Source organism: Oryctolagus cuniculus, chromosome 7 (assembly GCF_051225735.1).
Source record: "Oryctolagus cuniculus isolate XC-2025 breed Fujian yellow rabbit chromosome 7, ASM5122573v1, whole genome shotgun sequence".
NCBI lineage: Eukaryota > Metazoa > Chordata > Mammalia > Lagomorpha > Leporidae > Oryctolagus > Oryctolagus cuniculus.
The window spans coordinates 11,062,193-11,169,510 of record NC_142873.1 but is presented as its reverse complement, the minus strand read 5'-3'; the positions used below and the strand labels follow the sequence as shown (position 1 = coordinate 11,169,510).

The 107,318-nt window shown below is 46.3% G+C and overlaps 1 protein-coding gene and 1 non-coding gene across 6 annotated transcripts; both read right to left on the bottom strand.

Annotated features, from left to right (window-relative positions):
- Positions 1–36,265: 36,265 nt before the first annotated feature.
- On the bottom strand, positions 36,266–105,857 carry NCAPG2 (non-SMC condensin II complex subunit G2). 5 transcript variants are annotated; one of them, XM_051857035.3, is made up of 30 exons: positions 105,665–105,795; positions 105,105–105,250; positions 104,371–104,487; positions 104,005–104,121; positions 101,394–101,582; positions 100,272–100,386; positions 98,375–98,529; positions 92,135–92,269; positions 90,141–90,235; positions 87,875–87,944; positions 84,986–85,072; positions 80,419–80,514; positions 79,234–79,359; positions 77,393–77,572; positions 72,997–73,149; positions 69,729–69,951; positions 69,394–69,497; positions 67,199–67,372; positions 64,734–64,804; positions 63,089–63,242; positions 62,803–62,976; positions 61,931–62,044; positions 61,702–61,842; positions 61,220–61,319; positions 59,027–59,214; positions 55,166–55,306; positions 52,389–52,492; positions 51,496–51,596; positions 49,919–50,018; positions 36,266–36,651 (listed from the first exon to the last, which is right to left on the bottom strand). In XM_051857035.3, exons 4-30 carry the CDS (start codon positions 104,080–104,082, stop codon positions 36,600–36,602), a joined length of 3,420 nt encoding a protein of 1,139 aa, XP_051712995.3. In that variant the 5' UTR covers positions 104,083–104,121; positions 104,371–104,487; positions 105,105–105,250; positions 105,665–105,795; the 3' UTR covers positions 36,266–36,599. The 5 variants fall into 5 exon arrangements, with proteins under 5 accessions (XP_051712995.3, XP_089192985.1, XP_089192984.1 ...); XM_089336859.1 differs by having other exon boundaries at positions 105,628–105,727; XM_089336858.1 differs by lacking the exon at positions 104,371–104,487 and having other exon boundaries at positions 105,716–105,857.
- Positions 82,927–83,058, bottom strand: LOC127493855 (small nucleolar RNA SNORA38). Its single transcript, XR_007924393.3, has one exon. It is a non-coding gene; the product is annotated as a small nucleolar RNA SNORA38 (small nucleolar RNA).
- Positions 105,858–107,318: the final 1,461 nt, after the last annotated feature.

The following is a 107,318-nucleotide window of genomic DNA, read 5'->3' as shown; positions in this document are numbered from 1 at the left end:
CCCTCGCTGCACACCCCACGCGCGCCACCTGCCCCTGCCCATCTCCGAGCCCGCCCACCTCCCCATCCTGTTCCCCGCAGGCCCCCGTGCGACCCGATCCCACCGCCACCCCCACCTACCTGACCCCACCTGGAGCCCCAGGCCTCTCGCGCCCCTCCGCGCAGGACGGAGGTGGGGACGGTGGCCCCCAGCCTCGCTGGTCAGGGACTGAGAGGCCTGCCCGGTGCGCGACCCCTGGAGGGTGGTCAGCCCGCGGAAGTCCCATTCGACACAGGGCTAGGGCACTGGCTCATGTGACTGAGGATCTAAATTCCTACTCGTACCCAGTTTTATTTAACAGGGCCACACGTAGCCATACCTGATCTTACAGGTGTAGACAGAGCTGGAACCTCACCTGGGGCACAAGCCGGATCCTGGAGAGGGGCCTGAACTGGAGCTTACAGGGAAAAAAAAAGTGGGGGGGAGGGGCAAGTGGGGTCCCCAGCCTGGTAAAAAGACGCCATGGGAGCCAGGCCTGGGGGTGCTGGCCCTGCCTTGGATGCCCCTTGTGCGTGGTTTGACCTCCATCAGCAGGATCAGGATTTCACACTGGAGCTGGCACTGGCCAGCAGAGCCTACCCACTTACAAAGACCTGAGGCAGAGGTGTGGCTCCGGGGCATAGCTTTCAGGCATCAGGACTCGGGGAGTGTGTATTGTCACAGCCCTCCCAGGCCATCCCCTCCTGAGCCCCTGTCCCTGTAGGACTGCCTGGGGGCCCCAGCCTGCCTCCTGTGTTGGGCAGAGTGGCCTGAACCCTCCAGAAGCCCTGTGTTCCCTTCTCACTCCTGCCCTGCCTGGCCCTGGTCATCAGCCAGGCTTCTCGCCCACTGCCCATCCCCTTCGTGTCCTAGCCACCATGGACAGCACTGGCTTTGCTCTGGTTGGGGAACCCGCAAACCGTGGTGCACGCACACGGGCTCGCCCGGAATGAGGGTCTGTTGGCGAGAGGGGTCCGGATGGAGGACATCAGGGGCTGGGCAGGGGAGGTGCGGTCAGCGTGGATGGGCAGGTGTACCCCGAGAGGCCAGGTGACGATAGATTCGGTGACAGGAACGACAGGGAAAGGGGAAAAACAAAAAGATCAAGAGGGGGCAGCAGTAGGAAGATGTTCTTCATGGCCAGGGCGGGGTTCAGAAGCACGAGGGTGAGGCTGAAGCTCCTGCCAGCCAACTGCCTTAGCCGGGATCCACACAACCAAACCCCGTGTCTGAATGTGGGTCACTGCGTTTACACTGTGCAAGGACCTGCTCCAGCCGTGACCGAGGTCTGTCTGGGCTCCCAGTGTCTGTCGGTCCACTGGCACCTAACAGTGGAGGTCGGAAGTCCCCGGGGCAGGTGAACACGCCTGCTAGCGCCTACATCCTGGAGCACTGTTGACTTTGGGGCTGTGGTGTCCAGCAGTTCTGATCTTAAGCCCTGTTTACTGTTCAACAGGTTTCGGGCAGGAAGGGATTATTTGTACTTCCATTGTTTGCCTTGCTGCTTGGGAGAAGTTTCCTGAACAAGGTCTTGCTTCACCCAGGGCCCTGAGCTTCCGCGGTCTGGGCTGCATCAAAGCAGAGCTGGAGTGCAAAGGACCCAGAGAGAGGTGAATGTGGACAATCAAAAGCGCAGCGGGGATTGATAGGAGACATCGGGAACAAAAACCCTAAGAGGAGACAGAGGAGGTGTGGTCCACTCCTGGCCTCAGCCACTGCGCATGTGCAGCACTTTTTTTAGTAGTCCAGAGGTCTGTTTTTTTATTTATTTATTAATCACACTGATTACACCATGAATTCAGAGGGAATTGGCTTCCAGCAGCTCAGGCTGACAGAGGGCTACTCTGGGTGTGGCAGCCTGTGCTCCTGTGGAACCCAGGCGTCTGTGTTTGGCTTCCCTCATTTCCTGCTGCCTCCCTCAGCTCTTCTTAGTAAGCTCAGTGTGCACATGAATTCTCTCAGCAAGAATTTGGCCCTCAACGTGCTTGACAACCGTGCCAACGGCATGCTGGGTAACTGTAGACTCCTCCAGTTTTACCTTGGTAACATGTATGGGGCCTTCCTCTTCGAGCAGTCCCCGTGCCCCTGATGTCTACAATACCACCCTTGTATGCATGTGGCCAAAGGGATGACCCTATGTCTTCCAAAAGTCCGGGAGAGCATGGTGCTTCTCTGCTTTGTGTTAGCCATCTTGGCGAATTACCGGAAGATGGCAGTTCCGGCTGAAAGGCTTAGCACGGATTCTGACCACGGCGTTATCAACCGTGGGCCAAGCTAAAACTGTAAGACACTAAAAGCAAAGAAATGCAAGGTGTGAACAGACGGAATAGAAGTGTTGTGCAGGAACAAGGCTGGGTCCCAGAATTTAAGCCGCTGTGATTTCTGATCTGGAAAAGGATGTATGGCCGGATGTCACCCGCGGATCCTCAGTGCTGGGCCCCAGACAAGGAGGGGGCTGTGTGCGTCTGTGGGTGAAAACCTATCTGAAGGGGCCAGCGCTGTGGCACAGTGAGTTAATCCTCCACCTGCGGCGTCTGCATCCCATATAGGTGCCAGTCCTGGCTGCTCCACTTCCAATCCAGCTCTCTGCTATGGCCTGGGAAAGCAGTGGAAGATGGCCCAAGTGCTTGGGCCCCTGCACCCACGTGGGAGACCCAGAAGAAGCTCCTGGATCTTGGCTTCGGACCAGCTCAGCTCTGGCCGTTGTGGTCATCTGGGGAGTGAACCAGCAGACAGAAGACCTCTCTCTCTCTCTCTGTCTCTCCCCCTCTGTCTATAACTCTACTTCTCAAGTAAATAAATATTTTTTAAAAAAATTTGAAAGCTATACACAGGCACATATATGAGATGTCTTCTATTAGTTCATAGAAAATGTGTATTATAAAAAATACCATGCATGGGTTTCAAGATTTTTTTTGCACCAGTGCAGGCATCGTGTCATCGTGGGTAAAGCCACTGCCTATGACACTGGCATCCCATATGGGCACTGGTTCATGTCCCGGTTGCTCCACTTCTGATACAGCTCTGTGCTACTGGCCTAGGAAAAGCAGCAGCAGATGGCCCAAGTGTTTGGGATCCTGCCACCCACGTGGGAAACCAGATGAAGCTCCTGACTTCAACCTGGGCCAACGCTGGCTATTGCAGCCATTTTTGGGAATGAAACAGCAGAGAGAAGACTCTCCCTCTCTCTGTAACTCTTTCAGAATAAATTTTTTTTACAAAAATATTTTTGCATCAAGCAAACTTTTAATTTCATTTCCTATGAGCTTTCGAAGTACCCAAGTTAAATGTGTACCTGTCTACCATGTGTATAACTTTAAAACAAGTTTTTGTTCTGTGCACTTTTTTTTTTAATATTTATTCATTTGAAAAGCAAAGTTACAGAGAGAGAGGTCTTCTATCCTCTGGTTCGCTCTCCAAATGGTGCAACTGCCAAGGTTGGGCCAGGCTGAAGCCAGAAGCTAGGAACTCCACCTAGGACTCCCACATGCGTGCAGGGAGCAAAGTACTTGGGCCAGCTTCCACTGCTTTCCCAGGCATATCAGCAGGAAGATGGATCAGAAGTGGAGTAGCTAGGACTCGAACAGGCACTCGATATGGAATATCATTGTCATAAACAGAGGCTTAAGCTGCTGTACCACAATGCCAGTCCCTCTCTAAACCTTTTATATGGGGAGTGCCTCCTACATATATTTATGCTTTGTGCCTTTTACCTGTAAAATTATTGAACCCCTTATTGGAACACTGGTTAATATTTATGATACATACCCATAGAGTGCCAGGGTCTCCACAGTGCAATCTTGTAGTTTTGATGCAATACAAACCTTTCCCTTACACTTGCAATCACAGATCAAGGAATAATTCCAAGAGTCTCAAGACTGAGGGCCACTCTGCAAACACAGTCCTTGAGCCACACACACCCCTTCAAGGGCCTCCCACTGGCCTGAAGAGACCAGCAGGGGGCTCAGGTGAGCCACAGGGCTCACATGCCCTGGGGTGCACCAGCTCTGTGATCTTAACATTGCTAAATGGTGCCAGAGATGCACGCGGTGGCTGACCTGATGGTTGCATTGTCCATATTAACCGGTGCTCTGGATTAGCCTGGAGTTGCCCAGAATAATGCGACTTTTCATGAGGACCAACAGGTATTTAAAAGGGGCCAACGAGGTCTCTGATTCTCCATTTAAAGAACTAAAAGCCACCCAGCTGCAGAAGATCGCCCGAGTTGGCCCGAGAGCCTTGGCTACAGCAGGACTCGGTCAATGCCATCTGAATCCCGACCAGGAATCCTCAAGGGCTTACAGCTCGGCAGACAGCATCCATTGTTCCTCGCACGTCTGTCTTCTTCAGGTTGAAGGCTGGGGCTTTGATTTTTCCATGTTTAATGTGTTTACTTGGAAACGCTCATAGATTTTCTGCTTGATCAAGATTAGCTTTATAGGCCGGCGCCGCGGCTCAACAGGCTAATCTACTCCGCCTAGCTGCGCCGGCACACCAGGTTCTAGTCCCGGTCGCCCCTCTTCTAGGCCAGCTCTCTGCTGTGGCCCGGGAGTGCAGTGGAGGATGGCCCAAGTGCTTGGGCCCTGCACCCCATGGGAGACCAGGATAAGTACCTGACTCCTGGCTTCGGATTGGCGCAGTGCACCGGCTGTAACACGCTGGCCGTGGCGGCCATTGGAGGGTGAACCAACGGCAAAGGAAGACCTTTCTCTCTGTCTCTCTCTCTCACTGTCCACTCTGCCTGTCAAAAAAAAGATTAGCTTTATAAAGGACAGATTTCAGGTGAGCTTTTCAAGTAAGAGGTAGCTTTCGCATGCTCCATGTTCATAAGCAAAGGTACCTGCATGTGTCCTAACAGACACACTTAAAATTATTCATCTCAGACAAACATTTTTGGTCTTTAATAAATGATACAGGAGTCTGGGTCAACCAGGAAATTTGAATTATTGATTAAAGCAAACTGCCAGATTAACCTTTTTTTTTTTATTTGAAAGTCAGAGTTACAGAGAGAGATCTTCCATCCGCTGGTTCACTCTGCAGATACCCACAATGACCCGGGCTGGGCCAAGCCGAAGCCAGAAACCTGGAGCTTCTTCTGGGTCCCCCGTATGGGTAGCAGTGGCCCAAACACTCGGGCCATTTCCTGCTGCTTTTCCCAGGACATAGCAGGGAGCTGGATCAGAGGTGAAGCAGTCAGGACTTGAATAGGTGCCTACACGGGATGCTGGCGTCACAGCAGCTTTAGCCACTATGCCACAATGCCTGCCCAAGACCGACCATTTTTAATTGGCTATTTTTCACCATTTAAACACAGCCCAGATGTCTGAGTGTCAAAACCAGGCTGGAGTCCTCTGATGGTTCCTCTCCAGTCTGTAGGGAGGATCAGCCCACGGGGAGGAGCCTGCTGGGTTGCCTGACAGGTGTCAGTCAGCCTGCAATGTTTACTGAACAGGTTCCTACCCCTGCCACCCACGAAGCTTCCTGCTGCCCAGCACAGAGGAGCCATCAGGAAATGACCCACCATTCCCTGAGGTCTTATCACGTTGTGGACTTTGCCTCAACTCCCTCCTGCAGGAAACATTTCTGCCACAAGAGAATGACATTTCCACTTGCCAATGTCAGCCTCACACGAGAAAGGACAACCCCTAGTGAGGCTGCTGATTGGTCGACTTAGTTAAGGTGTGGAGGACAGTGGCATTTGACATTTGGGTATTTGCCTATTAAACCAGTGTCAGGGAAAGGAAGGGAGAAGCTAGGGAGACCTGAAGCAAAGGCATCAATCTCTCTTCACCCACTAATTCACACTTTCCTAATAAACTGGCTCACGAGACAGAGATGGAAGATTCATTCTCTCTCTCTCTCTCTCTCTCTCTCTCTCTCTCTGTCTCTGTCTCTCTCTCTCTCCCCCCGACTCTGGCTTTTAAATAAATAAAATAAATCTTTTCCAAAAAACTGGTCCATGAATCTGTGGCTGGAAGACATGAATCTGTTGCTGGAAGACATTCCTAGTCTACAGCGCTTTTCCCAGAATGTTCTAGATGAACAAGTGGTACACACAGATCTTCTGGTTGACTCCAGCAAAGCAACACAAGAACCCAAACCAGAGACTCTGGGGGTGCTCATCTCCTGGTCATGCCTCATCATCCACCTCTCCCCAAGTTATCAGCAAGCATCCTGTCTCCCAGACCCCGCAGGGCGCAGGGAGGCAAGGAGAGAAAAGTCTGGCCCCTACAGAAGAACCAACCTCTCCTTCAGACCTGGAGCGTGTACCACCTGAGCTCATCAGTTCTCTGACCAGCCCGACCACTTGCAGCCTGAAGGGTTCTTGTACCAGTTCCCATCCCCTTGGGCCACGTGCAATCGAGTCCCCACCAGAGGTGCCGTCTGGATTTCAGAACCAAAGTTTACACAAAGCAAACTGTTTCCACTGCGTTCGTTTGCAGTGGGAGAGCCTCGTTTACATGTTGCCCCTCAGTCTCAGGATGATAAAGGACCCAATAGGCCGCAAGTAATTACACTGCAGCCCCTTGTGGAGAGGCAGGAATCTCTCTGATCAAACGGAGCCGAGCAAAGTCTACAGGATGATGGATTAAATCCTAAATCGGGATTCAAGTGGTGAGCATTGGCAGCGTCTCACTAACACAGCTTTGCAGCTGATTTGGACTCTACTGCCTAGCAGGTGATATTTGAGATCCGGATAACTTCGGGAATAGGGTAGAGAGGAAATCTCAAATCCCAATTTGAATGTCATGTATTCTCTGTCCCTACTCCAGAACACTAATATCCCTTCCCTTGCCACCCGGGCTGCCAAACCGTCTCCAAGTGCTCCGTGGGCTCCCACAGGCCAAAGATGGAAGAAGCAGAGCATTAAAAAAACAGTAAAACACGGTAATGGATTGAAACTCTCCGATGCATACCCAAGGTTCTGTGGCCCGTTTACAGGGAGAAGTCCAGAGTGGGCTGCTTAGGGAGGCTGGACACTGCTGGAGGTGCTCAGCGGACATGCGTCCATGTCCACTTCACTGCACGTGCCCCACCACACAGGAGATCAAACCTCTGCTAGTATAGAAGGTGAGGAAATGAACCCTGGAGAAACCACCAGCAGTCCTGGGGACGGTGACACTCATTAGGGTGCACTTATGAATGCCACTATAGGGCCATTTACAGTTACCGATAAACTAAACTCACTGGAAACTAAAGGTGAAAGGGAAATCCAGCGAGGGCCCTGGAGCAAAATAGGCCATCACTGCCGATGAAGAACGGATGCACGTGACTCGAACATGTAAGCGCCTCCCCCGGCTGTCAGTCAGCTGGCAGGACACAAGGTCAACATGTAAGGCACTCTAACTTCTCTGTAACTCCAGCAACAACCCCCAACATGGGGTGACACAAACCCCTCGACTCCCACTCACTGTCTTCTCATACAAACCCTTCTCTGCACGGAAGGATGCTTTTCCTCTCCCATGCCTAAGGCTAATGACTCGTGTTCTTTCTGTTGTCAGACTTCCTACAAGGTTCCTACCTGTTTTATCTATTTTATCACCTTTTTGGTTTTAAGATTTATGTATTTGAAAGACAGAGTGACGGAGAAAGAGAGAGAGAGACAGAGAGTATTTCCCATTTGCTGGTTCACTCCCCATATGCCTGCAACAGCCAGGCTAGGTCAGGCCAAAGCCAGGAGCCAGGAACTCCTCCATGTCTCCCATGTGGGCGGCAGGGGTCCAGGTACCTGTGCCATCATCCACTGCTTTCCCAGGTGCATGAGCAGGAAGCGTCATCAAAACTGCTTGAACCAGACCCAGCAATACGGGAAACAGGCGTCCCCGGAGGCAGCTCAACCCAGTGCACCACAACGCCAGCCTCGTGCACTATTTTTTCTCATTTGCTGTTTTTTTTACTTTGAAATATGTTTTTGAGATCTTCTCATGTCAGGATTTATAGGCTTGCTTCATTTCAAGTAAAGACTACACAATACTCTGGTGTATAGGTGGGCCGTAATTAAATTATGTACTGCTGAAGATTTAGTGTGCTTTGTAACATAAACTCTTCCAATAACTGAAAAAGAGAGTCCACAGGAGACAAATTTAACCATTATGCAGAGAAATAGGACACGTTAGTTGCTAAAATACTAGAATATTTCCGTACCCTTTGATGAACAGCAAGGACCTCAATGTTATATTTTTGTTAATATTTGCTGACAGCATAATTTTTTTTCTACAAGATTTATTTATTTATTTGAAAGGCAGAGTTACAAAGAGGGGAGTGGAGAGAGAGAGAGAGAGAGAGAGAGAGAGAGAGAGAGCGCACACGAGCGAGAAATCTCCCATCTGCTGGCTCACTTCTCAAATGGCTACAACACACAGGGCCGGGCCAGGCCAAAGCCAAGAGCCTGGAACTCCACCCAGGTCTCCCACGTGGGTGCAGGGGCTCAAGCACTTTGGTCATCTTCTGCTGCCTTCTCAAGGTGCCTTAGCTGGGAGCCAGGTAGGAAGTGGAGCAGCCGGGACTTCAACAGGTACTCCTATGGGATGCTGGCTGGCTTAACCTGCTGTACCACAAGGCCTGCCCCAACAGTATGATTTTCAACTTGGAACATCTATCCTGTAAGTGGTAGAATACAAAAGAAACGCATGGGGGTGTGTGTTTGGGCCAGTAGTTAAGACGCTGGTCAAGGCCCCCACAGCCCCCACAGGAGCCTCTGGACTCAGTTTCCAGCTCCAGCTCCCTGACACCAGCTAATGTTGAAGAGTGGTGAGAGCTCAAGTGACTGGCTTCCTGCCTCCTGCATGGGAGCCCTAGAACGAGTTCTTGTCTCTCTCCCTTTCAAATCATTCCCACCCCAAAGAAACCTTTTAATTAAGGAATACAGATTTCATGCAATTCACAAGTACAACTTTAGGAACATAGTGATTCTTCCCACCATACCTGCCCTCCCACCCCAACTCCCACCCCTGCTCCTCCTCCCTCTCCCACTCCCATTCTCCACTAAGATCAATTTTTGATTAACTTTATACACAGAAGACCAACTCTATACTAAGTGAAGTGAATGTTCTCTCCTCCCTTCAGAGAAAAGCACCTCCTTCTTTGATGGCCTCTTCTTTCCACTAGGGTCTCTCCCATGGAGGTCCTTCATGTAGGACATTTTTTGCTACAGTGTCTTGACTTTCCAGCCTGACCAGAATGCCTTAAGGGCTAATTCTGAGGTCAGAGTGCTATCATATTTTTAAAAAACTTTTTAAAAACATTTATTTATTTATTTGGAATTCAGAGTTAGAGGGGCCAGTGCTGTGATGTAGTGAGCTAAGCTCCAGCATCCCATGTGGGCGCTGGTTCATGTTCCGGCTTAGGGAGGACCAAATACCATCACCGGCACATGTGCCTTTAACTTCCTTTCCTTTCCCAAAGGATCTGCTGTCATTTGCCAGAGAACTTGGACCTGGGAAAGGCCAGTGTGAACACTTGTCAGGCCTTGTAGAACAGTGACTGTGGGCTCATTCCAACCTTGGCAAGCCAGATGCCATGATGGTCCATGTATGAGGACCATGTAAAGAAAAGAGGTTTATTCTGGTTCACGGTTGTGGAGTCAACATCTAAATGGGTCACACCATGGAGGGAGCGAGTGTGTCGCTGTGTTGTTTCTTTCCTTCTCCTAAAGCCACCAGGATTCAGAGGCTAGACCCTGATCAGTCTAATCTCTACCTCCCAAAGGCTCCTCCTTCAACCTCCACAGTCAGATTAAAGCTTCTACCCTCTTAGTGTCGTTAAAGAAAAGTTTGAGAACTCAACTGCCTCGTGAATTTGGTGAGACAAATATGTCAGCCAAAGCAGTCACAGTGGCCCAGCCCCATCCCACATAACGTCTCTGGCTTCCAAGCATGTGGTTGGAATACCTACTGTAAACAGGTTGCAGAACCACATACCAGTTCCCCAGCCATGGAGTAAGACTATTGTGGCATAGAAAGCAAGGTAGAGTCCTCCCTATGAAAACAGTCCACCAAAGGCATGACTATGGACAGGCAATCGGTGGTGCACTGGCACAATGGAATACTACTTGGCAATAAAAAGGAATGACCTGTCAGTGCATGCAGTAAATGATCGGTGCCGAGTAAAAGAAGCCAGGCACACGAGGCACTGGGAGCCGAGGGACAAGCACCAGGAGAAGGGGACGCAACCGCCAAGGCAGAGGTGGGAGTGAGGCAGCCACAAGCTAAGGAGAGTGGCTGACCCGGGAGGCTGAGGGCCACAGCAGGGATTCTCACCTGCAGACTCTGAAGGACACCTTGCTCTTGGCCCAGTGGAACTTAGCATGGACTGGGTCAGAAGCTCAAGGTCAAGGCATCCACGGGCCGCGCTGCTGTCCTACTGTGTGACTTCACTCAGAGGAGGTTCAAGAACAGCCAAGAATGCCCTTTCACAACAGAAATCAGAACATGGGTGCCTCTTGTGGGAAGAACAGCAGAAGGGAGCTTTCTGGGGTGACAGAATCGTCCATATCCTAATTAGAGCGTGGGTTATGTGGTTGAATGCATTCTTCAGAACTCATCAAACTGGAGCCAGTGTTGCGGTCTAGTCGGTTAAGCCACATCATCCCACATCTGAGTGCCAGGGAGACACCCAGCTGCTCCGCTTCCAATCCAGCTTCCGGCTGATGTCCCTGAGAAGGCAGTGCAAGATGACCCAAGTGCTTGAGCCCCTGCTACCCACTTGGGAGACCAGGATGGAGATCCTGGCTCCTGGCTTCGGCCTGGCTGTTACAGACTTTTGAGGAGTGAACCAGCAGATGGAAGCTCACTTGCTCACTCTCTCTCTCTCTCTCTCTCCCTCTCCCCCTCTCCCTCTCCCTCTCCAACTCTGCCTTTCAAATAAATAAATACATTTTTTAAAAAACCTCACACACTTGCTTTCAGTGTATTTTGTTATATGTGAATTATTATTCAATTTAAGGACTATCGGTTTCTCTGACGTTTCAGGAATGTGTACACACATTAATGACCTAATGACGTCAGGCAGTGATTCGCCCTGCGTGGCCTGTGGGGGACAGGAGTCCGAGGGAACAGCACGGGCTAACCGAGTGCGATCAGGCCGTGACACCAAGTGCAGCTTCCTCTCCATTCTGGGAGTCAACTGGAGCAAATCAGCACAGCCCCTCGTACTGCGCCGGTTCCTAACAATTTAATGAGTTCTTTTTCTTTCTGTCCTGATTAACAGAAAAGACCAGAAGCCGCTGCCTTCTCCCTGCAGCAGCAGGAGCGCACGGCACAGGTTTGTCCGAAGCGGCAGTAGCTCTGACTCCATGCTACAATTCAGTGGTGAGGACGCCACCATCACTCACGGCACTGGTGACAAGGTGCCAACAGCACTCGTGTGCAACACGCAGTCAATGCCTGGGGAAAGCGTGCACACCAGCAGCTGGGAGAGAAGTGCAAAGCACCAGCACCTACCGTGTCCGGGATGTGCGTAAGGGCATCCCTTCCAAAGTCAGTGAATATGATCATTTCTGATGCTGCAAAACCAGGCCCCACAACCCAGAGGCCGAAAACAACTGTGGCTCACACGTGTGTGGGTCCCCGACAGAGGTGGAGGCCTGGAGCAGCTCAGCCTACGTGCCCCTCATTCCCCTCCCCACAACATAAGAGAGAAGCACACAAGGCCTGCGCTGAACTCAACACATCTGCACTCCATCTTCACATCGCTGGTTTGGGGCACATCACATGGCCGAAGCCAAGAGAACTGGCAAGTGTGAGTCCTCCCAGAGGAGGGGCACTGTGCTACTGCATGGTGAACTGTGTGGACACCTGGAAGGGAGAACTGGGCCCAGCAGTGCAAAAACGAACTGCCCCTCATGCCCTGTTGTGGGTTCACCCCAAAATGCACGTCTGTCCAGACCTGTCACAACGGTGAGCCCCACTGCAACAACATGTCCTAATAGAAAGAAGGGAAGCTATAAACAGACACACACAGGGAACAGGGCCATGTGGTAAGAGGCAGGAGCTGGAGGGAACCATCACAAGCCAAGGAAGGTGGCAGCCACCAGAAACTAGAAGCCGTCAGAGACAGCAGCGCGGCCCGTGGATGCCTTGACCTTGAGCTTCTGACCCAGTCCATGCTAAGTTCCACTGGGCCAAGAGCAAGGTGTCCTTCAGAGTCTGCAGGTGAGAATCCCTGCTGTGGCCCTCAGCCTCCCGGGTCAGCCACTCTCCTTAGCTTGTGGCTGCCTCACTCCCACCTCTGCCTTGGCGGTTGTGTCCCCTTCTCCTGGTGCTTGTCCCTCAGCTCCCAGTGCCTCCCTTTGCAAGGATACTGTGACGGCCTGCAGGGCCCACCCAGATAACTCAGACATCTCCCCAACCCAGAATCCTTAATCACATCTGCAAAGCCTCTTTCCGTAGCAGGCGACATCCGTAGCTTCCAGACACCAGGACAGAACATGTACTGGGACACTCTTCAGCCCACCTCAGGTGCCCTCCATGAGCACTGAGCCACACACCAACCCACCCCGGAAATTTACTTTCATTCTGTAAAACGGTCTGCCCTACAGAGTAGCCATCAGTCCCCCTTTGGCAAAATAGAATATAGAGTTCACTGTGCACAGTGAACTTCCAATCCAGCTCACTGCTATGGCCTGGGAAAGCAGTGGAAGATGGCCTAAGTCCTTGGGGCCCCTGCACCTGCATGAGAGACCTGCAAGACGCTCCTGGCTCCTGGCTTTGGATCGGCATGGCTCCAGCCATTGTGGCCATCTGGGGAGTGAACCAGCAAATGGAAGACCTCTCTCTCTCTCTCTCTCTGCCTCTGCCTCTCTGTAAGTCTGCCTTTTAAATAAATAAATCTTATAAATAAATAAATAAGAGGGGTCCTGAACCTGCAATGCCGCAGGGTGGCCCTCACGTCAGCACACTCCTCCCACCCCATGCGCCTCATTTACTCATCCGCCAGGTAGGCTGGACGATCTGAGATTCCTTCCAGAACCAGCGTCCGGCGGCAGAGCACAGGCAGCAGGAGATGAGGAGGCATCCCCTGGGGTTGACACACCAGCAGGCTGCGGCGCTCTCTGCTATCCTGCAGTGTGTGTATGGCGGTCACCGGCAGGGACAGGACTACAGAGAAGTCAGCTGCGGTCGAACCTGATGTATTGCTGGTGGGAGAGTTTAATTCCACTGTGTGTGTTTGATTTATGCACAGGAAGTGGAAGCCTGGCTTGTGTTTGTCCTGTGTGCACCTTTCTACCATTTTTTCTGGGAGGAGGAGAGCCCGGGTGGCCCCTTCAACCTCACATATTAGTGCCTCTGAACACTCAGCACACCACAGGCTCTCTCCCAGCGGTGCCACTGTCACCCAGGAGCAGCTGCAGGCACCTGCAGGGGCTGAGGGGCGTCGTCACCCAGGCAGGGGGCTCCACGTCGGATGCTGGCACCGGGAGGAGAGAGAAACAAGAGCCAGGGGCTGCAGGACCCTTTCCCTGGCTGGAAGGACCTGAAGAGTGTGACACGTGAGCGGGAGAGTTCAGACCCAGCGGCTGCAACTACCCCCTTCCAGGAATGACCTGGGTTTCCAGAAGGAAGTGAGGATAAGCATTCATTGTGAAAGCGGTCCAGGTTTCCTGTCCATGAGTGAGCAACCTCATGGACTCTAAGGAGCAGCTTTCTGGATACTTCCACAGCACTCAGTGTGGGCCAGGTGAGCCCCGTGAAGACCCAGTCCTGTGGCTCCCTCCCTACTCTGCGGCAGCACAGCACCAACGGCAGGCTCCTCAGCCCAGCCGGGAACCTTCCAGAACACTCCGCGGCCTCTAAAATGGATGTCTACCCAAGGTCCGCGATGAGCGTCCGCCACACCAAGCTGCAGGCAGCTAGTATTCACACTGTTATCCATCATCTCTCACAGAACAGAGACACCACAGCCCACTCCCAGGGGCCTCAGAGAGTCATCTTTATAGTTTATGTTGGGGATTTTACAAACAAGCAACATGGTACAGCCGTTTCTTCCCATCATTTTTTTTTTCATTATTCAATCCTGAGTGTTCCCTAGAGAGCACACTCATGATAGAAACAATATACAGTGTAAACGTATCACGTTAGGACAAATTTAAAGGAAAACCTCCCATTTGTGCACAGATCTGCAGGTGGCTAGTTTGAACCAGGGCACATCTGAAACATATCATGGAACCAACAACATTGTAGGTTTCAGAGGTCCTCAGTAAGAGTCGAGGCTGTTAGCTGAGCAGGGCCCTTGCCATCCCTCGGTTTTGGGACACCAGGAGGCTTATCTGTGGACAGGGCCTCCTGGCTGCCCCTCTGACCTGGCCGTCGCCGTGACCAGTGAAGCTGCCAGCTGCTCCTACAGCTTCAGGGTCCTGCGAGGCCGTCAGAGCACAGCTGGCACAGGCAGCCGCCCGCCCACCTGGTGCTGTTCTGCCCCCTGCTTGTGGCCAGTGTCCTCTGGGCCTCTCTGGGCTTCCAGGAGCTATCTGGCTGAATGGTCGGCCATCTCCTGGGGTCCCGGGCAGCACTCCTGAGTTGGTAAACACGTGGTCTATGCTCCTGTCTCTATTCCTCACACCTGGTTCTGTTGCGGGTGTGTGGTTCAATACTGAATACAAATATTCAGAACACATATAAAGCAAAGAGGAGGCGCAATAACGCCAACACTCAAGTGTCTACTTCCAGTTGCAGAACAGATTTCTGGGGCCAGCACTGTGGCACAGTGAGCGAGCCACGCTGCTGCCTGCCCCGCCGGCACCCACGCCAGAGCGCTGATTCAAGCCCCGGCTGCTGCACTTCTGATCCAGCTCCCTGCTGATGCACCTGGGAAAGAGTGCAAGGTGGCCCAAGTGCTCAGGCCCCTGCGCTCATGAGGGAGACCAAGATGAGTTCAGGTTCCTGGCTTCAGCTTGGACCAACCCTGGCCATTGCAGCCATTTGGGAAGTGAACCAGTGGATGAAAGATTTCTCTTCTCTTCTCTCCCTCTCTGTCTCTCTCTGCCTTTCAAATAATAAATCAATCTTGGGGAAAAAGAAATAGTTTTCTGCCATCACCTTTGAGCTTCATATGCATCCCACCCTTCTACTTCTAAGAAGTATTCAGAATTTTATCTTTGTTTACTGATACCGTGTTACCACATATATGTGCCTAAGCTATACATTGTCCAGTTTCACATCTTGAAACTTCATGTAAAGGAGATCACACTATACCATTCTGTGGTGTGTGTCTTCCTCAACCTCACGCACCAGAAATGCCCCTCCATCCACATTCAGAGCCACACACTCGGTTACACACCAGCCGGCTACACACCCAGAGTGGGTCTCACACACAAAGCCAGTCACACACACCCAGCTGGCTACACACATGCAGCCAGCTACACACACAGATGGTTACACACACAGCCAATTACAGTTACACAGCCAGCTACACACGTAGCGGGTCAAACACAGTCACACACCCGGCCGTCTACACACACAGCCAGTAATACACACACACACAGCCAATTACACAGTTACATAGCTGGCTACACAATGTAGCCAGTCACACACACAGCTGATTACACACAGCGAGTCACAGACACACAGCCAGTTATACACACACTCACACACACAGCCACTTACACAGTTACATAGCTAGCTACACAACGTAGCCATCACACACACAGCTGATTACACACAGCGAGTCACAGACACACACAGCTGGCTCACCCACTTGCCTCCTGCAGGGGACCTGCGTTGGCCGCACAGAGCTGTTTACAAACACTGAAGCACTGAGGAGCCTTGCTAGGTCGGCCTGGGTGTGCTCAGATGACGTCTCTTGGGTATTTGTGTAGGAGGGGATATGAGCTATTTTGGCCCTGTAAAAAGTGAATTGTGTTATGATTTCATCCATCAAAATCAACACAGGAGAGAAAACCTGACTACTCTGAAAACAATCATGAATTTTAAAAACTAACCTCAGACAATTTTATAGTTGAGTGCTACCAAAAAAATCCAAGGAACTATTTCTAATGTTATACAAACTCTTCTAGGAATACAGAAAGATAGGAGCCTTCTCAATTCATTTGATGAGGGCAGACTATTTTTGATACTAAATCAAACAAGGATAATACAAGAAAAAATACAAATCATAATTACCACATAGACACAAGACTTCCAAAATATTTACAGCCATATTCAACAATTTACAGAAAATATTACCCTTCACCAAGTTGTATTTATCTCAGGAATACATGACTGCTTCAATATTAGAAAATCATTGCATTGATAAATTAAAGAAAAACCAGATGATCAGGGCCGGCGCTGTGGTGTGGCAGGTAAAGCCGCCACCTTACAGTGCCAGCATCCCACACAGGCACCAGTTCGAGTCTTGGTTGCTCCACTTCCAATCCAGCTCTCTACTATGGTCTGGGAAAGCAGTAGAAGAAGGCCCAAGGGCCCTTGCACCCACGTGGGAGACCTGCAAGAAGCTCCTGGCTCCTGGCTTCAGATCGGCACAGCTCCACCCATCACCCATTGTGGCCATCTGGGGAGTGAACCAGCAGATGGAAGATCTCTCTCTCTCTCTGTGCCTCTCCTTCTCTCTGTATAACTCTTTCAAATAAATAAATAAATCTTAAACAAAATAAGTAAAACCAACACTGTGTCCAAAGCTGTGATCATCTGCATGACAACCCAGAGAGATCTCTGGACAAATGTTCCAGATGGACATTCCAGTTCTGTGACATTGCGGGGAACCCACACCGACACCAGCCCACAGATGGGAAGCGGTGTCATAGCTGTCCATTTGCACCTAGGTCCTGATGAGGGACCATCACCCCAAAAGTGTGATGGGAACGGACATATGGCATAAGTAGCCAAAACCCCCATGAGTCCTTTGGCCCATGCGGCATGGAGGAAGGCCACGTGGAGGCCTCTGAGGCTGCCCCGCCCCCACTGAGAGAGGGCGGGGCTGGCAGAGCCTCCGACAGCCAAGAGGACACAAGTCAGGTCCTCACCACATCGGGCTCCTGTCTGTCCTGCAAACCCAGGAAAGGACCCAACACAGGAGAGACCAGCGCAGAGTCCCTGGGGAGCCTGCCCAAACAGGTGACACAGCCTCAGGAATACCAGTGTGCATGTGGTCAACACGTTCTTCCTGCCCCACCACAGAAGGGGGTTGAGAACAGCACATGTCCCAGCCTCGCTCATGGCAGTGCCAGCTTCCACGTGGATGCCTGTGAGGACGCAGGCCCCCATCACATGGCCAGCAGTGGCCAGTACGAGGAGCTGGTAAGACACGTGGATCTGGGCGGCACTGCACACCTGACCAAGGTCCAGGGCTCCCGTGTTACTAAGAACTTAGGGAGCAGGGGTCTGGGGAAGACCTGGGCATAGTCTGTCCAACGGCAAAGAATAGTAGCTGCTTTGTGCACCCTCTTCCCCTCCCCTGAGAAAACACAGCCGCCAGCTGGCATTTTTGGTCCTAGAGACAAAGCGTCCCTCCCCTGAGGCCTCTGCTGTGCCCCACATAGGGGTCTACGAAAGACAACCAGTCTGAGCAGGACTGGAGCAGGTAGGCACTCAAAGCTGGGCCAGGCCGTGGGCCCTGCAGACTCCGGAGTCCCAGGAACCGCTGGTGGGACAGCTGCCACCTGCAGCTTGTGGCAGCCTAATGTGAGTGTCACCACGCAGACACCCAGGGCAGGGGTGAGTCCGTGCCATTGCTGCAGCCCCAGATGCCTTTGGAAAATCTCTCCCTGGGGGGCTTCCGGGACCTGGCTCATGCAGGGGCCTCCAGCCTCCTGGGGACCAGCGGAAAAAATGCAGATTCTTGTCCAAGGATATCAAAGGCAGAACTCCTTCCTGCCCGCATTTACACGTTGGAGTGCTAACCTCTGGGACCGGACGTGACCTCAGCTGGAAAACAGGCTCTTTCCAGAGGCAGCTGGGTTAAGGAGAGGACAGCCCGGCAGCCGCCAGCCCAGTATGACTGGGGACACACACAGGCAGAGAGAGAGGGCCGTGGAATGACAGCGGCAAGACCGGACGACGGGTCTGCGAGGCTCCCCCCAGCAAACCTGTGGGTGAGGGTTTTGCTGCCCTTATCACTGGACACCAGGAGACAAAGAAACGCGATGGGGTAGAGTGGGGGATCGGGGGGAGACAGAGATGTGGCATAGAGTCTGAAGGCCAACTGCTCGCATCTAATCCTCGTTCCAGAGTTGAGGCAATAACGACCCAACAATGTCCAGCATTCAGGGGTACAATGCCTGAGATGAAGCCACTAACATCGACGATGAGGTGTCTAATGCAACAGGGGTTTCCAAGAAGGCTTTGGAAGGCTCCAAGTGAGGTGCCGGCCTGTTGTTCCAACTCCCGCCACCCCTTCACGCTCCTGCTCCACCTCCTGTTAGTTGCACCTGCATGCAAACACCCCAGCTGGAGACAGAATGACGCCTCCTCCTGCTGGCACCCCGGCATGCCTGCCCTGCTAGCTCCCTGGCCTCCCTGCACCTGTCAGTCCCCTCTCTCCCTGCACCTGCCCCAAACTCCCTACCTCCATTCTTCTAGACGCACCCACAGAGAAAAGCAGCCAACACCTCCAAACTCAGCTTTCTGCCTCCAACCCTATGGCTGAGGCCTGTATAGGCAGTGATAAAGACACTGACTTGAATAAAGTTGGTAACAAAGTGTGATCTATCAGCACTCTGTCCCCTAACAGAGGTTCCACTGCACAGCACAGGGGGCACCCCTGGCCCAGGAGCTGTGGGCACATTCAGAAGGGGCTGTGTCTCCTCCCTGGGCCCAGAAAGTCCAGACTCCCCTCTCTCCCACCTGTCCCCTCATGTTCCTCAAGACAGAGGCAACCTTCCTGCAGCTCCAAAGCCAGGCTACTGCCTGCCCATCACGCAGCCTCCCCGAGTCTGCCCTCCCCACCCCGCTGCCTCCCCGAGTCTGCCCTCCCCACCCCGCTGCCTCTGCCCACGGACGGTCCCCGACAGCTTCTGGGCCAATCCTGCAGCCCAGCAGACGACGGAGCCTAAAGGACAGTCCCACGGCGGGAATTTGTCTCCCCTTCTGCTCTAGGCCCTTGGAGGCGTGTGGGTTCCTGGGGTGAGCAGCTCAGCCTGGCCATGCCATTCTGGGGGCTCACCCCACCCCCACCCCCAGTCCTGGTCGTGTCCCCTATGCACCAGGCACTAAGACACACCTGTCAGTTTCCCAAGGGCTCCCACGTGCCGTTCTTGCTTCCAGACCGCACTCCCCTGGCCAGGGCAGGGCAAAGCCACTTTCTCCAAGGAGACTTCCTATCTCCCCAGTCAGGATGACGGCTTCATGAGATTCCGTTTGAGACACTCAGCATGAGTCACCAACATGTAACAGCCATATTCTTCAATCAGAGATTCAGGCGTTGGGCCTGGAACCTAAGCCCACACTCCGGAGCCTGCTCGTCTGCCCTTGCGCCAGCAACTCCACAGGTTGCCCCCCAGGCAGCTCCACTCTGCATGCAGCTGGCGCCACACACTAACTTGTTAGCAGAAGTTTCAGTTAGTTATTCAGGGTTTCTGAGAGGAACTGCATACTTTTTAAAGGCAGAGAGAGAAAGGTTTTTCCATCCACTGGTTCACTCTCCTAGTTGGCCCTGATAGTCATGACCGGGCCAGCCAGAAGCCAGGAGCTAGGAATTCCATCTGGGTCTCAAATAGGCACCCAGATGGGCTGCTAGCATCGCAGGTGGCAACTTTACCACTATATCACAATGCCAGCCCCCTTGTCTCCTTGTAAAAATGCAATTACTTGGAACCGGTGCTAGTTCAAGTCCCGGCTGCTCCAATTCTAATCCAGCTCCCTGCTAATGCACCTGGGAAGGCAGCAGACGATGGCCAAGTGCTTTGGCTCCTGCCATCCACATGGGAGATCCAAATGGAGTTCCAGGCTCCTGGCTTCAGCCTGACCAGTCAGTCCTGGTTGTTACAGCCATTTAGGAAGCGAATCAGTGGATGGAAGATTTCTCTCTCTACCTAACACTCCTTTAAATTCTTAGAAAAAAAAAAAAAAAAGGTGGAGGAGGAACCTGAGGAGACAGCAGGCTTAGCAGTGGATTGCTAACAAAGGGATTTCAGGCCTCAGTGACCGGGGAACTTGGAAACATGATGCCTTTGAACATGCTGCCTCTTCCTCCTTTAAGGCAAGAATATGCTACCCGTGCACACCCAGACCATCAGCACAGCAACCCTCAGTAGAGGGCTCCCCTGCCGCAGCCAGGAGTGCCCTGAGCTCTTTCCTGGTTGGACTTTGCACTCAGACATGGACCGGCCGTTCCCTGTGTCGCCGTCACCCAGGCACCTGCTGTCAAAACTCAGCGCTTCCCCTGGCCTTTCCTGCTAAAAACACCACATCTAGCTTCTTAAAAGTCATGGTTGTCAAAACAAAGACCCTCCTGAACCAACAAGAAACCACATATCTGGCCAGACAGAGGTGGGGGGCGGCGAGGGGAGGGCACCCAGGCTGCTCCAGTACATGGAGACAGATGGAAGCATCCAGACAGGACAGACCTTGTGGGCAGCTGTGGGGGTCAGGCTGGCGTGAGGCATGCTGGGCATCGGAAGTAGCACCATGGATGGAGTTCTAATTAGCCCTGAGCCGCTGCTGTGGGCCGAGCCCTCGGGCCAGTGGGGTGGTGAGACACAGGCCAGGTCTCTGCTGCACGACGTCCCTTTCATAGAACAGGACTGACCTCTGAGGCAGCGCATACAGCCAGAGCTCCTGCTCTCCTGTGAATGAGGCTCAGGTCCGGCGGGCACACACTCCATGCTGAAAGTCAATGTCAAGTTCCTAGTCTATGGGGCAAGTCAAGGAGGGGACACTGCAGGAGCACGGGGCAGTGAAAGACCAGTGGGTGTGAGGAGAAAGAGGGGGGAGACAAGGGCACGTGGTCCCCAAGGCGCCAGGTGGAGGAGGGTGGGCTGTGCCGGGGTTGGTTACGGGCACAGGTGGTCTCAGAGCTGATCGGCAGCAATGGATCAGCCCAGGGTGGTGGGAGCAGTGCCAGAGGCTTCACCATGGACCACGCACTGTGGGGCCCTGGCCGCCTACTGCTCCCAAGCGGTGTGGCTGCTCGAGAACCTTCCTCCAGCTTACAGATCAAAATTCGCTGCAAGCCTCCCATCGTTCATGGAGACAGTACTGGCTTACCATGTCATGCAGCTCTGCCCAACGCAGACACCCTCCTCCTCCTCCTCCATCCCAGCACTGCTGGTGGCTTGGACAGAACTGCCACGGGCTTCCAAGTGGCTCAGGGACCCCTGGAGGTACCCACGACACGCGGGTTCATGAGGTTGTCAGGATGTCCGCGACTGTCCTCACACGTCGTCTGCCTCCTTCACTGGCTGACACCTGCACAGATGGTGGAGACACAGCAGTGAGAAACCCCACTGGGGCCTCAGCAGGGAGTCCCAGGTATCGAGCCCCTCACGGTCTCACACTCATGGGCAATAAAAGACCAGTTTCCTTTAAGAAAGTCCTTGAGGAAGGAATAAAACGGTTAATATTTTTTAAAGCTTGACCCTCGAGACTGTCTTTTTGGCCATCTAAAATGGGACAAATGCACAAAGTGCCCCTGCTGCTACTGCAGTCAGGAGTCTCTCCGGGAAAAGCCCTGTGCTTGCGGTGCGGTTCAAGGTGAACCTGTCACTTCTCTTCCTGGAACACTCACCCCGTTTGCAAGGACGGCTGGGAGGCAGTCTGGCTGTTCAGACAGCATTTCAGGCAGACCTCTCCTCTAATCAACAAGTCCTTCAGCTCAGGAGTAACTGACAGTACTTCTTGCTAAGATAAAATTGAACTCTCGAGCAAAAACTGGAACTTTGGAAAGCAAGTATCAAACGGTGTGAGATTGGTGATATTAAATGTAATTTTTAAATGTTGGATAACTAAATGTGCTGCCATTTAGAAGATCTGCATGACTCAAAGAATCAATACTTTCCAATGAACAAGGCATAAGGTTACAAACCACGCATAGCCAAGACGCATCCAGCATGCAAACACACCCGTGGATCGTGGTGTAACAAACACTCCAGTCGTGGGGTTTCACAGTCCACATGGCAAACAACTGTAAGCAACCCCACTGTCAACGTCTAGTGCAGTATCAAAGAGTAACCACAATTATCTAACAGGCATCCATTCTCCAACCATGCATCTGTGTGATGCAGAATTTTCTTTATAAAATTCAACCAAAATGATGCAGCTCTGAACAGAAACAAATGGGAGAATTCAGTTGTCTTAAGAAATTTGTAGGGCTGGCATTATGTTGCAAAGGGTTAAGCAACATTCTGTGATGCCAACATCCCATATTGGCGCCACTTCCGATCCAGCTCCCTGCTAATGCACCTGGGAAAGCAGTGGAAGATGGCCCAAGGGCTTGGACCTCTGCCATCCATGTGGGAGACCCAGATGGAGTTCCTGACTCCTGACTTCAGCCTGACCCAGTCCCGACTATTACAGCCATTTGCGGAGTGAGTCAATACATGGAAGATCTCCTCTGTCTCTCCCTCTCTCTGTAATTCTGCCTTTCAAATAAATAAATCTTTAAAAAATAGGTAAACCACAGAAAAAAATTTCTCAGTATCTTCAATATTTTTTTAAAAAAATGTAATATACAAACTTTAATAAAGGCAATAGGCAAGCCTATTATATTATATATAAGGCAAGCACTTATACTAAGAGAAGAACTGGGGACTGGGGACTGGGGCTGTGGCTTAGCCAGTAAAGCCACCTGCAGTGCAGGCATACCATATGGGCGCTGGTTTGAGACTCAGCTGCTCCACTTCCGTTCTAGCTCTCTGCTGTGGCCTGGGAAAGCAGTGGAAGATGGCTCAAGTCCTTGCGTCCCTGCACCCACGTGGGAGACCCAGAAGAAGCTCCCAGCTCCTGGCCTCAGATTGGCCCAACTCTGGCTGTTGTGGCCATTTGGGGAGTGAACCAGCAAAGGAACACCTCTCGCTTGCTCTCTCTGTGTAACTCTGCCTTTCAAATAAATTAATCTGAAAGAGAGAGAGAGAGAACACTGCCTAGAGGACATTTTATCTTAAACCTCTTAGAGTAACTACGGGCAGCTGCCTTTAACTGAGTTCTGCTGCTGTGAAAAATACAGCTCGTGCAGGTATGGATGCGTGATCTGCATATTTTCCAAGTATTCACTGAAAGCTACTTTACACATTAAATGTGGGCAGATAGACTTCACTTTTGTGGCTCTTTTGGAAGAGGTCATCTGAAGAGAAGACTATGTGGCTCTGGCTCACGACTCAAGTAGTGGATTCACAGCATCCAATCCTCTGAGGGCCTGCCTGGAACCAAGAGGAGGCAGCATGGATTCACCTGCCCGCCCGCTGAGCTGCACCGCTCATTTTCTCCATCTGTGGACTGGAACGACACCACCAGTTCTCTGGCTTCTCAGGCCTTCAGGCTCATCCTGAAACTACACCACACAGGTCAGGGGCCTTCTCAGCCTCCAGGACCACTTCAGCCAGCTCCTCGCCTCTCTCTCTCTCTCTCTCTCACTCACACACACACACACACACAGATGGTCCTTGACTCAAGAATTCAACTTGGAATTTTTCAACTCTACAAAGGGACAAAAGCAGCAGACATTCAGTAGAGGCTGCACTGTGAGTTCTGATCGCTTCCCTGGCTGGCAGTGTGGCGCGATCCTCTCGCAACGCTGAGCAGCCACAGCGGGGAAACTCGGCTCTCACGAGGGTAAACGACAGATACCTTACAGTGGACTGTGGTGCTAAGCTATAGGTTCTGTATGTGTATTAAATGCACTGTGACTTAGCACATTTTCAAGTTACTATTGGTTCATCAGGACATACTCCCCCATGAGGGAACTTAAAAAAGCTCACGGGAAAATGAAATTAAAATATGTTAATTTTGGAGCAAATTTTTTTTTTGAAATCCATGCAGTTTTCTGATGTGTATTTTCTTTTTATTTATTTATTTTTTTTTATTTTATTTTTGACAGGCAGAGTGGACAGTGAGAGAGAGACAGAGAGAAAGGTCTTCCTTTGCCGTTTGTTGGTTCACCCTCCAATGGCTGCCACGGCCGGCGCACCGCGCTGATCCGAAGGCAGGAGCCAGGTACTTATCCTGGTCTCCCATGGGGTGCAGGGCCCAAGCACTTGGACCATCCTCCACTGCACTCCCTGGCCACAGCAGAGAGCTGGCCTGGAAGAGGGGCAACCGGGACAGAATCCGGCGCCCCGACCGGGACTAGAACCCGGGGTGCCAGCGCCACAAGGCGGAGGATTAGCCTAGTGAGCCGCGGCGCCGGCCGTGATGTGTATTTTCTGTGAACTTTGTGAAAACGCCTATTTGAATGCATCTACAAAAACATCCTACTGGCTCTTCTGGGAAATGCTAACAGAGCATGCAGGACCAAAACTTTTGAGAAATTACTGCTTCATGAAAACTAAATTACTGTTTGTCCTAAATATGTATCATTTCTTTTTTTTTCCCCAAAGATCTCAGCCATCATTGCCAGGTTCCTTCCATTTATTTGTTTATTTATTTGAGAGGCAGAGGTACAGATGGAGAGAGGGAGAGAGAGAGAGAGAGAGGTCTTCCACCTGCTGGTTCACTCCTCAAATGGCCACAACAGCCGAAGCTGGGCCAATCTGAAGCCAGGAACCAGGAGTTTCTTCCAGGTCTCCCATGCAGGTGCAGGGGCCCAAGGACTTGGACCATTTTCTACTGCTTTCCCAGGCCATAGCAGAGAGCTGGATCAGAAGAGGAGCAAATGGGACACGAACCGGCACCCATATGGGATGCTGGTGCTGCAGGTGGAGACTTAGCCCACTATGCCATAGCGCCAGCCCCAGTTGGTACCATTTCAATCCATTCGCTTTACCGAATAAGAAACAAGCCTAGAGCAGTTGTGAAGGCAGGCCAAAGTGAGCCCGACAGCTGTAATAGGAAACAAACTCTCCACACAGGCACTGCCCATCTGCCCTGAGCTACTTCCAATGGCTGGCTTTCATAAACGTGGTGAGGTGCCGGGGCCTGCCCACAGGAGAAGGGCTGAGTTGCAGACTTCCCTCTCGTGCACTGTAGCACCAACAAACGGCTCGGCAGTACGTCGGTTCTCTTCAGCCTCAAGTTCAGAGAACAGAAAGGCTGAGGTTACGAGCCCGGGCTTCAACCTGGCGGATGCCAACCTACACCTGCCTTGGGCAGGAAGACGTGGTCCCGAGCACCAGCTCTGCCAGCCACGCCGTTGCATCCCCGGCTTTGCCATCACACAGACACCATTAGAGTGCTTCGTCAGGCTGCAATTTAAAGTAGATCCAAGGAGCTTTTAACAAGCCAAAGGGTCCCTGGTAGACAGGAAGCCGCTATGTGTAAGTCAAAGAGCACCATGTTCTCTCTATAAAAAATGTGCCGTAGTTCCAGGGAAAACCATTCATTCCAGTTCTGGCTCAAAAATTCCTTTTCTCACCACTTTGCATGAACGAGCACACGGGATTTGGTAACAGAATACAGCTTTGCCACCACCGCCTCAGCCACTTCGTGCTGGGAAGTGCCGGCTGACATTCCACACAAACACAGCTGACGTTCCACACAGACACAGCTGGGGGCGGAAGGCAGAGGCAGTCCTGGGTGTTGACGTCATCTCAGACATGTGGGCGGGAGGAGGCGCACACCACTCACTCTCCTACCCTGCCTGAAATGTCAGCTACACAGGAACCCCACATGTGTTTATGAGACGACCCCACGCTTTGCATCACTGTAGCTCAATCCCATTTTACAAGCAGCAGCAAAGCTGAGCTGGTTCTTACCCACGTCGGTGGAGTGGAGAGCCGAATGACGGATGCTGGCTGTCAGCTTGGTTGAGGCTTTCAGGAAACCCAGGCATTAACCAAGTGTCTTCTAGAGCACACAGCAGATATAAGTCACCTAAAATCTAAGAACCTGAGGATATTTCCCTTTGGGGAAAAAAAAAATCCCATGATACAGTTACAGAACGTATTTATTTTGCCTTACCACTTTCAGTTTTACCATCACGCGTGACACTACAGAATTAGCTAAATCCATTCTTCAGGGCTGGATTCTCTACAGAAAAACTCTCTTCCGGGAAGAAGCTTGTGTGGAAGTATATTACGGAATCAAATTAGCGAAGGGTACGTGTGATGCTATCCAACAAGGTAGCAAAGATATCTTTGCCGTGTTGTGGAATCTCGAAAGGATACACGCACGTAATAAAATCTCCAGTTTAAATTGTGCCGTTTTATCTACAATACACACATGTCCAACTGTGAAATCCTCTCACGTTACTCTCATTCCTGACTGAGGGAACACCATCATCGCAGGGACTCTCACACAACAGGCTTCTTGCCAACAGTGGGGCCCCTGACATCCCAAGGTATCCATGCACTGGACAGCGAGAACCTTCTCAGGACGCAGCTAACTGGGCGAAGCCACCCCACCGCATCCTCCAAACTTACTTGTCCCATTCCCAGTTAGAAGAACACAGCTTGGAAAGCGTATACTCAAGTCACAGGGTCTGGGACTGATCTCTGTCAACTGCCATGGAACTGATTCGAGTAAGCTGGTTCAGCCCTCCAAGTAGGGGCAAGAAATGGAGCCGCTGCCTCCCCAGCCCTGCCCCATTCAAACTGGGGTGTTCACACCAGAACTGCTCTTCCCTCTAAGTTCTGAAGTGGGCTGTGGAGTCACTGGACGTGTTCTTCCCTCCTGAATCACGAACATGGATGGAGTTTGTGTTGGCTTTCAGCACAGAAAAAAAGTCCCTTCAGATTCAGATTAAAGATAAATATATAGACACTTCCCTCTATACCTGAATACAGACACTTACCTCTGTTATCCCAAAAGCCCGGTGAGACGGGAACGAAGTAATTTTCTTTAAAGGCATAGGGTACCTGTATTTTAAAAGGTGAGAGTCAGAAAGAAGAGTTTCTGTGTTCATATACCTACAGATAGCCAATTCCTAAGCTGGCAGTGGGGACAGCGATTTGTACCACAAAGACAAGCACCTGATCTCTCGCGCCAAGTCCCCCAAGGACAAGACTTGGCAGCGCCAGCTACTCTGCACATGGCAGTGAAGTTGGGGAGAAAAATCAGTGAGTCTGTTTAAGAAGCGGTTTGACTCGCTCATAATGAAATGCAAATTGAGACAATACTCGGATGCCACGTCTCACCTATTGGACTGGCAGAAATCCAGCATTTCGATGATATATTCTGTTGGCAAAGCTGAGGGGAAACGGGCACTCGAAGATTGCTGATGGGGAGGCAGAATGCTGCAACCTCTCGAGACAGGAATTAGGCAATTAAGCAAAATCACAAACCCATTTACGCCTTCATCACAATCTCTCTTTTAGGAATCTATCCTAATTACATACCAGCAAGAGCATAAAAAGAAATATGCACAGGACTGTTTAGCACAGTACTGCTGTAAAGGCAAAACTGAACACAGCCTTAGCAAGGGGCTGGCAGGGCATATGCACGAGGGAGCCCTAGCCACTGTGGGAGAGGGGGAACGAGGAGCTCCGCTCTGTTTTTAGAAGTGGCTTCTGGAATACATTGAGCTAAAAACAAAAGAAAAAAGGTCAAGGGTGTCTAGTACGTAGCCATTAACCTAAGAAAAGGGAAATTAATGTGACACATCGTTTCCTTCTTTTTCAATAGAATAAGCCTACAGAATTTTCAATAGAATTTTTTAAGTTATTACTTATTTTGGAAATGAGGAATTATGTATTTTTTGAACATATATTTCTTTAAAATTCAATTTTGGCACTATATAAATATAATTCCCGGGCCGGCGCTATGGCGCAGCGGGTTAATGCTCTGGCCTGAAGCACCAGCATGTGCTCCACTTCCAATCCAGCTCCCTGCTATGGCCTGGGAAAGCAGTAGAAGATGGAGAAGATGGCCCAGGTGCTTGGGCCCCTGCACCCACGTGGGAGACCCAGAAGAAGCTCCTGGCTCCTGGCTTTGGATCGGCACAGCTCCGGCCATTGTGGCCATCTGGGGAGTGGATGAAAGACCAATCTCTCTGTCTCTACCTCTCTCTGTGTAACTCTGACTTTCAAATAAATAATTCCAGAAATACAGAGATTTTAAAAACAATGCCTACTCATCAGTGCTAAAATTAAACAAATGTATCTGATTATGTGTCCAATTAGGGGAAACGTATTCATAGAGAGAGAACTTTGTACTCCTCTAATAGAATACAAAAGGTCACAAGAACTACAACAAAATCCTAAGCTGTTTTCAAGGATCACATTGACGGTGGTACTTCTTGAAATGTGGATCTAAGAGCACTGTGACCCTACTGTTGGTTGAAGCAAATGAGTGCCCACAATGGAGTCGCTGAGAACTCAGACTTTTGGCTTGGTTCCAAGGATATACAGACACAAGACCAATGAGCTGAAGCCCAAATCCTGAAGTCCTGCATCTGAATCGGAATGAGCAGTATGAACTCATGCTTGCCCTTTACAAAAATACATCGCTATATAAAACAATGATCAGTGACCAAACTCATCAGCAGTGACACCCCTAGGAGCCAGACTCTGCTCTCCAAACTACCGTTCTTCACTCCAACAAAACCTGAGTCCTTGGGAAAATGGCTGATTGCAGAGGAAGTGCAGGAACCACCTAACACGTCAGCGAGCCAGGGAGTTAGCCGAGCACCGCAGTCAGGCAGCACCCAGGACGCGGCTGGACCCGCCCAGCAGCCAGGCAGTGTGGCACCAGTACGGAGCATCACCACATCAGGCTGAAACACATCACAGGGCACTATTTTCATAAACTCTGATTAGCTGTTTTTAGAAGATGGTCGTTATTTTGAGGACTGGTACACAACAAGGGAAATCTGGTAATTTTTCCCCCTTTCTTATTCAATCTATGTAACAAAATAATAAAATAAAATAATCTAGCTGATAAAAGAGAAAGGAATTTAAGAATTAAAAGCATTACTTGTACAAACCCTTTATGAATGTAGGTAAGTACCATCCATAGCTAATGACATCTCAAAAAGAGAGGCAATCAGACAGCACATGTATCCTGAGGGGAGCAGCCGTGCCCTCTATAAGGAACCTTGTTAAACACAGATAAACCTGAATTGAATCACATCCTAACAGAAACATCCTATGAAAAGAGCCAGCTACAACGACAGGGAAACCAGCAACAGCAGTGCGACAGCTGTGGCGTCAGCACTCCTGCCACTCCACAGGACAGACAGAGCAGTGCACAAAACACTCACAAGATGGCGGGCGACCCATGAGACAGGACACTTAACACAGGCCTCCTGCAGATCCAGCCCGGGCAGGCCAAGGGTAAGGACGTGCTTTATCTATATATCTATCTATCGTTTTATTTTTATATAAATATATATTTTGTATATGTTTTACATATATATATAAAACCTGAGATACACGTTACTGCACCATTTTCATCATAATTCCCTATTAATAAAATTAAACATCTCATCCACAGAACTGTTTTAGGTGCAATGATGATTATCACGTGATATCCGCACCTTGCTTCAAAATAACCCAGGGGATGGGATTGGATATGGAGAAGTTTTTTAAAAAATCTGACATGCAATTAGTGAATACTCACCCACAATAAAAATCCAAAAGGAAGTAAGAAGCAGACAGAGCCTGGGATCCCCATGCACACTCTGGTAGACAACTGTTATGTTCAGGGGTATATGAGCTGGGGCTCCCTGAAAACACAGTAAACAGTGACACTGTTGAGTGCAAAGCTCACATCTTTTTTCTTCAAGTTTCTTAAGAGAAGACAGTAAAACAACACCATCATAAATGAGATGAGAAATTATTTACAAACTAGATTCTATCCCCAAATTAGCAAGCAAGTATGGTAATAGTTTTCCAACACTAAAGATATCCCCAAATCAACTCTGCATGCAACCTTGATATAAAATTTGTGGTGTCCATCATCTATCCAAAAATATATTCAAGGGGCTGGCATTGTAGCATAGCCGCTTAAGCCACTGCCCATGATGCCAGCATTCCATATGGGCACCAGTTCATGTCCCAGCTTCTTTATTTCTGATCCAGCTCCCTGCTAATACGCCTGGGAAAGCAAAAGATGGGTCAAGTGTTTGGGCCCCTGTGCCCACTTGGGAGACCTGGATGATGCTCCTGACTTCAGCCTGGCCCAGCCCTGGCCACTGCAGCCATTTGGGGAGTGAACAAATGGAAGATATCTCTCTCCAACTCTGCCTTTCAAATAAACAATTTTTAAAAATCTAATCAAATTTTTAAAATAATGACGATATTACTAGGACGACAGAAGAAAATATGACCACTAGCCAGCAGAAAACACAAAATAGTAGGGGGGGGAATGGAGAATTGAAGAAGCAACAAGAAAATATCAAGGGGCCGGCACTGTGGTATAGCAAGTAAAGCCACTGCCTATAGCGCTGGCATCCCATATGGGTGCTGGTACAAGTCCTGGCTGCTCCACTTCCGACCCAGCTCTCTGCTGTGACCTGGGAAAGCAGCAGAAGATGGCCCAGGTCCTTGGGCCTCTGCATCCACGTGGGAGACCTGGAGGAAGCCCCAGGTTCCTGGCCTCAGATCAGTGCAGCTCTGGCTGTTGCAGCAATTTGGGGAGTGAACCAGCAGATAGAAGACCTCTCTCTCTCTCTCTCACTCTCTCTCTCTCTCTCTCTGCCCCTCTTCTCTCTGTGTAACTCTGACTTTCAAATACATAAATAAATCTTTAAAAAGAAAAAAAAGAAAATATCAAGCAGGCTAATGTGTACTTGGAGAGAAGTAGGGAACAGGAAATTATTGAAGAAATAATGGCTGAAATTTCTTCAAATCTGAATAAAACCAAAAAGCACCACGTTTAAGAATTCCAGTGAAACTCAAGCAGAACATGAACAAAACCACACCCAAACGCACCCAATGAAATTGCTGAAAACTAATGACAAAGGGGTCGTGAAAGCAGCCAGACATATCAAAACAGGAATGACCAGAGTCAAAATAAACAAACGTAAAATCCTAAAGGAAAAATACCAACCTAGAATTCCACGTCTAGAAAAAAAAAATCATTCAAAAATGAAGGCAAATTATTCTTTCAGATAATAAAAAACTCTGAGAAAATTCCCAAACAGCAGATAAAGAGCTCTTTAGGAAAAAGGAAAATTATGACACAGAAATTTGAACCAAAAAAAAAAAAAAAAAAAAAAAACCTACAAGAAATTGAAAATTTTCCAGGACAGGCATTTGGCATAGTAGTTAAAAGATGCTGTTTGGATACTTGCAACCATACTGGAGTGCCTATCTGTCTACCTGCCTTTCAAATAAATAAAATAAAATTTTAAAAGAGAAAAAAGAGGCCTTGCCTGGGCCTTTTCCCTTAAGACACAATTTCCCCTCATTTTTAAATCCTTCAAAATGTTAACTAACAGTTTAAAACAACAACAAAGAGTACAAGTTAGTGGTGGGGTTAAACATAAGTACAGGTAAAATGTTTACCACAATGGAGGAGAAATGGAGTCATTTCATGAATGGAGCTATTCATAAATGGTTCCGATACTTCTTGAAGGTAGATGATACATTAGTTAATAAATGTATAAAAAACACTTGACAAAATTTAACACCTATTCATCTTTTAGAAAAATAGGTTTACAATGAGACTTCCTCATCCTAAAAGGTATCTACAATCTACAGTTAGAACTACAATCATTGTGAAAACCTGAATGTTTGCTATTTAGATCAGGAGCAAAGCAAGAGTGTCTGTTCTTAGCATTTGCAGTCTGTGTTCTACTGGAAGTCCCAGCCAGCACAACAGAGCGCAACAAGCAACAAAGGCATCCAGATGGGAAACAAAGTAAAAGGGTGCTTATTTCTAGACAATCCAAAGGAAAAAATGCCAGACCAGCTACCACAACTCTCAAATAAGTTCAAAAAGGTAGGATACAAAGTCCAGACAGAGCAAGAAAGTTTCTGTGTTCTAGGAAGAACAGGTAGAAATGAAGCCTTTAAAATTCTACAATCTACAACTGTTTCACAAAATATAACATGTGTAGGCATAAATTTAATAAAACATATGGGAGGCCTATTATGAAAATGACAAAATATCAAGAGAAATTTGTATGAACAAATAGAACATGGTCATGGATCAGAAAACTCAATACTGTTAAGGTATCAAGTTCTCTCCAAATTGATCTGTATATTCAATCCCATCCCAATCAAAACTGAACATTTTTTGTTTCTGTAGAAATTGACAAATTGATTCTATAATGTATATGAAAATGGAAAAGGAGCTAGACTAGCCAAAAGATTTTTAAAAGAACAAAGTCGAGGACCTGCAATTCATGATTTCAAGACAAAACAAACAGCTATAATGAGAAGACATGTGGAGGGGTGAGGGGGACAATGAGTGCTGTGGTACAGCAATTTAAGCTGCTGCTTAAACACCCACACCCCCACATGGAGAGCTGCCTTGATTCCTGGTTCTTCCACCTTTTTCCCCTCCAAAGATGGATGGATAATTAATCTATTTGATGAAAGGAAGAGCAACAGAGAAAGGCAGAGAGAGAGCGAGCAAGCGAGCGAGCGAGCGAGACATCTGCTTGTGCAGGCCAAAGTTAGAAGCCCGGAATTCCATCCTGGTCTCCCACATGAGTGGCAAGTGCCAAACCACTTGGGCCATCATCCACTGTCTTCCCAGGCACATTAGCAGGAAGCTGGATTGGAAGTGGAACGCTCAGAACTCAAAACTACCAGTCCAACATGGGATGCAACAGTTCTAAGCAGTGGCTTAACCTATGGTGTTAACCTATCTGCTACCGTGTCTGAAAAGGCAGCAATGATGGTCCCAGCACCTAGGTTCCTGTTATCCACACAGGAGACCCAGACAGAGTTCCTGGCTCCTGGCTTTGGCCTGCCCAAGCCCAGGGTGTTGTGGACACTTGTGGAGCGCACAAGATGGACAATCTGTTTCTCCCTGTCACCTTGCCTTTCAAATAAATAATCTTTAAAAAGAAGAGTACCCAAAAAAAAAAAAAAAAAAAAAACCAAACAAACACAGCCCGTCTGAATGTACTGGTGGTGGACAAACATCAGTGGCACAGACTCCAGAAACAAGACCACATCTGAAGAACAGCATTCTGACAAAAGTGCAAGATAAACCCAGGACAAAGGGGAGTTTTCACTACATAGTGGGATAATCATGTTGGCGGGAGAGGGGAAAGGATGGACAAAAATAGCGTGAATTCTCATTTCCTATCCCTCCATATCCAAAATTCAGTTGAAATGGGTCATTCACCTGATCACAAGAGCTAAAGCGGCCAAAGCCATGACATTTCTGTAACAGGGCTTCTCACCAGGCCACGGATATTGGGGCTGGAATACTTTGCTGCAGCAGGCTGCTCGACGCATTGTAAAGATGGTACCCAACAACCCAAGTCTTCACAACAATGACAGCTATGACACTGCCAAACTAAGGGGCAGAGCTGTTCCCAGTCGCCTGCTGGTCTACACGAGGGAGCAGAGCCAGGACTGTGTCAGGTAGCTCATTAATAAAACTATAAGCATCTTGGTCTAATGGTACAAGGATTCTTGTAAATATGTAAGACAAAATAAAACATGTACTTACACAGAACAGAACACGAGCATGTTTTTTTTACACGCTTTTTATAGGACACAGAAAGCACAAACTATGAAAGTATAAATCGGGGGTTGGGCATTTGCTTGGGATGCACACATCCCACATTGGAGTGCCTAGCTTCCAAGACTCCGTTCCACTCCTAATTCCAGCCTCCTGCTAGTGCATACCCTGGGAGGCAGCAGATGATGGCTCAAGTTAATTGGGTCCCTGCCACCCACATAGGAGGCCCAGAGTTGAGTTACCGATTCTTAGCTCCTGGCTTTGGCCCTGCCCAGCCCCAACTGTTACAGGCATTTGGGGAGTGAACTAGCAGATGAGAAATCTTTCGAATAAATTAAATAAATAAAATTTAAGTATAAACAGATAACTAGGGCTTCTGCTAAAATCTGCTCTTTGAAAGACCATTCACTAGGCTAATCCTCCGCCTTTGGTGCTGGCACCCAGGGTTCTAGTCCCGGTTGCTCCTCTTCCAGTCCAGCTCTATGCTGTGGCCCAGAAAGGCAGTGGAGGATGGCCCAAGTGCTTGGGCCCTGCACCCGCATGGGAGACCAGGAAGAAGCACCTGGCTCCTGGTTTCAAATCAGTGCAGCGCCAGCCATAGCAGCCATTTGGGTAGTGAACCAACGGAAGGAAGACCTTTCTCTCTGTCTCTCTCACTGTCTAACACTGCCTGTCCAAAAAAAAAAAAAAAAAAAAAGGCCATTTAAAACAAGGCAAGCCACAACCATACTGTAACACCTAAACATAAAAAAAGTACTTGAGTTGAGAACATACAAACCACTTAGAACTCAGTAAGACAAACAGGGCAATAGTACAGTAAAAATCAGAGGAGAGGCCAAAGCTGTTTTTTCACCAATGTAGATATACAAACAGTCAAGTGTCAGGGCAATGCAAACTAAAGCCAATGAGTTACCAAGAGAACATACACTACCTGAAACACTAGAAACAGCTATTTGGGGGAGCATATGAAGGAGTGCAGGGGGATATACAATGGTTTGAGAGCTGGTTAAGTGTGCAGGTGACATATCACCCAGCAGTTCCTCTCCAAGAAACTGACCTGATGAAACATGGCCACACAGACTTGTACAACTTTATTTCTAACAGCCCAACAAGCATCAACAAGTGAACAAGAATCCGACTTGTGCTGAGTGAGTCCGGGGAAGGGGCCCAGCAGCATCAAGTTCTAGCAATCCTCAGGTAATTCTGAAGTCGTCTACTTGAGAACCACTGATCTGGACAAACAGGATAATTTAAATTATCATTATTAAATTTCCTTTGGCTGAGCAGAATCGGAGTATCTTTCTGTTCAGCGGCTCTCTCCACTTTAAGTCTCGGTGAGTGACAAAGGATATCTTTCATTGCAGAAAATCTGCAAAATGTTGGATATTTGCCCTCCCAGCTACACAACCTGGGTTCTGCCAGGCACTCTGAGGAGTTCACAGGCAGCTCGCATCTCTCCCTCAGTACGGGGGGTCAGTGACTCTGGTGTGCGGAGTGGGGATGCTGCAGGCAAGTCTCGGGGACACGTATGCTAGAGTATCAAGTGCCTGCAGGCCACCACAGGCTAGTCATCTGCAGACCAGCTGTGATGTATGGCTTTGAACTCAGTTTCAAGCTCAGTTTGCTAGTTCTCTCGAAGCTACTAGGGTTTTAAACAATATAGGACTATAGCAAGCTCCACCATTCTCACAACATGGCAGCAGAAACACCGTCCATCCCAATCTCATTCCAGGCAGAACGAGGACAAAAGTCACGTTATGAGGAAGTCCTAGGATACTTTCACTGTCACCTTCCGGGAAGGATACCCGGCACACAGCTTCAAGCCTGGCTGGGCTTTGGTGGGCAAGTACCCGCTCACAAAATCAGATATCTCTATGGAAAAGGAGCATGAGTAATGGCAGGCGGGGGACGCAGATCACCAGCAATCTTACCCTCACTCAACTGTCACTCTTAAATTAGCAAAATCCTTTGCAACAAATGATTCTGATTTACCATTACTGATCTAATTATTTTCAGTGTCCATGTCATTCACCAAAATAAAACATGATTCAGTCAGCAATGATACCTATGAAGTTGTATTTCCAAAATTAGGTGGATTAACCCATAGCATGAATCCAACCCTACCTCCCATTTCTCAGATTCCCTGGAAAACCTTACCGTAAATGCTCGTAACTGTGGTGAGTTTTGCACCTTTTCAGATGAATATAGGTACTGAAACACCGGCACTTCTTTGGGCTCCAAACAGAATAAGCTGAAATCTAAGCAGCACTGGTTTCCAATTTGCTACAAGGTGTTCTGCCAGGGCCACGAGGGGACCCTCCAGGGATCAGCACTATGAGCACGGGGCTCTGAGACAACTGGCATCCACGGAGCAGGCAAGGCAAGGCCGGGACAACAGCAGCACCTCTGGTCCCATGCCAGCTCCCAGAAAGAAGAGATGGAATAAAGGCAGTCCACTTCCAGGCTGATTTCTACAGAACGTGGTGTCTCTGTGTTTGCACACACCTGGGGACCTTGCCTGAGGGCCAGGTAAACCTAATGGCAGGGTCACCCAGACATCAGCCTTGCTCCCAAGGGACAGCTTGTATCAGCAGTAATTCTGAATAAAGTACACAAATATGTCTTGTCTTGTCACTGCTTTATTACTCAAAGATTACACGCAATATGACATATATAAAAGTCATCTTTAAAACAACCATGTTTGCTACAAAACTGGTTTTGTTTTCCTTTGCACCATGGATTCTGTACCACGGATAACCCGGAAACCTTTATATTAAATAGATTATTTATGTAGGCACTGGGCAAAAATTTAAGAACTTCTGAGTTTTCAACTCACCCCTACCCCCAAGAAGTCTCACCCTTATTAACATTAAAAACACTAAGAAAATACACATGTATTCAATTTTCTGTGAGTCTTTTCTCCCGGTTTTTACATATCCAAAGATGCTGGCTTAGTTATGAATTCAAAAGTTCTCCCAAAGTTCTAGTGGACGATTCATAGAGAAATCTGAAACACAAAGAAAGTACTCAGTTAGCTATGGAAGAAGTGATCAAATTATCTAAGGGTACATTTTAAAAAATTCAATTTAAAAAACGGCTTGAAACCAGATCCACTTAAAAATGCAGTGTTCACTAGTTGTGAGAACCCCACCGTGACGCAGCACACGCACAGTGAGCCCCCAAAACGGCCCCATCCAAGCACTACCACTTGACTGCGTGTGCCCTCTTGGCTGTGGGGGGTGCTGCCGAATGCTTTCATTAATCAAAACTACCCTCAGTAATGAGGACCCAAATCACTGACCAGGTCTACAGCAGCCTAAGAAACTCTTCAGTATACCAGAAAACAAGGTAAATGACCCTTCCCTCCCACCAAATGCTGTTGAGACGTTCACCTGTCAACAACAACCTCAGACCTTTAGAAGCTCTCGCTCTCCCGCCCCCTCCCCCTGTGCCCCAACATCACTTCCCCAGGTTGAGACTCTTGGGCCCTCCCACTGCTGCTCTGCCCACCCAGGACAAAGGCAGGTGAGATCACTTAGTACTTTTCTTCCTGGAGCATTACTCTCGCTTCCTTTGCAGTTTGTCTATTGCATGTCAAAAGTCACTACTGGACAGTATTAAACACACTCACGTAGCATATCACTGTTCTTGTAGACCTAAATATACACATATTACAAAGTGCATATATCACTATCGTTTTTTGTTTTATGTCTATAAACTCCTAGATGGTTCCAACATATGCTTGTTTGGAGTCTATTCCCAAGCACTGTCCTCAGAGGTATGTGGAGAAGCTAATCTGTGAATTCCTCCTCAACATGAATATCTTTTCATCCTAAATGATATCTTAGCTAGATTTAAAAACCCATACAGATGGGGCTGGCACTGTGGCACAACAGGTAAACAGTAGCCTGCAGTGCTGGCATCCCATATGGGCACTGGTTCGAGTCCTGGATGCTGTACTTCTGATCCAGCTCTCTGCTATGGCCTGGGAAAATAGAAGATGGACCAAGTCCTTGGGACCCTGCACCGGCATGGGAGACCTGGAGGAAGCTCTAGCCATTGTGGCCATTTGGGGAGTGAACCAGAGGATGGAAGATCTCTCTGCTTCTACCTCTCTGTAACTCTGCCTTTCAACTGAATAAATAAATCTTATTTAAAAAAAAAAAAAAAAAAAAAACACACACACACACACAGTCTCAAAATCTGGGTGGGGAACCTTTTTTTCTGCCAAGGGCCATTTGGATATCTATAACAGCATTCACGGGCCGACAAAATTATCAACTTAAAAATTAGCCTGCTACAGACCTATTGAACTTTGAGTCCTTCCTGTGTTTGCTTTGACAGGGCCACACCAAATTACTTTTCTGGCCGCATACAGCCTGTGGACCAGACGTTCCCCACCTCTGCTCTAGATGCTCTTTTATTATCTCCCTGTGTCCAGTGCTGCAAACGAGAAGACTCAGTTCAACCTCACCTTGCACTTTGGAAACTGAGCTCTGCCCCACCTAACATCAATGCAGCTCATGTATGCCATTCAGAACTCTCTAGTAGTCACATTAACAGATAAAAATGAACAGGTAAATTCACCTTAATATACTTTATTTAACCCAGTACATCCAAAATAAGTCAAGTAATAATTAATATAAAAATTGTATTGACATATATTCAGTTCACTCAGTGGACACTGCACTGGTCCACAACAATCTAGAAAAATTTTAAGATTTTTCAACTATCTCTGGAACTCAGAATTTTTAAAAGAGATTTATTTATTTGAAAGGCAGAGTTACAGGGTGTTGGGGAGGCAGTGAGATGCAGAGAGAGAGAGATGCCAAAGCCAGGAGTTTCATCCAGGACCCCCAGGTAGGTGGCAGGGGCCGAAGTTTTTAGGCCATCTTTAGCTGCTTTTCACAGGCTGTTAGCAGAGAGCCGGATTGAAGTAGAACAGCCAGGATAAAGACTGGTGCTCACAGCTTATTACACTGCCACAACCACAGCTCCAGGAACTCGGCAAGTTTACCCAAAATTATTTAGGTTTTTTTTCCCTCCCTTCACCAATTCCACACACAATTTAGTGACAGAAAAACAGTTACTTATTTGTTGAATTACAGCTTCCTTCTGACCCATGATTTCTCATGATTTGTCTTCAGCAATGTTAGTTCCGTGTTCTGAGAAATCCCCCAACTTGTCCTTGTGGACATGTGGCATCTGATTCCCAGCAGAGACCATCTCTCAGTGCGTCTGTCACAGCTTCAGCTCTGACAGTCCTTCTGGGGCTGCCCTGGACTCTCGTGCAAGGACTCTGCTAACTCCTAGCCGCCCGCGTGCCCAATAACACTGTTCTTGGATTCCTCTCCAACTGCTGGCTAGCCTGCATGTGGTGACGTGGGTCCACACAGGCCAGATGTGAAGAGGACAGGGTGGCAGCACAGGGTGTGAAGCCCCTCAGCAGGCGGCACCTCACCTTCCAGAGAGGCCAGGGCCAGCCCTACAGTCCTTTCAGCTCTCCTAAGCTCAGCAACAGAAGAAAATATACATGTCGATCCCTCCCCTCACTGGGGAGGCCAAATCCTTCAGGAGAGCCAATCTCTCTGATTCCCTGGACCTACTGCCTCAGGGTTTCACGCCTGGTCCCAGAGCCCACAAGGGAGGAGAGCACTCTGTCCACAACCCAGGCTGTGCCCATCTGTCAGTCCAGTAACTGGCTTGGCAACCACAGCTGAGACACAGAGACAGCAGGACACTAAATCACCAACCCTCTAGAATCTAAAATTAATTCCTAACTACTTAAAAAAAATTCCCTCTTTAAGTGAGCATGAATTCAAAAGGGGCTGGCACTGTAGCACCAGTTTGAGTCCTGGCTGCTCCACTTCTGATCCAGCTAACTGCTAATGTGCCTGGGAAAGCAGTAGCAGATGGCCCAAGTGCTTGGGCCCCTGCCCCCACATGACACTCAGAAGAAGCTCCTGGCTCCATATTGGCTCAGCTCTGGCCATTGCGGGCACCTGGGGAGCAAACCAGCAGATGGAAGATCTCTCTTTCTCTGCCTCTGCCTCTCTGTAACTCTGCCTTTCAAATAAATAAGATTTATTTTATTTTTTTTTTTTTAAGTTACAGAGAGAGGTAGATACAGAGAGGGACAGAAGGGTCTTCCATCTGATGGTTCACTCTTCAAATGGCTGCAACGGCCAGAGCTGAGCCTAAACAAAGCAAGGAGCCTGGAGCTTCCTCCAAATCTCCTACGTGGGTGCAGGGGCCCAACGACTTGGACCATCTTTCACTGCTTTCTCAGGCACATTAGCAGAGAGCTGGATTGGAAGTGGAGCAGCCAGGACTTGAACAGGTGCCCATATGGGATGCCAGCAATGTAGGCAGTGGCTTTACCGGCTATGCCACAGCACCAGCCCCAGTAAAATAAAATAAATCAAAAAAAAAAAAAAAGACTTAAGAAAGAAATGTTAGGTTATCTTGGCAAGAATATACATTAAGTAGATATAAACTGTTGACCTGCGTCTAGACCAGCAACAGCAGTAACTAGCATGCTTCTCCTTTGCTGGAGAAGCTAACAAGGAAGGGTGGTGCAGCACTTGCCAACCCTCAGACTCGAGGGCGGGCAGATTACACCCAGACCGCTCCAGGTCTCCGGACGATGCCAACGCCAGAAAAGCACTCTGCTTTCCCTCAAACTCATTCTGCTACAACCCAAAGAGAGGGGTGCATACACTGTGTAAATCAGAGAAATAAGGACTGAAGTCAAAATGAACAAAACATAGAATCTGAGAAGGAAGGGATGGGAGCAAAACCTTAGGCAAAAAAACAAAACACAACACAAAATCCTCCCTGGGCCAAGGTTTTCCTCATACAGTAAGCAGACCTTTCCCTCATAGCTCTAACGTGTGTAAGCACACGGAAACATGACGGCACCTGGCTGCCTCAGTCTAGAGCCTAGAAATCCACAAAAACACAGAGGAGAAACCTCCTCCATCTTCTCTCCCACTGTCTGATTATGGCAACAGCTGGACAGGGTCCAGTGGGACCACAACCATAAGAAAGGAAGAGAACACCAAGGTTCTGAGAAAAACAGTGATACAAAATGTAGATACTCATTCCAGTTTAATTTACTCAGTTTTTAAATATCAACACCAAGTTGATTATAAAACCATGCTATTAAATAAGCTATAAAAGGCATCCAACTCCAAATTCATTTAAAAATACTATTAAAATTAGAAAAAAGCCGAATAAAATAAGGTGATATTCATTTATCAATATGAGACAAAAAAAGAGGCCAGCCACGTCCTCAGGGAGCACTCCTTTTGTTCAAAGTCTCATATCAATGTTGATGATTGCCTTATAAAACTGAAAGTTGGCTGTATATAGGTATAATCAATAGTGGCAAGTAATTTGCTAATATGATTACAGTTTATTTATTCAGTGGAGAAAATTCATAAGGTAATACAAATCTTAAAATAAATGGATAATGGGCTGGTGCTGTGGCTCACTTGGCTAATCCTCCGCCTGCGGCGCCGGAATCCCATATGGGCCCCGGATTCTGTCCCGTTTGCCCCTCTTCCAGTCCAGATCTCTGCTATGGCTCGGGAAGGCAGTGGAGGATGGCCCAAGTGCTTGGGCACCTGCACCCGCATGGGAGACCAGGAAGAAGCACCTGGCTCCTGGCTTCAGATCGGCATAGCTCCGGCCGTAGTGGCCATTTGGGGAGTGAACCAGCAGAAGGAAGACCTTTCTCTCTGTCTCTCCCTCTCACTATCTGTAACTCTACCTGTCAAATAAATACATTAAAAAAATAAATAAATAAATAAATGGATACTTCCGTAACATCAATTACAAATGTACTGCTATCACCATACTACTTATGAAAGTATTAAGTATAACATACTTGACACCGAAACGCACTGGTGCACTGGCAAATTTGTGTCTCTCCTGAGAAAATATGTCCAATTTGCAATTTGCAATACAAGGTGAGGTAATTAAAGAGCAAAGAGAAGCAATTTTCATCCAGTACCCACCAGATCAGTCAACAAAATACTATTCCTACTGGAGAGAAACCTAGATTAGTTAAGAAAATGTTTGCTTCTAAATTAAGGCCCCACTGCCTCAAATATAATTGGAGCAAGAGGTTTCCCAGTCCTAAAAGTTGTTTACTTGCCTTAGTATCTCTAGTCCAACATGAAATCAATAATATTTAAAAATACAGTCTTAAATCTTAATTGTTTATCTTCCATTAGATTGATTTTCTTTTGTTTCATCAATTTTTCAGATTGATTTTTTTGTGGACACTGGTTTCTCAGCAGATTACTTCTTGCATATTTAAGTAAGAGGTCAGTATTGCACAGTCCCTGACTATTTCCTAAGATGTCATCTTCTTATAGGAAAGAACCTTTGCTTCCATCTGTGTATCAGCTTGGTGGAAAAGATGGCATAGAGCTACGGACCACAGGGAAACAACATTACATCTCCTGTTTTTAAATCACTTTAGTGTCCTTTTTGTTTCCACAGACTGAGGTTTTACTTTCTCAGGCCTTTCTTCTCTCAGTGTAACAAACACAACTCAAGTATTTAACGTGAAACTATGTACAAGCGTAAATGAAGGACATTCCTAATAGGCAGTAAAATGGTCCTCTTCCCGTGCATCTTCAAACAGTACACACCATGCTTTACTAAAAAGAGCCATCCTTGCCAATGGTGCTTCTAACAAAGAAACACTATAATATGTTTGCACTTATGTTTCTGTGAAAATAATTTGACATTTGCATAGTTTGTAATTCTGATCACTTTTAAAATTTTTACACCTGGTACACCCATTTACATTGCCCTGCATTTTCTGAAACGCACAAATACCCCTCTGCCATCTCCAAATCAGATCACTGACCCAGAAACAAGTTTATTAAACTGATTATGAACCCAATTTCAACCCTTGGTTTAGTGCCTAAGGTCCTGCTGGTGGAGTTTTGCAGGGACACTGGAGGAGGAGACCCTAACAGCACCCCGGTCTAAACCCCATCAGCCCCTGACCTGACTCCAGCAAGAGAGATGCCCAGTAAGTCCCAGAGGCCCTTGGAGATGCCTCCATCTAGGGAACCAGGTCTCGGTCACAGCCCTGGGAGGACTCTTTCCTGGAGCGCCTGACCTCACGCAGGGTGGGGGCTGCTCTATCTGCCACTCTGCATTCCTTAAGGTCCTCCCCTACCGCTAGCCACTAATTTAATCATCCAATCTCTGGTTAAGAATTCTTCACATTGAACTTTCCCTGTCCAAATCACTATGTAGTGCCTGCCTCAAACACACTCACCAAAAGAAAGCTGGTACAATTAATTCACTCATACCTGATAAATGGACTTTACAGTCACTTAAAACAAAGAGCAGCTATATTACTTTATTTTACAGAAAGACAACAATCCTCAATATGTATGCGGCTAACAACAGAGGACTCAACTATATGAGGCAAGAAATGATAGAACGGTAAGGAGAATTAGACAAATATACCATCATACTGTAAGCATCAACACCCTCTATCAGAAACGGAGAGATCCGGCTGCAGAAAATCAGGAAGGATGTAGCTAAACTCAATAATATTACCAGTCAACCGCTGAAAACCGGACACCTAGAGGCTGCATTATTCAGCAATTAGAGAATATACAGATTCTTTAAAGCTCACAAAGAATATTTATCAAAATAAACCAAATTCTGGATTATAAAAGTTTAAAAGAACAGAAATCATACAATGTCTGCTCTCAGACCATAAAATTAGACTAAAAATTAAATAGAGTAGATGGAAAAATCTCTAAATACTTGGAGAGATCAAACAGCACTTCTAAATGACTCAAATAAAAGAAATATTAAAAAGTTGGAACAACATGAAAATGACTGGACAGCTTACTAAAAATTTGTGGGGGCCGGTGGTGTGGCATAGCGGGTAAAGCCACTGCCTGCAGTGCTGGCATCCCATGGGGTGCCGGTTTGAGTCCTGGCTACTCCACTTCCGCTCCAGCTCTCTGCTATGGCCTGGGAAAGCAGAAAATGGCCCAAGTCCTTGGGCCCTTGCACCCTTGTTGGATACCCAGAAAAACTCCTGGCTCCTGGCTTTGGATCAGTGCAGCTCCAGCCATTGCAGCCATCTGGAGAGTGAACCAGTGGATGGAAGCCCTCTCTCTCTCTCCCCCACCTCTGCCTCTCTGTAACTCTACCTTGCAAATAAGGAGACAAATCTTAAAAAAAAAAAAGGGGGGGGGGGGATGAAGTGAAAGCAATGCTTAGAAACTCACAGCATTGAATGCATATACTAGAGAAGAAAAAGATGTAAAAATAAATCAACTAAACTTCTAACTTAGTAAATAAGAAGTGCAAATTAAATCCAAAATAGAAGAGAAATAATAAAAATTCTGGCAGAAATTAAAACAGTTGAAAACAGGAACTCAATAGAAAAAAATTTAACAAAATTAAAAGCTTTTTTTGGAAGATATCAATAACATCAATAAGCTTCCATTCAGGCTAATTAAGAAAAAGAGAGACAGAATTACTAGTCAGAAATAAAGGTGGGAGTTGGGGGGAGTGGGTGTTTGGCTGGCAACTAAGAAGCCAGTTAGGATACCATGACCTGGTTTTGATGCTCAACTGTGGTTCCCCGTTCCAGCTTTCTGATAATGTGGACCCAACCCTGGGAAGGCAGTGGTGATAATGGCTCAAGTAACTGGGTCCCAGATACCCACGTGGGCGACGGGAAGATCTGGATTGAGTTCCCAGCTCCTGGCTTTGGCCCAGCTCAGCTCCATCTGATGCAACCACTTGGGAAGTGAACCACTGAACCAGTGGATAGCATCTCTCTCTCCCCCATATATATGTTTCTGCCTCTCAACTTTTTTTTAAAAAAGAAAGAGAGGACATCACTACAGATATTAAACATTTTTAAATGCTTATTTATTTCTTTGTTTCCATCTACTTGAAAGGCAGAGCTACAGAGAGAGAGAGAAACTCCCCAAATATTCACAGAAACCACTGTTGGACTGGGCTGAAGCCAGGAGCCCAGAACTTCATCTGGTTCTCCACATGGGTAGCAGGAACCCAATTACTGGGTCACAATCCACTGCCTCCCAGGATACATTAGCAGGAAGCCAGATAAGAAGTGGAGCAGCGGCTAGTGCCACGGCTCAATAGGCTAATCCTCCGCCTGCAGCGCTGGCACACTGGGTTCTAGTCCCGGTTGGGGCGCCAGATTCTGTCCTGGTTGCCCCTCTTCCAGGCCAGCTCTCTGCTGTGGCCCCAGAAGGCAGTGGAGGATGGCCCAAGTGCTTGGGCTCTGCACCCCATGGGAGACCAGGAGGGGCACCTGGCTCCTGCCTTCGGATCAGCGCAGTGCACCGGCCACAGCAGCCACTGGGGGGTGAACCAACGGAAAAGGAAGACCTTTCTCTCTGTCTCTCTCTCACTGTCCACTCTGCCTGTCAAAAAAAAAAAAGAAAAAAAAAAACAGAGAGAGAAAAGAAAAAAAGTGAAAAAAGTGGAGCAGCAGGGCTAGCAGTATGCTGAAGCCAGTTAAGCCACTGACCGCACCAGCGCCCCACCACAGAGTACCAATTCAAGTCCTAGCTGCTCCACTTTCAAATCAGCTTCCTGCTAATATGCCTGGGAAGGCAACAGAAGATGGCCCAAGTATTTGGGCTTCTGCCATTCACATGAGAGACCTGGATGGAGTTCTAGGCCCTGGCTTCTGCCAGTTGCAGATATTTTGGAAGTCATCCTCGGTATGGAAGATCATTTTCTCTGTCTCTCCCTCTGTTGCTCTGCCTTCCAAATAAATAAACAAATATATATATATACTTATATATATATATTTCATTTCAATATATATATGTTTATTTATATATATATATTATACATTATATATATATCAAACACACACACACACTGAACTGGCACTCTGACATGGAATTGGGTATCCCAAGCATCAACTTAACTCACAGCATCACAGCACCTGCTCAAAACAAAACAATCAAAAATACACACACATATACACACAAACAAATTTCTTTTTTTTTTTTTTCAAGTTTCCATACTTTATTTCACGGTGATTCACAAAGACATATATGGGGGTGTTAGTAACATGACACCATGCGGCCCCCACCACCCCTGCCCCGCCCCCCTTCTCCCACCTTGCTCCCAAGACCACTGGACTGGGGATCTAGGGCAGGGGCAGGGGACGGGACTCTGCAGCCAGTGCTGCCACCTTGCCACAGCCCCTGGTAATCCTGCCACAAGGACAACCGTCCCTCAGCTGCTCCAGGTGTCAATCAAAACCAACCCACAGCCACCACGGCTGGTGGTCAGGCCGAGGTCCCTCAAAGGATGCTAGCCGGCCCGGGGTTCTCATCCCCACTCCCTTCAGGGCTCCCGAGTGTGTGGGGGGCATGGACATATCCAGTGGCTGGGCTAGGGCTCGGCTGTCCAGCAGGCGGAGTGCGACCCCGACAGGAATGCTGTTTCCAGGTCACAGTATTGGCACAGGAGCCAGGGAAGAGCCAGGCCCTGGGGTCTAGGCTTGCCCGGGGCCGAGGCAAAACTTAACATATGAAGGAACAGACAATCTGATTATGCACATAACTATTAACAAAGTTCAATCAATAACTAATAACCTTCAAAAACAGACAAGACCAGGTCCATATGGATTCATTGGTAAAGTCTACCAAACATTTCAAGAAAAAATTATACTGATTCCCAATGATTTCTTTCAGAGGATAGAAATAGAGAGAATGAGTCCTAACTCAATCTATAAAGCCAAAGCCAAAACCTAATACCAGAACCAAAATTCCTCAAGAAAATATCACCAAGTTGTATCCAATAATGAGAAAAAAATTATACACCCAGAAACAAGTGGAATTTATGGGTATATAAGGCTAGTTAAACACTTAAAAACAATTATTATAACCCATCACATTAACAAGCTGAAAAAGAAAAACCACATGATCACATGAATCCATGCAGAAAAAGCACTTGGTAAAATCCAATACTCATTCACGATAAAGATGGTCAGTGAACTAGAAGAACTTCCTCAATAAGAAACACAATGACTACAAGATAGATACAGCTAACATCATACTTAACCTAAGAACCAGGGATGGGCATTTGGCACATCAGAGTAAAACACCACGGAAGACACTTTTATCCCATACTGGAGTCCTTGGGTTCAAGTCCGGGCTCCTGCTCTCTATTCCAGCTTCCAGGTAATGTGTACCCTAAGAGGCAGCAAGTGATGGATCAAGTCCTTGGTTCCCTGCCACCCACATGGGAGACCCACAGTTCTAATCTCTTGTCTTCAGCCTGACCTGTCCCTGGCTGTAGGAGGCATTTAAGAAAGGAATCAGCAGATGAAAGCTCTCTCTCTACATTTTGATACATAAACAAAACTGGAAAATAATTTTTTAAAGAATTATTTATTTGAAAGGCAAAGTTAGAGAGGGGTTAAGGGGAAAGACAGGAAGAAAGAGATCTTCCATCTGCTGATTCACTCCCCAAATGACCACAATGGCTAAAAGTTTCTTCCTGGTCTCCCAGATGGTACATCCTCCATTGCTTCCCAAGCACATTACCTGGGAGCTGGATCGCAAGTGGAGCAGCTGGAACTCAAATGGGAGCTTTACCTGCTATACCACAAAGCTGGCCCCTTAAAAATAACTTTTCATCATAAGAAACACAGTTTTCCACTAAAACCAGGTATAAGGCAAGATGGCCCCCTTATAATTCCTACTGAACATTGTACTGAAGTCCTAAGTAATGCAATAAGACAAGAAAAGGAGGGGCTGGCACCATGGCACAGTAGGTTAATCCTCTGCCTTCGGCGCCGGCATCCCATATGGGTGCCGGTTCTAGTCCCAGCTTCTCTTCCAATACAGCTCTCTGCTGTGGCCTGGGAAAGCAGTAAAAGATGGGACATGGGAAACTGGGAAGAAGCACCTGGCTCCTGGCTTCAGATCGGTGCAGCTCCAGCTGTTGTGGTCATTTGGGGAGTGAACTAATAGACAGAAGGCCTTTCTCTCTGTCTCTCCCTCTCACTGTCTATAACTCTACCTCTCAAATAAATAAATAAAATCTTAAAAAAAAAAAAGGAAATAAAAGGTATACTGATTGGGAAGGAGAAATAAAAGTGCCTTTGCTCAAAGAAAACATGATCGTGTAAAAAACCCAAAAGAATCAACAAGAAAACTCCCAGAGTGAGCAATTATACTAGGGTTGCTGGATACAATGTTAATACAAAAGTCAATCGCTAGCCCATATACCCGAAATGAACGGAATTAAAACACAATACAATGTACATTAGCACCCCACCAAAAAATAGAAATACGTATTAACAGGGGCCAGCTCTGTGGCATAGCGAGTAAAGCTGTCGCCAGCAGTGCCAGCATCCCATATGGGTGGCCAGTTCGAGTCCCAGCTGCTCTACCTCTAATGTGGCTCTCTGCTAGGGCCTGGGAAAGCAGTAAAAGATGGCCCAAGGACTTGGGCCCCTGCACCTGCGTGGGAGATCCAAAGGAAGCTCCTGGTTTCAGATTGGCCCAGCTCTAGCCATTTCAATCATTTGGGGAGTGAGCCAGCAGATGGAAGACCTGTCTCTCTCTCTCTCTGTCTCTCCTCTCTCTCTGTGTACCTCTGACTTTCAAATAAATAAATAAACCTTTAAAAAAAAAGCTGCATGGATTTCAAAAAAAATTTTATGTCAAAATAAACATTTTACTTCCATCCATGAACCCTCATATACTATCAAAAACTACTGATTAACCCCCCCCCCCCCAACAATTGGGAAAAGACTTAACAAATGTGGGGTTTTTTTGTCGTTTTAATTTGAAGGCAGTATGTGTGTGCAAGGGTGGTTCATTCCCACAATACCCCAACAGCTAGGGCCAGGTCAGTCCCCATTCTGAATCTTCCATGTATGTGGCAGTCCCAAGCCCTTGAGTCATCACCTGCTACCTTGCAGGGTGGACATCAGCAGAAAGCTGGATCAGAAGCAGAACCAGGACTCAAACTTAGGGACTCTGGGATGCAGGTGTCCTGGGTAATGTCTAAACTGTTATGCCAAATGGCCACCTCTAAACAAATGTCTTAAAACCTGGAAGTTTTGCTGTTTTATTTTTATTAAGGGATCCCAATTAAGCCAAACATTCTCGTGTCATTTATAAAGATGGTCAAAATTGATTTTTCATTTAACTATACTATCTGAATTCCCAAATTTATTTGTAAACCTTTTCTAGTAAAGTCAGCATTAAGTATATTTGGGTCAATAGAACAAATCGAAACAGTCTAAAAAAGGCCTCGCTTTGGGGGCTGCCACTACTGTAGCACGAAAGATTAAGCCACCACCTGTGATGCTAGCAGGCATCCCATATGCCTGCTGGTTGCTCCACTTCCAATACAGCTTCCTGCTGATGTGCCTGGACCCAGTCATTGCAGCCATCTGGGGAGTGCACCACTACAGGGAAGATCTTTCTCTCTGACTCTGCCTTTCAAATAAATAAATCTTTAAAACAAACACAAAAAACCCTCACTTAGGAAGCTTATTCATAAACTAGCAATTTAGAATTTAGGATTTTGAAACCGTTCTCTAAGAGAGGAGGTAGCTCTGGAGATTTATTTTCCAAGCACAAGTAAAACTAGGATTACCTAATGCAGAATTCTGTGACACTTAACCTACTAAGCTCATAAAACTCTGTGTGTGTGTGTGTGTGTGTGTGTGTGTGTGGCTAATCTCAAAATCAAACAGAACTCATAGTCTACAGGAACACGCAACCATGCAAGAAACACAAAACAGCAGCAAGAACATCGTGAGTGAAAAAGGAGTCCAAAGGACACATGGCAGCTAGCAGTATGTGCAGCAACGGGCACCAAAAGGGAAGAAACAGCGCACATCTCGTCAGAGCCTCTGGAGGCCAGTCCCATCCCGTGTGGATGTTCGTGGCCGAGTACTAATTCTTGGGAAATGCCTCTGATTTCAAAATCACAGCAACCTATAGTAATGTCTAGCTTTCAAAACCACCTAAGTGTGTATACCCTTATTTTTCTACAGAACTTTGCCAATGACAGTTTTGCTTTTGAAGACAGAATTAGTAAGCAAATTAAACATAAGATCAAAGGACTTTACCAACAGAAATGTTTCTATTTTGACAATCTTTTTTTTTCCGAACTACCTGGCTTTAAGCAGCAGAAATGAAAATGCAATCTTAAATACGCCCGGTTTTCAGATAATCACATCTAGAGTACATCTCGCACCTTACCTTTCAATGCTGTCTTCTTCCAAAGTAATTTCCATGAATGTCTTCAGCTTCCTGTGAACAGTGGCTGCAACTTCCTTCACTTTTGAACTTCTATGTTTACCTTTGGGAAGGTTACAATAAAAACAGAGAAAAGATCTTCACATTACCGCACAAAGCAAATGTGCTCTGCTATCCACATGGGTACAGTTTCCGTAAGCTGGAGCCTCCTCAGTGCAGGAACTCAATGACCTGCGCCATCACCACTGCCTCCCAGGGTGTGCATTAATGGGAAGCTGGAGTCAGGAGCCAGAGTCGGGCACTGGACCCAGGTAGTCTGCTTGAGACGGGGTCATCTGAACCTCTAAGTCACACACACGCCCTAACTACAATCATATTTCAGTTATCCACCTGTTTAAATATGATAAGTATTTAATATTTATTAAGTGCCAGGCACTCAGAATTTTTGGTGATTGACATGAAGCTGAAAAAAACTCCAGATTTAGAAACATTTTGGATTTTGAACCAAAAATGCTTGGCCAATTTATGAAAATATTCCAAAATCTGAAAATCTTCAAAAACACTTCCTGTTTCAAGTGCGTGGTATCAGTGAAACTCAAATCTTCAAATATGCACCAGAATTATGGAAAGAGCTTGTTGCAGAAGCAGCTCTCTATCTATATTAACTTTGAAAATTATTTCAAAATTAATAATTCTGACTAAACAATTAAAAAGTCAAATGTAGCCCCTGTAGGGATGTCAATGTTTTTCACATGGCTACAGCATACAAATTATTTTTCCAATACTATTTCAATTGGTTAGGAAATTCAAAATAGCCAAGTTTAAGGTTTAAGAGAAATAGTAGCTAAATTAAATATTAACACAAAAGCATCCATTATTAACAAAATAAATTCAAGTTTTTTAAAATAGGAAATATATGCCAAATCAACAGAAAATTTGCTTACTGTGGTCTGAATATGATCTGGCCCCCAAACTTACTCAGCAGTTTAAACCCAAAAGTCTTAGTTAATGCCACTAAGGCAATGGAAACTAAATCGAATTGTGGCATTTAGAGTGGTGCCTCTGGGAAGTAATTAGATTGGAGCAGATTGAATCCTGGTTAGCTCTGCAAGGAAAGGAACATAGATACACACTCCCTTTCTCTTGCCATGTGATGCCCTGCGCCACCCCGGACTCTAAGCAAGAACACTATCACCAGAGGCCAAACCAAGGGGTTCACTCAATTTTGGAAAATGAACCTCCAGAAATCATGACCAAAATAAACCCTTTTTTAATTAGCTGCTTTTCTTTATAAAGCAGTCTGCCTCGAGTATTTCATTATAGTAATGAAAAGCTAAGACAGAGGCATACAGAGATACTGAAATGGGTCCAACAGTGAAAGCCGAAGAGGAAATGTATTAAAGTAAAGTGCACGTGCTCAAATAAACACAGGTCCAAGTGTGCTAAGGAGAAGAAGCCCAAGTGGACAGAACGATGTTCCACCTCATATGGGCAGGACAGCTGAGATGCCTCGCCTGGCAAATACCCCGTAACAGTGTGTGTGACGTAGATCCAGATCAAAGAGAGGAAATGTAACCAACCTTTATTAATAACCAAAATAATGTGCAGAATAGCTGTGAGGCACACAATGCCTTCAACGTCATCAGAAATCACACAGGCCTTTAGCTCATCTAAAAACGACCTGTAAAAATTAGCAAACAGCTAAAGTTACTCTACAGCACACAGGCTAATATTTTATAGAGAAACAAATATAGTCAACATTCATCAACAACCAAACTCCACTTTTCAAGTAACATGGGAAGCTAACTGAACCTACTCCATATTTTTAAGTATGCAAACCACAAAAGACTTTAAAATCAAGCTGTTGCTAGAAAAGAGGAAAGGCTGTAGTCAGTTAAAGGCTACTCTCATGTCTCAACGCACACAACAAAGATTCAACATGTTGTTGGAAGACTATTCAGTTTAAACACAGTGCTTTAAGGCACTTTCTTGAAAATACCTGCTGCTAAAGTTCCAAGGTATCAGATGCCCGCACAGCTATCCCCTCTGTAATCTGTCAGTCCTGTGTATGCCACAACACCCTAGAATCTGAGTCAACTGACATATGGAGTAGAGAAATGAGTAACAACAGCTCTTGTATTGAGTGAAAATTAAACTGATCTTTAACCAATAAAATGTTCTGGAAATACACACAGTAAGAAGTATTTCACAGTACAATAACATTTCTCCATTTTAGCTGAATTTTAATTATGATAAACCGATCCAGAGACTATTTCAATGAATATACTATATAGGAACTCAGATATTTTTTCTGGATACATTTAATGTAAACATTTTCAATTACTGATAAAACCCAGAAAATTCTATGGCATATTTTTCTCAAAGAAAAAAACGCATCCTTGGAAATTATCAAAGTTGCTGAGAGTACTTAAGAGCCCTGAGAGGAGTTTCAAGAGAGTAAAGGAATGATTACCTGACGACATTTGGAGACTTTATTATTATCCCTATTAAACACCTTGAAAATGGTGGAAGGTCAGACAGATGCTCTGGTGGGCTAAGCTCTTCTAGATCAGAAACCTAAAAAGAAAGAGCTTCAAATGAGAAAGTTCTAAATTCAGTCTGGACTAATTACTTCTTATAAACCGCTCTGGGTTTTTTTTTTAACAACTGAGAAAAGATTTCCAGAAATTCAAAAGAACCACTTTTACTAACTGCTGAAATATCTACAATAATTATGAACTTCTGCAGGGAGACTGTGATGAGTTAAACATGCATAATGAAATATGTAGAGAAACTTTAAAAATTACAAAAAAGAAAATGCAAGGTCAACAGAGAAGATGAAATAGTAAAAACATGATTCATGAAAAAGTGGCAAGAAAGGAAGGAAAGCAGATATGACTATGGAAAACACACACCAGAATGATGGTTTTAAAGTCAAAGATCAGTAATTTCACTAAACTAAAATGGACTAAAAACAAAAAAGCCACAAATGGACAATAAGCACCCCAAATAAAAGGCAGAGACTGACTGGATTTTCAAAACACCCACCAATGTGGTGTTTTAGAAAGCACGCATAAAGAAAGGTAGGTTAAAAGGCTAAAAAACCAACAAAAGTGGTTTGGCTGTCAAAATATCAAGGCACACTTCATGAGGAAAATCAACTCATCAAAAACGCTCCAAGACACATGAAAGGAAAATTGACAGAACCAATAAAAAGAGACACATCAACAATCATAGAACAAGTAGAGAAAATCAACAGGGAAATAGAAGAGGTCAGCAAACTTTTCTGTAAGGCAGCAAAATATTAAATATTTACAAAAAAACAGTAAATATGTTGTACGTTGTGGGAAGAACCATGATAGCCTATGGCTGTGCTCCAATAAAACTTTATTTACAAAAACAAGTGGTGGGACCGGTGCTGTGGCACAGTGGGTAAAGCCACTGCCTGCAGTGCCGGCATCTCATTTGGGCGCTGGTTCAAGTCCCGGCTGCTCCACATCCAATCCAGCTCTCTGCTATGGCCTGGGAAAGCAGTGGAAGATTGCCCAAGTCCTTGGGTCCCTGTACCCATGTGGGAAGACCTGGAGGAAGCTCCTGGCTTCAGATTGGCACAGCTCCAGCCACTGCGGCCAATTAGGGGAGTGGACCAGCAAGTGGAAGACCCCTCTCTGTCTCTGCCTCTCTTTCTCTCTCTATGTAACTCTTTCAAATTAAATAAATAAATCTTTAAAAAAAAAAACAACTGGTGTACCAGGATAGCTACTAGGCCATTAATTATAACTGTCAGCTGTATAGTTTGCTGAAATAAATTCATCCCAGTTTTTATCTTTTATATATATACTCTAAAGCCAAAATGATCTCCCATCAAGTTTTAAGGAGGGTCTTAAATTCTATTTAATGTTTTAGAATTTAGTTAATATCTTTTCTTTTTTTTTTTTTTTTTTTTTACAGGCAGAGTGGACAGGGAGAGAGAGAGAGAGAGATAGAGAGAAAGGTCTTCCTTTTGCCGTTGGTTCACCCTCCAATGGCCGCCATGGCGGGCACGCTGCAGCCAGTGCACCGCGCTGATCCGAAGGCAGGAGCCAGGTGCTTCCTCCTGGTCTCCCATGGGGTGCAGGGCCCAAGCACTTGGGCCATGCTCCACTGCACTCCCTGGCCATAGCAGAGAGCTGGCCTGGAAGAGGGGCAACCGGGACAGAATCCAGAGCCCCGACCGGGACTAGAACCCGGTGTGCTGGCGCCGCAAGGTGGAGGATTAGCCTATTGAGCCACGGCGCCGGCCAGAATTTAGTTAATATCTTTTTATGAATCATGATTTTATGTTATAAAAATAATGTTTGTATGAGAGGATTTTTAAAGTTTGTGGAAAATACTATTATGACAGAAATTATTTGTATAATTCAACTTTTTTGCACCAAAATAAACTTAATTAATAATAATCATCTTCCCTTATCTACAGCTACTACTAAAAAATAAGACAAGTAGCAATGAATGAATTTGTTTAAACTGACGTCAGAAGTTTGAATTTCCTATGCTTAGAAATGGGAGTTGAGGGGGAAGGCTAATACAGCAGGCAAACAAAAATATATAAACTAGTCTTCAAAATACAGCCCAGGAGTGGACTTGCATTCTGCTCACCACTGCTTTCATGTACCCAGGACAGAAGACGATTTAAATGTATTAGGCCATTTAAATCTCTGACAGACAGCAAAGAGCTACGTTCCCAATGCAGGGAAGAGTCAGGCTGAGTCATATCACCCGTGGTATATTTTTCACAACAGTAATAAGACTCTAGAATTACTGGAGCTGGCGTTGTAGCACAATGGGTTAGGTGCTACCTGTGAACCCAACAGCCTATACGAGCGCTGGTTCAAGCCCCAACTGTTCCACTCCTGATCCACCTCCTTGCTAGTGTGCTGGGAAGGCAGCACATGATGACTCAAGAGCGTGGGCTCCGTCGCCCTAGAGAGAAACCTAGATAGAATGCCAGGCTCCTGGCTCCTGCCTGGCTCAGCCCCAGCTGTTGCAGCCATTTGAGGGAGTGCTCAGTAATTCTGCCTTTCAAATAAATAAATTTTCAGAAAATAAAATAAAAGTCTAACCATTTAGCTTTTAGACTCTAAGATAAAGCTGCTAGGAAACATACAATTCAGCTTGAGATCTCTGAAGAACATTAAGCATGTGCTGCCGGTGCAAACAGAGTCTTACAGAGCTCAGAGACAAAGCAGTGTCAGGATCCACACGCCTCACCTTCCGGAGCTGGTGACTTATCTCCACCACAGGCGCAGCAATCAGAGTCGAGAGCACGGCCCGGTGAACGGGAGTATCGGCGTGCCAGGACTGAACGGTGGTTATGAAGTCATGAAGAGGGGTCTGAACAGAGTACAGGAGCTACAAGAAAACACATCATTTGCTTACAGTGGCGCTAAAAATCATGTTTTTAAAAAACTATATTATATACATATTTTAAGAAGGGTATTCCTAGTGTTCTCCCCTAGGAGATTACTATCGTTTTTTTGTTTTTTTGTTTTTTTTTAAAGATTTATTTATTTACTTGAAAGTCAGATTTACGGGGCCAGCTCCATGGCGCCGAAGGTTAATCCTCCACATGAGGTGCTGGCATCCCAAATGGGTGCCAGTTCTAGTCCCAGCTGCTCGTCTTCCACTCCAGTTCTCTGCTACAGCCTGGGAAAGCAGCAGAGGATGGCCCAAGTGCTTGGGCCCCTGCACCCGCATGGGAGACTGAGAAAAAGCACCTGGCTCCTGGCTTCAGATCGGCCCAGCTCCAGCCAGTTGCGGCCATCTGGGGAGTGAACCAACAGAAGGAAGACCTTTCTCTCTGTCTCTCCCTCTCACTGTCTATAACTCTACCTCTCAAATAAATAAATAAAAATCTTAAAAAAAAAAAAAAAAAAAAGTCAGACTTACACAGAGAGGAGAGGCAGAGAGAGAGAGAGAGAGAGAAAGAGAGGGAGGGAGGGAGGGAGGGAGGGAGGGAGGGAGGGAGGTCTTCCATCCACTGGTTCACTCCCCAGTGGCCGGAGCTGTGTCGATCCAGAGACAAAAGCTTCCTACAGATCTCAAACGCGGGTGCAGGGGCCCAAAGACTCGGGCCATCTTCCGGTGCTTTCCCAGGCCATGGCAGAGAGCCGGATCAGAAGTGGAGCAGCTGGACTCAAACCGGCGCCCATATGGGATGTCAGCAATCCAGGCGGCAGCTTTACCCACTACGCCACAGCGCCAGCCCCTGAATATTATCTTTTAATTATGGTAACTAGAAAAGGACACACAGACCGAAGTCCACTGAAGTCACCATTTCACATTCCTTCTCCCAAAGCAAAGAAAAACTCTCAAGAAGAAAACCATCAGTAACAGGAAGAAAGGGAAAAAAAAAGGTAGAAGGACATCAGGTCAATGGACAATCAGTCAATGAAAGTAAGAAACCAACTATGAGGGTTGTTGCTATGGCACAGCGGTAAGGCCACCATCTGCAGGGCGGGCATCCCATATGGGCGCCAGTTCGAGTCCTGGTTGTACCACTTCTGATCCGGCTCTCTGCTATGGCATAGCAAAGCAGTGGAAGATGGCCCAGGTCCTTGGGCCCCTGCACCCACATGGAGACCTGGAGAAAGCTCCTGGTTTTGGATCAACAGATCTCTGGCCGTTGCAGCCATCTGGGGAGTGAACCAGTGGAGGGAAGACCTCTCTCTCTCTCTCTCTCTCTCTCTCTCTCTCTCTCTGCCTCCCCTGCTCTCTCTGTGTAACTCTGCTGACTTTCAAATGAATAAATAAATCTTAAAAAGAAATCAACTGGCCAGCGCCGCAGCTCACTAGGCTAATCCTCCGCCTTGCGGCACCAGCACACCGGGTTCTAGTCCCAGTCGGGGCACCGGATTCTGTCCTGGTTGCCCCTCTTCCAGGCCAGCTCTCTGCTGTGGCCCGGGAGTGCAGTGGAGGATGGCCCAAGTGCTTGGGCCCTGCACCCCATGGGAGACCAGGATAAGTACCTGGCTCCTGCCATCAGATCAGCACGGTGCGCCAGCCGCAGCAGCCATTGGAGGGTGAACCAACGGCAAAGGAAGACCTTTCTCTCTGTATCTCTCTCTCTCACTATCCACTCTGCCTGTCAAAAAAAAAGAAAAAAAAAGAAATCAACTGTGAAGCAAAGGCTCCCAATAAAGCTTCAGGGCCAGCAATAAAAGATCTGTTGGACAAAAAAAAGGTTTTGGCACAAATTACATTACAGAAACAGATCACAGACGCTTGAAACAACTCATCAAAACCTGCTGAGGCAGGTGTTTATCCTAGTGGTGAAGAGGCTGCTTGGGATGCCTACATCCCATATTAGTGTCAGGGTTCAAGCCTTGGGCCCAGTCCTGCTCCAACTGCCTGTTACTATGCACTCTGGGAGGCAGCAGAAAATGGCCCTCGTTGTTGGGCCTCTCCCATTCAAATGGCAGTCCTGAACCAGCCCCTGGCCAGTCCAGCCACTGTGGGCATTTGGGGAGATAACCAAAGATGGCGGTTTATTCTGTTTGTCTCTTTCTCTCTCTGCCTCTCAAATATAACAATTTTTTAAAAACCAGAAGCATTTCAAATTAATTCAAGTTTGAAATAGGCTAGGAAAAATATGGCCAATTGCCTTCAATTACCTCTATCAGGTAAGGACAGAATAAAAATCAAACTCTTCAAGACAGCCTCCCATTTTTTACCATATTTTTAAAAAGGGGCAGCATGTGGCGGAGCAGGTTAAGCCACAGATTGCGATGCTGGCATCCCATATCCAAGTGCTGGTTCAGGTCCTGGCTGCTCTGCTTACGATCCAGCTTCCTCTAATGCACCCAGGAAGGCAGCAGAAAATGTCCCAAGTACCTGAATCCCTGCCACTCACATGGGAGACCTGGATGGAGTCCTGACTCCTGGTTCTGGCCTGGCCCAGCCGTGGCTGTCACAGCGATTTGGGAAGTGAACCAATGGATGGAAGATCTCTTTCTCTCTGTCTCTCTGTCATTTACCCTTTCAAATAAATAAATCTTAAAAAAATAAAAACCATAGCTTGTTGATATAAAAGATAACAGCTCTCTGAAACAATGATTTTGTTCAGAAATTGGCATTACATTATTTCTAGGAGTTAAGCAAATCTGGAATATTGGTCTTTATATGTACTGGTTAATCTCACTTCCCAACAGTTTTTCACCAGCAAAGGGAAACCAAAGCCCATCTTTAAGGTTTGAGATTCTCACAATCTGGGGAAGGTTAACATGATGAAAAGGTGACCCATGATGTAGAAATCAGTATTTAATCTGAACAAGTACTCTGCTCTACAAACAACTAAAATTAGCATCTTCAAAAACATTATTTTTGGAAGCTGGTGCTGTAGCACAGTAGGTTAAGCTGCCAAGTGGGAAGCTGGCATCCCACATGGGCAATGGTTCAAGTCCCAGCTGTTCCACTTCCACTCCAGCTTCCTGCTGATGTCCCTGGGAAAGCGGCTGAAGATGGCCCAAGTGCTTGGGACCCTGAAACCCACATGGGAGACCTGGAAGAAGCTCCTGGCTCCTAGCTCCTGGCTTCAGCCTGGCCCATCCCTATCCTGTTGTGGCCATTTGGGGAGTGAACCAGAAGATGAAAGATCTCTCTCTGCCTCTCCCTTTTTCTGTAATTCTGACTTACAAGTTGAAAAGTAAATAAATAAATCTTAAATTAAATAACATTTTTTTGGAAAATTCTATGAATGTTACTTAATAAGTTTAATTCCAGAATTAAAATTTTTTGAATTTAACAACAATTGAGCACACAGCAGCTTTGGCAATCAGTTCTCTGCTTTGTGTCCAGTCAGCTCGTCGACCTGAACTCTTGTTCCCAGACTTACAGGCACAATCAAGAACCCAAGGCCTTTGGCGCCTCTTATCCAGCCCCGTGAGCAGAGATGACGATTTTTCTCAATAAAGAAGTGTGGCAACTCTTGTGAAGGCTACCATCTATCAATGGTTTCCTATACCCAGTGCAAACAGCACAGCAAGGGTGGGTGAGTCTGCCTGGTTGCAGCTGCCTTCCCCATGCGCCCGGGCCCTGAGGCCCACTGAGTGAACCCAGGGAGGACGTGAGTACCCGCAGGCCTTCCTCTGGCTGCTTCCTGAAGCTCCGCGCAATACATTCCAACAGTTTCTGAAATACTTTCTGGACTGTGTCAAACAGCGTTGTAACTTCTTCCTCTGAATCCATCTTCTGAATACAGGAATTCCCAGTTATCTCTTTCAGGATGTCAAGAAGTAATGAAACATAAAAAAATCCTTTCACTAGAAATAAAATGGGGAAAATCACATAAAGTCACTTAACACACATATTACGATGACGACTTAGCACTAACAAGGTTGATTAGATGAACCTAAATTCTAATCGAGATAAATAAGACTTTTGTTCCATTTAAGTAAAAACCAATACCTTCAATAACATTAACAATATGACTCAGTCACCACACTAAACACTGTATCCACTGCCTATGTAAACACAGAGCAAGCCAGCAGTGTGTCTCCTTGGACACCTTACCTAGAGAACATGAATTACTCCTCATGTATCACAAAACCAAAAGCCAGCTGCAGTGAGAAACACGGCAGGGCGGGCCTCACACCTTCCAGATTACAACCTGAGAAGCTCACAGGCTGGCTGCTAAATTCCTAACATCTGGTGGCAGCTTATTAACTGTCTTTCTCCTCAAATCATCTCCTTTAGTGGATTACATTAATTTGGTAAGATTTACTCTGCATATCCATCCTTGAGATCCTGAATTTTCATTTTGCGTCTAACCAATCTTACTGGTGAATGCAGGTATAAAAACAGAGCTGGTAAGCCTGGTAAGCTGGGTGGGCTTGTCTTTGCACTCTCATCCCATTCGAACCACACCGCCCGAATGCCAGTCAATTCTCAGGTGTCCATGCATGGGTGCCACCCTGTTTATAGGCAGCAAACCCCTCTCAGCAGGAACGATGTTGCATGGTGCTTTCTTAGAATCTACTACACACTTAAACTAAAATTTGTTATAATAAAATAAATTATATTCCATTTCCAATCTCCAGAAATCCTAGACTACCCAGCAAAAGGCCAATGGCTCCACTAGGATCAATAAAAACTCTCTAAAATCTTTCAGATCATAACAGAAGCTTTCAAGGAACCATTCTCTTTTATTTAAAAGAAAGCAAAAGGAAATGCAACTTCCACACATGTAAGTCTTTTGCAAAACTACCCATCAGTGGAACAAATGATACGGGAATCCCGAGCCCTTTACAGACAAAGCATGGACAACTCAGGAGAGGCTAATGTTCTGAAGCCTACAGATCCCGACAAGAGGGTTGGTCCCCTCCTTAAGGGAGGTATGGATGGGGAACCAAAAAAGTATTATCTATAATTATTGACAAAATCCATGAAGTTACATAATTGAAAGTTACTCCATTAAGTTCAAGCAGTATGTACATTACAAAGCAAATATACGATGGACACTGGTTAATACAATAAATTACTAAAGGTATGTCGGGATTCACAAGTACTGTCAGTTCTGCTTCTGATGAAAATCAGCTCATCAGTCATTGGTAAATAGGGGAGGGATGTCAGCCTGCCACTGAGGAAATGCTGGCTTCTATGGCTCTTGTCAGCAAGCTACTATTCTAGGTTCCCAAGTATCTGCAAAGGAACAAGCAACTCACTCGCTAACAGCCCAGAGCAGCAAGCCATGGAGAAGCAGTTCAGTGCTTACAAGCCAGGGTACCTTCTACCCCTTCCTGACATGTGCTGTGAGAACCTGGCCTTTAGGACCCAGATGGCCCCAGTGGCTGCCCTCTCACTCCCTCACCAAACACATTAGATTTAGTACCCAGCAGGCAGCAAACATAGTGCAGTGTTATTCGTTACTGCAGGTTGCCCTATGTTACTCTTTCCTGAAAATGCCAACACACAACCCACGTACAGGAGCACTCAGCAGTCAAGGGCTCTTCTATGAAGTTTCCTACACAAATACCAGGAAACAGCTCCATCCCACGGGGAAAGCTATTGGCAAAGCAGACCGCGGGAAGCAGCACAATCTCAGACCTCATCAGAAGCTCTGGATGTGTCCAGTGCCAGGAACCCACTTCAACTTCCTGGCTGTGACAGCCAAGAAATACCTATCTGGGTATAAGCTAGTTTGCATTACATATAAATCACTTAAAAGTGACAGTCTTGATCTACGAAAGGAGGGAGCAGAGCACGAAGGACCATTTTTGAGTACCAGTGGCTCTAAACCAGTCTTTTAATGGATGAGGTATGCTGTACCTGTCTGCATGATGCCAACAGTCCGCTGTAAAAGCTGTATTTGAAACTTCAGGTCCCCAAGGCCGACCATGACGACATCTTTACATACAGTCAGATAGGTCTGTAAGAGACAGGTGGGATTTCCCAAAGGCCGTGAGGAAAGGGGAAGAAGTACAGCCCGATAAACCTCCCATGATGTTCTGGTCAGCCATCTCCAAAGCACACGTTTACGTAAGTGTATAAAAGGATGTTCATAAAGATACTTTCATTTTTGTTGCCATAAGAAATCTAGAAACACATGTTATGTAATGCCACAAACACAACTGAATACCTATCGTATGTAATTTGTAAAATTCTATCAAAATTGCATGATTCTGCTTTGTGATACTTAACTGCTACTCTAATCATTTAGAAAGAGCAACACTAATGGTTAAAATCACTACGTTAAAGCAGAAAAGCAATCTGAAACACACAAGACAGACTTCTTTCTTAAAATTTCTAACCTGGATAATCTGCTGATAAACAATTCTGTGAAGCTTCAGGTACTCTTCTTCTTGATCTTGAATCAAAGATAAAACTTTGCTTTCTAACCAAAATCCAGTATCTTCCAAAACGGACAGGTAAACTTTCCCTTCTGAGCAGAACTGTCCAACATCAAAAAGACAGATCAGTAAGGAGCTCTGCGACGCGCTCCTCATCTCCCCTCGGCACAGGGCCCCGGACGCAGCGCACCTTGTGCTGAAGGTGAATGCTCAGCCGGCAGTGCAGACTGAAGGCTCGCAGAGCAGTGGCTTCGTTCACGCCAGGCTTCCCGCCAGGTGACTGCAGAAGCGCCTCCAGATCCGCCTGTAACGTGCAAATCCGCAGGGCCACCACCTCAGTCCAGCTGGAAATGCCTGTCTGCAGGTGCGCCAGAAAGGCACCAGCTCTCGGGTAGTTCAGCCTGAACTGAAGCCCCGACTGGGCTTGAGAAGCACAGCAGGCAAGCAGGCCTCCTGTCTCCCACAGCCACGACACACAGAGACTTCAAGCACCACACCACCTTGTCCACTTCCGCCCTAACGTCAGGCCACCTCATCCTGCAGCCCTCGGGACGTCCCTGCCCACCCCAGCTATGCTGAGCCACTGTCAGCAGCAGTGACAAGAGGCTGTTCAGAGGCTGGCTCCTGCAGATGTCCAGGGCCAGAGGGATGGGAAGGACTCCACAGAGCACTGACAGGACATCCATGTACTCTCTAGGATTCCCAGAAAACAACTGGCAAGAACTCTGAAGGGAGCCAGGAATCTCACACTGATGGACAGATGCAGAGCAGAAGAGAACTTGTGTGTGAACCGGCTTCCCACAGGTGGTGTGTTCTGAGAGACAGAACTGCACCTGCTCCTGGCACTCTAAGAAACTTGCAGAAACACGGTTCTGAACACTGCTCTTGTGAAGGCCAGGGCCAGGAAACAGACTCTACTCCCAACCTCAACCCAGGGGTCTCGTCTACGAACTGAGGAAGGTGCACTAGACCCCTCTCAATTCCTCTTCTGTTTGAAAAAGTTTACAGTACTGTAAAAAGAAAAATTAACAATTATAAAGAATCACCCAGGAATCAAATTACTTTTGAGGCTTCAAGTGCTTTTAAAAGATGGTTAAGTTTCTTCTGGGGAGCAGACAGCAAGCACTCTCGGTTCTTGGGATGGGTCAGCAAATACTCTAAGTACAGCAGCGCTAATTCAGGCTTCACGGGGCGTGCATCTTGGATTTGCACTTTACGTTTAGATGCTGAATTACTCTGAAAGAGAGCAGGAACTGATTGTTAAAGCATGCTCCTAGAAAAGCAGATAATTTTTAATATACAGTTATGCATATTCATCAAATTTTAAATAAAGCCAATGAAAATATACCTTGGTCTGCAGCTGCTCCCCTGGCAGCCAGTCATCAAGAAGTTCTAGAATATGTCCCACCTGTCCCCAGGAACAGAGGCAATCCAACAAGGTGTAGTAGCTCTTCTCTACACTGCTCTCCTCCTGGCTTCTCAGTGTGGAAATCACACTACAACTGAAAATACCAAATTTGTAAAATCAGATTAACATGGCGACAACTGTCCCATTCCCCAAGAGGTGAAGAAAAAGCAGCTAAACACTAAGGATGCACAATCCCTTGCTACAATAACAACACTTCACCACTCTCCAATGCAGGGGGAATACATAGTTTCCCCAATCACTGCATGGGACGAGTCCTACCCTGAAACACTCAATGGGACAGCGGCTTTGGTAAATGTTAATGGTCAGGGCCACACCAGCCACACTATCCCTTTTTCCTTTTGTTTCTGTGGCATCTCTGTGGAGTCTAGAGAAAGAGTTGTTAATTTCAGGGAACAATATTTGTTTCTCCTCAAAACATTCATTTTTTATCCATAAATTTGAATATAATTAATTTCATGAAATAACCACACTTGAGCTTTACTGTACAATAAAAACTATGCAAGTCATCAAATGAAATCATATAGGTAATTTTAACTTTTCTAGTACCCACATACAGAAAGGTAAAAATAAAGAGGTGAAGAAAATGTAATACACCTTTTAATCTCATCTATCCAGTATATACTTTTGATAGGCAGCCAACACTTCACATTCCTCTTTTCACAGCAAGGCTTCAACTCCACATGTATTTTGTACTCACAGCACAACTCAACCCAGATGGCCACACTGCAAGTACTCAAAGCCACATGTGGCCAGCAGCAGCAAGAAGCCCTACAGTGTCATCACACCAGGTGTTAAAAATCCTCCCAAATGGGGCTGGCGCCATGGCTCACTTGGTTAATCCTCCACCTGTGGTGCCAGCATCCCATTTGGGCACCAGGTTCTAGTCCAGGTTGCTCCTCTTCCAGGCCAGTTCTCTGCTGTGGCCCGGGAAGGCAGTGGAAGATGGCCCAAGTGCTTGGGCCCTGCACCCGCATGGGAGACCGGGAGGAAGCACCTGGCTCCTGGCTTTGGATCAGCGCAGGGCGTTGGCCATAGCAGCCATTTGGGGGGTGAACCAACAGAAGGAAGACCTTTCTCTCTCTCTCTCTCTCACTGTCTAACTCTGCCTGTCCAAAAAAAAAAAAAAAAAATCTTAAAAAAAATCCCCCAAGGCCAGCGCCGCGGCTCACTAGGCTAATCCTCAGCCTTGGGGCGCCAGCACACCAGGTTCTAGTCCCAGTCGGGGCGCCGGATTCTGTCCCAGTTGCCCCTCTTCCAGGCCAGCTCTCTGCTGTGGCCAGGGAGTGCAGTGGAGGATGGCCATGGGGTGCTTGGGCCCTGCACCCCATGGGAGACCAGGATAAGCACCTGGCTCCTGGCTTCAGATCAGCGCGGTGCGCCGGCCGCGGCGGCCATTGGAGGGTGAACCAACGGCAAAGGAAGACCTTTCTCTCTGTCTCTCTCACTGTCCACTCTGCCTATCAAAAAAAAAAAAAAAAAAAAAAAAAGCTAAATGCAAGGGTCCTCTGAGTACAAGGATGGTCAAGATTCCTGCCTTTCCGTTGTACTGAAAAGCAGCAAATACCTGAATGGAGGGACGGCAGATGCTGGCAGAAACGACATCAGCATGAACAATGGGATCTTGCAGCGATCATCCTGAAAGCACACAAAGGAAAAAAATCAAACAGAATATTCAAACACTAAGAAACTGTCTAAGTCTTTCCACATAAATGCTTAATAACCAATGTTCAAAGTTGCTCGGTAAGAGTTACAGTAGGGGCCGGCACTGTGGCATAGCAGGTAAAGCTGCCTCCTGCAGTGCCAGCATCCCATATGGGCGCCGGTTCGAGACCTGGCTGCTCCACTTCCTATCCAGCTCTCTGCTATGTCCTGGGAAAGCAGTAGAAGATGGCCCAAGCCCTTGGGTCCCTGCACCCGTGTGGGAGACCCGGAAGAAGCTCCTGGCTCCTGGCTTTGGACCAATACAGCTCCCACCATTGCAGCCAGTTCAGAAGTGAAACAGGATGGAAAATATCTCTCTCTCTCTGCCTCTCCTCCTCTCAGTGAGTAACTCTTTCAAATAAATAAACAAATCTTAAGAAAGAAATTATTCAGCGGGGTGTGACGCTGTGCTGCAGTGGGTAAAACCAAGGCCTGCAACACCAGTATCCCATATGGGCATTGGTTCATGTCTTGGCTGCTCCTCTTCTGCTCCAGCTACCTGTTAATGGCTTGAGAAAACCAGAGGAAGATGACCCAAGTGCTTGGGCCTCTGCTACTCAGACCTGGAAGAAGCTCCTGGCTCCTGAATTAGCCTGGCTCAGCCAGATGTTGCAGCCATCTGGAGTGGAAGATTCTCTCTCTCTGTCTCTCCCTCTCTGACTCTCAAATAACTAAACAGATCTTTAAAAAAAAAAAAATTTTTTTTTATTTTTATTTTTATTTTTTTCAGAAAAAAATGAATGAGTCAGAATATCTTTGGGAAGGCAGTGTAGTTTAACAGGAAACGTACAGTCTATGGAGCTTTCTGCCCAAATCTAAATCTGATCTGACTCTACAACCCTATCAGCTGATACAGCACAAGGGAAAAGAGCTGAATTAATAGTTTGCTCCTCTATGAAACTGACATGGGACTGTTAGGACAGCTGAATAAACCAAACATACAAAACCCTGGTGCAGCAGCATGCATTCATTACTTAATAAATTGTAGCTATATTATTATTATAATGATACGGTAAATGGGGTGCAGAGTCCACCAAGAACATTCAATAAGAAACATTCTTCGCTGGTGGATCCTAAAGAAAAAAATTTTCCTATGGTCAGCATTGTGGTATGGAGGGTGAGGATGCCACCTGCGGGGCCAGCATCCCATATGGGCAGCAGTTACTGTCCCGGCTACTTCACTTCTGATCCAACTCTCTGCTTATGGCCTGGGAAAGCAGTAGAAGATGGCCCAAGTGCTTGGGCTCCTGTTACCCATATGGGAGACCCAGAAGAAGCTCCTGGCTCCTCCTGGCTTCACCTGGGAAGTGAACCAGCAGACGGAGGATCTTTCTTTCTGTCTCTCCCTTTCTCTCTGGGCTAATGCAGATCCTGGGAGGCAAAAGTAGTGGCTCAAGTGATTGGGTTCCTCTCATCTACATGAGAGACATGGGCTGAGTTTCTGGCTCCAAGGTTTGGCACATCACTGTAAGTATTTGGAGAGTGAACCAGCAGATGGGAGCTTTTTTTCAAACACATACACATACACATTAAACACACACACACACACACACACACGGTTCTGTACGCACCAATAACACAGACACAACTCAAATACTTCAAGAACATATTTTCTTATTGTGTGCCTTCAATATCTAAGTAAAACTGCCATAAAACAGGTGCTACTCATCTTCATGTTCATAAAATCCTCTAAAACTGCAAATCAGATTATGTTCTAAAACAGCATCACAGACTACTAGAGCAGAAGAATTAAGGGCCTGGGGCCGGTGCTGTGGCTCAGTAGGTTAACGCTCCGCCTGCGTTGCCAGAATCCCATATGGGTGCCAGTTTGAGTCCCAGTTGCTCCTCTTCTGATCTAGCTCTCTGCTATGGCCTGGCAAAGCAGTAGAAGACAGCCCAACCACTTGGGCCCTGCATCCACATGGGAGACCTGGAGGAAGCTCCCAGCTCCTGGCTTTGGATCAGCCCAGCTCTGGCTGTTGCAGCCATTTGAGGAGCGAACCAGTGGATGGAAGATCTCTCTCTCTGTCTCTCTCTCACTGTCTTTAACTTTACCCCTCAAATAAATAAAATCTTAAAAAAAGAAAGTTAAGGGCCTACCACAGACATTTTCAGCATACCGAGGACATGAAGCAGACATGTGGCTTCTACCCTCAACCAGGATGAGAAAGACTAATTATACTGCGAGGTATACTGCTGTTGAACCTTCTTGTTTTACAGAGAAAGCAGACAAACACGTAAGTAACTTTTACTAAATTCTAAATAAACAAAACATAAACAAATGCAATTCTAATACTTAATTCTTTCCGAGTACAGTTCAAGACTTACCTTGAATACTTTCAGATACTCTGGAAGCACAGAGGCAAACTTGTTAACAGTATAAACCTTGGCCTCTTTGTTATTTTCCATACTTCCATGAATACTCTTCCAGAGAATCACAATGACTTCTAATAAGCCTGCCATGGATGCAGCATCGTTTACAGACAATGTTTTATCCAGAACCTAAGATACAAACAATTTTATTGTGAAAAAATATAATCACACCAGCTATTAAGACAAAACAGCACTGGCGTAGGTATTTGGCACAGCAGTTAAGATGCCACCGGGGACACCCACATCCCCTATCAGAGTGCCGGAGATGGAGTCCCAATTCCACTTCCAATTCCAATCACCTGCTAATATGGAAACTGGGAGGCAGCAGGTGATGGCTCAAATTCTTGGGTCCTTGTCCCCACACGAGCGACCTAGATTTGAGTTCCAGACTCCTGGTATCAGGCTGTCTGGGAAGTAAACCAACAGATAGAATATCTCTGACTGCTGTCTCTCTTTGTCTGTATCTGCCTTTCAAATAAATAAAAGACTTCACAAAAAAAGAAGAAAAGAAACAAAAAGGACAACAGTACATCTTTAAAAGCCCAGGGGCCAGGGCTGTGGGTGTAGCAGGTAAAGCTGCCACCTACAGTGCCAGCATCCCATATGGGCACTGGTTTGAGTCTCAGCTGCTCCACTTCCCATCCAGCTCTCTGCTATTGCCTGGAAAGCAGTAGAAGATGGCCCAAGTGCTTGGGCCCCTCACTTATGTGGGAGACCTGGAAGAAGCTCCTAGATCCTGGCTTCAGATTGGCGCAGCTCAGCTACTGTGGCCATTTGGGGAGTGAACCAGCAGATGGAAAATCTCTCTCTGTCTCTGCTTCTGCCTCTCTGTAACTCTGTGCCTTTCAAATAAATAAATAAATCTTAAATCTTAAAGAAAAAAGATGATGCATTTTGCTGGGTGTCTTCCCACTGAATGGAACCCTTTCTCAAACTAGGAACTCTACCAAGAAAGCTTTTCCTTGTTCTTAAAAATCTTTGAGGGAGCAGCACTATAGCATAGTGGGCTAAGCCTCCATGTGCAGCATCAGCATCCCATATGGGCACCGCCTCTAGTCCCAACTGCTCCTCTACTGATCCAGCTCTCTGCTATGGCCTGGGAAAACAGCGGAAGATGGCCTAAGTGCTTGGGCCCCTGCACCCGCAGGGAGACCCAGAAGAAGCTCCTGGTTCCTGGCTTCAGATTGGCTCAGCTCCAGTTGTTGCGGCCTTTTGGGGAGTAAACCAGCGGATGGAAGACCACTCTCAGTCTGCAAGTCTACCTCTAAAATCTTTGAATTCTGAAAAAATAGCTGCTACTGAGTACCTTCTCTAAATTACACTTTTAAAAAGATAAATCTAGGGGTCAGCGCTGTGGCACAGCAGGTTAACACCCTGGCCTGAAGCACTGGCATCCCATATGGGCGCCGGTTCAAGACCCGGCTGCTCCACTTCTGACCCAGCTCTCTGCTATAGCCTGGAAAAGCAGTGGAAGATGGCTCAAGTCCTTGGGCCCCTGCACCTGCGTGGGAGACCTGGAGGAGGCTCCTGGCTTCAGATCAGCACAGCTCCGTCCATTGCGGCCAATTGGGGAGTGAACCATCAGGTGGAAGAGCCCCCCCTAACCGCCCTCTCTCTCTCTCTCTGCCTCTCCTCTGTGTAACTCTGACTTTCAAATAAATAAATAAATCTTTAAAAAAATAATAAAAAATAAAAAGATAATTCTAAAAACGTCTCATTCCCAAAACTTTAGCTTCAAGGTGTTTTTAGTAGAAACTTGGGCAGTGGCTCTAAATGACACCATCACACACTTAACTATAAACTACAGGAATGTCCAGAACCCACCCAGTTATACCATACCTAGGTAGAGTAGAAATATACAAAGAAGCTCAAGGCAAAGAAAATCTGGGGTAGGGTGTTACTAACAAGAATTTTTCTTCTAAATTAAATCCAATCCCAACTCTAAAGCAATTCTTTCAAGAACAATTGACATGATGTTCCAAAATAATTTGAATATCAATACTAAAGGGATAAATGTAAAATCAAAATATTCTTACCCTAAGAGTCCATGGAAATGATATAATGAGGTTAATGGTTCTGCCTGGGGGGGGGGGGGGGGGGGGGGTTACGGGCAGCTCATGTCTGGCTGGGTGCAGTGCTGTTCCACTTACGCTCTCGTTCTCCTTCTCCCGCTCCTCGTCATCCTCCTGACACTCTCTCATTGCCCTCTGGATGCAGGCATTTAAGCAATGGCGAATAACATGGATCAGCTTTGCTAGAGTGTTTAAGATTATCAATAATTAATTTACATGTTTCTTTGGTAAAATCAACTTTTCTAATAGTAAAATTATAATCCCAAATAGTTAAAAGTATTACTTTAGGAGAAACCATTAAGAAATGTGTTAAAGCACCAAGCCCAGTAAACTGACAAACACTGACTGTGTGTAACGGCCTTACACTTAGGGGAGAAACAACGTAAGAACTGAGAAGCAGCAGTGGTCCACACCTATGTTAGTGCAGGCGGTGTGCTCGTGTGCATACTGGTAGAACCTTCTGGCAGCTGCATGATTCATCTGGATCAGAGTGACACAACGCTCACACCAGACCTCCTCTGGCTGGTTCACAGGCAGGAAAGAATTAAAGATGAGGCTCACCAGGCGTCGAGACACAGGTCGAGAATCATTTTCCAGACGAACCAAAATATGCTCCATGGGGCATATTTTCCAAAACTGCATATAAAGCACACATGCAGAAGGAAATGATCAACTGTTCCTATAATCCTGAGGACAGCTTTAGCAAGGTGTCCAGAACACAACCCAAAAGGAACTAATTTTTATATTTAAAAGAATCATTTTTAATAACATACCAGATTCTGTGATTTTTCTGCAGAGAAATGAGAACAAAGTTACATTTTAAAAAGTACCAATGTGTAAGGTACTCAGGTATAAAACCACAGGGTTTGTCAAAATTATTTAATACTATTATTCATATATAGCAAATTCTCAAATACTAATTATGCTTACCAAACACCATAACTGCTGGCCTGCTAAAGTGAAAGTAAATAAGTAGCTAACAGTTGTGACATGGACAAACCACATCTCCTGTTTTAGAGGTATGGGAATTAGTCCTGAACACCCAGGGCTGCCTGTCCGTCCCCACCTCTCCTGCACCAGGTGCCTGGGGGGTCAGATCCTCACAGCTAGGTCTCTGCCTCCTGCCACCCCACCTCACATGCCACTACCGACAGCCTGCCAAGATCAGAACTTAACAAATTGTTTCTCCACTCAAAAGCTCTCAAAGTTGCCTACAGAAAACACCAACATTCTGGTCAAGACAAGAAACAGTATAATAAAGCAGAATAACAGACTCTAGATTCCAAAGGCAGAATGACAAACCCTGCCTCACTCTCCTCCAAGGTCCTCCAGTACCTAGATGTAAGCAGTGCCTTGGACCTGGCCTACTCTCAGGACCTGTGCTAAGGAGCACTTTCTCTTTCAGCTGTATTCAGTGCGATGCTTCTCATTAGCAGTCAAACATTCTGATGCCATCCCAACCCTCAAAACAACCACACCTAGAGAAGCTCCATCTGCGTCTGTATCCTGGGTTGCCCTCCCTTTCCCTGTCTACATCTGTTGTAAGAACAGTGGAGGTAAAGGTGAGGGCGCAGTGTTCCAGGGATGCTTCCACAAGACACTTCTTGCATTTCGGAAAAAGTTAAAGGGTTTGAAGACAGTAACTAACCCCAATCCCACGATGACGCGGCCCTAGTAAGGAGAGAGTAGCTGCTGTCTAAGGCTCCAAGTAGCACAGGAAAGAGACTGCAGCAACAGCCTCCAGCTTTAGCAGATGGGACTGTTCTGCCAACCAATGCCCCAAACATGACTGAAAGAGGCTTGAAAATGATGGCTCCAGAGACTCTTACGCATGAGTTAGATCTGGTTCCTTCCAGGTGCCAATAAAAAAATAAGAGCAAGATACACACCAAGACTCCTTCTAACCATCTTAGCATCCTTACATCTTTTTCCTCTCCCCAACCAGTTCCCTTTCTGCCTCTCCTAACACACAGACACCCCTTGGCCTCGTGCATGATTCCTAACAGGTTATTTTTAACTCTGAACTCACAAGCAGCCCTAAGGTGCCAATACTGCCAGTAACTCCAGGCATTGAACAAGTACCTCTGTCACTATTTATTGTGATTTCACAACAATCCTAAACATAGATGTCCTTACTTTATAAAGAAACTGAGGCTTAGCACGATTAAGCACAAGAATACATGGCTTGGAAATGCTCTACAGTGCTGTCTTTCAACATCATAAAAGAGCCCATCTGAGAAGTTCATAGGCACACACTGACACAGACAAATTGAAGGAGAGATATAGCTTGGCCCACTAAACTCAGCATATTGGCCCAGACCTACTATGGCTGACAACAAAAAGAACCGTAACCCTCATTCATTCTACATATTCTACAGGCAGGAAACCTTCAGCCTGGCCAGCATGTCCACTACAATGTGTGCATGACTAGGGTGTGACAGTCTAGTCACACTGCCCAGGCTGCTCCTTCCTTGTGGACAACGCGCCTGCAGTCAGCTCTCATTGGCCTGGCTCTCCGTATCTGGGCCAATCTTAGCTTGTATGCCCACACAAAGCTTTTCAGAACCAATGACCAACCATTGTGGCCATTTGGGAGTGAACCAGCAGATGGAAGACCTCTCCCCCACCCCCTCCTCCATAGCTCTGCCTTTCAAATAAAATAAATCTTAAAAAAAATTTTCAAAAGGCAAAAAGCAATATACATCACATTAGGTAAGTCTCCCTGTTATCCCTGCCCTTGGAAATCCAACCCAACCCACATGATGCAATGATCACTAGTTTCTTGTTTTCCTCTTACAGTATGTTATTTAATCATATCTGAACAAATACATATATATATAAGTAAGTAAGTTCCCCATTTTATATAGCTGGTAGCACCCTAAAAACATTTCTACACTTCACTGTTATACTTCTGCATCTTAAGAAATATTTCCATGTACATCCCACAGCAATTTCTCTCTACACCTTTAACAGCCCCACAGCATCACTTCTTGTCTGAACACACAAGCCTGTAGCTGATCCCACACTGATGACATATCAGCTCGTTTCTAAAACTTGCGTGGACTGTGTAACTCTGACTTTCAAATAAATAAATCTTTTTAAAAATTACATCAAATATTTCAACTAAAAAAATCACACTGGGGCCAGTGTTGTGGCATGGTGGGTAAGGCTACCACCTGTGATGCCAGCACGCAATACAGGCAACAGTTTGAGACCCAGCTGCTCCATTTCCAATCCAGCTCCCTGCTAATGTGCCTGGGAAAGCAGCGAAGGATAGCACCCCCATGGGACATTTAAAACAAGCTCCTGGCTTCAGTCTGGCCCAGCAGCCCCAGCCACTGCAGCCATTTGAAGAGTGAACCAGCTCTCTCTCTCTCTCTCTGTCTCTTCCTCCCACTCTATGTTTTTCAAATAAATCAATCTTTAAAAAACCATGTCACACTGGGTAAAAATATAAAAATTTACATTAAGGTCTTTCAAAAGCAAAACATACATTGGTATTTCTAGAACTTCAATGAAAAACATAAAACAAAAATTTATCATACAATTGGTCAAATATGTTAGCAATTTGTTTAAAATGTGATTACCAATACTCTTGGAATTAAAACTCTTTGTCTTTCTGTTTGATGAAAACAGATGTATCTACTTCATACATTAAATATAATAACCTCCGTTACCTACCTTAGCAGCCCTCACAGCTTTGATTTTCAGAAGCATATCCACAAAAGCCACTCTTACTTTCTCTGAATTGTCGTGCAGACAGTATTTGAGTGGTGGCAAAAGCTGTTCTAATAATGGGTGACTTAGTTTATTATCCAAAATTATTGGCAGGCACTGCAACAAAAGAGAAAGACAAACGGTTCAAAATCAGCATATCAACAAAAAGTTCAAGTAAGAGAGAACTTAAGAAAACATTCAGCTTCATATCTACCAAAACTACTAATTAAATAAACATACCTAAGGAAAATAGGTATGTTTATCTTTTTAAATGTTTCCTATGAAAAGTATACTTTTAGTGCATATAGTCTCAACAACTGATAATCAGCCCAACCACTATTTTGTTCAAACAAGATTAAAGCAGTTATGAAACAAATTTTCAAAGCTACTTGCTAAAATGCAAGGGTTTTTGAGTCAAAACATGCAGAGGGAGACAGCACTGCGGTACAGCAGGTTAAGCTGCCACTTGCAATGCTGATATCCCATCAGAGTGCCAGTTTGAGTTCTGGCTGCTCTGCTTCCAATCCAGCGCCCTGCTAATGCACCTGGGAAAGCAGCTGAAGAGGGCCCAAGTGCTTGGGCACCTGCCACCCATAGGGGAGACCCAGATAAGTTCAAGGCTGACCCAGACCTGGCTTCAAGGGCCATCTAGGGAATAAACCAGCCGACGGAAGATTGACCTCACCCTTCCTCCCTCTCTGCTTTATCCTCTCTCTGCAAGTTTCCTTTCCAGAAAAAAAAGAAACAGAGTACTTTCTATAGACAAGAGCATAAGCTGGAATACAAGAATTCATTCATTTTAAAGAGTCCATAAACTAGGCCAGCGCCGCGGCTCACTAGGCTAATCCTCCGCCTACGGCGCCGGCACACTGGGTTCTAGTCCCGGTCAGGGCGCCAGATTCTGTCCCGGTTGTCCCTCTTCCAGGCCAGCTCTCTGCTGTGACCAGGGAGTGCAGTGGAGGATGGCCCAAGTGCTTGGGCCCTGCACCCCATGGGAGACCAGGATAAGCACCTGGCTCCTGGCTTCAGATCAGCGCGGTGCGCCGGCCGCGGCGGCCATTGGAGGGTGAACCAATGGCAAAAAGGAAGACCTTTCTCTCTGTCTCTCTCTCTCACTGTCCACTCTGCCTGTCAAAAAAAAAAAAAAAAAAAAGAGAGTCCTTAAACTCTCTGTATTTCCTGCTTGATAATCACATTATTGTTTTAACTAGTACACCCACAACTGAACCCCTCTGGTGCTCAGAGAAGGGCAAGGACCCTTCTCGGGACAAGAGGCTAGGTAAGATGCTCAGACTCAGATGAGGCACCAAATTAAAACTACAGATTAGCTCCTGCACGCTTTCAACTCTACAGCTTTCTCTCCTAGTGTTAGGAGAAAGGATGTTTTTGCAGAGTCTCATTTTAAGAGGATCTACAGGAATTCCAAATACATACAGTTCATATCATGACATGCTGTGCCCAAGGCAGACTCATCTGCCCACACAGGCAGTCTCCAGGTCTCTGCTGCACTTGTTCAGGCCACAGCATTCTGCAGCTCGGCCCTATCCCCACCCTGCCCTTTGCTCACTCTCCTTCCTCTCTACAACACACCGATCTGCCTCACGGGAGAGCCATCAGGCGGGGACATTTCGGTGTGACTCTGCGAGGGGTCCTCAGACTGCAGCTGGAAGGATAACACGGAAGGAGACTGGGCTGGGGAGATACAGCTGCTGGAATTAGAGCAGCAGGAAGAAGCTGAACCTCAAAGGACACCAGGGTGTGACAAAGAGGAACAGCTCTCAGGTAAGCAATCTAGTAGATGGTACTACAGGCTGAACATCCCTCATCCAAAATGCTTAGGACCAGAAGTGCTTCACACTTTGTACTTCTTTGGATTTTGAAATATTCGCATGTACATAATAAAAAATCTTGAGGAAGAGTCTCAAGGCTAAACATAAAACTTATCTATGTTTCAAATATACCTTATACACATACCTAAAGGTAGTTTTGTGCCATATTTTTATTGTGCCTATGATTTGACTGCAATGTATCACATGTAGTCAGCCGTGGCATTTCCCACTTGTGGTGTCATGCTGCTGCTCAAAAAGTTGCCAATTTTGGAGCATTTTGGATTTCCAATTTTTGGATTAGGAATGCTCAACTTTACCATTCCAAGAGAGAGAAGGGATGATGGGGAAAGAGAAAACAATCTTCTCGGGAAGCAGTCGGTTAGAACAGTAGGCAAGAAATTCAGGTCTAGAGATTGGGAGAGTTACTGAGACGCATCCCCAAGGACTCTCATCAGGAATAAAGTGTCCACTCCTCCCTCCCCCTCAGCCATCTGCTACAAGAAATGCCCCTCAACTGTCAGCGCACACGCAGGGACGGCCTCCTTCCAAGCAGTCAGAGCACAGGGCAGATCAGCATGTGATATGAGGTTCTGCCAGCTCCAAGAGCTGCCTGAGGCTGTACCTGAGGTCTTCATAGGCGGTCACTGCTTAACTTCTTCTCTCCCTTCCATGAGTATACACCCCAGGAGTAGCTTCCTAATCCATATTCTGCAAAATAATCTCCATCTCTGAGCTAACAGGCTGATTATTCAAGCAGAACTGTCAAGCAGACATTTTCTATAAACTGAGATCCACTACACACAGGCTGCAGCTGGAGCAAAGGATGGGAATCAGATGTCCCAGAGGGAGCCTAACAGTGCAAGAAGCAGGTGGACCTCTCAGAACTCTGCCCTTGACCAACATTGAAAGCATAAGAAGAAATCCGTCTCTCTCTCTCACACACACACACACACACACACACAAAGGAAGAAGAGCAGGAAGAAAGAAGAAGAAGAACTAGAAGGGACAAGAAGAGAAGAAGGGGCAAATGATGGTCTACAACAATGTTCAGAAGCACAAGAAACTAGTCTAGGGGTCAAATTCAGCTCATCGATCAAAAAGAACAGTGAAACGGTCTTGTGAAATTAACCTTGGCTAGAAATGCTGCACTGGGTCATGGAGCTGAAAGGCACTTTACACTGGATTAGGGAATAAGCAAAAAACATGGGAGATAGAACATTGAGGTTACCATATAATTTAACACAAACTTGAGACTCTTCTGACAATAAAAAGGCTTCTACCAACAATTACAGCAAAGAGGCCTAACCCTAAATGGATGGTTACCCAACAAAGCACAGATGACCTTCGAAAGAGGTTAAGCAGGGTGGTGCCTACACCTCGATATGACGTCAAGGGAACATGCTGGCTTGTATTCAGGTGGAGATTTGAGAATGTTACCGGGAAGGGTGAGCATGCTGCAGTAAGGATGCTGCTGACAGAGAGATGTGGAGCACGCACTGGAAATACAGAAAGTAACCAGCACGCAGGTTCTAGAGAAGGTGGGAAGAGAAGAGATAACAAAAGGACAAGAGGACAAAAATCTTCTCTGAAAAATGTCTGTGTTCCATCTGAGGGAAGAGAAATCCGATGGCTTTGTGCTCACAAGGGTCAGAAGTTCTACATAACTGAGTCTAAGGGTAGCAAAGTAAGATCATTTCTTAGCTAATCTGATGCCCCCCAGAGATTCTGTGAATTGGCCTGAGATCCTTACAGATCCTCCAAACCCAACTCCAGAGGGCATTTGTCATTGTAGCCTCAGTCATCACTTCCCCGGGTCAGCCACAACCACCCACCTTTCATTTCAGTTTCATTGAATCTAGAACTACTTGGTTCAGGTGACTAAGAAAATAAAGTGTGAAAATTTTTCTGCAAAGTTCAAGGCACTACTGATGTTACTGATGGGTATGAGTATAAAAACATCATTTTAGTTAATCCAAATATGGTCTATATACAGGTTCTTCACAAAGCATTCAAAATGCCTCTGGAAAAAAAACAGTATTATTTCCAATAGTTGTTTTTGTAGAAAACATTGTTAATTTGGTTTTTAAACACTTGACGTTGTATAGACAACAAAAATACACACAGTATTATCTCCATGGGGTAGGATTACAAGGGTTTTTTATATGTTTTCCATCTGTATTTTCTAACATTCTATAATAAACAAATATTGCTGGATAATTTTAAAATGTACAGTGGTGATTAGCCAAGTGGGTTGAGATGTCTACCTCTCCCATCAGAGTGCCTGAGTTCAACACCCAGCTCCAGCTCCTGATTCCGGCTTCTTGTCAACGCAGACCCTGGGAGGCATCGGTCACAACTGAAATCACTGGGTCACTGCCACCCACACGGGACACCTGGATTGCGTTTCAAGCTCCTTTTGCTGCAGTTCTTGGCTCCCATTCCTGCTGTTGCAGGGTTTGTGAATCAATCCGTGGAAGGTAGCCGATTTCCTGCATTATCTCTTAACAAATAAAAAAATTGTTTAAGCTTACCTTAAAGACAGAACAACGGACATCAGCAGAGCTTGCATCAAATGCCAGTTCCCCAGTTACTTTCTTCAGGAGATCAATAAGAATAGTTGGGGGCATCATTTCCCAATATTTGGAAGCTATTTTACAAACTCCAAGGATTCCTGTGGAACGGACCATCGGATAAGGATCTTCTAAAAGGCTCTATAAGTAGGAGGAGGAAAAAACTTTATTAGCACTTCGAGGTTTCACAATTTACTAAGACTTAAAGTTACAGAAATACTGATCACATACAGATTCCGAGATTTCAGATGATTTACCATTTTTAAAGCGGTATTTTAAAATAACAGCCCAGATATACGAGCAGCCTTAGTGCCACATGCTATGTACAGAACTTCAGTGATACTAGACTTGATGTACCAGCTCCGTCAATCGCTGGGACATGCAGAGGTTTAGCTGGCTACAGCAAGCATTCATATCAGACACAGCCTTTGTGGTCCACCTGCTTGAATTCTCAAATGTCACAATACAGAGAGCCCAGAATAAAAAAACTCCAAGTATACGATCAGTGTTGTGGTATAGAAAGTTAGCTAAGATGTTGCCCGTAATACCAGCATCCCATAAGAGCACCAGTTGCAGTCCCAGATGCTCCACTTCCAATTCAACTCCTTGCCAATGCACCTGGGAAAGCAGCAGCAGATGGCTGGAGTGTCTGGGCCAGCCGCCCATCTGGGAGACCCAGATGGAGTTTCAGGTTCCTGGCTTGAATCTGCCCAGCCCCAGGCCATTGCAGCAATTTGGGTGTGTGAACCAATGGATGGAAGATCTCTCTCTCTTACCCTTTGAAATAAATCAATCTAAAAAAAAAAAAGGGAGGGGGTGCACGGCACTTTGGCACGGTAGGTTAATCCTAGACCTGCCTGTGGCCGGCATCCATATGGGTGCCGGTTCAAGTCTCGGCTGCTCGGCTGCTCCACTTCCAGTCCAGCTCTCTGCTAAGACCTGGGAACACAGAAAATGGCCCAAGTCCTTAGGTCCCCGCATCCACATGGGAGACCTGGAAGAAGCTCCTGGCTCCTGGCTCCAGATCAGCACAGCTCCAGCCGTTGCAGCCAACTGGGGAGTGAACCATTGGATGGAAGACCTCTCTCTCTCTCTCTCTCTGCCTCTACTCTCTCTGTGTAACTCTGACTTTCAAACAAATAAATAAATCTTAAAAAAAAAAAAAAAAAAGAATTTGTCATTCCTATATGCATTTTTTATTGTAAAAAACTTCTTAACTGGTTCTGCTCTTAAACTTACTAGCATGTACATGTTATCCACTGAAGAATGGTTAATGAGCAAAATCTATTAACCTTCCAACCTTGCAAATATATTTATGCAGATAATATTTCTACCAACTATTAAGATTCTCAGAATTAGACTTCAACTTACATCAACTTGAAGGATTTAATGGAATAAAAATTTAAACATCAGAAGAGAAATCAAGTCACTATTCACTATTTAGCCCAAATCCTCACACACCCAATAGGGAGCAACAAAGACAAAACCTACATTTCCACAAAGAATTCACACCCTACATCCCTAACTGTAATTTGTCTAACTCACCTCTAAAAACTCAGTTGCATTTCAAGTACATAATACGCAGAATTCATCTACATATTCCTAATATTATATTAGACTTATCACATCACTTATGTGTAATGTTGCCATTACATGTTAGCAATAGAGACTGAGCTAAGTACTTGCTACTCATTTTAAATTTACATATTATTATAATATTATAAAATATTATTCAAAGCTTTAAGTGACCCAGCCTGGAAAGAGCCAAAGTCCATAAGAAGCTTGACCACATGAATACATACATAGAGCTCTTCAAATTGCTTCTGAATTTCACTGTCCATTTCAATAGCATGAAAGTTTGGATCTCTAATAGGAAACGCTTCAACAAACAGCAATGCAGCATTTGATCGAACTTCAGAGTTTCTGGCCTGTAATAATAAAAGAATAGCAGGAGTACTTCACAATCCCAGACAGGTAAGATATCAGGCTTAGAAAGAGTGTGACCAAATAACACCTCTATTATCTCAATACAGATTTACAAATTAAAGGCCATTACAACATTTTAATTACCTTTTTGTAAGACCTTCCTTAAATTAAGCTGAACAGTGCAATGTCAGCAGATATTAAAAAAAAATCACCTTCCTCTCTTCAGCGTCTTGCTGTGTCATTAGGAAGTGGTCACCATCATGTCCTGGTGACATCAAAGTTGTCTGTGTTAGAGACGTGTGCGGGGGCCAGCGCTATGGGGTAGTGGGTAAAGCCACCGCCTGCAGTGCTGGCATCCCATATGGGCGCTGGTTCGAGTCCCAGCTGCTCCACTTCCCATCCAGCTCTCTACTATGGCCTGGGAGAGTATGAGTAGAGGATGGCCCAACTACTTGGGCCCCTGCACCAATGTGGGAGACCTGGAAAAAGCTCCTGGCTCCTGGCATCAGACTGGCAAAGCTCTGACCATTGTGGCCATCTGGGGAATGAACCACCAAATGGAAGACCTTTCTCTCTCTCTCTGCCTCTCTGTAACTCTGCCTTTCAAATAAATAAAATAAATCTTTAAAAAAGAGAGAGACTTGTGTATTCACTAGGACACTTGACACACATGAAGCGTGTATATCTGCCTCCCTTCTACTGAAGAGATGAAGACTGGATGGCTGCGCCCAGCTTTGCAGAACCCTTATTACCACAATTCATTTAAGAGTCTGCCACTGATCTCCTTCCCCAACGGGTAACTTCAAAACTGTGCACTAATTAGCACCAAAATAATTCAGGCTTCCAGTTAAATGGATCCCAAGAATGCTTTTAATAAAAACAAAAGCAAAAAAAAAAAAAAAAGCAAAACTAAACAAAACAAAAAAACACATTTGTTCCAAAATCTCACAGCATGCAGTCTCATTTTTTACAGCTTTATTACAATTTTGAACTACAGCATGCTAAACTCCAAAGCATAATCAGTACATTCTACACGTGGATAAGCTCTTTAAAATGTGTACCTTTAATCCTCTCCATAGGATGGGCTTATATAATCTATACAGCATCTCTTCCACTCCCTGTCGAACCTTCTTTTGATGGTGGAAGTAACTCAGCACCTGAGGGCCAGAAAAAGAAAGAGAAAAGCCATGATACATAATCTTACAAACAAGCCAACAAAAACCACATAGTCAACGTGGAGGCACAGTAGGTAAAGCGGCCACCCGCAACACTGGTATCCCATATAGGTGTTAGTCATGGACCACTGCTCCACTTCTGATCCAGCTCCTTGCTAACAGCCTGGAAAAATCAGGGGAAGATGGCCCCAGTGTTTCAGCCCCTGCACCAATGTGAGAGGCCTGGAAGACGCTCTTGGCTCTTGGCTTTGGCATGACCTAGCCCTGGCCATTGCAGACATCTAGGGAGTGAACCAGCAGATAGATGACCTCTGTCTCTCCCCCTCTCTGTTAACTCTCACTTTCAAAGAAGTAAATCAATATTTTTAAAAAATGCATTTAAAAAGACCTACAAGATTTATTTGGAATTTCAAATGTTATGTAGTAATGGGGAACAGCAACACTTTCCCCTGACAGAAAATTTTTTTTTTTTTTTTTTTTTTTGACAGGCAGAATGGACAGTGGACAGTGAGAGAGAGACAGAGAGAAAGGTCTTCCTTTGCCGTTGGTTCACCCTCCAATGGCCGCCGCGGCCGGCGCGCTGTGGCTGGCGCACCGCGCTGATCCGATGGCAGGAGCCAGGAGCCAGGTGCTTTTCCTGGTCTCCCATGGGGTGCAGGGCCCAAGCACCTGGGCCATCCTCCACTGCACTCCCTGGCCACAGCAGAGAGCTGGCCTGGAAGAGGGGCAACCGGGACAGAATCCGGCGCCCCGACCGGGACTAGAACCCGGTGTGCCGGCGCCGCTAGGCGGAGCATTAGCCTAGTGAGCCGCGGCGCCGGCCATCCCCTGACAGAAATTTAACAGCTTATTTCTCAGGGCAAGGCTGCTATCTGGCAGCCACACTCATGACATCCTCACAAGAACAACTACAATGGATACAGGACAGCAACAGACAGCGAATCACACAAAGAAATCTATGGCTGAAATAAAGGCCAGATCTTTGGTTTAATAAGATGGTTTGGGCTCCAGTGTCTACTATTCTAAAATAGCCACATAATCTCAAAAATAGTCGTTTAAACCTCTACCCTTCAAAGTAAAATAGAAGCACTATCATTTTCAAGATCATAAAGAAGAGTTTATCCAAGTGGTCCCTGCAGCTCATTCTAAAAGGCTCTTATTAAACCCAAGGTTTATTATCACACACACACAGCTCTCTGCTATTCTATATATTCTGTAATAAATAGAACACTATTTAGTGACGATTCACACCAGAAATTTAACTGAGGTGTCAAGTTCCTCCCAAAACTTAATAATAATCAGAAAACAGGTGGTGGTTGCTGTGGCACAATAGGTTAAAATGGCATTTGTGTCGGCGCCACGGCTCACTAGGCTAATCCTCCGCCTTGCGGCGCCGGCACACCGGGTTCTAGTCCCGGTCGGGGCGCCGGATTCTGTCCCGGTTGCCCCTCTTCCAGGCCAGCTCTCTGCTGTGGCCCGGGAAGGCAGTGGAGGATGGCCCAAGTGCTTGGGCCCTGCACCCGCATGGGAGACCAGGAGAAGCACCTGGCTCCTGCCATCGGATTAGCGTGGTGCACCGGCTGCAGCGCGCCGGCCGCGGCGGCCATTGGAGGGTGAACCAACGGCAAAGGAAGACCTTTCTCTCTGTCTCTCTCTCTCTCACTGTCCACTCTGCCTGTCAAAAAAAAAAAAAAAAAAGGCATTTGTGACATCACACATCAAACTGGATGTCTGGGATAGAGTCCTGGCTCCACTTCCAATCCAGCTTCCAGCTGATGCACAACCTGGGAAGTGGCACATGATAGCTAAAGTACGTGAAGTACCTTTTAAAGATTTATTTTATTTATTTGAAAGTCAGAGTTACAGAGAGAGAGGAGAGGCAGAGAGAGAGATCTTCCATCCATTGGTTCACTCTCAAGTTGGCCGCAACGGCCAGAGCTGTGCCAATCCGAAGCCAGGAGCCAGGAGCTTCTTCCGGATCTCCCACGTGGGTACAGGAGCCCAAGGACTTGGACCATCTTCTACTGCTTTCCTGGGCCACAGCAGAGAGCTGGATAGGAAGTGGAGCAGCCGGGTCTTGAACCAGCGCCCATATGGGAGGCCGGCGCTTCAGCAGGCATTAACCTGCTGCGCCACAGCTTCTACACACACACACACACACACACACAGTCCTTTGGTACCAAGGGTTAAGTGAGTATGCCACAATTTCTGGGGAGTTTACATGACCCATTCTTCATTGCTAAACAGAATTTGAAACACCAAATCATGTATGTGAAACAATGACCCCATTGCCCTACAATTTAACAAAGCCACACCGGGATCGTTGGTGGGTGAGGGAGGACTCAATGAGTCAAAGAACATATCGATACTAAATACATAAGATCACAATTTTCTCTCTGTGGGATGGTTGATCCTGAGCCTGCACGGAACAAGCTGGTCCCAGAACTTCCCCAAGTCCACATTTCTTTGCCTCCAATTCTTACGTGTCCAAACACAGGGAGTCACAGACACGCCTTTGTAGGAGGGAGGGTGAAATCACATTTTTAAAAAAGATTTATTTATTCATCTATTTATTTATTTGAAAGGCAAAGTTAGAGAGAAAGAGACAGAGAGACAGACCGATCCTCCATCTGCTGGTTCACTCCCCAAACGGCCGCAACAGCCAAGGCTGGGTCTGGCAGAAGCTCGGGGCCAGGAGCTTCACCTAGGTTTCCCTTTTCGGTGGCAAGAAGCCAAGAACTCAGGCCATCTTCCACTGCTTGCCCAGATGCACTGCAGGAAGCTGGGTCAGAAGTGTGACAGCCAGAACCCACACCGATACTCATATGGGATGCTGGCATTACCGGAAGCTGCTTAATCTGCTGTGCTACAACTCTGGCCCTGAAATCGTAATTCTTAAGCCCCTTGAAAAACTCACTGGTATAAATAAACCTCCAGGTTCTTCACTGTTGGGTAACTTAAATTAAGTCATCCGTAATATTTAAAAACAAAAGTCTTCTTACCCAAAACGAATATAGTTAGTATATGTGTATTTACATCCTACAAATAATAATTCCACCATACATAAATGTAAAGATACAGTCTTTCTTCAATTAGCTCCTTGACATGTTTGCCAGAACTAACAGCAAGCAAACAAGGCTTCCCATGGATTGGGATGCTGAGCAATCGCATCTGTTAATTTAAGCAAGTACATCCGACCAGACTTGCCAATTCTTCCTGCCAGGATCATTATGATCAATCAAATACCTGTCAGTCTAATAATGACACTGTTGACAAATCCTTATATAGTCAGAACACTTACCAACATAAGGATAAAATTCGTATCTCAATTCTGAGACTACTTTTTAAAAAACAAAGTATCTTATCAAGAGAAAATATCAAAACATTTATTCCATTTTGTTTCCAAAATATAAAATTGCAAATTTAATGTATAAAAGTCAGTAACAAAAATAATTCCCAGGGCAAGCTTTATGGCTCAGGGGGTTAGGTCACTGCATGCAATGTCAGCAGCCCATGAGCACGAGCCAGGTCCTGGCTGCTCCACCTGTAATCCAGCTCCCTGCTAATGGAGCTGGGAAAGCACCAAAAGATGACCCAAGTGGGGCTGGCGTTGTGGCATAGTGGGTAAGCCACTGCCTGCAATGCAGGATCTCATATGGGGGCCAGCTCTACTTCTGATCCAGCTCCCTGCAAATACGCCTGGGAAGGCAGTGGAAGATAACCGGGTTAGTTCCTTGGGCCCCTGCACCCAAGTGGGAGACCTGGAAAAAGCTCCTGGCTTTGGGTAGGCCTAGCCCGGCCATTGCAGTCATTTGGGGAGTAAACCAGGAGAAGGAAGCTCTCCGTGTCTCTCTCTAACTCTGCCTATCAATTAAATTATTTTTTTAAAGCTAAAAAAAAAAAAAAAAAAAAAAAAAAAAGATGACCAAGTGCTTCAGTCTCTGTCAGCCATTTGAGAGACCTGGATGGAGTTCCAGGCTCCTGGCATTGGCCTGGCCCAGCCTCAGCATTGTAGCCATGTAGAGAGCAAATCAAAAGAATATCCATCTCCCTCTCCCTCCCATCTGCTCTTCCTTCCTCTGTCTCTATAACTCTGCCTTTCAAATAAATAAATCTTTAAAAAACAGTAATAATTTCAAATATTTTCTGAGATCTCTAAAAAATAGTTAGAAAGTGATGATTCTAGATTTCTATGTAAAAAGATTGAATTAAAAGGTACTCAAAGTTGCGATTATATTAACAATAGCAGATAATTTTGCTTTCCTCATTAAAACTTCAGTGGCAGAAATAAACTGCTAGACATCCAATATAAGATTCTGAGAAATCCTTCTGTTGATGTGAAAGCTTCACTCATTTTTAAATGTGACCAAAACAATAATCTAAAGACAAAAAAGATGAGACATCATTTCAAAAACAATTTAGCAATCAGTCTGATTAAAAGTGTGTCACTCACCTCTCGTACTTTGCAGTGCACTGGAGACTTCCTCGGAAGGTGGATCCCGTGGAACATGAAGTCCTGGATGCAATCATTTTCAATGGCCTAAAACAAGAAGTACAACGTAAAGAACCTGGTGTGTGCACCCCAAAGTCCACATGACAAGCAGTGCCACAGAGCACAACAAAGGTCTGAGGCTGCACCTGTACTTCTGTTTCATAAGGAAAACATGCCCTGATTACTTTAAAAAATCACAGAGGACTTACTATGAATTTTTTACATATTGTAAGAATGCTACATAGCCACACTTTTTAGGACACATATGTAGCATGTAGAAATGAAATATCATACCTGGAACTGCTTTAAAAACTTAAAAAGGGAGGAAGCGAAGGGGATGAGACTGAGAAATACACGCTGTTGGTGCTAATTTTGTATCAAATAGTCAAATAAATAGGTTAATTACAAACCCCTATTTTTTAAAATACTACTGGGGGATAAAACACTTTAAGGACAAATATTCTGGGGCCAGCGCTGTGGCATAGCAGGTAAAGCCGCCGCCTGCAGTGCTGGCATCCCATATGGGTGCTGGTTCAAGTCCCGGCTGCTCCACTTCTGATCCAGCTCTCTGCTATGGCCTGAGAAAGCAGCAGAAGATGGCCCACGTCCTTGGGCTCCTGCACCCGCATGGGGGACCTGGAGGAAGCTCCTGGCTCCTGGCTTCGAATCAGCTCAGCTCCGGCTTTTGTGGCCATCTGGGGAGTGAACCAGCGGATGGATGACCTCTCTCTCTCTCTGCCTCTGTCTCTCTGCAATTCTGCATTTCAAATAAATAAGTAAATCTTAAAAAAAAAAAAAGGACAACTATTCTTTCCTAAGAACAGGTTTTATGGGGCTGTTGTAATGCACGGCTGGTTGGAAAGCCTACAACTTGTATCGGAGTGCCAGCTCAGGTCTCAACTACTCTGCTCCCAACCAGTTTCCTGGGCATGCACAGTGGAAGGCAACAGATGATGGCTGAAGTGCTTGGGCCCCTGACACCCAGAAGGGAAACCCAGATGGAGTTCTAGGCTGCTGCAGGCATCTGCGGAGTAAACCAGCGGATGGATGATAGCTAGATCTCTCTCTGTCACTCTTTCATGTAGATGAGGATAAGTACTTAATCATTTACTAAAACAAGGAAAAGTTTTATGCAATAATAAAACAATTAATAACGTATTGCCCTGGTTTTGCCTTTATACCCAAAAACTTAATAATTGTGAAACTATTTTAAAAGTTGTCACCAGTACAATCCATCCGTTAATTCTGTGTTTTCCACACACAAATCAGTCTGATGTGGGACAGAGGAGCAGAGTGAACAGAAATAAATGGCAAACACCAAAATCACTGGCTCGGTCCACAGTGGCCCCCCTGCTGCCACCAGGGGATAACTGTGCTCCAAAAGGACAAAAGCCAGTATTATCAAAGCTGCTCTGCCAAGGCCCTTTCTAACTTGGAACAAAAAACACATTTTAGAAAAGATAAAGAATAACTGACAAAAGTACTTTGACTTTTGTCCAAAGGGGTCTTTAAACATTTAATTGGGATTGTGAACTACTCAGCCATGTGTTCATAACATAAACTTAACAGTCATTAAAGGTTAGCCCAGGAGCAAACGCTGTGGTGCAGCGGGTGAAGCTGCTGCCTGCAGTGCCGGCATTTCATATGGGCACCGGTTCAAGTCCCAGCTACTCCACTTACAATCCAGCTCTCTGCTATGGTCTGGAAAGGCAGTAAAAGATGGCCCCAAGCCATTGGACCCCTATACCCACGCCCCTACACGTACGTGGGAGACCCAGAAGCTCTTGGCTTCAGCTCAGCCCAGCTCTGGCCATTGTGGCCATTTGGGGAGTGAACCAGGGAATGGAAGACTTCTCCCTCTCTTTGCCTCTGCCTCTCTGTGGCTCTGCCTTTCAAATAAATAAATATTAAAAAAAAAAAGAAGTTAGACTAGTTCAAAATAATAACCTCAATGTCCAGCAAAAACAGAATGCAAGCTACAAATCCAATTCTCTGCTGCTCCACTTTTTTTTTTTTTTAAAGATGTATTTTATTTATTTGAAAGACAGAGCTACAGAGAGAGGCAGAGACAAAGAGAAAGGTCTTCCATCCACTGGTTCACTCCCCAGGTGGCCACAATGGCTGGAGCTATGCCGATCAGAAGCCAGGAACCAGGAGCCAGAAGCTTCCTCCGGGTCCCCCAAGTGGGTGCAGGGGCCCAAGGACTTGGGTCATCCTATACTGCCTTCCCAGACCATAGCAGAGAGCTGGATTGGAAGAGGACCAGCTAGGACTAGAATCAGCACCCATATTGGATGCCAGCGCCTCAGGCCAGGGCTTTAACCCAGTGCACCACAGCGCCGGCCCCGGCCACTCCACTTTTATTCCAGTTCCCTGCTAATGCACCTGGGAAAACAGTGGAGGACAGCCCAGGTGCTTGCACCCACGTGGGAGACCTGGAGGAAGTCCTGGTCCCTGGCTTTGGCCTGGCCCAGCCCCAGCAGTTGTAGTCATATGGGGAGAGAACCAGAGGATGGAAGACCTTTCTCTTGTTTCTTTCTCTGTAGTTCTGCCTTTCAAATAAGTAAATCTTAAAAAATAAAACAGGAAAAAAAACACATAAAATTACTTAAAATATTATTTAGCCCAATATATCCAAGCCACCATCATTTCAACATGGAACCAATATTTGATGAGGAGCAAACTCTTACTTCACCGCACAAGTCAATGGTTCTCAGAGGCTGTGCTTTAGCACATAAATGAGTCAAGACTATCAATTTCAATCATGTAGATTTTCATTTTTGGCTTTAACCCTTCCTCAACTACTTGTCTAATACAGTAAAGTGTTACCATTTAATAAAATGTAAATACCTCCAGTATTTTCCCTGAAGCCTTTCTCCAAGCTCTGAAATAAATTTCTGCAATGTGTACCATCAAAGATCTATTGAAAAAATAAAAATATTTTAATGCAAGTATAAACAATTATAATTTCAACATGTATTATTCGTTACCTCAGTGAAGAAGAAATTCAGTTAAGACTAAGACTTTACAAATTATCTGTAGAGGTACTATTTATCTAGAGTAGGAAGAGAAAAGGAAAAAATGGGGACATGGGAAAGAAAAGTGACAAACTACTTCCCTCCACAGTCACTGCTTCCCCAGAACTTTATGTTATTTTCTGTGAAAATATGAGAAAAAAGCCCAGAACCAAATTCTCAAGTCAGAAAATGTTAAACAATCATGGACGCTGTGATAGAGCAGGCCGGGACATGCGCATTCCACACAGAGTGCTGCTTTGGGTCCTGGCCGCCCTGCTTGTGATCTGGCAGAAAATGCGTGCTAATGTACCCGGGAAGCAGTGCCTGGGCTCCTGCCACCACTGTGGGAGGAGCAGGTGAAGTTCCAGACTCCTGGCTTCAGCCGCGCCCAGCCCTGGCTGCTGCAGGCACTGGCAGAGTAATTGGTGGATGATATCTATCTCTGTCTTTGTCTCTGTTTCTCAGCCTTTCAAAAAAGTAAGTAAAACTTTAAAAAGGTGCCTACATTGCATAAAATCATGTTTTAACACAAGTAAGATTTTAAGTTATTTTAGACTTTCCAGGATACTAAGTCTTGCTCAAATATAGAAACCACCTTAAAGTATCAGAATCGGTTTTAGAATCACGTTAAGTTTAGAAATCTGTTACTGTGGCCAGCACTGTGGTGTAGCGGATAAAGCCGCTACCTGCAGTGCCGGCACCCTATGTGGGCACCAGTTTGAGTCCCAGCTGCTACACTTCTGATCCAGCTCCCTGCTATGGCCTGGGAAAACAGCAGAGGATTGCCCCAGTCCTTGGGCCTCTCTACCTGCAGACAGAAGATCTCTCTGTCTCTCCCTCTCTCTCTCTCTGTAACTATGCCTTGCCAATAAATAAAAGAAATCTTAAAAAAAAAAAAAAAAAAAAAAAAAAAAAGTACTCCGTACAAGAGCAAATTAAGTACATAGCTCTGAAGCAGGGACAGCACCATCTGCCGTGAAAGCACCACCCTGAAGACGTGGCAGTACAGGGCTAGAAGGTTCCATCCTGGCACCTCTAGAGATTCTTCCACCGCGGAGCTCTTTCAACCACCACATAATTCACTCCACATTCAATTGGAAAGTATGCATTATATTCAAAATAATACCAGAAAGACTGGTGACACAGACTTTATTATTAGCAAAGATAAGATTTAACTGGCAAATCACACAACTATTTAAAGAACCATCTGGGGCCGGCTCTGTGGTGTAGCAGGTTGTGGGGAGCAATCCGGACTGGACTAAGTTACTGGAATTAAGACTTATTCTATGCATCTGCTCTCCCACAATATGGCGCTGGGAGAGAAGTAAACAGCTTCCGCGCAGCTGCCTCCAGTTCAACCAATTAACTGTAGGACTTGCTCCTGATTGGAGGAGAGCAGCGTACTCGGCGTGTGGGCAGCCGAGTTGGGATTGGCGGAGGAGGACTATAAAGGAGGAGAGAGACGGCATGCACCAGAAACATCTATGGGGAACATCTAAGGGAACCCGTGCAGCCCCCAAGAAAGCCGGCTGGCGGTGTGCCGCTCCCCTGCGAAAGTGGGGAATGTGGCCAGGGGGAACTGCCCTTCCACGGAGGTGGAAGGGATAGTAGCCAACCCGGGAAGAACCAGCAGCAAACCCGGGGAGGGCCGAGCAGACGAAAGAACAGCGCAGGGTCCTGTGTCGTTCCTCCACGAAGAGGGGGAGCGACAGCAGGTAAAGCTGCAGCCTGCAATGCCGGCATCCCATATGGCTGCCGGCTCAAGTCCCGGCTGCTCCACTTCTGATCCAGCTCTCTGCTGTGGCCTGAGAAAGCAATGGAAGATGGCCCAAGTCCTTGGGCCCTTGCACCCTCATGGGAGACATGGAAGAAATTCCTGGCTTCTAGCTTCAGATCAGCGCAGCTCTGGCCATTGTGGCCATTTTGGGAGTGAACCAGCAGATAAAAGACCTCTCTCTCTCTCTTTCTGCCTCTCTCTCTCTGTGTAACTCTGACTTTCAAATAAATAAATAAATCTTAAAAAAAAAAAGTCAACTCAAATAAAATCTATCAATACCAGATTAAGGCAGTATAGTATTTTAATTACCTCTAATACTTACTTTTGTAATCCCTGCAATTGGTTTTTAATGGTCTCATGGATCATTTTAATAAATTTTACATTCCAATTGAAGAGAGAACTGAGAAATCTCCTTCCCTATAAATAAATAAAAAAGGACATAATTTTAAAGTTGCAACCAAGTAAGAAGTTCCTAAAAACAATTCTTTTGAGTATTTAATAGTTAATGTTAGCTACTTCTAAAAATGAAGTTTACCTAGTGATAACTTAGAGTTTATACACGCAGGCTGAGCTGCTGGAAGTCACATAGCCTACTCTCTCTGAGTCTGAGCAGCACCGCTGTTCTGGGGAACCTCAGCTTCTAGAGATGGAGCTACATACACTTGACCATTGGTCCATAAGCATTTCATTCTGGTTCTGTTACAGAGAGCCACATAATCCAAAAATCAGAGTGCTTGAAATCTAACATTTAAGGGTCAACATGGAGCCAAGTCTAAGCTTGTTCCAGCATCTGTAAATGACAAAACTTAGACTCATATATGACAGTACTTCAAAAAATTTGCGGAAAATGGAATTAAAAGACTCTTTAGTATACAAAATGTCTGCATTCAGGCCTAGTTTTTTCACAGTACCCATTTTCCATGAACTCTCTGAAGACCCTTCATGTGCAGTTCTCAAAATACACCAAAATTATCTTTCAAACTCTACGTTCCATGCACAGTTGAAGTACTCTCATGGTTAAGAGCTATCTGCCAAGCTACAATTTTCAAGTGCAGTGGTACTTCAAAATGTTCATGGTACTGCTCCTCCCCTGAAGCCTTCCCCTCCTGCCTCTCAGGGAGGGATGACTCCCTGCAGGCCCTCAGAGACACATCTGCTAGGCTAAACAAAGGCTGCACTGCAGCTCCTCTGCTTTCCTCGCACGGACACAAAGTCCAGGCTCAATAAACCAGATGCAAGGGACCCTCATACAATAGAATTACGTGAGCCTCGCTGTAATTTTAATGCTCCAGTAGCCATGCTAATGAAACATTAAATGCATTTTAATAACAGTCTATGTAAAGAAATATATCCAAAATATGGTTATCGTATTAAGTATGTAAATAAAAATAAAGGAGTTATTTTATATCCTTTTTTTCATATTAAGTCTTTGAATCTATGTGTATTTCATACTTAAGGCACATCTCAGTTGGGATGGAGTGTATTTCAAATGGTCAATAGCCACATGTGGGTATACCCCACAATGGGCACTTCCATAGTCCAGAAGCCTCTTTTAATTTACTGGAAGGGTGGAAAAATAAATGGAGAACACTATGTGATGAAGATTTTCAGTAAATGCCAATTAAAGTGGAATTAGGGCAGAGGGCCAGATCACATCCATGGGGAAGTGTTTTCTCAACCTTATTTTTAATCATTCTTAATTTAAAATGTAATATGGTTCCCCCGGGATTCACACAGACACCTGCTACTATGCCATTTAATGATAAAATAAGCAAGTACTTGTAAAGCATTTACTTCACTAGTACTACGCAATAAAAATGACATACAATAAATACAATAGTGCCTCTTTTATTAAAACACTGACCACACCACAAACAACAGCCACATGAACTTAGGACAAACCTCTATTAAAAAGTCACAAACAGGGCCGGCACCGTGGCTCACTAGGCTAATCCTCCACCTTGCGGCACCGGCACACCGGGTTCTAGTCCCGGTTGGGGCGCCGGGTTCTAGTCCCGGTTGGGGCGCCGGATTCTGTCCCGGTTGCCCCTCTTCCAGGCCAGCTCTCTGCTGTGGCCCGGGAGTGCAGTGGAGGATGGCCCAAGTGCTTGGGCCCTGCACCCCATGGGAGACCAGGAGAAGCACCTGGCTCCTGCCTTCGGATCAGCATGGTGCGCCGGCCATGGCGGCCACTGGAGGGTGAACCAACGGCAAAAGGAGGACCTTTCTCTCTGTCTCTCTCTCTCTCTCACTTTCCACTCTGCCTGTCAAAAAAAAAAGCAAAAAGTCACAAACAGACCAAATAAGCCTATTTACCTCTTCTTTCTTGATATAATTAATATTTATGAAGCACTCCAGTAGCAAATCTTTAATTTCACTACTTTCCTCCAAATCATAATCAAAGCAATATAAAGCTTGATGAATATGCCAGAGTCGACATATGTCTGCACCCTAGGAATGAAACAGAAAAGAAAAACGTTACATTTGATTTTTCTCACAATTAGTAAAGTTGTATTTTAAATTAAGTATATTTTATACCATAAATAATGATAATTCTAGATGGTTCATATCAAAGAGTAAGAAATAACGACAAATGAAAACAAATTTTGAAATCCACGAATACCACTTATAGCTCTAAAGAGTATTTTTTTTAAAGATAGATTTATTTATTTATTTATTTGAGAAGCAGAGTTACAGAGAGAGGTCTTCCATCTGTTGGTTTACTCCCCACGTGGCCATAATGACTGAGCTGGGCCGATCCAAAGCCAGGAGCCAGGAGCCAGGAGCTTCTTCTGTGTCTCCCACCTTGGTGCAGGGGCCCAAAGACTTGGGCCATCCTCCACTGCTTTCCCAGGCCATATGTGGAGAGCTGGATCAGAAGAGGAGCTCTGGGACACGAAGTGGTGCCCATGTGGGATGCTGGTGCCACAGGTGGAGGCTTAACCTACAACACCACAGCATCAGCCTCTACAGAGTATTTTTTAAAACACACAAAAGCAACCAGATACCCAGCACCGTTAAACAGAAGTTACTGAGTGATGAAGATGTTCAGCGTCTGCACCATCCAGTGAAGCAGCCCTTAGCCACATCTGGCTGCTGAGCTATTAAAATGTGACCAGTGCAACTGAGGAGCTGAATTTTTCACTGTTTTAAAACTCTAAATTAAATTTATGTTATCAAAGTGATCTACAGATTCAGCACAACTCCTACCAAAATATCAATGACATTCTTCACAGAAACAGAAAAAAAATACTACTAAAATTCATACAGAGCCACAAAAAACCCTGAACAGACAAAGCAATTCTGAGCATAAAGAACAAAGCTAGTGCCATTACAATACCCGACTTCAAAACATACTACAAAGTTACAGTAACCAAACAGCATGAACATTCAAAATAGGCACACAGACCAATGGAACAGAATTGAGAATCTGGAAATAAATCCACACAACCACAGACAACAGATCTTTGACAGAAGCCTCGAGAACATACATGGGATATTTGAAAATCTCTTCAATAAACAGTGCTGAGAAACCCGGATATCCAGATAAAGAATAAAAGTAGCCTCTGTGTTTTTTAGTTTTTTAAAGTATTTTAACTTTTTAATAACAACACTTTATTTTTGTTCAATATTTATTTTGTTAAAAGGCCCAGCAAGAACAACAGAGAGAGAGATCTATAAATCTTTCATCAGCTGATTTACTCCCCAAATGACTGTAACAGCAGGGGCTGGATGAGGCCAAAGTAGGGAGCCTAGAACTTCATTCAGGTGGCAGCACCTCCCAAGGACTTGGGCCATCATCTCCTGCCTTCCCAGGTACATTAGCAGGAAGCTGGACAGCAGCACAGAACAGCCGGGCTGCAAACGGGCACTCCAATATGGAATGCCAGCATTGCAAGTATCAGCTTACCCTGCTGCACCACAATGCCGGTCCCTAGCCCCTATTTTTCACCGTGTACAAAAATTAACTCAAAATGGATCAAAGACTTAAATTTAACACCCAAAGCTGTAAAACTACTAGAACAGGAGAAATGCTTTAGAACATTGGTCTGGGCAAGCATTTTTTGAATATAAACCCAAAAGCTTAGGAGGTAAAAGCAAAAGTTGACAAATGGAATTACATCAAACTAAAAAGTTTCTGCACAACCAAGGAAACAGTGGGGACAATTTGCAGAATGGGAGAAAATATTTGCAGACTATTCATCTGACAAGAAAAAAAAATTCACTTTTGAAAATGGGCAAACTACCTGAACAGATATTTCTGAAAAGACATACAAAGGAAAATATGAAAAAATTCTCAACACCACTATCACCAGGGAAATGCAAAGCTAAACCACCTTGAGGTATCATCCTACCCCAGGAAGAATGGCTATTATCAAAAAGGACAAAAAAAAAAAAAACAAATGCCAGTGGCAGGACACAGAGAAAAGGGGAATTCTATTGAAAGGGATCCGCTGCTGGTGGAAATGTAAATTAGTCTAGTCACTATGGAAAATACAGAAACTCCTAAAAACCCTAGAACAAAACTGCCATTTAATCCAGCAATACACACATGTACACACACAAACACAAAGGAAATGAAATCAGCAGTCAGAGACACCTGGCGCTGCATGTTTACTGCGACAGTACTCACAATAGCCAAGATATGGACTCAATCTACATGGCCACTGCTGGATGACACGATGGAGTATTATTCAGCCATAAAAATAATAATACTCCACCACTTGCAGTAACATGGAACTGCAGAGAGATAAGTCAGGCACACAAAGACAAATACCGTATGTTCTTATGTACAAAGAGTCTTCACACAGTTCATCAAAATGTATACCACAATAAAACTATGCATAAGTTACATAATTATTTGTATACCAAAACAAATTTTTAACATGTAAAATTTTTAATTTAGGGGGCCAGTGCTGTGGTGCAGTGGGTTAACACCCTGGCCTGGAACGCCAGCATCCCATACGGGTGCCAGTTCGAATCCCGGCTGCTCCACTTCCGATTCAGCTCTCTGCTATGGCCTGGGAAAGCAGTACAAGATGGCCCAAGTCCTTGGGCCCCTGCATCCATGTGGGGGACCAGAGGAAGCTCCTGGCTGCTGGTTTCAGATCAGTGCAGCTCTGGCCATTGTGGCCAGTTGGGGAGTGAACCATCAGATGGAAGACCAACCTCTCTCTCTCTCTGCCTCTCCTCTCTCTGTGCAACTCTTTCAAATAAATAAATAAGTCTTTAAGATTAAAAATAAATAAATAAAATAAAATTTTTGATTTTAAGAGGCAGAGAGCGCCCACCCACTAGTTCACTCTCCCAGTGCCTACAATGGCTGGACTGGGCCAGGTCAAAGCCAGGAGACAGAAATGCAATCCAAGTCTCCCACATGGATGGAAGGAATGCAATTAGCTGAGTCATCACTGCTGTCCCCCGGGTTTATATTAGCAGGAAACTGGAGTCAAGAGCTGGAGCCAAGCACCAAACCCAGTACTCCAACATGGAACACAGGTATTCCAAGCAGTTTCTTAACTGCTGGGCTAAACGTCTGCCCAAAACTTATCGTTCATCCCATTTTTCAAAAACTTCAAGTACTGTCATTTATGTGGAATCGACAAAGCTGATCTCGGTGAAGTAGTCAGTGGTTACTGGAGCCTGGGAAGGGTTACTGAGGAGGATGGAGAGAAAACGGTGAACAGGAAGCAGTTGGGCAGGAGGAGTGCCTTCTGATGTTCTGTGGCACAGTAAGGGAACCACGCTGACAACAACTAATTGCCTATTTCAAACTGACAGTGGAGAGGATTCTGAATGTTCTCAGCACAAAGAAATGGTTAATGTATCAAGTGATGGGTACAATTACTTCTCTGTTCTGATCATTACACATTGTACACAGTATTGAAATGCCACACTGTACTGCATAAATGAGTACAACTACTATAATTAATTTAAAGTCATTAAAAATAGAGCCTTAAGGAAAAAAAAAATAGAGCCTTGATTTAAAAGCTAAATAGGGGCCAGTGCTCTGGCATAGTGGGTAAAGCCACTGCCTGCAATGTCGGCATCCCATATGGGTGCTGGTCCTAGTCCCAGCTGTTCTACTTCCGATCCAGCTCTCTGTTGTGGCCTGGGAAAGCAGTAGAAGATGGCCCAAGACTTTAGGCCCCTGCACCCACGTGGAGACCCAGAAGCTCCTGGCTCCTGGCTTCGATTGGCACAGCTCCAGCTGTTGCGGCCATCTGGCGAGTGAACCAGCAGATGGAAGACCTCTCTCTCTCTCTCTCTGCCTCTCCTTCTCCCTGTGTAACTCTGGCTTTCAAATAAATAAATAAATCTTAAAAAAAAAGGGGAGGGGGGGGTATTGGTAGGTGGTAGAGGAGGTATCTAAAAGAAATATTCTTAATACTCCCAAAATGGGCTGGCGCCGCAGCTCAATAGGCTAATCCTCCGCCTTGCGGCACCAGCACACCGGGTTCTAGTCCCGGTCGGGGCACCGGATTCTGTCCCGGTCGCTCCTCTTCCAGGCCAGCTCTCTGCTGTGGCCCAGGAGTACAGTGGAGGATGGCCCAAGTACTTGGGCCCTGCACCCCATGGAAGACCAGGAGAAGCAACTGGCTCCTGCCTTTGGATAGGCAGGGTGCACCGGCCGCAGCGCACCAGCCGTGGCGGCCATTGGAGGGTGAACCAACGGCAAAGGAAGACCTTTCTCTCTCTCTCTCTCTCACTGTCCACTCTGCCTGTCAAAAAATAAAAAATAAATAAATAAATAAATAAATAAATAAAATACTCCCAAAATAACAATGACCACCTTGGATGGAAAAACTGAGGATGAATTTTACTTGTCCAATCCAACTTTGTAAAATGAACACACACGCTTTTTGTCTTAACAGCGGGTGTGGAGTACTATTTTTCTAAATTTCTGAGCTGTATACCAATGATCAAAGTACGAGAAATAGACCAAGTTACATTCGCCCATCAAACATCTTCCTCATCTAAGCAGCAACTTCCTTAGAACTGCCCTGCAATGTGAAATGATCCCAGTAAAAATCCCTAATCCTACATGCATTACCACCCCCGGCTTTCCCTGTCCACTCCTGCCCACCCCTGATGTGGGGTGTTAGGGACACAGGCTCCATCAGCGTGTACCCCTCAGACAAGCACACGCACAGGCCGCCGTTACTGCAGCCTACCTCAGTAGCTCAGCCCTTCTTCACTGACCCAGCAGACAGAAGAGGCCATGGAGACAAACTCAGAATCTGAGATTTGGCCCTGTGTGCTCCCCTGTCTTCTCTTGCCTAGAACTCAGAGAAGATGGAGACGGAAATGGAGCAGTCACTTTGTGACTCAGAAGTGTCAACCGGGAGGTCAGAGGCCACACCCTGAGGAAAATGGAAGAGGAAGCCTGGCATCAGAACTGTAATACAGAGGGCCGGCACTGTGGCACCAGTGGCTAATTTGCCACCTGTGAGTCAGCATCCCCTATTAATGCCAGATCAAGTTCCGGCTGCTCCACTACCAATCCAGCTCCCTGATAATGTGCCTGGGAAGGCAGCAGAAGATAGCTCAAATGCTTGGGCCCCTGCAGCCATGTGGGAGACGTGGATGGAGTCCCAGGCTTCTGGTTTCAGCCCGACTCAGTCCTGGCCATTGCAGCCATTTGAGGGTTACACTAGTGAATGGAAGATCTCTCTCCTGTCTCTCCCTCTCTCTCTCTGAAACTCTGCCTTTCAAACAAATTTTTCCAAAAAAAGTATAATATGGAGCCTTTGCATTCATTCTTGACTTGCGAACATCTTAGCGTTTTAAAACACCTTTTTTTTTTTTTTTTTTACAGGCAGAGTGGACAGTGAGAGAGAGACAGAGAAAAAGGTCTTCCTTTTGCCGTTGGTTCACCCTCCAATGGCCGCCACGGATGGCACACTGCGGCCAGCGCACCTCGCTGATCCGAAGGCAGGAGCCAGGTGCTTCTCCTGGTCTCCCATGGGGTGCAGGGCCCAAGCACTTGGGCCATCCTCCACTGCACTCCCAGGCCACAGCAGAGAGCTGGCCTGGAAGAGGGGCAACCGGGACAGAATCCGGCGCCCCGACCGGGACTAGAACCCGGTGTGCCGGTGCCACAGGCGGAGGATTAGCCTATTGAGCCACAGCGCTGGCCTTAAAACACCTTCTTAAGGCTGGTGTTGCGGTGTAGTAGGTAAAGCTGCCACCTAGGAAGCCAGCATTAGTATGAGTGCCAATTCAAGTGCTGGTTGCTTCACTTCTAATCCAGTTCTCTACCAATGGCCTGGAAAAAGCAGTAGAGCATGGCCCAAGTGTTTGGGTCCCTACCACCCACAGGGGAGACCCAGATGAAGCTCCTGCCTGGCCCAGCCCCAGCTGTTGTAGCCATCTAGGGAATGAAACAGTAAATGGAAGACCTCTCTTTCTCTCCTTCTCTCTGTAACTCTGACTTTCAAATAAACAAATAAATCTTGAAAAAAAATCCTCCAACTCAAAACTACCATAGTCAGGCCACGCATAGTCAAAACAACCCATTTCTATTAAAGTGTATACTTAAGAAAGTAAACGCACTCTTTTGGTCTCAAGGCTCTTCCTTAGTAGCATGATAAAAGCAGTCTTCCCCATATCCTCCTTGGCAGGTAGGCCTCTCTCCCACCATCTGACACACAAATCTTGAATGGAGTTCTGTAGTTTTCGTTCAGATTCAGGTAATGCGTATAAAATACCTAAAACAAAGCACAGTAATTTTTCAGTTTATAAAGCAAATTCTTATTAGTTCAGATTCAATAGTTGAGAGCATTTTGACTTTGTATATCGAAAAGCTTTCCCAAGTGAATATTAACTAATGTTTACCTTGCCAAAATTTCTGCTAATTATTATAGAACTTGAATAATATTAATTAAAATTTTTACTCCTGTTATAAAAACAGACCAGAGGCAGGGACCAGCATTGTGGCGTAGTGCGTTAAGCAGCCGTTCCCAATTCTGGCATTCCCCATGGGTGCTAGTTTGCATGCCAATTGCTCTACTTTTTATCCAGCTCCCTGCTGATGCACCTGGGAAAGCAGCAGAGGATGGCCTAAGTACTTGGGCATCTGCACCCACATGGGAGACCTGCACAAAGCTCCTGGCTCCTGCCTTCAGTCTGACCCAGCTCCAGCCACTGTGGCCATTTGAGGAGTGAATCAGTGGAATAAAAATCTCTCTCTCTCTGTCTCTTCCTTTCTTTCTCTCTATAACTCTTTCAAATAAGTCAGTCATTTAAAAAAAAAAAAAAAAAAGACAAACTAGAACAAAGAATTTTAGAACTGTAAGCCTCAGAGAGATATTGCCCAAATCCCAAATTTGAGAGGCAGATCTTGAAGCTAACTAAATGTAAATGAATGAGCCAGGTCAGGTCTACTTACTACTATCTCATTGGGCAGCCCTCAAATTTTGGCCTAGAGATGAAAAATAGTAAAAGTTGCCATTATAATGAATATAAAAATTATAGTGCTGTTATTAACAGAAAAGCCCTATAATCAAATTATAATACTAATAATATATGCATAGTTATAATCTGTGACTTTCTGAAAGCCATTATACTAACATAAAAGGTAGTGCTCATCATTTTATCAGCTTTTGGAGACTGAAAACAAACTGATAGTAAAATTCACAAAGTATTTGAGAGTCACTGTTATGTTGATTAGGGGAGATTTTTAGTAGGATGCTGCATTTAGATTCAAGAATTCAGAATAAAACAACACAGTAAACAGAAACACAACCAGCAATGCTCAGAACAGCAAAGCCTGATGAAAGGTGTGTCCCATGAACTAATTATGCTCACACATCACGAGGGAGCTTGGGAGATTGCCCTTAAAATGCATTACTTTAAATTACTTTAATCCTTTATACCTACAGTTTTATATAACTATTTCATAATCAGATCTTGTCATTAATTCACACTATAAGAACTTTAATAACCATAGTCTGACAGCTCAGTTAAAACTTGACCAGAAGTACCACCAGTTAAACCTCAGTAACAACTAAGGCATCAACAACTACTCAGATATATTTACAACACAACCACAGGAAAAACTCCAAAGTCACAAATTCTTGGTTAACCTGACACTATCTAGCAACAGTCACGCGCTGTGAAATTTATAATCAGATATTTTTTCTTCAAATAAGTTCTTGGTCATTGGTCCTTTAAGTCCAATAAGACTTTCCTGAAAGTTTATCAACAGTAGCAGTTATTACACATCTTCACCATCTAGAACAGGAAAAGGGAGCCCAAAGTAGAGTGACTATTCAGGACAGTCACTGCAGTGTGCTCCTTGGAGGGCAGAGTACCGTTCGACTGCAAAGCTACGCCTTCTCACCACGTCTGCTTCTGAAGTCAACAATGTTCATGGAAACAAGGAGGTCACTTTCACAGTAATTTCAATGCCCCACTTCTAAATATGCCACTTATAACAAGGTCAGCTTACCATTTAATATAACAGCACATTCCAGCAAGGCTTCAAAATTCTCACTCTCGTTTATTACAGATACAGAGATGAGAATCACAGATGTAACTGCATGCATTATTTCTATACTTTTTCTCTATAAATGAAAAATTAAAACACAAGTGAATTAAAATCATCAAATTAAACCTCAATTTTTAAAAGAAATTTAAAAGTTACTAAATTTCTAAAATTAAGTCAAGTTAGTTTAGTCGAAAAACTGAGTTAAAGTAGAATTCAAGGGGCAGGCATCTGACCTAGCAGTTAAGACACTGGCTGGGATGCCCACATCCCATTTCAGTGCCTGGTTCTGAACCTCAGCTCTGCTCCCAAATCCAGATTCCTTCCTGATATGCACCCTGTTAAGCAGCAGATGATGGTTCAAGTCTTGGATCCCTGTCACCGCATGAGACCTGGACTGCACTCCCAGCTCCAGCCTGAACCTGACCCAGCCCAAGCCCCAGCCATGGCAAGTATTTGCAGAATGAACCAGCAAATAGGAGCTCTCCCCACCTCTCAAATTAAAAAAAAATTTTTTTATTTTTTAAAATTTGAAAGGCAGTTACAGAGAGGAAGAGACTAAGAGAGAGAGAGAGATCTTCCATCCCCAGGTTTATTTCCCAAATGGCCACAATGGGCAGGGTTGTGCCAGGCTGAAGCCAGGAGCCTGGAGATTCTTCCAGGTTTCCCACGTGAGGGCAGGGTACCAGACATCTGGGCCATCTTCCACTGCTCTCTCAGGCACATGAGCAGGAAGTTGACTGGAAATGAGCAGCTGGGTCATGAACTAGAGGCCATATGGGATGTTGTAGTCAAAGGAGGCGACTCAACTTCCTATGCCACAACGCTGCCCCTAATTTAAAATTTTTTTTACTCTGAATACAAGTCAATTGTCCTGAAAGAACAGTAACACTGAACTGTCATTAGAAACATTAACAACACTAGGACTAAAAAATGGTAAAAATGCACAATCAATCAACTTAACTTCCTAGATTCTGACTTCCAACATCAAAAAATTTGCTTAGCTTAAAATTTAATTATATACAATACATAATTATTTTTTAACAGAGAAAAGGAGAGCATTTGTTATTTTTGAAGAACTCATACCATTTTTGAACTATGCTCTGTTTCCATATCATCTTCACCCTGGACTTGCACTGTCTGCCAACCATCCACTGGGCTTTCTAACAACATGTCTGTTAATAAATTCTTCAGCCTTTCCCATAATTCTTCTTTCTGTTTCCTTGATAACTCCTCCAATAATTCATTGAGGCTGAAAGGATCAGAGGCATCTTTCTGTAAAAGAAATAGCAAATGTCATATTTCAAGCATAAAAATTCACTGTATCCTTCTCAAATGGCATCAACAGAAAAGTGTTAACAGAAGTTCAAGAGCCTAGTGTAGGGGCTGGCACTGTGGAGCAGTGGCTTAAAGCCCTAGCCTGGAGCGCCAGCATCCCATATGGGCACCAGTTCAAGTCCTGGTTGTTCCACTTGCGGTCCAGCTCCCTGATAATGTGCCTGGGAAAGCAGTATAAGGTGGCCCAAGTCCTGGGGCCCCTGCACCCACGTAGGAGACTCAAACGAAGCTCCTGGCTCCTAGCTTCAGCCATTGTGGCTATCTGGGGAGTGAATCAGTGGATGGAGAACCTCTTTTTCTCTCTCTCTGCCTCTGCCTCTCTGTAACTCTGCCTTTCAAATAAATAAATAAATATTTAAAAAAAAAAAAGTTTGGTGTATTTTCAAAATTTATTGCTAAAAGGGAAAACGTACAGATTATGAAATAGAAAGTAGCAAATTTTTCCTCCATCTATTCCTTCCTAGTATTCTAATCTGGGAGTTTACAATTTCATCCATTTAGCAAAATCTTGCCTAAAATTGAACCATATGTATACCATCTTGAGACCCATAAATAGGTTACAAAAAAAAAAAAAAGAGTTCAATAATAACAGCAATAACAGAAAAAAAGGCAGCCATGTCGGCTGATTCCACTTAAACCCCATGTGGACCCTCAACATCGCCTTCCAGTCACCCCGACATCATTCTCTCCCCTCAGCCAAACGAGACCCTTTGTGATCTTCACAACTGTCCTCATTTCCTCTATGAGCAGATGGCTCCACCCATTCTCTGACAGAGCAAATTATAGACCATTACCGAAGCTGTAGGGTCTAGGTAAAGAAACTGCCTGATGAGGTGAGTGCATACTTTAGAGGTTAGGAGCTAGAATGCTCATCCCAGGGCTGGCATTGTGGCACAGTGGGTAAGTGACCACCAGCAATGCTGGCATTCCACATGGACGCCAGCTTGTGTCCTGGCGGCTCTACTTCCAATCCAGATCCCTGCTAACGTGCATAGGAAAGCAGGAGAAGATAGCCCAAGTGCTTGGGCCCCTGCCACACACATGGGAGACCTGGAAGAAGCTCCTGGCTGCAGATCAGCCCAGCTCTGGCCGTTGTGGCCATTTGGGGAGTGAATCAGTGGACGGAAGAAAGGATGTCCATCCCACATCACCACATCGCAGTGAATGAGTCTATCGCTAGCTCCAGCTCCTGATTCCAGCTTCCTGTTAATGCAGACCCTGGGAGAAAGCAGATGCCGGTTCAAGTGCTGCAATTCCTGCCACTTACAGCAGAGATCCAAATGGAGTCCCTGTCTCCCTGCTGAGCCTGGCCCAGGCCAACTGCTGTGCACATTTGGGAACCAACTAGCAGAGAGAAAAGTCTTTCCTCCCTCCTCCTCCTCCTCTCACTCCACTGTTCAAATAATTAACTCTTAAAAAAAAAAAAAGTAAAACAGGGAGGGGTAGGAGTGGGACTGCCTGTAGGCAATTCTGAATCAATCTGAGCACCAAAATCGTGGCAGTAATGGATTCTACCCTATTGAATAAAGTAAGAATCAATGGAATCATACTAACAGCTAATTAACCAGCAGAATGCTACAAAATGCCAGATCCCTCCCTGCTCAAAGCCTCCATCTTCCCCACTCAGGATGACGTCTGAACTCCTTCTAATGGTGTAGAAGGCCCAAGTAACCCAGCCCCTAGCCTCACCTCCTGCCCTCTCTCACCTGACATTTCCATACTCTGGCTCTGCAAAATTTTAGGTTCAAATACAACCCGCCTTCTCTAGTCTTCAGATGTTCCATCAGCTAAATGAGTCCTTCCTCAACGTCATGATTGATGGGCTGACTTCTGCTTATCTTTTACATCTTAGCTTAGCCCATTAGCACGTCTATTTGAGCCTACTGAATTTTGTTCTCTTTTTACACATAAACATTGGTCTCTAAAGAGTAACTGAAGGCACCTGTGCTGTGACACAGTGGGTTAAATCTCTGCCTGTAATGCTGGCATCCCAAAAAGGTGCCAGTTCAAATCTCAGCTTCTCTACTACCTATCCAGCTCCCTGCTAATGGCTTGGGAAAGCAGTGGAAGATGGCCCAAGTGCCTGGGCTCCTGCACCCATGTGGGAGACCTGGATGAAGCTCCTGGTTTTGGCTTGGCCCAGCCCCAGCCAAAACGGTCATTTGGGGAGTCAACCAGCAGAGGGAAGATCTCTCTGTCTCTCCCCTTCTCTCTAACTCAGCCTTTCAAATAAATAAATAAACCTTTTTAAAAAATTTCACTAAAAAACTGTATTTCACTTGGAAGACATGATGTTTCTACATCATTATTTTATACAGTAACAGCCAAAATCAGAATAAGTTTAAAACATAAAACTTACATCAAGCTGAACAAATTGCAAAAACTCTCCAACCAGCTCCTTAGACACGGCTTGCACAAATGTCTCACGTTTTTCCATGACAGATGAGACTGTTCAAATGGCATTTATTTTGAAACCCTGGTGGAAAACACAATCACTCTGGAACTTAAATTTGCAAATGTGCCTTTTCCTATAAGCTTTGTAATTAAAACATTCAAGAACTACAAGAAAATTCCTGCACCATCTAGACAGTTTCTAACAACATTCTGACATAAAAACAAGTTATAGTATCTAAAGCACAACTTACTTTGGTTACTGAAAGTATTACCAACATAACGTTAATGACATGTTTTCATCAAGAAATCCGCGTGGCCCCAGGAAGCTCACCTTCTCGCCCTCTTTAGTGCCTTATTAAGCCGCTGGTTCAGGCAGATCTGAGTCAATTCAACCAAAGAACGGGCTGATTCCAAATTCTGAAGACTTCCTTTCTAAGGCATCATTCACCTCCATCAACAAAACCCCGGGCTTAGAGTCACTTGTTATTCCAAGGGAGAAGGAAAACAGCGCGGGGGTCGCTGGGGAGCTCGTTAGTGCCCCGCCCTGGCAGGTCCTCGCATCCCGCAGGATAATGAGCGCCCAGGGGAAACTAAGTGAGCACGCTCCTCCCAGCCTGTTTCCCCAGCGAACCCCGGTTTACACGTGCGCCACCTGATGCTAACAGGTACCCCGCTAGAAAGACAAGCACCTAACGATGAAGCCACAGCCAATGAGGGTGCACCTGTGCAGCACAGGCCGTCCGCTTAAAAAAATAAATAAAAATCGCCCGCGCTGGGATAATGACCGCTACGGATGGCACTAGGCGTCGTCACAATCCGGAACCCTAGACCTTCGTGTCCAGGCAGAAACTCGCGACCCCCTGCGTCACCACCCCCGGGGAGCGCTGACCAGCACGGCCACGCACACACCGGGGCGCGGCAAGGCTGCCCGCTCTGCTTCCGCCCAACCCCGGCCGCTGCCGTCCGCTCCAGGCCCAGGCGCGATGCAGGGCGCCGGGCTGACCGCCCCGCTTCCCACTCCCGCGGTAACGGCCGCAGCGTCTGACCACGAACTGTTCAACTTACACTCAGTCCACGCCTCAGCACGGCGTCCCTTTAGGTTTCCTGCACCATCTGGGCAAAAGACCTGGCCCGTGCGGCCCGAGTGCAACTCCCAAGGGGAGCGCTCATCGCATCGCCCGGCTGTCCGTCTCCGGGGGGCAAGCCTGGAACTGCGTCAAGACGAGCGTCAGAAAGCTGTCGAGTTCCCCAGACCCGCTCCTCACGGAGGCACCGAACCCAGCCCCGGGCACTGCTACCGCGCAGGACTTGGCGCAGGAGGGCGTCCAGGGCTTGGGGGGCTCCGCTCCGGGACCAGGGCCGGGAGGTCCTCTCTCAGGCCAGGACCTCCGGGGGTCAGCCGAGTCCAGGGCTCGGGGTCCCCCCGCCCCACCCCGAGGCGGACAGCACAGTCCGGCTGCGCTGGCCGGGGCGCTGGCCGCAGCCTCCGTTCCCGTCAGAGCCGCTGGCGGCCCACGGGCTAAGTCAAACCCCGACTCCACCAGGCGGAGCCCGCCCGCCCGAACCCAGCTGTTCCCGCGGCCCCTACTTCGAACCCGATCCCGCTCCGCAACCTCGGCGCTCACCAAGTCCCCGGGACCCGCCGTTTCCCGCGCTCGGAACAGATTCAAACGCACCCGCCGGCGCCCGCGACGGCTCCCGCCCTCCCGTGCGTCATCAAGCGCCGCTCTCGCGATAGCTGGAACGCCCGCCCATCCGCTCCCAGAGCAGCACGACTCCGCGAGCCACGCTCCCACGCCCCACCCCCGGGGCGGAGCCTCGGGCCGTCCCGCCCAGTCTTCCAGGCGCGCACGCGCGGCGCGCCTGCGCTGACGTCACCGCGCGGGTGGAGCCCGGCCGCCCCGCGTCCGAGGGGCGCGGTGCGAGCGCCCAGAAGACGCTGTGGCCAAGCGGTGGAGCAGCCGGAAGACGGCGAATCGCGCGTCAGGGCCGCGGCCGTGGGCGCCGCCCTACGCGGTGGGTCCTGACCCCGTGGGTCCGCTATCTGGCGCGGGAGGGGGCCCTGGCGGTGGCCAGTTAATGCCCAAAACCCTGCTGACCGCTCACCAACTTTAAATCTTTTGTCAGCTAATTATTTATTTATTATTTTTATTATTATTTTATTATTTATTTATTATTTTTGCATTTCCAGACTTTTTTTTTTTAATGCAGCCACTTGGACTCCTTCGCTTTCTCAGTTTTTAGGAATTTATTTAAAAAAACTCATGTAGATACGTTTGTGGTGCTTGTTCCCCTCGTTCGGAGACATTTTGCGGTGGTTTATAATGAAAGCTTTATCAGTGGGCTGAATTCTCTTTCAGACGGTGACCAGCTGTCCATTTCAATCACTAGGTGCACGAAAAACGTCCTCGAAATAACCCCATTAGGGCCTGCGTGGGGCGCGGGAGTCCCTGGTCCCGAATGCCAGTGCCTGTTTGGTCCCGGTGCCGGTCCCAGCTGCTCCGCTGCCTGACCCAGCGCCCTGCGCCCAGGCTGGGGAGGCGGCAGATGCTGGCTCAGGTGCCCGGGTGATGCCACCCTCCGGGAGACGATGGAGGGGGTGCCGGCTCAGGCGCCCGGGTGCCTGCCACCCACAGGGAGACGATGGAGGGGGTGCCGGCCCAGGTGCCCCAGTGCCTGCCACCCACAGGGAGAAGATGGAGCGGTGCCGGCTCAGGTGCCTGGGTGCCTGCCACCCACAGGGAGACGATGGAGCGGTGCCGGCTCAGGTGCCCGGGTGATGCCACCCACAGGGAGACGATGGAGGGGTGCCGGCTCAGGTGCCCGGGTGCCTTCCGCCCACAGGGAGAGGATGGAGCGGTGCCAGCTCAGGTGCCCGGGTGATGCCACCCTCCGGGAGAGGATGGAGGGGTGCTGGCTCAGGTGCCCGGGTGATGCCACCCTCCGGGAGACGATGGAGGGGGTGCCAGCTCAGGTGCCTGGGTCCATGAATGGGATGTCCAGGCTTGGCCTGGGCCTGGCCCAGACCTGGCCGTTCCAGCCATTTGGGGAGTGAACTGGCAGATGGAAGACCTCTTTCTCTCCCCGCCCCTTTGTAATTCTGTGTTTCAGAATCTTTAAGAATAACGATAAGCCAGATGCTTAGTGCAAGCCGTCCTATCAAGCCAGTTAGCCTAATCAGAATTTATCAACTGATAATAACGTCTGGACGAATCTAAACTACTAAAAAAGATGAATAATATATTTCTGTGGTTTGAAGGTGGCCCCTTCCAAAATTCA

Excerpts from the sequence above, each read along its gene's own strand:
- NCAPG2 (XM_089336858.1), bottom strand. The coding sequence starts at position 104,082 with ATGGAAAAACGTGAGACATTTGTGCAAGCCGTGTCTAAGGAGCTGGTT. Across the intron at positions 98,530-100,271 it reads ATGTGCTGTTATATTAAATG|GTATTTTATACGCATTACCT; the intron begins GTAAGCTGACCT and ends GCTTTGTTTTAG. Across the intron at positions 79,360-80,418 it reads TCCTATGGAGAGGATTAAAG|GCCAGAAACTCTGAAGTTCG; the intron begins GTACACATTTTA and ends TTATTATTACAG.